The 144,179-nt window shown below is 43.8% G+C and overlaps 1 protein-coding gene across 3 annotated transcripts; it reads right to left on the bottom strand.

Moving 5' to 3' along the window:
- Positions 1-1,787: 1,787 nt before the first annotated feature.
- LOC121552095 (A-kinase anchor protein 12) lies at positions 1,788-106,566 on the bottom strand. 3 transcript variants are annotated; one of them, XM_041864822.1, is made up of 4 exons: positions 106,311-106,566; positions 55,854-55,959; positions 10,114-14,625; positions 1,788-2,625 (listed from the first exon to the last, which is right to left on the bottom strand). In XM_041864822.1, the coding sequence occupies exons 1-3, from the start codon at positions 106,425-106,427 to the stop codon at positions 10,118-10,120; spliced, it is 4,731 nt and encodes a 1,576-aa protein (XP_041720756.1). In that variant the 5' UTR covers positions 106,428-106,566; the 3' UTR covers positions 1,788-2,625; positions 10,114-10,117. The 3 variants fall into 3 exon arrangements, with proteins under 3 accessions (XP_041720756.1, XP_041720755.1, XP_041720757.1); XM_041864821.1 differs by having other exon boundaries at positions 1,788-2,631; positions 106,311-106,565; XM_041864823.1 differs by lacking the exons at positions 55,854-55,959; positions 106,311-106,566 and adding an exon at positions 32,739-32,982 and having other exon boundaries at positions 1,788-2,631.
- Positions 106,567-144,179: the final 37,613 nt, after the last annotated feature.

Genomic DNA, 144,179 nt, shown 5'->3' on the forward strand with positions numbered 1-144,179 from the left:
TTTACAGCTTAGGTAGATTGAAATCCCTGAGTGTGTGTGCCAAATTTCATCACTCAGATCAAGAGACATAAACATGTGATCGTTATAGCGCCACCATGTGGTCAATCTGAATGTGCTTGCATATGTTCTCTTGAAAGTTTATGGAACGTGCACCAAGTTTGGTCACAATACGAATATCCGTGTCTGATCTATATGAATTTATGTGCCAGATCACGTCCATGTGAAAGTTTATTGGTCAGTAGAGGCCATGTTTTATATACTAACCAAATAAAAAACGTGTTGGGAGACATTCATCCGTAGATGCCATGTATCAAGTTCTGTGCAGATCGGTCATTCGATGCCAGAGGAGTAGTGTTTTGAGTGTTTTTCACAAAATTCAAAATGGCGGAAATGGGTTCTTGAAGCAAATTTGTTCCTTGTGAGGAGAGGGACCTATGTACCAATTTCTAGGACTCTAGCTCACACAGGGAGAGGGGTGTGAGCTTTCAAAGTTTGCATTTTCAATTGCTTATTATAGCGCCACCATGTGGCTAATTGGCATGGCATTGCATGAGAGGGTGTGGCCCTTGGCCCTTTACCATCATGCAAGGTTGCAACATCCTAGGCCTTACCATCTCACGTGAATTTGCATTAAAATTGTGCCTTACGGAAGAAGAGGAATAATAATAATTAAAGCTGTAAGCAATGCTGTGTTCAAGCTGTGGGCCCACTGTGCCACCATAAGGATAAATTAGACACATCGCCCTAGGATGAGCTAATTCTGTAATCCTTACCATGCTTGCCAAATATCAAAACTCAACATCAAACAGATCATGCAATATGCCTTTGATGTATTTTGGACCATTTGTAATGATGTTGACTACTTTAAATGTCTTCTTCTCCAGAACCGCTGGACCGATTGGCAAATAGCATCTTTGTACCCATGTTTTTTAACACAACATTTTCCAGGACTCTAGCGCAAACAATATGGCCGCTATGAGCCAATGAGCTTGCATGAATGTTTTTTCCTGTCCAGCAGCACCACCATGTGGCCAAACCGAACCTTACTTTACAGGTCAGCTAGACTCAAATCCCTGAGCTTGTGTGCAAAATTTCAAAACTCTGAGTCAAACAGATAAAGAGATATAAACATGTGCCCGTTATAGCGCCACAGTGTGGTCAACCTGAATGTGTTTGCATATGTTGCGTCTTGACATTATTTGGAACATGTGTACAAAGTTTGGTTACAATACAAATATCTGTGTCTGATTTATATGCATTTATTTGCCAGACTACACCCACGTGAATGTTTAAGTAGCGGCCATGTTTTTTGACATACTAGTCTGGAAAATATTGCCATCAGAGACCTTGGTCCATAGATGCCATATGTCAAGGTTCATCCAGATCAGCTCAGTGGTTCTAGAGGAGATGCCATTTAAGTGTGTTTCACACTATAATTGTGTTTCACAATTTAATATGGCGGAAGATCCATCATGGCGGCCATTATGTTGAGGCAAATTTGTTCCTTATGAGGGGAGGGACCTATGTACTGAATTTCAGGACTCTAGGTCACATGGTGTGAGGGGCGTGACCTTTGAAAGTTTGCATTTTCAATCGCTTGTTATAACGCCACTATGTGGCCAATTGGCATGGCATTGCACGAGACGGTGTGCAACTTTGCAACTTTACATCCTCCTAGGCCTTATTATCTCAGGGACATTTGCATTTGAGTGTATTATAGTGTTTTATTGTATTTTTACACGATAATCAGAGACATACTATATATTTCAGAAAGTAACAGTCAGTCAGGCAGTGAAGTATGCTTTATCTACAGTAGTAGCTGAACATATATTTTCAGACTGAACGGTGAAGGGAAGTACAATGTGACAGAGAACATATCAAAGGTTAAATATTGAAAGATTGTTGCACTTCTATTGGCTTTCACCTCACGCCCTGTCTATTCACATAAGTCATTGTCTGTAGTCAATGATAGCGGACACTGCAGTGAAATCACATCTGTACCATGGTTAAGGTAGAATTTCTGCAAAATCCATACATTGGGGCACATATTCTATACAATCAGAAATATAAAAGATAAAGGATGGGGGGAAGGGGGGAATGAGAAAATACTCATAAAATATAAATACAATATACAAGATAATAATCCTCCAACTCTGAGATCACACACACACACTCTTTCTTGCACTCACGCTTAACTCTTACACACACACACACACCACACTCTCCATGGGACAGCCGACTCCCGAGTTGCAGCAAGGGCGATGGAAGGTCATCAAGACAGCAAGCGTACATCACATGGATTACAAGCCAGATGGGAAGCTTCAGATGTGCGGGGACTAGGACTGTGGCTTGGCGTGTGTGTGTGTTTAGGGGGATCGATGCTTCGCTCCAGGTGTGTGGGAGGGTCATCTCTGTGTGAAGGGGCTGGTGCTGCAGGACAGGGGCGAAGGAGGCAGGGGGGAAGGAGAGGGGTGAAGTTGTCGCTCAGTGACTCAGTCACTCTGGCCAGGGTAGGGTGGAGCTCAGTCTCTGTGTGTTTCTCCATATAGCTTCCACTCGCTCTCTTTTTCACTCTCACTCAATTCCTGGTCAGGACAGTCTGTCTCCCAGGCAACCATCTTGCATCTATAGCTAGAGAAATAAATGTTATTAGTAAATGGATACCATTATCCTTGGAAACACACGTTATAACTATAACTACTGTTCCCTGAAGGAGGGAAACAAGGTTCAACACAACAATGGGGAGTTGCACTCTTGAGACTTCGATTGAAGAACAAAAATCATGCCAATGAAATCCGCGACACGCTGGAGGCCCCGTCTTCCACAGGTGATAAGCGTGAGGCTCGGATTCATTCCTTAAATTCAGTACCACACTTCACAGAGCCCAGGAACGGGCAGTGCAGGGCCAAACCGGTGTTGTACCTTGTTTCCCTCCTTCAGGGAACAGTAGTTATATTCATAACGTTATGTTCCCTTTCAGTCAGTACTCTCGGTACAACACAACTATGGGGAACTAGAATCCTGCCCCAAGCTGGCCCCAATGGATAACAAATTAAATGGCCCATGGCAGACCACCCAGACCTCCACCCCTCAAGATGCAGTAGTCGGGTTTTGCGCACACTGCACGCTGCCTAATGACCCTCTCCTGTCCTAGCTGTTTGCATGCTGTGGGCTACACTGGGAGCAGTGACATCCAAGCGATAAAACCTCACAAAAGTGTGTGGTGATGCCCAACTCGCCCAGCACAAATATCCCCTACAGTCAACCCTTTAAATAATGTCCAAGATGCTGCCAGACCTCTGGTGGAGTGGGCGCGTACACCGCTAGGTAACCCTTGCCCCTTTCTGCTATATAGCCTCCACAATCCAGTGGGAGAGACGCTTAGAGAGTGCCCTGCCGTGAGCTGGATTAGCAAAACAGACAAAAATCTGGTCACCTAACCGGAAATCCCGGGTCCGCTCAATGTACGTGCGTAAAGCTCATACTGGACACAGGGCATGTAACCTCTGTTGCTCTTCAGAAGCAAAAGGAGGAGGCGAAAAGGGAAATTGCTCAAAAGCTAAAGACCTGTGAGACATAACCATGACTTTTGGGAAGAAAGCAGCATTCGGAGTACAGGAAGGGTGTACAGATGACGCGTGGAGGTCCCCAACACATTTAGCTGAGGCCAAAACCATGAGCTGGGAGGTCTTGTAGGAGAGGATCTTCAGATCAACTGACTCCAGTGTCTCAAAGGGCGCCTCCAAAACCAGAGCCAAATCCCATGTGAGCTCAATAGGTTTAAAGACCGGTCTGAGACAGCACACACCTTTCAGGAACCTCACAACCAGGGGTTGGGCTCCCGGTGTGGAGAATGCCCGACCCTGCTCGAAAAGGATGTCTCTCACAGAGCACTGAAAGTGAACAAGTCCTTTATCTTTGCACCAGAGCTCAAACGCCTGTCCCTTATACGCATACAGCCCTCTCATGGAGGGTGCCCTTGCAGACTGAATAGTAGCAATAACCTTCAGAGGTAAACCTCGAGCCATCAGATTGGCCCTCTCAGGGGCCAGGCCCACAGGAACTAAATCTCAGACATTGCGTGCCAAACAATGATGTATATAAACCCTTTGATTTGCTGATGCTACAGTGCCTTCAGAAAGGAATCACACACCTTTGCTTTTTCCTCATTTTGTTGTGTTACAAAGTGGGAATAAAATAGATTTAATTGACATTTTTTGTCAACGATCTACACAAAATACTCTAAGGTTAAAGTGGAGAAGAAATGTTAACATTTGTAGAAGATTTATGAAAAATAAAACACTAATATACCTTGATTAGATACAGTGGGGAAAAAATGTATTTAGTCAGCCACCAATTGTGCAAGTTCTCCACTTAAAAAGATGAGAGAGGCCTGTAATTTTCATCATAGGTACACGTCAACTATGACAGACAAATTGAGAATTTTTTTCTCCAGAAAATCACAATGTAGGAATTTTTATGAATTTATTTGCAAATTATGGTGGAAAATAAGTATTTGGTCACCTACAAACAAGCAAGATTTCTGGCTCTCACAGACCTGTAACTTCTTCTTTAAGAGGCTCCTCTGTCCTCCACTCGTTACCTGTATTAATGGCACCTGTTTGAACTTGTTATCAGTATAAAAGACACCTGTCCACAACCTCAAACAGTCACACTCCAAACTCCACTATGGCCAAGACCAAAGAGCTGTCAAAGGACACCAGAAACAAAATTGTAGACCTGCACCAGGCTGGGGAAGACTGAATCTGCAATAGGTAAGCAGCTTGGTTTGAAGAAATCAACTGTGGGAGCAATTATTAGGAAATGGAAGACATACAAGACCACTGATAATCTCCCTCGATCTGGGGCTCCACGCAAGATCTCACCCTGTGGGGTCAAAATGATCACAAGAACGGTGAGCAAAAATCCCAGAACCACACGGGGGGACCTAGTGAATGACCTGCAGAGAGCTGGGACCAAAGTAACAAAGCCTACCATCAGTAACACACTACGCCGCCAGGGACTCAAATCCTGTAGTGCCAGACGTGTCCCCCTGCTTAAGCCAGTACATATCCAGGCCCGTCTGAAGTTTGCTAGAGTGCATTTGGATGATCCAGAAGAGGATTGGGAGAATGTCATTTGGTCAGATGAAACCAAAATATAACTTTTTGGTAAAAACTCAACTCGTCGTGTTTGGAGGACAAAGAATGCTGAGTTGCATCCAAAGAACACCATACCTACTGTGAAGCATGGGGGTGGAAACATCATGCTTTGGGGCTGTTTTTCTGCAAAGGGACCAGGACGACTGATCCGTGTAAAGGAAAGAATGAATGGGGCCATGTATCGTGAGATTGAGTGAAAACCTCCTTCCATCAGCGAGGGCATTGAAGATGAAACGTGGCAGGGTCTTTCAGCATGACAATGATCCCAAACACACCGCCCGGGCAACGAAGGAGTGGCTTCGTAAAAAGCATTTCAAGGTCCTGGAGTGGCCTAGCCAGTCTCCAGATCTCCAACCCCATAGAAAATCTTTGGAGGGGAGTTGAAAGTCCATGTTGCCCAGCGAGAGCCCCAAAACATCACTGCTCTAGAGGGAGATCTGCATGGAGGAATGGGCCAAAATACCAGCAACAGTGTGTGAAAACCTTGTGAAGACTTACAGAAAACGTTTGACCTGTGTCATTGCCAACAAAGGGTATATAACAAAGTATTGAGAAACTTTTGTTATTGACCAAATACTTATTTTCCACCATAATTGGCAAATAAATTCATTAAAAATCCTACAATGTGATTTTCTGGAGAAAAAAATCTCATTTTGTCTGTCATAGTTGACGTGTACCTATGAAGACAATTACAGGCCTCTCTCATCTTTTTAAGTGGGAGAACTTGCACCAGTGGCTGACTAAATACTTTTTTTCCCCACTGTAAGTATTCAACCCCTAACTCGATACATGTTAGAATCCCCTTTGGCAGAGATTATAGCTGTGAGTCTTTCTGGGTAAATCTTTAAGAGCTTTCCACACCTGGATTATACCACATTTACCCATTATTCTTCTTTAAATTCTTCAAGCTCAAATTGGTTGTTGATCATTGCTAGACAACTATTTTCAGTTCTTGCCATAGATTTTCAAGAAGATTTAAGTAAAAACTGTAACTCCAGTGTAGATTTGCCTTGTGTTTTAGTTTGTTGTCCTGCTGAAAGGTGACTTCATCTCCCTAACCCTAACCCTAACCCTATCCAGAAGAGGATTGGGAGAATGTCATTTGGTCAGATGAAACCAAAATATAACTTTTTGGTAAAAACTCAACTCGTCGTGTTTGGAGGACAAAGAATGCTGAGTTGCATCCAAAGAACACCATACCTACTGTGAAGCATGGGGGTGGAAACATCATGCTTTGGGGCTGTTTTTCTGCAAAGGGACCAGGACGACTGATCCGTGTAAAGGAAAGAATGAATGGGGCCATGTATCGTGAGATTGAGTGAAAACCTCCTTCCATCAGCGAGGGCATTGAAGATGAAACGTGGCAGGGTCTTTCAGCATGACAATGATCCCAAACACACCGCCCGGGCAACGAAGGAGTGGCTTCGTAAAAAGCATTTCAAGGTCCTGGAGTGGCCTAGCCAGTCTCCAGATCTCAACCCCATAGAAAATCTTTGGAGGGAGTTGAAAGTCCATGTTGCCCAGCGAGAGCCCCAAAACATCACTGCTCTAGAGGAGATCTGCATGGAGGAATGGGCCAAAATACCAGCAACAGTGTGTGAAAACCTTGTGAAGACTTACAGAAAACGTTTGACCTGTGTCATTGCCAACAAAGGGTATATAACAAAGTATTGAGAAACTTTTGTTATTGACCAAATACTTATTTTCCACCATAATTGGCAAATAAATTCATTAAAAATCCTACAATGTGATTTTCTGGAGAAAAAAAATCTCATTTTGTCTGTCATAGTTGACGTGTACCTATGAAGACAATTACAGGCCTCTCTCATCTTTTTAAGTGGGAGAACTTGCACCAGTGGCTGACTAAATACTTTTTTTCCCCACTGTAAGTATTCAACCCCTAACTCGATACATGTTAGAATCCCCTTTGGCAGAGATTATAGCTGTGAGTCTTTCTGGGTAAATCTTTAAGAGCTTTCCACACCTGGATTATACCACATTTACCCATTATTCTTCTTTAAATTCTTCAAGCTCAAATTGGTTGTTGATCATTGCTAGACAACTATTTTCAGTTCTTGCCATAGATTTTCAAGAAGATTTAAGTAAAAACTGTAACTCCAGTGTAGATTTGCCTTGTGTTTTAGTTTGTTGTCCTGCTGAAAGGTGACTTCATCTCCCAGTGTCTGGTGGAAAGCAGACTGAACCAGTTTTCCCTCTAGGATTTTGCCTGTGACTAGCTCCATTACATTTATTTTTTATCTTGAAAAACTCCCCAGTCCTTAACGATTACAAGCATACCAAAACATGATGCAGCCACCACTACGCTTGAAAATATGGAGAGTGGTCCTCAGTAATGTGTTGTATTGGATTTGCCCCAAACATAACACTTTGTATTCAGGACAAAATGTTAATTGCTTAGCCAAATGTTTTGCAGTATTACTTTAGTGCCTTGCTGCAAACAGGATGCATGTTTTGGAATATTGTAATTCTGTACAGGGTTCCTTCTTTTCACTCTGTCAATTAGGTTAGTATTGTGGAGTAACTACAATGTTGTTGATCCATCCTCAGTTTTCTCCTATCACAGCTACTAAACTATAACTGTTTTAAAGTCACTATTAAACTCATTGTAAAATCCCTGATCGGTTTCTTTCCTCTCTGGCAACTGAGTTAGGAAGGATGCCTGTATCTTAGTAGTGACTGGGTGTATTGATACACCATTCAAAGTGTTATTGATAACATCACCATGCTCAAAGGGATATTCAATGTCAGCTTTTTTTTAAATCCATCTACCAACAGGTGCCCTTCTTGGCGAGGCATTGGAAAACCTCCCTGGTCTTTGTGGATGAATCTGTGTTTGAAATTCACTGCTCGACTGAGGGACCTTACATATAATTGTAAGAGGTAGTCACTAAGAAATCATGTTAAACACTATTTTTGCATGCAACTTACAGTACCAGTCAAAAGTTTGGACACACCTACTCATTCAAGGGTTTTTCTTTATTTTTACTATTTTCTACATTGTAGAAAAATAGTGATGACATCAAAACTATGAAATAACACATATGGAATCATGTAGTAAACAAAAAAGTGTTAAACAAATCAAAATATATTTGAGATTTGAGATTCTTCAAATAGCCAACCTTTGCCTTGATGACAACTTGCACACTCTTGGCATTCTCTCAACCAGCTTCACCTGGAATGCTTTTCCAACAGTCTTGAAGGAGTTCCCACATATGCTGAGCACTTGTTGGCTGCTTTTCCTTCACTCTGCGGTCCGAATCAACGCAAACCATCTCAATTGGGTTGAGGTCGGGGGATTGTGGAGGCCAGGTCATCTGATGCAGCACTCCATCACTCTCCTTCCTGGTAAAATAGCCCGTACACAGCCTGGAGGTGTGTTGGGTCATTGTCCTGTTGAAAAACAATTGATAGTCCCACTAAGCCCAAACCAGATGGGATGGCGTATTACTGCAAAATGCTGTTGTAGCCATGCTGGTTAAGTGTGCCTTGAATTCCAAATAAATCACAGACAGTGTCACCAGCAAAGCACCTCCACACCATAACACCTCCTCCTCCATGCTTTACGGTGGGAACTACACATGCGGAGATCATCCGTTCACCCACACCGCGTCTCACAAAGCCACGGCGGTTGGAACCAAGAATCTCCAATTTGGACACCAGATCAAAAGACACATTTCCACCAGTCTAATGTCCATTGCTCGTGTTTCTTGGCCCAATCAAGTCTCTTCTTCTTTTTGGTGTCCTTTAGTAGTAGTTTCTTTGCAGCAATTCGACCATGAAGGCCTGATTCACACAGTCTCCTCTGAACAGTTGATGTTGAGATGTGTCTGCTACTTGAACTCTGTGAAGCATTTATTTGGACTGCAATTTCTGAGGCTGGTAACTCTAATGAACTTATCCACTGCAGCAGAGGTAACTGTGGGTCTTCCATTCCTGTGGCGGTTCTCATGAGAGCCAGTTTCATCATAGTGCTTGATGTTTTTTGCGGCTGCACTTGAAGAAACTTTAAAAGTTCTTGAAATGTTCCGTATTGACTGACCTTCATGTCTTAAAGTAATGATGGACTGTTGTTTCTCTTTGTTTATTTGAGCTGTTCTTGCCATATTTCATAGATTTGATGTCTTCACTATTATTCTACAACGTAGAAAATTGTAAAAATAAAGAAAAACCCTTGAATGAGTAGGTGTGTCCAAACTTTTGAGTGGTACTGTATGTGAGTTGTTAAGCAAATTCTTACTCAAAATCAAAAATTTTACTCAAAAAATTATAGTGAACATCTTCAAAGTGTTGTAACCTTAACTTAACAGAATAATTTTAAAAAATCTAACAAGCATGTTTCCTTGACTTCAGGAGGAGAGGATGAATCATAATCAGTCAGTCAGCACAAGTTCATCTGCCCCTCACACACAGCTTCCCTTTTAGACCCCAGCCTACAAAGCAGGGGTCAACCATGGCATTCCTGCTTTGATATCGAAGGTCAACTGGTTACTCGTACCTCGAACAAAAGTTTTTTCATCTGGCCTGCCGGGAAATCTCCCCCCTCACCCCTGATAAAAGTAGGGCAAATTTATGTTTTTAAAAAGCCACCATGAGAAGATGGTGTGAGACGCCAACAAAGGAATTCTGGAAATAACTAAACAAATGTGGGTACTCTTTTCTAACACTCTTTTTTATGCTAGTGGAATATAATTACCATAATAACATATCTAGAATTGATACCTTGGTAAAACACTAGAAAATACTTTCTTTCACTTTCTTGTGGTAGAAGACTAGGCAGAGGTTATGTTCAGATGTCTCTAAAATATGTAGCATGACTAACATTAACTAAATGCATTTACAGTAATTGTGGGGAAATATATTTGGAACTCTTTGACAACATCCACTCATTGCTTAATCATAAACAGGTAATTGTATAAGATAGACTGCTCACCTGCTCATAATGCTGCTGTGAGCTCTGTGGAGGAGATAGGTTTCATCTCCTTCACCGTCTCCTCAATCCCCTGCACCATCACTTCCGCACACTTCACCGACATCGCCTTCTCTACCGCAGTTGGAACAGGGGCAGGGGTGTCTGGTGTGGGTTCAGTGGCAGGGGTGTCTGGCGTGGGTTTAGGGTCTGTTGTGTCTTCTTTGGCCAGGGCTTCCTTTGTCTCTGGTGAGCTTACAATGGCATCGATTTCCACCACCTCCTCCACCATTATTTCCTCCGCTGCCTCTTCTTCAATGATCTCTGCCGCCTGTATGACCACCTGTGCTGTCTGTGGGACCACGACTTCTGCAGTTATCTCCACTGGCTGGGCTCGGGCTTCAGCGGTCTCTGTGTGGGCCTCTGGGATTCGGGACTCTTCTGTCACAACCGTTGCTTCTGACTCCTCTTCAGGTGTCTCTGGAGTGGGAACCTCTGCTATCACTTCCTGAACCACCTCTATTACCTCAGCTTGTTGAACCTCAAGTTTGAATTCCTTAACTACTTCCTCTATCTCAGATTGTAGAACCTCTACTGCCTCTATGTTGCTCTCTACCTCTGTGATCTCCTCCTCTGCCTTTCCATCTTTCTCACTCTCTGTCTGTTCCACCTCTGCTACAACTTCAACCTCTACAACTTTCTCCTCACTTACATTGACCTCCATTGCTTGCTTTAATACCACTTCCTGTTTTATTTCCTCTACTCCCTCTTTGAGAACATCCTTCACCTCCTTGGTAACCTCTTCCATGATACTCTCTGTGATTTCAACTGTGACTGGAACTGTCTCAATGACCTGGACAGCCTTGTGGACTTCCTTTGGTGGTTTTACAGCTTCGGCTGGTGCCTCTGGAGCAGCAGGCACCTCTGCTGGGGTTTCTGGTGCTGGTGCCTCAACTTGGACTACAGGAGTTTCAGCAATGACAGGTTTCTCCTCTGCTACTTGTTCAATCTCTTTCTCTATCGTTGCTACTGCCTGGACTGGTAGTGCATCTTCAGTTGTGAATGTGGCAGTGGCAGAGGCAGGAACTTTGGGTTCAGACTCTGCTTCAGACACTTTCTCCACAGCACTCTGGATGACCACCTGAGTGATGACCAAGCCAGTCTCCTCCATGGCCTCTGCCTCCTTTGTCTCCTCGGCCTCTGTAACATCAACCTCAGTCACCTGCACTTGAATTTGGTCATCGCCAGCGGTCTCTGCAACTGCCACTGAGACCGTTTCCACTGCCACGGCTTCTGTGACCTCCACTTGCTGGGTTTCCAAGGACTCGGACGGTGGGCAGAAGAGGTACATGGTCTCGCACACTTCAGTGACTGTGGCCTTGTTGGCATCAGTTAGTGAAGTAACAATTTCTCGGGCGGCAGGCTCATTCACCTCCTCTACAGCAGCGATCTCTTCGACGGCAGCTGTCTCTTCTTTACTTTTGACCTCAATGACAGGTGCCTCAGAGACCTCCACAATGTCAGCGGCAATGGAGTCTTCGACAGTTGGTACGATGGGGTCCACGATGTTCTCATTCACCGCAGGGGCCTCAATGATTTCAGCCTCCATCTGGATATAATTGACTGTGGCGAACTTTTCATATTCAGGCTCTTTACCCTCAGTGGCTATCTCAGGCTCTGGGATGTCTTCAATAGTTTTCTCCAGGAATGTGCTTTCGACCTGCTCCACTTGAGCTTCAAACACTGGGTCTTCATTAGCGTCAGCCGCCTCAGGTGGATCAGCCTTATATTCTACCGGCAGCTCAGCGGACAGAGCATTGCTGATCTCAGCTAGACACTCCATGGTGGGAATTACAGGCTTCTCTACTGCCACATTGGCGATCTCCTTGGTGCCCAGGACAGTGCAGATGGCGGTGGCCTCGATTTCTTCATGTACCATCAAGACAAGCTTTGAATTGCTATCAGCGAACTCGATCAGCGTTGTGGGTTCTGGGACGGACGCAGCCTCCTCCAGTGGGACCTCTATGATTTCCACAGAAGTCAGACTTGGGAGATCACTGACCAGCTCCACAGCCTCCTGTGGGACCTCCAGAGTCTCGGGCTCATTGGGCAGAGGGGTGGTTTCGCCATTCGTGGCTGGGATCATCTCTTCAGTCACCTCAGCAACAAACAGCTCAGGCTCCTGGCATGTGACTGCCTCTGTGATATGCTCTAAAATGTTCTCGGCAACAGAAGAAGCAATCGCCTCGGCGACATACAGCTCAGGTTCCTGCTCCTGGCATGCGACTGTCTCTGAGGTCTGTTCTGCAATGTCCTCGGCGATGGTGGTGTCAGCAGACTTGGGGGTGGTGGCACCTTCTTCTGGGATGTCGCTTAGCTGATCATGTGGAATCTCCTGGAGGTTTTCCATGACCGCCGTGGCTGAGATCCAAGAGGGGGATCTCTCTTCAATGGACGATTGGACCTGAGTGATTGGTGCTGCTTCCTCAGAATCCACTGTCTCCACTGTCATTTCGGTTTCAGCCACTTTAGTCTCAGCGTGCTCATTGTCGTACTCTGAGAGAGGGACCACGGCTGGTGTGTCGGAATCTTCCTCGCCAGACCCCAGATTGGAGGAAAGCAGCTTCTTCTTTCTGCGTCCAGGAATGAGTTTCCTCAGAGAGAAGGAGGACTCTTCTTTGGGAATTTCACTGTCTGAGACGACCTGTTCACCACCGGACTCATCTGTCTTCTCGTCTTTGGGCTTCTTTCTATGGGTGACGAGACGCTTGAGAGTATCCCAGGTGGACTCTCCTGCGGTGGGGCTAGTGGACGGTTCGGGGGACGACACAGTGTTTTCTTGATCTGCCTCTCCAGAGCTGCCGAGAGGAGACTCTACGGTCTTAACCTGCTCTTCTCCAGTTGGTTGTGCCTCCTCTTCAATTTTGGTCTCCTCATCTTCAGAGTCAGAGGTCTTCCTGATCCTCTTCTTGTTGCCACCCATACACATCAGGGCCTCCCAGGAGAGGGAGGTGTCCATCTTCATCTTTTTGGGCTCCTCTGTGCTGCCCTCCAGCTTCTCAGTGGTTTCGGTTTTTGGCTCCTCCTCAATGAGTTCCGGCTCCTCCTCTTTCTTTTTCTCCACAAACACAGCGCTCTCAATGGAGGACAGGGTGGCCGACTTGGCCTCCTCAACAGTTGCCTCGTCCTCGCTCTCAGAGGGCCTCTTGAATCGTTTCTTGGGCGTCACCAGCTTCTTGAAGGAGGACCAGGGCATGATACCTTCTTTCTTCTTCCCTTCATCTGAGCTGGTTACCTCCTCATCAGCCTCTTGGCTGGCCTCAGCTTGGGTGGCCTCCACCTCAAAGGCATGCTCACCAGACTCCTCTGGGGATGATGCCCCACTGTCAGGTTTCTGGACCTCTGCCAACTCTGTGGAGGACTGGAGCTGTTCAGCCGCCTGTTCCCCAGACTCGGTCAGCTTGATCTCCGCATCTTTCTTGTCTTTCTTCTGTTTCTTGGTAGAGAGCTTCTTCAGGCCGGCCCCAGTAAAGAGCTTTTTCAGTGGGCTTCCCAGGGCCTTGACCTTCTCCTGGGATGAGAGAAGCTCAGCCTCGGTGGTGACCTCGACTGGGGCCTTGACTGATTCCACAGCTTCTTCAACGTCCACCTCTGCTTGTTTGGCGTCATCAGTAATAGTGGCTTCTGAGGTTTCCATGGCAACCTCGGCTTGGATCTCCTCTTTGATCTCTTCGGCAGATGCTTCGGGTGTCTCAGTTTCTGGTGTTGTCACTGGCTCCACCTCCTTCACCTCTTCCTTTGCTTTAATTCCCTCCTCCTCCACCACAGCCTCTGCTTTCTCCTCTACCTCCTTTATCTTCTCCTCGGTTGCTTTCTCTTTTGGTTCCTCCTCTTTGGCCTTCTTGTTGCTTGCCTTCTTGCGCTGGTTGGAGAAGATTCCCTGTGTAAAGAACCTTCTGAAGGGGGACAGGGTGGCCTCCTGGCCACATGGGGTAGTTGCTGCTGCAGCTGGGTCACCAGGCTCTTTCTCTGCAACTCCCTCCTCAGCTCCCTCTGCAGCCTCCTCTGTGACTGCATCTGCAGCCTCTCCATCCACAGTCTCAGATGGGGCGTCCACTGGAGTTGCAGCCTCAACTGTGGTCTCTGAGGCGTCATTCTCAACGGTGGCGGCCTCTGGCTCAGCTGCCTTCCCCTCCTCTGCAGTGGCGGCTTCCTCCTTAGTTTCCTCAGACCCGCTAGTCTCTCCTTCCACTTCCTTGTCCATCAACGTCAGCAGCTGCACCGGGTCCGTCTTCTCATTCTTGTCCTTCTTCAGTGTGAACTTGAAGCCGATGAAATTGAAGATCTTCTTGAAGCCCACCTCATTGGCCTCGCCCGGTTTCTCCTCAACCTCCTTCTCTTCAGGACCGGTGATGTTGTTGGCGTCAGGAGACTCCTTCTCCTCCTTCTCTCTGTTCACCTGAGGGGCCACCGCAGCCTGGAGGGAGTCCATCATCTCAGGAACCTCCTCCTTCTGAGACACGGACACGCCATCAACTGAAATGACAGAGAGATAAGAATTAATGTTTAGGTTGAGGAATATACACATTCCCACAAACAACAACCGACAGGCACTCTTTCTCTCACACAGGCACATAGGGTGGAGCCAGACTAGAAACAAGACTGTGTCAGGGACAAAAGGAAAAGGGTAGAAAACAATAAAAATATCACAAACAGATATAATGTATCTAAGATGGCATCTTTAACATCTGAAGATAATCTAAACCACATTACAAAGCAATAGCTTTTGACCCCCTGAGTGGATTTAATCAAGCATTTGATGGATTAATTGCAGTCAGATTGAGTTTTTCTCTTGTTATCCCCTTTCCTGTGTGAGAGGGCCAGAAATAAAGAAAAGTTTAATCGTTGACACCACTCAACAACAAGCCCTGGAGGACTCTTTGCAGTGTGTTTCACAATGAAAGCAATTCCATTGCCAACACTTGGACAAAGATCCAGTCCCAAAACAAAGAAAGCTTACAGGCAAGGGTATATTGTAAACCCCTCAGCTGTGTTGCTTTTTCCAAAACTATAGCTATGACTTTATCCACTCTCATGCATCTATCGTAAGACATAGTTTCTCTATTGTTTGACAGAACGAAATTGTGGCTTTTGAACTAGTGACAGGTGAGATAAACAGAAAACACACATACACACACACACACACTGCCTGACATTCCTGCCATGTCTATCTGTGTTTTGACAGGAGTGGGGCGGAGGTAGTGGGCTGGGGGTGGTCTAAGTTCACAGGCTCTGTAAACCTCTGAGGCCCTCTTTCCTCTGACATACCCCTACATCAGAGGAAAGCTCACATATGGTGCTGGGAGTCTTTTCTCTGGGGGTACTCAGCCTACCCTTGGACTCTCAAAACAAATTCCCGGCATTTTTTATGCATGGATATCACCTTACCTAGATACGCACCCAGGCTGGGAGACACACACAGTCTCTTTTAACCAGACAAACATGCTCATATCCTCATAGTGACCCTGTCACTCTCTCTTCTGACTGTCTATCTGCCAGATCAACACACACACTTACAGTATGTGCACCATACACACACACACGCCCCTAACCCCCCACACACACATTTTCACCCATAAAGCAACAGTATTATATTACAGCTCAATATGAATCATTTTCCCTCTGACAATCTGGCTAATGCTAGTTTTTAATTCATGTCTGAAAATAATTCAAATCAGATAATCCTATCTTTTTAGAGCCAACTAATGAAAAATCAATACTTATGTGTCACTAGCCGGGCTAGAACTCCGGTCTCAAATGTGTAGAGCTGGGGGTACTACCCCTTAGCCACAGAGGAGATGTTGTAGGACCCAAAAGAAACACCCAAGGCAATACTCCAGGTAAGTAGATTTAATGTTCCAAAACAAGAGGCAAAACAAAACAACTCCCCGAGGGGAGAAAAACAAACTAAAGATAACTTCGAATAACTTACTAGGACTGACACGGTGGGACAAAGCAGGAGACACATAGACAGGACGCAATAACCAAGTGAGAAACAAGGGGAAAACACACAGCTAAAATACTCAAGGGGAAACAAGGCACAGGTGACATAGATAAGCTAATTAGGACACATGAGGAAAAACTAAGGCAAAGGGGGAACACAGCTGACCTCTAGAGGCCAGGAGACAAACAGGGGAAGCAGGAAGCTGACAGGACCCCCTCCTCTAGGAACGACTCCTGACGTTCCTTCCAGAACACCCTGGCCCCAGGGTGCGAAAATCTCGGATCAACCCTGGGTCCAGGATGTCCCTGGCCGGAACCCAGGAGCGCTCCTCTGGCCCGTAGCCCTCCCAGTCCACCAGATACTGCAGAGAGTTCTGGACCCTCCGGGAGTCCAGTATCCGGCGGACTGTGTAGGCTGGCTGGCCGTCTATGATCCTGGGAGGTGGCGGGGGTCTGTGTGGGGGGCAAAAGGAGAAGACAAGACAGGTTTAAGGAGTGAAACATGGAAAGTGGGGTTAACTCTAAGGGAGCGAGGCAGAACTAAACGATACGACACAGGGTTAACCTTTCTAGAAATGCGGAAAGGGCCGATGTATCTCTGGGAAAGCTTCTTGGATTCGACCCGGAGGGGCAAGTTCTTAGTGGCCAACCAAACTCTCTGACCAGCACGGAAACTAGGGCCGTCCGGCGGTGGCGATTAGCCTGACTTTGGTATCTCTGGGAGGTCCGAAGGAGGGTACACCTGGCCTTCTTCCAGGTCCGCCTACAGCGTTGGACAAAGCGCTGGGCCGAGGGAACACCAACTTGCGCCTCTTCCTCTGGAAACAAAGGAGGGTTGTAACCGAACTGGCATTCGAAGGGGGACAATCCGGTGGCTGAGGACTGGAGGGTGTTGTGGGCATATTCAGCCCAAATGATATAGGTGGCCCAAGACGTGGGATTACTGGCCGCCATACACCGCAGGGTGGTCTCCAGATCCTGATTAATCCGTTCCGTTTGGCCATTAGACTCTGGATGGAATCCTGACGATAGGCTGGCTGTGGCCCCAATAAGCCTGCAGAAGGCCCCCAAAACCGGGACGAGAATTGGGGACCTCGGTCAGAGACCACGTCCAGGGGAATGCCAAATATCCGGAAGACATGGTTCATGAGGAGCTCCGCAGTCTCCTTAGCCGAGGGCAGCTTGGGCAGGGGAATAAACCGGGCAGCCTTAGAGAAACGGTCTACCACCACAAGGATGACGGTGTTGCCCTGGGATAGAGGAAGTCCCGTAACAAAGTCCAGAGAAAGGTGTGACCATGGCCTTCGAGGAACAGGTAAGGGATGGAGCAGTCCCTGGGGTCGCTGGCGTGTCGACTTTCCCTGGTTGCACACAGGGCAGGCCTCAACAAAGACCTGCACGTCCTTCTTGATGGACGGCCACCAAAACCGCCGCCGGAGGAACTCCAGTGTGCGAGCACTGCCAGGATGGCATGTCAAGGGCGACTCATGACCCCACTGCAAGACGCGGGCCCGAACCGAGAGAGGAACGTACAGGCGACCGGCAGGACCACCGCCTGGATCGGGCTCATGGGCAAGAGCTTCTCGCCCCCTCTTTCTAGTTCCCACTGAAGAGGTGCGACGATCCTAGACCTCGGAATAATCGATGCCAAGGGCTTCTCTTGTACCTCGGGAGAATAGACTCGAGACAGAGCATCCGGCTTGACGTTCTTGGTGCCAGGTCGGTAAGTCAGGATGAACTGGAATCGATTAAAGAAAAGGGACCATCGTGCTTGCCGAGGGGTTCATCCGCTTAGCCTGTTGGAGATATTCCAGGTTCTTGTGGTCTGTGAGAACCTGGAAAGGGTGCTGAGCCCCCTCAAGCCAATGGCGCCACTCTTCCAAGGCCAGTTTAACCGCAAGCAACTCTAGATCCCCCACGTGGTAGTTGCGCTCGGCCTCAGACAGGCGGCGAGACATGAAGGCACAAGGGTGTAATCTCCCATCCGCACCCTCTGTGACAGGACGGCTCCCACCCCCACCTCTGAGGCGTCCACCTCCACCACGAAAGGTCTCTCTGGGTCAGGGGGCACCAGAATCGGAGCCGAAGTGAAGCGGCGCTTGAGATCCTCGAAGGCCCCTGCTGCTTCCGGGACCCCAGTGAATCTTGGTCCCTCCTCCCTTGGTAAGCGTCGTCAAGGGGGCTACCACCGAGCTGAAATTCTTGATGAACTTCCGATAGAAGTTAGAAAAGCCAATGAACCGTTGAACCTCCTTGACCGTGGCAGGTGTGGGCCAATCGTGGACCGCCTTGACCTTCTTGGGATCCATCTCTAGGTGCCCGGGAGTGACAATAAACCCGAGAAACTGAGTCTGAGAAACATGAAATTCACACTTCTCAGGCTTAACGTAGAGGTGATTGTCAAGGAGCCTCTGGAGAACCCGGCTAACATGCCCCTCATGCTCCTTCAGTGACCTCGAGAAGATGAGGATATCGTCCAGGTACACGAAGACGAACAGATTAAGCATATCCCGGAGAACATCATTAATCAGGGCTTGGAATACTGCGGGGGCATTGGTGAGCCCGAACGGCATCACCCGATATTCATAGTGTCCCGTGGGCGTGTTGAACGCCGTCTTCCATTCGTCTCCTGGCCGGATCCGCACGAGATGGTAAGCATTGCGGAGATCCAGCTTAGTAAAAATGGAAGCCCCTTGAAGCAGCTCAAAAGCAGTGGCCATGAGAGGAAGAGGGTATCGATTCCGAACCGTGATCTTGTTGAGTCCCCGGTAATCAATACAAGGCCTCAGACCCCCGTCTTTCTTTTCAACAAAAAGAAGCCCGCCCCAGCCGGGGAAGTAGAGGCATAGATGAGGCCGGCTGCCAAGGACTCCTTAATGTAGGTGTCCATAGCTGCGTGCTCGGGGAGGACAAGGAAAAGATCCGACCTCTAGGAGGGCAGCACCCAGGGAGTAGATCAATGGCACAGTCATAAGTGCGATGAGGCGGTAAGGCAGTAGCCCGGGCCTTGCTGAACACTGCTTTGAACCGATAGTAAACACTGGGGACTCGGGAGACGTCAACAGACTCTTGAAACTGGGTACTAGGGGCTGAGGAACTCTGAAGCATGCAGGTGAGTTGGCAAGTGGGACCCCAGCTAAGAATGGTGCCAGTAGGCCAGTCGATCTGGGGATTATGTCTGCATAGCCAAGGGTGACCCAGGATAATAGGATACTCGGGAGAGTCAATGAGATAGAAGGTCTCCTCCTGCTGGTGTTGAGAGATGGTAAGTCGCAGGGACTGAGTCGCCTCAGTAACTTTTCCTGGTTCCAGAGGTCTGCCATCTAAGGCTGTAACTGCCTGGGGTTGAGGAAGTAGTTGGGTAGGGATCTTAAGTTCCTTAGCCAAGGTTACATCCATAAAATCACCTGCGGCACCGGAATCGATCATAGCCTGGACCCGATGCTGGTGGCCCTCCCAGGACAGAGTGGCTGGAATAGCTAGGACCGCGTTAGTAGGAGGAGCTCTAATTTTCCCCATCACAACCCTCCTGTAGCTGGGCGGGGACAGGCGTTTCCCGAAAGCTCGGGGCAAGTGGAGCGGAAGTGGCCGGCAACCCCGCAGTAGAGGCACCGACGCTCCCTCATGCGACGTTCCCTTTCGTTGGAAGAAAGCCTGGAACGGCCTAACTGCATGCTCTCCGGGAATCCTGGGGCAGTTCAGGAGCCGGGGCAGCTCTGAATGACGGAGTCCAAACAGGAGAAACAGAGCTGCTCAGAGGAACTTGGGACTGAGACACCTGACGGCGAGCCGTTCTCCGCTCTCTTAGACGATTGTCCAGGCGGATGGCCAAGGCTATGAGGGACTCGAGATCTTCAGCTGGTTCACGGGTGGCTAACTCATCTTGAAGGGGCTCAGATAACCCTCCCTGAAAGCAGACCCTCAGCGCTTCATCATTCCATCCGCTCCTTGCTGCTATGGTTCGAACTCAATGGCAAAATCTGCCGTGCTTCGGGGCCCTGACGGAGAGACAGTAGGCGCTTGGAAGCCTCCCGCCCACTGACAGGATGATCGAACACCCGCTTGAACTCTTCTACAAATGCAGCGTGGGAGTCACAACAGGCCTCCTGGGACTGCCACACCGCAGAGGCCCAAGCGAGCGCCTTGTCTGAAAGAAGGGTAATGAGGTAGGCAATCTTGGAACGGTCTGTGGGAAAACTTGAGGGTTGGAGCTCGAAGGTGAGGGAGCATTGGGTGAGGAAACCCTGACAAGAGCTTGGATCCCCAGAAAAGGGCTTGGGAGGTGGTAGTCGGGGCTCCGCCAACCGAGAAGGCCTGTCGTCACTGGGAGGTGACCGGGGGGAAGGGGGAGAACCAAGGAGGCGTTCAAAGAGCTGGTGAAGGGAACTCATCATTTCGGCCAGGAGTTGAGAATGTCTAGCCATCAGCTCCTCTTGTCGGCTGAGAACGGCTTCATGGCGCTGGAAAGAAGTCTCATGTCGAATGATCACCGCCAACAGGTCCTGGGAACTGAGTGTTTCTGGGTCCATGATTGACTTGGTTATTCTGTCACTAGCCGGGCTAGAACTCCGGTCTCAAATGTGTAGAGCTGGGGGTACTACCCCTTAGCCACAGAGGAGATGTTGTAGGACCCAAAAGAAACACCCAAGGCAATACTCCAGGTAAGTAGATTTAATGTTCCAAAACAAGAGGCAAAACAAAACAACTCCCCGAGGGGAGAAAAACAAACTAAAGATAACTTCGAATAACTTACTAGGACTGACACGGTGGGACAAAGCAGGAGACACATAGACAGGACGCAATAACCAAGTGAGAAACAAGGGGAAAACACACAGCTAAAATACTCAAGGGGAAACAAGGCACAGGTGACATAGATAAGCTAATTAGGACACATGAGGAAAAACTAAGGCAAAGGGGAACACAGCTGACCTCTAGAGGCCAGGAGACAAACAGGGGAAGCAGGAAGCTGACACTTATGTAAATAAGGTATTTCTGTTTTCTATTTTTAATACATTTACAAAAATATCTAAAAACCAGTTTTCACTTGGTCATTATGGGGTATTGTGTGTAGATTGATGGGGGGAAATGTATATTTAATCAATTTTAGAATAAGGCTGTAACGTAACAAAATGTGGAAAAAGGGAAAGGGTCTGAATATTTTCCGAATCCCTAAAAACACTTATATTTTAAGAGAGATATGTGAGCCTGTTTGTGTCTCCCTAACAAATCTACCAAATTTGCATTTGATTCATAACAAGAGTGCACTAGCAGTGAAAGATAATACTAAACTTGTCTCGTACATGAATAAGATACAGTTCTGGGGTTTGGCCATCCAAGTTTATCTCTCTAATCTGTTCCCTTCCTGTTTTTAAATTACACCGGCGGAGCTTCACATGGTTGACCAATAGAACCACTAAAAATCATTCACCAAACATCACGCCATCTCAGTCTAAATCTGTATAATCTGTATAATACTGCCTTTCATACCCAGCAGCCATCCACTTTCCATTCACAAATGATTTATTCCACATTTTGTTGTGTTACAGCCTGAACTCAAAATTGATTAAATAGATGTTTTCTCTCTCACCCATCTACACACAATACCCCATAATGACAAAGTGAAAACATGTTCTTAGAAATTGTTCAAAATGCTTGAACATATGAAGAGTGGTACTCAGTGATGTGTTGTGTGGATTTGCCCCAAACTAATTATTTCTTTGCCATATTTTTTGCAGTTTTACTTTAGTGCCTTATTGCAAACAGGATACATGTTTTGGAATATTTGTATTCTGTGCAGGCTTCCTTCTTTTCACTCTGTCATTTAGGTTAGTATTGTAGAGTAACTCTCAGTTTTCTCCCATCACAGCCATTAAACTCTGTAACTGTTGTAGAGTCCCATTCGCCTCATGGTGAAATCCCTGAGTGGTTTCCTTCCTCTCCGGTAACTGAGTTAGGAAGGACGCCTGTATATTTGTAGTGACTGGGTGTATTGATACACCATCCAAACTGTAAATAATAACTTCACCATGCTCAAAGGGATATTCAATGTCTGTTATATTTAGTTTTTTTACCCATCTACAAATAGGTGCCCTTCTTTGCGAGGCATTGGAAAACCTCCCTGGTCTTTGTGGTTGAATCTGTGACATGGTGAGATAGGACCCAGGAGCAGAGAAGAGAACCAGACAAGGAACCAGTGGTTAGGATAAATGTAAACACTTTACTGGGAAAAAGTTCAACAGTAGGTACAAAGTAAAGCTTGGGAAAACAACAAACACTATGAACCCGAACTGACACTCAAATGGAGACAGTCCAGTGGACGAGTTCGGCAGTGTGTTGTGAGCATATTCAGCCCAGACGAGGAACTTGCTCCAGTTGGTGGCTGAGTGGAGACAAAACAGTGGAGGAAACCTTGTGTTTGATGTATTTGATACCATTCCACCTATTCCGCTCCAGCCATTACCACAAGCCCTTTCTCCCCAATTAAGGTGCCACCAACCTCCTGTGGTTGAATACTTATTGACTCAAGACATTTCAGCTTTTCATTTCAAATTCATTTGTAAAAAATTCTAAAAACATTCAGTAATTCCACTTTGACATTATGGGGTATTGTGTGTAGGCCAGTGACACAACATCTCGATTTAATCCATTTTACATTCAGGTTGTAACAAAACAAAATATGGAAAAAGTCAAGGGGTGTATGAGCAAGGCTTACAACATCTATCTTGGACGTATGGATTTGACGTGAGGAATGTGAGCTATGCGAGTCAACCTGGGTTAGGGTGAAATTATTTTAGGATGCTGTAAATATAAACTGGTCTACAGCAGCCATCCACTTCCCATTCACAAATATATAACAATTTTGTTTTTGTCTTAAAACTTGGTTTAAGCTGTATGTGGTACAGTACCTGTTATTGTTAGGGGCAGTTGTTACATTGTTATGCCATACCATTGTTAGGCAATGTCAAGACCATAAACAACATGCAAACAAACCCTCCTTCTTCTGATGTATGGCCCAAGTGATCTTTTCTACACAGAATTTAGAAATACAGTTTACAGCTATAACTCACTGCTAAACCACTGTAAATGGATATCATTATATCAAGTCAGCCATATGGATAAACAAAGATGTTTCCTTCTAAGACCCAATTATACTGTAAACAAGGTCAGTCCTTAGTGGGGCTGTACTAAGCCATGTGTATCTATGCCGATAATAACACAGGAACCATATTGATTTAACAGAGTACCCGCATCTTCAGGCCTGTTTGACATTTTTACAGGCATAGCACCATACATTTTTTAATTTATTTTTTCACCTTTATTTAACCAGGTAAGCCAGTTGAGAACAAGTTCTCATTTACAACTGCGACCTGGCCAAGATAAAGCAAAGCAGTGCGATAAAAACAACAACACAGAGTTACATATGGGGTAAACAAAACATAAAGTCAAAAATACAACAGAAAATATATATACAGTGTGTGCGAATGTAGTAAGTTATGGAGGTAAGGCAATAAATAGGCCATAGTGCAAAATAGTTGCAATTTCATATTAACACTGGAATTATAGATGTGCAAAAGATGATGTGCAAATAGAGATACTGGGGTGCAAATTAGCAAAATAAATAACAGGGTCGCTCCTACGGCTGGTTAGGAAAGGGGGACGTCACAATCAGGACTGGGGAGCAAACAACCGTTATCCAACCCTAAGCATAGAAATACAACCCAACTAATCCGTTATATAGTCCATTAGTTACATAGAGAGTAGGCATATCACTATATCAGCACGGATCATTTCTGGCATTCCCTATTCTGATGCAGAGAAAGCCACATCAAGCGCTATGATGAACCTATACTCTCACACGTAAAGCAGAAAATAGCAGCCCCGCCCCTTTAAACCATTCCTCTGAGTTATACAGGCTATAGAGAAATTAAGGCGTCAGCATGCTTCAGTTCGGCCGGTGACTAGCCGAAGTTGGCTAGGCGAACGGAACGAGTGTGCACGCATGCTCCCTAAAAAGACGTTCACTTGAAAAACTGGAGAAAAAAAAGGGGGAAAGTGGCAATATTACCCCGGGACAGTAGAGGGCGATGAGCTGGTAATAGCCATCTACGGCCAAACAAGGATGTGACCACACACCCAAACAAGCAAGACACGCGGGAGAATAAAATAGTGTACAGAGAGATACTTGACTGGCGAGAAAATGGCAGTTTTCGAATTTGCGATTTGCCAGGGATCTACTACATTTGATGTACCTAGTAACACATATAATAGGCGAGATACGGAGACAGAGAAGATGCCCCGCTACAGGTTCACAATGGTGGATGTAGCGGCATACGGCCTAGAGAGCTATGGTGGAGTGTTTAAGAGAGTTATTTTGCGTCCGGCAGCTGTCCTGCCAGGTACCACAATGCCAAGTCCTTATGTTTTCCTGGAAGATGCAGCTTTCCCCCTACATGAGAACCTCATGCGTCCATATCCAGGTATGTGGATAATCGAATGTAGGAATCCATTTAGCTTTTTCTGTTTCTAATTTCCCTTGTTACTGCATACATCTATGCACCTCTAAATGATAAATGCCATTTTATCAAGGCTTTTGGAATATGTGACTATTTTCTGGAAACTATGCATATGTCGCGAGTCACTACTTCACAGGAGAGCCATTTGAACGTAAATGCCTTCTGGAACATGTGAACGTTCATGTGCCTTAATAACAAACTTGTATGCCATCTGTAAATATGAATAAAATGCTTGGGTGCTTGACTGCTGTTGCTAGGGCAGAACGCTCGGATCAACCCTTAAAGAGATGGGTGGGGCTAAAGCTTAAGAGGGTGTGAACGATGCTGAATGGGTGTAGACAAAGAAGAGCTCTCCAATAGGTGTACCAAAACATTCAAAGGCCATTTTCTCAAAAGTGAGGTTACCAGTTTATCAACTTTCAAAGCAGAATTTCTTTCCCATTGTTCCTCAACTGTAGTGTAGGATATACCATTTTCTAGCTCTGAGAGTCTACTTTTATCCAATGTAAAAAACACAATTTCAAATGTTGCTACATAAGACCGAATCGAGCCGGTCGGTCACATATGGTTCCTGGAAAATGGTATGGTGTTTTTTGTTTACTCTCTCTCTATCTATCTATCTATCTATCTATCTATCTATCTATCTATCTATCTATCTATCTATCTATCTATCTATCTATCTATCTATCTATCTATCTATCTATCTATCTATCTATCTATCTATCTATCTATCTATCTATCTCAGTCAAAAGTTTGGACACACCTACTCATTCAAGGGTTTTTCTTTATTTTTACTCTTTTCTACATTGTAGAATAATAGTGAAGACATCAAAACTATGAAATAACACACATGGAAGGAATCATGTAGTAACCAAAAAAGTGTTAAACAAATCAAAATATATTTTATATTTGAGATTCTTCAATGTAGCCACCCTTTGCCTTGATGACAGCTTTGCACACTCTTAGCATTCTCTCAACCAGCTTCATGAGGTAGTCACCTGGAATGCATTTCAAATAACATGTGTGTCTTGTTAATTTGTAGAATTTCTTTCCTTAATGCGTTTGAGCCAATCAGTTGTGTTGTGAGAAGGTGGGGGGGTATACAGAAGATAGCCCTATTTGGTAAAAGACCAATCAATCAATCAATCAATCAATCAATTTTATTTTATATAGCCCTTCGTACATCAGCTAATATCTCGAAGTGCTGTACAGAAACCCAGCCTAAAACCCCAAACAGCTAGTAATGCAGGTGTAGAAGCACGGTGGCTAGGAAAAACTCCCTAGAAAGGCCAAAACCTAGGAAGAAACCTAGAGAGGAACCAGGCTATGAGGGGTGGCCAGTCCTCTTCTGGCTGTGCCGGGTGGAGATTATAACAGAACCATACCAAGATGTTCAAAAATGTTCATAAGTGACAAGCATGGTCAAGTCCATATCATGGCAAGAAAAGCTAAAATAAGCAAAGAGAAATGACAGTCCATCATTACTTTAAGACATTATTGTCAGTCAATATGGAAAACGTCAAGAACTTTGAAAGTTTCTTCAAGTGCAGTCGCAACATCAAGCGCTATGATGAAACTGGCTCTCATGACGACCGCCACAGGAAAGGAAGACCCAGAGTTACCTCTGCTGCAGAGGATAAGTTCACTGGAGTTTACTGCACCTCAGATTGCAGCCCAAATAAATGCTTCACAGAGTTCAAGTAACAGACACATCTCAACATCAACTGTTCAGAGGAGACTGTGTGAATCAGGCCTTCATGGTCGAATTGCTGCAAAGAAACCACTACTAAAGGACACCAATAAGAAGAAGAGACTTGATTGGGCCAAGAAACACGAGAAATGGACATTAGACCGGTGGAAATCTATCCTTTCAGACTGATGAGTCCAAATTTGGAATATTTGGTTCCAACCGCTGTGTCTTTGTGAGACGCAGAGTAGGTGAACGGATGATCTCCGCATGTGTGGTTCCCACCGTGAAGCATGGAGTAGGAGGTGTTATGGTGTGGGGGTGCTTTGCTGGTAACACTGTCTGTGGTTTACTTAGAATTCAGGGCACACTTAACCAGCATGGCTACCACAGCATTCTGCAGCGATACACCATCCCATCTGTGGGACTATCATTTGTTTTTCATCAGGACAATGACCCAACACACCTCCAGGCTGTGTAAGGGCTATTTTACCAAGAAGGACAGTGATTGAGTACTGCATCAAATGACATGGCCTCCACAATCACCCGACATCAACCCAATTGAGATGGTTTGGGATGAGTTGTTCCGCAGAGTGAAGGAAAGGCAGCCAACAAGTACTCAGCATATATGGGAACTCCTTCAAGACTATTGGAAAAGCATTCCAGGTGAAGCTGGTTGAGATGATGACAGCTTTGCACACTCTTGGCATTAAGGCAAAGGGTGGCTACTTTGAAGAATCTCAAATATAACATATTGTGCAACTATTTCATAGTTTTGATGTCTTCACTATGATTCTACAAATTAGAAAATAGTAAAAATAAAGAAAAACCCTTGAATGAGTAGGTGTGTCCAAACCTTTGACTGGTACTGTATATGTATATATATCTGACATATATTCTCTTGTTACCTCTCATTCACAGGTGTCCATCTCAATGAACCTGGAACTATCACCACTCTCGTTGTCAGAGAATGCATTCGGCATCATGGCTGCAAGAATGAGGATTCTTGGTTGTCTAATCGAGTGTACCCCTGAAAAGGCTAAGGGCATGTGTGGCCCGCCACAACTACCTGTCCGCCACGGATGAAGCTCATGAGCCAAACGCAAGATACGTGCCTCCCACTTTTGGTTGTGGCAGGGGACAACAATCTCCAAGAGCCGTTGAGACTCTCGTGTCAGGGCGACACAGCTTGCAAGTTAGACTAGTGGGAAGCTCTTCCATGGCAGGAAGACATGGTTAGGAGAGGACAACTCAACCCAAGGCCATCAATCTTGCATAATAGGCAAAAGTGCTGAGAACAGACATGTAAACAAGTGTCTATGGAATAAAATGTCAGTGTAGTTACAAATATTTCTGAACAATGTAAATATTTCTAAGCTATGAACAAACATGTAAACAACAAGTGTCAAATATAAAGTTTCATAGTGTAGATAAATATTTCGGAACAATAGTAAAGTAGTGTCTGCTATGAACAGACATGTAAACAGACTGAAAGCAACATGCCGTGTTCAGCAAAGGATGAGGTATGTTGTTGTATTTTCTATTGTAGTCGACAAAAAGAGTATCCATGTTTTGCTAACAATAGCTAGCCTAGCAGCATACTCGTTTAGAGAAAGCAAGCCAACCAACTAGACTAAAGATCTTTACAACTTTTGATAAAACATAATTTTGTCAGAGAAAGAAAATCATAAGCTTCCCACATTGGTAAAACCTAAGTCAAAGTTTGATAGCAAGGTCCAGCTAGTCAAAATGTTGCAAACATTTTGAGCAGAATTGAGTAGCTAGGCCAGGCCTACTCAACTCTGCTCAAATGTCTGCAACATTATATAGTCTATTGTAGTCTCGGTTAATTATATTTGATATGTTCATTGATTGTTTGGATATGTGTACTAAATAGCTCTCTACTTGTTGATCTTTCAATGCACAAACACCAGTGAATGGAGACAGCACCTGGTTTTGTTCTCTGCGCTCCAGCACTGCCGGTTCTCCTGCCCCAAGCACTACCTCTGACCCCAGTACTGACTGGTCATCGGCCCCCAGCCCATCTCCCGCACTGAGCTGCAGTGCAGAATTAGAAACAATCCATGCAGGACCTGGGAAGCTCTATCCTGGGCCCACCTCCAATACCTACTCCACTGGCTTGCTCCTCACCAATGCCACAGAGTAGCAGCAGAAGTAGCAGGGGCCCTGGAACCTGTAGCTGATTTCATGGATGAACTCTCGCCAAAACTCTGGGAGGAATTTGGTCACCAGTTGCATGAGTTCGTGCATGACTTCAAGAAGAGGACAGGGACCACAGCTCGATTTTGGTCTCATCTGACCACAACACTTTCACCCAGTTCTCCTCTGAATCATTCAGATGTACATTGGCAAACTTCAGACAGGCCTGTATATGTGCTTTCTTGAGCAGGGGGACCTTGCGGGCGCTGCAGGATTTCAGTCCTTCACGGCGTAGTGTGTTACCAATTGTTTTCTTGGTGACTATGGTCCCAGCTGCCTTGAGATCATTGACAAGATCCTCCCGTGTAGTTCTGGGCTGATTCCTCATCGTTCTCATGATCATTGCAACTCCTCGAGGTGAGATCTTGCATGGAGCCCCAGGCCGAGGGAGATTGACAGTTCTTTTGTGTTTCTTCCATTTGCAAATAATCGCACCAACTGTTGTCACCTTCTCACCAAGCTGCTTGGCGATGGTCTTGTAGCCCATTCCAGCCTTGTGTAGGTCTACAATCTTGTCCCTGACATCCTTGGAGAGCTCTTTGGTCTTGTCCATGGTGGAGAGTTTGGAATCTGATTGATTGATTGCTCCTGTGGACAGGTGTCTTTTATACAGGTAACAAGCTGAGATTAGGAGCACTCCCTTTAAGAGTGTGCTCCTAATCTCAGCTCGTTACCTGTATAAAAGACACCTGGGAGCCAGAAATCTTTCTGATTGAGAGGGGGTCAAATACTTATTTCCCTCATTAAAATGCAAGTCAATTTATAACATTTTTGACATGTGTTTTTCTGGATTTTTTTGTGGTTATTCTGTCTCTCACTGTTCAAATAAACCTACCATTAAAATTATAGACTGATCATTTCTTTGTCAGTGGGCAAACATACAAAATCAACAGGGGATCAAATACTTTTTTCCCTCACTGTATATATTTCTTTATTTTATCTGAAGAAAAATTAATTTTTATCATCCTAATGTTAGATAAAACCCCAACTAGAACTTAATGGGAATCTTAGCTAATGTTCTGGAATGTTCTCGGTTTGCTGGGAGGTGTGTAAAATATGTTATTTTAGCAGGCTTTACCAAGCACACTCTTTCTCTCCCTCTTTCTTTCTCATGCCAATAAAACAAACAATGATTTGACAGAGCGCAGCGGAGTATCCCCAGTTGAAATTCAAGAGGTAGATGTTAATACCAATGCACTTGACTGTGTGCCCCTTGATTAGCTCTACTTTAGACAAGCCAACTTTGATTGTGTCAAGATAGTCTTTCAGGGAGGATTACTTTGAGTACACCCCTGAACTACATTGACATACTGAGGATTTCAAGTATGTCAGGAAGAAAAGCATTAATTGGCATAGAAGTACAGATAGAAGTGATTCAAGAGTTTATTCCATGAGCTACTTTTGCAGGTGCTGTGGAAACTTTGATGATGTAAAATTGAACAAGACGAGATGAGTGAATATACACTGTTAAAATGAAGTGCTTTGTAACACCAAAACTAGTGGCAACTGAGCTGCCACCAATGCGAAGGGGATGAAACCTTAACTTGGAGTATTGAAACACATCATCCTGATACGTTTTGAAACACTACATGGTGTGTTGTAACACCTTTTAATCAAGTGTTGTGTAACACCTTGCCAGGAACTGGGAGCACTACCAGAAAAGGTTGAAAAAAAACACGTTTTGAGTCCTGTTTAGTGCATAATTAGATACCTTCTCGTTTGGTGTCATTTCCTCTCTCTAAAGCTTCTAAACACTATTATGGTGTTTCAAATCATGTCTAGTGCAGAATTAGATAACTTCTTCTGGTCTATTTTAATGTTGAACATTGATTTATGTATCTGATCATTTGCTAGTTTAATCCATTTTGGCTGGCATTGTTGAGCACAGTGCTCAATCCACCAGCAGTAACTAGAGGTTTTACAGCAAGCATTACAGAGTACTGCATTTTCCTCTACCATTAAAAGTAGGAAATGTGGGAACGTTATTTTGACTGACGGTTTTTATATCCGTTCATCATGATCCATTACCCCTGACGGCAAGCTGCTTTATACTAATATAGAAGTATACTTTTTTTTTTCAAACATGCGTACAACATTGTGTAAAATAATAATAAAGTAAAAAAAAATGTTGAATTACCCACAATCCTCAAAAACACAGACACGTACAAGATAGGAAGTGCAAGGAGACTAAAACCAGACTTCCAATTATTTCTCTATCTTTGGTTATCCTCATAAAAGATACTTACAAGTTGAGCAATTGAAACGACTTGCATTCTTTTTTATTAAGTATATGTTGTACCAGATGAGGACATGGCTTAAAACATGATTTGACACATTTGTACATACAGTTGAGGCCACATTTATTGGCACCCTTGCACTTAAAAAAATAAATAATAATCCCTATTTCTTCTGAAATAACTTCACACACACACCTTGTTATAGGATTTTCAACATTGCAGAACCAATTAAATATTTTTGAACTTAAGCTTACAATTTTAATTTAGAAAATAAAGACATGGCATGGACCAAATTTTGGGCATCCCGTGTCTAGTACTTGGTTTCACAGCCTTTGGCCAAGCTAACTGCCAACAAACACTTCTTGTAGCCATCAATGAGCTTGCTGCACCTCTCTACTGGCAATTTGGCCCACTTTTCAACAGCAAACTGCTCTATTTCTTCAATGTTTGACGGGTGCCCTCCACCAACTGCTGTTTTCAGCTCTCGCCATAGGTTATGGATGTGATTCAGGTCTGGACTTTTTGCTGGCTACTCCAGAACAGTCCAGTATTTTTTGTTGAACCATTCCAGGGTGCTTTTGATGTGTGTTTGCGGTTGTTGTCCTGCTGGAAGACCCACAACCTCCAACAGAAAGACAGTTTTTGGATACTTGGTTGAACATTGCACTCCAAAACACATTGATAATCTTCTGATTTCATGATGTTTTGCACACATTCAAGAGTCAGCAAAGAAACCCCACAGCATTATCGAACCTCCCACATGTTTGATTGTAGGGAGGGTGTTCTTTTCTTTGAATGCTTCATTTGAGCGTTGGTAAAAGTAGGAAGACCCCACTGCTGAAGGAGACCCAAGAAAGCCTGATCGAACTTCTCAAAAACCCACCTAAACAAGCCTAAATCCTGGAGTAAATGTTATGTGGACCAATGAAACAAAATTAGAGCTCTTTGGCAATACAGAAAAGCATTCAATGAAAATAACACCCTCCCTACAATCAAACAGGGGGGAGGTTCAATAATGCTGTGGGGTTGCTTTGCTGCCTCTGTTACTGGGGGTCTTGAAAGTGCGCAAGGCATCATGAAATCAGCAGATTATCATGCCATATTTTCTAAATTACAATAAACACATTTTTTAACTATTCAATTTGTATCGCGGAAGTTTAGCATTACAGCGTGATTGAAATTTAAAGGCAAGGTTCCCACGTTAGCGGAGACTGCATTCACGGTAAATGCTGCATATGTTACCTTAACATTTCTAGCTCGCAATCTGTAACGCTTCAGCGATACAGATTGAATAGAACCCTAAATGATCTATAGAATGTAGGAGGTTCAAGGAAGCAGGGCTGGCAGAGCTAGAGTGGTGTATACCATGAATGGTCTTGGCTGCAACTGTAGTAGAGTTACATCAGTGAGCGATAAAATGAAAATAACCAAGTATCTAATGAGTGAGCCCAAGTTCAAAGTATTTGCAAACTTCCAAAGCACTTGCTTTAATTTTGAGAAATTCCCACAAAGTTAGGAAAAACAAAACAATTATGCTTTTTCAGCCGAAACATAAAAACAGTAAAACAAAAAAATATCTAAGTCAGTGACCATGTAGTTAGCCTTAACCATCCCTTCAGTTGAAGAGGCCAGGCGAGGACAGCCTCAAACCACAATAACAACCACACCCTTAAGATAACAATGAGTGGCTACACTTCGTCGCCTCAGGATAAACTAGGGTTTAACCCCATTAATTGATGCTAATTACATTACTAAATTACTCTCTGAATGGGATTGTAAAAGATTATTCCACTACTTAAACAGCATTGAGTATTTTTTCCTTAAACTACAAAGTTCATAAAAGTTTCCCAGTCATCATTATATCAGTGTCAAGTTGGATGAAAGCAAACCTCACATTAATTTAAAGTAAATTAAACCACATTTAGTTCAACTTCTGAATGAAGTTGGATACAGTGAGAATTTCCAATCATAACTGAAGTTTAATCTTACCTGTGATAGTTATTGTTCCAAGCATTTGTAAAACTTTCCAAAAATAGTGAATGAAAAAGACTCTTCAAGAACTGTGCTTGTAAAAAAAATATATATATAAATATATATGTAGTTTGTTTCCCTCTTCCTCTCACACACAGTAAAGTCTATAGAGTTTTAGTTTCTAACTCAGTTCCCTCCTAACTGGTGAACTGTTGTCTGAGGGCAGGAGCACTCTCTTTCTCTTCTCCAGCGCCTGTGTCTCTGTTAGTCTGAGGGGAGAAGCTGGGCTACACACATTTCAACAGCTGGCCTTGACTGACATACGTCATGTAAGGACCACCCCCACCCCCTCCTCCGCCCTTACTCTCTTTTTCAGCTGTTCTGAATGAGTTTTCCTTTTCCTCCTACCCCTATTCCCTTCAGCGGCCATCCAGGATGACAGAGCCTGTCATGTGATCTTTCAGTGAAGCCTACCCCCCCCACCACCACCACCACCCAACCTCTCCTCACACTCCTTTTACACCCCCAAAACCCCAACCTCCCCACCTCATTGTGTGCGTTCAGACCCCATGCAGCATGGAAGTCCTGCTTGGGTGTATGGGGGAGAGGGGTATAGGGGGGTTTAGCTCTGGGTAATGCCAGATCTCTTTGGGAGGGGGTCTTTCTACACTACCCTTGACCCCTTTCTCCCGTATTCACTCTGTCCCCCTGCACCTCTGTGTCCTTAAAATACTTCCCCCAGACTTTAGAAAAGCAAATGGAAATCTCTCTTCATTCACTCCTTTTCTCTGGAGAGTTGACAGCTCACTGCTCCATATCTCATGGCGAATGTCACCAGTCATAAAGGGATGTTGACAGAGTCACGCCGCTGAGGCAGTGCAGAGACCTCAAACTCTTTGGAGTTCCTTGCAAAGAAAGATTACTATATTAGCAATGGAAGGAAGTAGTATGGAGTCAATGAGCCTTAATGCAACTTAGACCCCAGAACCACAAATATCCTTTATTATTGATTCCTACACTTCCAAGAAATGACCATGAATGCGGTCCATTTCAGGTTGTTTCGTTCAGTTGGTTTAGAGGAACTAAACCATTGCCTTTGCTCCACCAAGTTGACCACAAGTTGCCATCTGTCCCTATGGCTGTTAATGGCCCATTCTGAAATAATGCAAGTAGGAGCAGACACATTAAATGCAGCTTCTGTCTGTGAAGAGACTTTAACGAATGCTGCTAATTCTTCAGGTAAATACTGGCATATCTCCACATTTTCCCGGCGGAAAGTGTGAATTCCACATGGAATGTTCTCAAATGGGTGCTAACGTCTCTAATCGAGTAGTGTCTGGATGGATCCCCCCACACAGAGAGTGCTCTGAGATGGAGCCTCATAATGCATGAGGACAAATACCCCACAATAGAACAAGCAGTCTATTAAAATGGCAAGTCTGTTCCTTCAGAAGCAATAATTATTCAGAAACAACAATAAAATAATCAAGATTAAATCAACTATTGCTGTGTGATTTATTAGTGAGTATATACCTTGAACTGATTGAGGCCACACTTACAAATAAGATGGTTAAGAGCAGTAAATGAAAACACTTTAAAACTACACACACAGACCTCAGAAGTATCAGAGGAACAGAAGAGTTGCTGCAGGGCAAAATACACACATGGTCAAGTAGAAGCCTGTGAAAAAGTCCAACTCAATTAAAAACAAAGCATCTTCTTTTCCATTCACTCAACACTTCCTGTTAGTCATGTCTTTAAATTCGTTCAGTTAAGGAAGAAATTAAATGAATGAAAGGCTTCATGGTTCTCATCCGAGAGGGGCGAAGGGTGAGGGGTGAGAGGAACGCCAAGGGGGGAGGGGGACACTGATCCTAAAACATATCTCTCTATTTGGGAGGGGTACAGGGAAAGCCTCTCTCACAGTGAAAATAGCCTGAAGGTTCTAGAGAAAAGTATTCTTATCCTATTACAGAGAAAAGTCTGCTTTGTTTAACCACAGCTTACTACTGTAATACTTATCTTATAGTAATTTAACTGAAGTACAAGAGCAAATGAGTGTCTTAAACACGTTAACTAAAAGTTGTTTTTTTACATGTACAACATAAAACATGCCTGTCTTGAAAATGTAGTTAAAGAAGAGTCTCTGAATGAATGAGGTTAACATTGGATTGCTTAACTAGAGTTCACACACAGCTATACCCACTGTTATTAAATCAGTGGTGCCATCATTAATTCACCAATAATGTGGCTTTGATGACACCACTGAGGCTCTCCGTTATAACAGTTACTAATTAGGAAGTGTGTATTTCTCTCAGCAACCTACTGAACTGTATTACTATGGTATTATAGTAGTATTATTATGCTGAGTGGACAGTGAGTCAGAGAGAAAGGAATGTTACTATGTCTGATGATGCGAAGAATACCTCGGATGGGGCGGGTCGTCCTGTACCTCTTCCTTTCCCCCTGTGTGGACCGGTGCTTCCTCTCTGTCTGTGTGAGTCATCATCAGCGTCACATTCCTCGACTTCCATACATACTGACACTCCCACATAGATGGATTGGACAGAGCTTAGTGTAATAAACTGGGTTGGTTGGAGTATGGAGCCGAAACACTAAGACTGTTGGTTCAACCCTACTTGGAACGACGATGTGGGTTGTGTTTACTGAGGAAAAGCCTCAATATCATGACCATACTATTACAGTAAGCCTATGGCATTTTCATAGCATTTCTATAACAAACAACATGAAATAGTCATTACATAACTACAGCTAAAGCAATGGCAAGTAATTGCTGAGCCGTAGATGCCCACTTATACAAGTGATGCCCCATGTATCTACAGCATAAAAAAACAGGCCTTAAGTTAAAGCCCCCATGCAGTCTTTATAATACATGGTTTAAATCATCACTGTATGTGTAATAAATCACTGTGCGTTGTATATTTTTTATCATTTATTTATCCTTAATGTTTTGTACACTCAGTGTGTATATATACACTGAACAAAAATATAAATGCAACATACAACAATTTAAAAGATTTTACTGAGTTACAGTTCATAGAAGGAAATCAGTCAATTGGCACCTTAATTGGGGAGGACACGCTCGTAGTAAGGGCTGGAATGGAATAAATGGAATGGTTTTGAACACATCAAACACATGGTTTCCACATGTTTGATACCATTCCATTCCAGCCATTATTACGAGCCGTCCTCCCGTCAGCAGCCTCCTGTGGTGTGTACTGTATGTGTATGTTACGGGAAATAGTGACAGCTCGTAATAATGTCCCACGTCTTGATTTTGGGGCATATCACAACCATCTTCTCGCTTTGTTTAGCAGTAAACAATAGTTTGGTTTATGGGAGCAATCGAAGCACAACTTCCTTGCAAAGACGCAGAGAGGGAGTTGGTACCATAAATTAAAATAGAGTCAAGCATGGTTGCATTTTCTCAAGTATTATGATATCATGAGACGTAAACAACTCTTAGCAATCTGACAAGTCTTAGGACTTATTCCGTGTAACTCCTAGTTGACAGTTTTAGGAGTTTTCATAAATACTTATGCCTGACTATGCCTCTATTGAAGTTTCTCTGTAATAATAAGACATCTGGGCTTGGTAAGCATAGTTTCATTGCAATGAATCTCCAATTCACCTCCTTTTTACAGAAATAGCAGTACATTTTGTAACTCCCATTCATACAACTCCAGAGAGCCTTTGTCCTCCATAGCACAAGGTTTCCAAGAATCAGACGTCTTTAAATCAAGCTTGAGGAAATACTGCTAAATCAAACAGGTGAGATCAATGGACATGTTATGCTTGCATTGGCTTTGATTGTATTCCATTAAGAGAAATCCCACATAATGAATGTGTCTGCCGATGGACTTTAAAACAAGTTAGTCTGGGATCTTGCTAAATAAGTTAGCAACTCTGTTTGTGAATACCAAGGCAGCAGCTACTCTTCCTGGGGTCTGGCAAAATTAAGGCAGTTATACAATTTTTAAAACATTACAATACATGCATTATAGAATTCACAACACACTAAGTTTGTGCCCTCAGGCCCATACTCCACTACCACATATCTACAACACAAAATCCATGTGTGTGTATAGTGCATATGTTATCATGTATGTGTATGCATGTGTCTGTGCTTATGTTTGTGTTGCTTCACAGTCCCCGCTGTTCCATAAGGCGTACTTTTATCTGTTTTTAAAATCTGATTATACTGCTTGCATCAGTTACCTGATGTGGAATAGAGTTCCATGTAGCCATGGCTCTATGTAGTACTGTGCGCCTCCCATATTCTGTTCTGGACTTAGCGACTGTGAAGAGACCTCTGGTGGCATGTCTTGTGGGGTAAGCATGGGTGTCTGAGCTGTGTGCTAGTCGTTTAAACAGACAGCTCTGTGCTTTCAACATGTCAATACCTTTCACAAATACAAGTAGTGATGAAGTCAATCTCTCCTCTACTTTGAGCCAGGAGAGAATGACATGCATAGTATTAATGTTTGCTCTCTGTGTACATCCAAAGGCCAGCCGTGCTGCCCTGTTCTGAGCCAATTGCAATTTTCCTTCTTTGTGGCACTTGACCACACGACTGAACAGTAGTCCAGGTGCGACAAAACTAGAGACTGTAGCACCTGCCTTGTTGATAGTGCTGTTAAGAAGGTAGAGCAGCGCTTTATTATGGACAGACTTCTCCCCATCTTAGCTATTGTTGTATCAATATGTTTTGAACATGACCAAGGAGTTTAGTCACCTCAACTTGCTCAATTTCCATATTATTTATTACAAGACTTAGTTGAGGTTTAGGGTTTAGTGAATGATTTGTCCCAAATACAATGCTTTTAGTTTTTGAAATATTTAGGATTCATTTATTCCTTGCCACACATTCTGAAATTAACTGCAGCTCTTTGTTAAGTGTTGCAGTTATTTCAGTTGCTGTAATAGCTGACGTATATAGTGTTGAGTCATCCGCATAAATAGACACACTGGCTTTACTCAAAGCCAGTGGCATGTCGTTAGTAAAGATTGAAAAAAGTAAGGGGCCTAGAGAGCTGCCCTGGGGAATTCCTGATTCTACCTGACTTATGTTGTAGGAAGCTTCCACTAAAGAACATCCTCTGTGTTCTGTTAGACAGGTAACTCTTTATCCACAATAAAGCCATAACACATATGTTTTTCCAGCAGCAGACTATGATCGATAATGTCAAAAGCCGCACTGAAGTCTAACAAAACAGCCCCCACAATCTTTTTATCATCAATTTCTCTCAGCCAATCATCAGCCATTTGTGTAAGTGCTGTGCTTGTTGGATGTCCTTCCCTATAAGCGTGCTGAAAGTCTGTTGTCAATTTGTTTACTGTAAAATAGCATTGTTTCTGGTCAAACACAATTTTTTCCAAAACTTTACTAAGGGTTGGCAACAGGCTGATTGGTCTGCTATTTGAGCCAGTAAAGGGGGCTTTACTATTCTTAGGTAGCTGAATTACTTTTGCTTCCCTCCAGGCCTGAGGGCACACACTTTCTAGTAGGCTTAAATTGAAGATGTGGCAATATCGTCCGCTATTATCCTCAGTAATTTTCCATCCAAGTTGTCAGACCTCAGTGGCTTGTCATTGTTGATAGACAACAATAATGTTTTCACCTCTTCCACACTCACTTCACAGAATTCAAAATTACAATTCTTGTCTTTCATAATTTGGTCAGATATACTTGGATGTGTAGCGTCAGCGTTTGTTGCTGGCATGTCATGCCTAAGTTTGCTAATCTTGCCAATGAAAAAATAATTTAAGTATTTGGCAATATCAGTCGGTTTTGTAATGATTGAGCCATCTGATTGACAAGGTGACTGGGAATATAGCAGAATACAAACAGTGTAGCTACTCACTCCGCAAAGCAATTAAACTGGCAAAACATTAGTATATAGAGACAAACTGGAGTCGCAATTCAACGGCTCAGACACGAGACGTATGTGGCTGGGTCTACAGACAATCACGGACTACAAAAGGAAAACCAGCCACGTCGCCGACACCGACGTCTCGCTTCCAGACATCTAAACACCTTCTTCGCCCGCTTTGAGGATAACACAGCGCCACTGACGAGGCCCAATACCAAGAACTGTGGCCTCTCCTTCTCCGTGGCCGACGTGAGTAAGACATTTAAGCATGTTAACCCCCGCAAGGCTGCCGGCCCAGACGGCATCCCTAGCCGCGTCCTCAGAGCATGCGCAGACCAGCTGGCTGGTGTGTTTCCCAGTCTGCTGTCCCCACATTCTTCAAGATGGCCACCATTGTTCCTGTACCCAAGAAAGCAAAGGTAACTGAACTAAATGACTATCGCCCCGTAGCACTCACCTCTGTCATCATGAAGTGCTTTGAGAGACTAGTCAAGGATCATATCACCTCTACCTTACCTATCACCCTAGACCAACTTCAAATTGCTTAACGCCCCAATAGATCCACAGACGATGCAATCGCCATCACACTGCACACTGCCCTATCCCATCTGGACAAAAGGAATACCTATGTAAGAATGCTGTTCATTGACTATAGCTCAGCATTCAACACCATAGTACCCTCCAAGCTCATCATTAAGCTCGAGGCCCTGGGTCTGAACCCCGCTCTGTGCAACTGGGTTCTTGACTTCCTGACTGGCCGCCCCCAAGGAAACAACATCTCAACTTCGCTGATCCTCAACACTCGGGCCCCACAAGGGTGCGTGCTCATCCCCCTCCTGTAATACCTGTTCACCCATGACTGCGTGGCCAAGCACGCCTTCAACTCAATCATCAAGTTTGCAGATGACACAACAGTAGTAGGCTTGATTACCAACAATGACGAGACAGCCTACAGGGAGGAGGTGAGGGCTCTGGGAGTGTGGTGCCAGGAAAATAACCTCACACTCAACGTCAACAAAACAAAGGAGATGATCGTGGACTTCAGGAAACAGCAGAGGGTGCACCCCCTATCCACATCGACGGGACCGCAGTGGAGAAGGTGGAAAGCTTCAAGTTCCTTGGCGTACACATCACTGACAAACTGAAATGGTCCACCCATGCAGACAGTGTAGTGAAGAAGGTGCACCAGAGCCTCTTCAACCTCAGGAGGCTGAAGAAATTTGGCTTGGCACCTAAAACCCTCAAACCTTTCCAGATGCACAATTGAGCGCATCCTGTCGGGCTGTATCACCGCCTGGTACGGCAACTGCACCGCCCGCATCCGCAGGGCTCTCCAGAGGGTGGTGCGGTCTGCCGAACGCATTACCGGGGACAAACTTCCCGCCATCCAGGACACCTACAGCACCCGATGTCACAGGAAGGCCAAAAAGATCATCAAGGACATCAACCACCCGAGCCACTGCCTGTTCACCCCGCTGTCATCCAGAAGGCGAGGTCAGTACAGGTGCATCAAAGCTTGGACCGAGAGAATGAAAAACAGCTTCTATCTCAAGGCCATCAGACTGTTAAATAGCCATCACTAGCACATTAGAGGCTGCTGCTGCCTATTGAAATCACTGGCCACTTTAAGAAATGGAACACTAGTCACTTTAATAATGTTTACATATCTTGCACTACTCATCTCATATGTACAGTGGGGAAAATAAGTATTTAGTCAGCCACCAATTGTGCATGTTCTCCCACTTAAAAAGATGAGAGAGGCCTGTAATTTTCATCATAGGTACACGTCAACTATGACAGACAAATTGAGAAAAGAAAATCACATTGTAGGATTTTTTATGAATTTATTTGCAAATTATGGTGGAAAATAAGTATTTGGTCACCTACAAACAAGCAAGATTTCTGGCTCTCACAGACCTGTAACTTCTTCTTTAAGAGGCTCCTCTGTCCTCCACTCGTTACCTGTATTAATGGCACCTGTTTGAACTTGTTATCAGTATAAAATACACCTGTCCACAACCTCAAACAGTCACACTCCAAACTCTACTATGGCCAAGACCAAAGAGCTGTCAAAGGACACCAGAAACAAAATTGTAGACCTGCACCAGGCTGGGAAGACTGAATCTGCAATAGGTAAGCAGCTTGGTTTGAAGAAATCAACTGTGGGATCAATTATTAGGAAATGGAAGACATACAAGACCACTGATAATCTCCCTCGATCTGGGACTCCACGCAAGATCTCACCCCGTGGGGTCAAAATGATCAAAAGAACGGTGAGCAAAAATCCCAGAACCACACAGGGGGACCTAGTGAATGACCTGCAGAGAGCTGGGACCAAAGTAACAAAGCCTACCATCAGTAACACACTACGCCGCCAAGGACTCAAATCCTGCAGTGCCAGACGTGTCCCCCTGCTTAAGTCAGTACATGTCCAGGCCCGTCTGAAGTTTGCTAGAGTGCATTTGGATGATCCAGAAGAGGATTGGGAGAATGTCATATGGTCAGATGAAACCAAAATATAACCTTTTGGTAAAAACTCAACTCGTCGTGTTTGGAGGACAAAGAATGCTGAGTTGCATCCAAAGAACACCATACCTACTGTGCAGCATGAGGGTGGAAACATCATGCTTTGGGGCTGTTTTTCTGCAAAGGGACCAGGACGACTGATCCGTGTAAAGGAAAGAATGAATGGGGCCATGTATCATGAGATTTTGAGTGAAAACCTCCTTCCATCAGCAAGGGCATTGAAGATGAAACGTGGCTGGGTCTTTCAGCATGACAATGATCCCAAACACACCGCCCGGGCAACGAAGGAGTGGCTTCGTAAGAAGCATTTCAAGGTCCTGGAGTGGCCTAGCCAGTCTCCAGATCTCAACCCCATAGAAAATCTTTGGAGGGGAGTTAAAAGTCTGTGTTGCCCAGCGACAGCCCCAAAACATCACTGCTCTAGAGGAGATCTGCATGGAGGAATGGGCCAAAATACCAGCAACAGTGTGTGAAAACCTTGTGAAGACTTACAGAAAACGTTTGACCTGTGTCATTGCCAACAAAGGGTATATAACAAAGTATTGAGAAACTTTTGTTATTGACCAAATACTTATTTTCCACCATAATTTGCAAATAAATTCATTAAAATTCCTACAATGTGATTTTCTGGATTTTCTTTTCTCATTTTGTCTGTCATAGTTGACGTGTACCTATGATGAAAATTACAGGCCTCTCTCATCTTTTTAAGTGGGAGAACTTGCACAATTGGTGGCTGACTAAATACTTTTTTCCCCCACTGTATATACTGTATTCTATAATATTCTACTGTATCTTAGTCCATGCCGCTCTGTCATTGCTTGTTCATATATGTATATATTCTTAAATTCCATTCCTTACTTAGATTAGTGTGTATTGGGTATATGTTGTGAAATTGTTAGATATTACTTGTTAGATATTACTGTACTGTCGGAGCTAGAAGCACAAGCATTTCGCTACACCCGCAATAACATCTGCTAAACACGTGTATGTGACAAATAAAATGTGATTTGATTTGATTCAATTAATGATGGAGCTGAGTTGGCCTTTTTTCCCAACATTTAATTGAAGGTGTCCAAAGCTTTTTACTATCATTCTTTATGTAATTTATCTGTCTTTCATAGTGTAGTTTCTTCTTCTTTTTATTCAGTTTAGTCACATGATTTCTCAATTTGCAGTACATTTGCCAATCGGTTGTGCAGCCAGACTTATTTGTCATTCCTTTTGCCTCATCCCTCTCAACCATACACTTTTTAAATTCCTCATCAATCCACGGGGATTTAACAGTTTTTACAGTCATTTTCCTAATGGGTGCATACAATTTTCCTAACTGGGATAAGCAATTTCATAAACGTGTGAACTGCAACGTCTGTTTGCTCCTCATTACACACCACGGACCAGCAAATATTATTTACGTCAACAACATAGGAATCACTACAAAATGTATTGTATGACCTCTTATACACTATGTTAGGCCCAGCCTTTGGAACTTTGGTTTTCCTAGATATGGCTACTATATTGTGATCACTACTTCCGATGGATCTGGATACTGCTTTCAAGCACATTTCTGCAGAAATAGTAAAGATGTGATCAATACATGTTGATGATTTCATTCTTGTGATGTTTGTAACTACCCTGGTAGGTTGACTGATAACCTGAACCAGGTTGCAGGCACTGGTTACAGTTTTTTCTTGAGTGAGCAGCTTGATGAAAGCCAGTCAATATTTAAATCACCCAGAAAATATACCTCTCTGTTCATATCACAAACATTATCAAGCATTTCACACATGTTATCCAGATACTGACTGTTAGCACTTGGTGGTCTATAGCAGCTTCTCACAAGAATGGACTTTAGGTGAGGCAGACGAACTGTATTGCTCCCACTGTATCATCAAAAGTATTGTCTAAGTGAGTTTCAGAGATAGTCAGAATATGAATGTAATCTGCTACTAGCAAGTTATTAATTTCATGAACCTTGTTTCTTAAGCTACATATGTTAACGTGGGCTATTTTGAGCACTTTTCTGGGATGCTTAACCTTGTTTTCATTGCTTTACTGAGAAGTTTAGCAGAAGTAGATATTGTCATGTTATTTATGTTAGGGTGGCTGTACACAGTGGACTTCCTACTAGGGCACACATGATTGCTGCATACAATAGCTGTAGGATCAGCAGAGGCATTCAGGGCAGTTAGAGGGACACACATTAGGTTACTTACATTGTGTCTACCAATGCCCCTGGTATGATGTACATTTCCTAAAGCATTATGATGACTCAGCGACACAATGATAGGGATTAACTGAGCAGGGCTTGGGTCATTGATAAGTCATTGTCTCAACGCAGCCTTATAATGCTGTTCAAGGCTCCAGGAACCCAAATGATTTGGGTGGATCCCATCCTCCTTATAAAACGTGTTTTGTTTCCAAAAGGTATCGAAATTGTCAACTACAGTTACACCCATTGAGCTACAATAATCACGTAGCCAGTTGTGAAGAGAAAGAATCCTGCTAAAGTGTTCAATGCAACGATTCAGAGTGGGCACAGGGCCAGATATGATGGGTCTTTTATTAGGGTCTAGCAGAGAGTCAATCAACTCTTTGAAATCCAGTTTCAACTGTTCAGAGCTAACCTTCATAATGTCATTAAAACCCACATAGACTACGATAGAATCAAAGTCCGTGTCCTGGAGTAGTACATTCGGGAGCAGCTTAGTAATGCAATTTACTCAAGCTCCGGGATAAGACTTTGTTTTTGCACCAGGAACAGTCACATTTCTCACCATGGAGCTGCCCAAAATCACAGCTGGCGAGAAGGAAGAGGAAATCCGCCCACTCCCACGCTTCACAGGATAGTGCAGGCCTCCGACAGATGGAGAAGCCCCGCTCGATCCAGTGCAGGGACGGAAGGTTGCCGACGTTGACTTCGAAATCTTAGGGTTAGGAGTAGGAGTAGGCACAGCGGCCACAGACACAGGTACCCTCAGCGACAAAGGTGCAGGAAGATCAGGCTCCAGGGCGGCAAAATTATTTGTTGTTTGTATCCGCTCCGGGCATCTCGTTGGGAGTGTAGGCTGCTTTGCGGCAGGCCGCTGTCTTCGGCTTCCATGGCTCGTGACATGCAACCATCGTTGATTGCCATGCTCCTCTTGCTGTGCTCCTTCGACTCCGCTATCAGATGGGGGAGGAGAGGCAGGAGATGGCTCCCCTGGCAAACGAACTCCGGGCAACACCGGCCAGTCGGATAACAAGAAACGGCAAGACAGAGATGCATCCAACATGCGCGAACGCCGTCCAGCCACCAGCATAGAAAAAGTAAACATTCCACTCTGCGTTTTCCCCAGTTTCCTACGTAGACATTGGAACTCTGAGTGATCCAGTTTGTCCCGAAACAAAGCGTATTAGATACAGCTCCTACATCACTGGAACTGTTCATTTACCTCTCCAGACATAGAGGGCTCTATTGGAAAACTCATCTGGGACTAACTTCGTTAGCTTGATGGCTAACGTTAGCAGCTTAGCTAGGTTAGGGGCTCTTTCAAGCAGACTTTAACCTGTCAGTTAAGCAGGATTCCGGGACAAGAAATAGCGGTCCTAGCTGTTTAAAGCTAACCGCGTCATGGAATCCATGAAAAACAAGTTCGGTATTTATGTTTCCTTCACCCAGTCCCAAATCTCTTTCACACACCCTGCCTGAGAGCAAAGCGGGCAATTCTCAATCTCTCTGGCATCTCACTCTTTGGACACTTTACTGTGGCCTTTTTCTTCAGAAAGAGGGGTGTCAGTCACATTCCTGGGTCATTCTTTCTCTACTCTCTGCTCTGTGCCTGGGGGAGGTTAAAGGGGGAGGTTAGGGTTAGAGAGGGTGGGTGGATAAGGTTCCCTCAAGCTGGGACAGATGGGAGAGGAAGGGTTGGGGAGACAAAGAAGGGCTGGGGGGGTCTGAGAATAACTGGTGGGGGGTGGGGGGGGATTTTTGCACACCCTCACATCCCAAAAGACCATTCCTCTCCTCACTTGTCCTTAACTTGCCCTCCAAGGAATCCAGGCGTGGGCCTCTATAGTTAAGCACTCTGTTACAATTGACTGTGTAAAAACTACTGTGTAGATAAAGGGGTAATTCAGATGAAGTCTCCCTCTATCTCTGGGGATTTAAGAGCTTACACACTCTGAACTGTTTGGTCCCCGCATCGCTAGTGGTTTCCTTCAGATTCACTGACTTTCCGAGGGTTGTAAGTCATCTTCATAGCGGACAGCTGTGGATACAGTGTTTGTATACTGAACAAAAATCTGAATGCAACATGTAAAGTTTTGGTTTCATGAGCTGAAATAAAAGATCCCAGAAATTTTCCATATGCACAAAAAGCTTATTTCTCTCATATTTTCTGCACAAATTTGTTTATGTCCCAGATCAATGTGCAAAGGTATGAGGTATTTGAGGTAGATCTGTACACGAAGGCAGGATAAAGAGACTAGGATAATAGTATGAACTTTCTGTACAAAAAAGTAAAGATAAACACGAAAAAAAGTCACAAAATTCTTCTCACTTAGAGAGCTATTTTGGCCCAGTCCCGACCTAGCTCCATGTATTATTTACTCAGTTCCCTTCTCCCTAATCCTCTGGTGTAAACACTGTGTCACAAAACCAGGACTCTCCAAATATCCTTCCGCTGTGACCTACCAAACAATGAGTACCCTTGTCTATAGATGAGTAATTAGTAAAGGCACGGTCATCTACATTGGTCTTAAGGTCTGAAGGCCTCCATCCAATGTTAGGTCTGTCCATGTGAAGGCCTCCCACATGGGCGTGCTGTCAGAGCCTACTACAGGAAGGAAGAATATGGCCCCATACACACTTCCCACTCCCCTTCCTCTATCTTTCCTCTGAGCCTTGAAAGCGTAAGGGACTAGAGAGAAATTGCAAGCAGTCACAGTGACCACAGACTTGTTTGAACTGGGTTTCAACTTTCTTTGTCATGATCAGTTTTGGGATACGTTTCTCCATAACTTGAGTGGGTACAACAAATTTGCTAACAAAAGCATAACTTTTTCTTTGCTCGGTTCTGGTCAATGAACTGGTAGGAGCTGGTATGTGTTATGGTTTGTGCTGGTCTATACTGGTTGTGACATGTGTATTGGACATTGTGACGTGTATTGAAAACGGCAGCAATTGGAGAAATGTTCTAAAGATTGATACAATTGTTATCTGTTCGACGGGATAATTGTAATTTATTGCGACAAATAATGATGGAAACTTTTCTAATAAATGACGATTGCAGAATAATTTTGAAGGTATGCGGGGCATGTGATGTCATCACATAATTATAAAGCTCCACTCCACATTTAATTCTAAATACCTACTGCTTGCTAAATACATTTTCCAACTATAAAAATACTGTTTCTTTGCAGGACAAGGATTGTCCTGACTTTCAAGAATGCCTGAATTGCTTCGCATGGCTTTTCTGGTTGGCTGGAGGCAAGTTTCACCAATTATTTCAGATCTACGGGAGTACAAGTTTCACCATGGCATGGACCGTGGCAATACATTGGCACATGATAATTATTAGAAAATGGCAAATATTAGTCAATTCTTGCATTCTATCCATGCTGGCTTTTGCGGGCTACCTGAGACAACAAATTTGTTTACATCCCTGTTAGTGAGCATTTCTCCTTTGCCAAGATAATCTTCCACCTGACAGGTGTGGCATATCAAGAAGCTGATTAAACAGCATGATCATTACACAGATGCACCCTGTGCTGGGGACAATAAAAATCCACTCTAAAATGTGCGGTTTTGTTACACAACACAATGAGGGAGCGTGCAATTGGCATGCTGACTGCAAGAATTTCCACCAGAGCTGTTGCCAGAGAATGTAATGTTAATTTCTCTACCATAAGCCACCTTGAACGTCGTTTTAGAGAATTTGGCAGTACGTCCAACCGGCCTCACATCCGCAGACGACGTGTATGGTATCAACTGTACCGGGCAGATGGCAGACACCGTGTATTGCGTCGTGTGGGCTAGCGGTTTGCTGATGTCAACGTTGTGAACAGAGTGCCCCATGGTGGCGGTGGGGTTATGGTATTGGCAGGCATAAGCTACGGACAACGAATACAATTGCATTTTATCAATAGAAATTTCAATGCACAGAGATACCATGACGAGATCCTGTGGCCCATTGTCGTGCCATTCATCTGCCGCCATCACCTCACGTTTCAGCACGATAATGCACAGCCCCATGTTGCAAGGATCTGTACACGATTCTTGGAAGCTGAAAACGTCCCAGTTCTTCCATGGCCTGTATACTCAGCAGCCATGTCACCCATTGAGCATGTTTGGGATGCTCTGGATCGACGTGCACTACAGCGTGTTCCAGTTCCCGCCAATATCTAGCAACTTCGCACAGCCATTGAAGAGGAGTGGAACAACATTCCACAGGCCACAATCAACAGCCTGATCAACTCTATGCGAAGGAAATGTGTCGCGCTGCATGAGGCAAATGGTGGTCACACCAGATACTGTCTGGTTTTCTGATCCACGCCCTTTTTTTTTCAGGTATCTGTGATGAACAGATGCATATCTGTATTCCCAGTCATGTGAAATCCATAGATTAGGGCCTAATGAATTTATTTCAATTGACTGATTTCCTTATATGAACTGTAACTCAGTAAAATCGTTGAAATTGTTGCATATTGCATTTATATTTTTGTTCAGTCTCTCTCTCTCTCTCTCTCTCTCTCTCTCTCTCTCTCTCTCTCTCTCTCTCTCTCTCTCTATCTATCTACCCGGGTTAAGTCAGCGTAAATGGAACGTAATTCCCTTTCTATGCACTTTTCTCTCTACGCGTATTCTGACCTTGAACTTAAGCATGATAATATCATGCTATTCACCAGCTTTTCCTTTGGGATGGAGATCACAGAAATGGAGGTGTGGCAGAGATGTGTCTACAGATGTATTCCGACATTGACTTAATTCCGTCATTATTCCACCACCTTTATGCGCGAGGAAACTATGAATAAGGTCGAGCAACCTGTCGGTTCCAAGCGGAACAAAATCTACATTTGGTTTTCTGATAGAAATAACACCAATCTCCATGCCCTGTAATTTATACATTGATAAGAGCCATTGATAAGACCTAGGTAAATTAGTAATCAGTTTGGATAAGGGGATTGTAAATATAAATGACAATTGTTTTAGATCTATTTTACCTTATGGTCGCTGGAGACAAATGTGAAAGCCGTCATATTTCAGCAAACTGAAAAGCATGTCAACATGACAGGTATTTTGGCCTCTTTTCCACAGTGAAGTATAAATAGACTTGTCGTTATTCAGAATTTTAATTGTAGGCCTATGCAGGGTCGATGCCAGAACGAATCAGTTGGATGGGCATTTGATTTCCATAGTTTTTTTCACGGGTTTTATAGTAAAGACATAATTTAACTGTAAAAATGTATTGCCTTTTAATGTGGCATGAACACTACCAGTCATGTTTTCATCTGATTGTCAAACAAATGACTTAATAGGCACCGTGTGAGTGTCAAGTTTGGGGAAGCTTACAATTTATCCTACCATTTCTACCTATCTGTGTGCCAGTCATGATTTTCATATGTGATTTTCTTGGAACAGTTTAATTTCAATAATAATGTTTTCATTTCTCAAAATCATTGTTACTTGGTTAATCATAAAAATCTGAATTAAAATGATACAAATCTAAAAGTTAAAATTCAACTAATAGGAGAGCACCAGCCTCTGCCCTATGGACACATTGACACACCGTGATCCATTGGCGGCTACAGAAATTAGCGCATGCATGGAACTCAGAGATACCCAATAGGCCAATGCAGCAGGAGGCCTATAGCTTCCATTGCCAACTAAGTAAAAATACATAAAGCCGACAAATTAAAAACAGTAGAAAATATCCTGATGAAAATTCAGGTTCTTTCATTCGCATTTCATCTCTCTACTCCGCCTGTCTGCCTCCCTTTTTATCTGTCTTGACCAGTGGTATAGTGATATGTTTTTAGGTGAGGGAGCATTTTTTTATATTTTTTTATGACTTTAGAATTTCCTCAATCAAAGTGTGTAGCCAATTGAATCCTATCATGATAGAATATGTATCAAATGCATCCTCCAATTGCAAAGTCTGCCTATGCCCACACATATTATCTCAAGAAAATTTTATATTTTTAAAACCCTCAAACATCAAGTTAGGCATAGGCTACCTCGTTTCAAAATTAGCTTTCATCATTGTCAATCGTGAATGATAATTCTTCACGTTTTACTGGTGAAACGTCCAAACTGCATCTCCATGCCAATCATTTGATTGATCTCAATCAGTTTCATGGGAATATGCATTTGGATCTTCTTGAATTACCATTTCGTGAGCGAATTAGAGCAGATAGTCTTTCTTAACAAGTGGCGCACTCTGTCCAGTTTTGTCACATGAGAAAAAAATATCAACTATTCAGCTTCAGCTAACCATCAGAAATGAGGAGGTGTTTTTGGTGTAACAGTAGAGTTAAAAGCCTACTATGTTATGGTATTATAAATAAACGTTGACTTGATTAGCTTGAACGCATGGTTACAATATACCCTATTACAGAATAAAAGAAAACAGAGGTGAACTATCAATTCATACAGTATAATTTATTTGCATAGATTAAACATGCTATCAAATCAATTGACCAAGTAGTGAACATAAATCATTACTACGTAGAATTGCTAGAAATTAGTTTTAAAACAGTCATAACATCAAGCTTTTGGTGTGGTGTTTTCATGCATCTCAATAAACTATAACCTCCAACTTGGCCCAACTCACATTTCCAATTGCCCACCCTGACATACCAAGCTAGAACGGGCCCTGCGTCTCAACCAATAGCCAATGTAGGCTAAATATCCCAAGCAGGGCTACAGCAACTTCCAGAGGGTCAGGCTCCTTGGGCTTTGCGGTGGCCATTCTGGTTTGGGTGTCCTCAGCAGAACAGTGTCGGTCACATATCGTTCTGGGTTCCACTGCGCAAGAGGGGTTGCGTGGAGTTTTTTGAACATCAAGGCAGAGACAAAGTGAATTTAGATTTTTTTTCAACGTTCTGATTGGCCAAAGTGGTCAAGACTCCGACGGGCCTCCGTAGTGCACACACGTAGCCTGTAGTTCTTGATAATTCTCGCCACTGCCAGAAAGAAGACAGAGAAGAAACCACCATTTACCTACCTTTAGGCTACTATACTGTACATATTTATTTGGTTTGTCATTCTATTTATTTTCATGGAATTTTAGTGGTAATTAAATATAATTTATTTAGAAGTTATCAGAATACATTTTCCAGAAATAGTTTTACCAGCTCCGTGTATTCTCAAATTGAAAAAAGCGAGGGAGCGCCTCACTGACTTGAACTATTGCTAGTGAAGTGCAACATTGTATCTAATAAATCATCTGGGACCGCCCAGAAGCTGTTGTTAGCGAACTTGCAACATTGTATCAACTAGCCTATTCCAGGCCCTCAGAGTTTCCTGCGCCAGTGACCTCGGGACAGACAGCTGTTTTCGCGCAAGGGAAATAAGTGTTCAGGTATTTTATGACGTTTCCACTGAATATATGGGATCATGCATGATATTTTGCTCTTTCACACCGAGGCTTGGTGATTATCAAGGGGGAGAGTGTTGGAAAGAGTTTTCAAATACTGTGACAATTGAGGAACTATTACAATTTGCAATGGATGTAAAAAAAAACTGACTTTGTTGACTTACTGTGTGAGGTGAAGAGAAAATGACTGAGAAGCTCAGCTTATTAGTGGTGGACGTGTTGCGTTAAGACAATCAGAAATCAGACATCCCCAAATGGGCACTTTCCTACATTTGCGCGCAGCAGGCCAGGTACAGTACTTATATATGTGCTCAGGCGCACTTGCCTCAACATTAACAGGACTGAGAAACCAGACACATGCTCGTTGCTCACATGGAGCACTCCAAACAAAAGACAATGAAAAAATTGACAAAACTCGTAAATGATGATTATGAAATAAACAAAAACGTGTTTCTCACAAGTGTAGCATGTTGTGAACTCTGCAAAAAAGTTTCCATTCTGTAATGAGAACGGTAAATAATAATTAATTAAAGCATTAACATAAATTAATGTAACCAAATGACGGGGATTAATGGTACATTTACAACTGGTGACATTGGTAATGCGGATTTGATCAAAATAAACAATCAAAGGGCAAACAATGCACACAATGAAACAATTCATGTGGAAGAATTGGCGGGAGACAGCTGAGCGCATTCTGGAAAACTGAGTGCATGCATTCTTGAGAGAGAAACTCACCTATATCTTCGCCACACACCCCTACCCTTCTTGTTGTCTCAACATTTAAAATTATACTCAAGATATATTATTTTCACACATATTTTTCACTGACTGCAGCAACTCAATAATCTGCTAGGCCTATTTCCAAGCGTGCTGCCCAAATGACGGTCTTTCCAAATAGGCATAGGCCTATGTACTTTAAAAGAAGCTAATGATCACCTGTGGCTAAGTCATACTCTGGTGAAGTATTTTGAATGATTTTATTTATTTCTGTATAGACAGGAGTAAATGTATAATTTTTGCTAATTTTCTATTTACTTTAAGCCTACTCAGAAAGTAGGTTACCTCTGCACGTTCGTCCAAAATAATTCCAGCATCTGAACAGTATACTGTGCACCCGCCAACTTTCCTTCAATTCGTATGGCTGAAACTATCTCACCGGAGAAAGCATCCAAGTGAGCGAAACAGCGCCCCTCTGTCTTACTATACAGTGCGTTCGGAAAGTATTCAGACCCCTTGACTTTTTTCCACATTTTGTTACGTCACAACCTTTTTCTAAAATTGATTAAATGTTTTTTTCCCTCATCAATCTACACACAATACCCCATTATGACAAAGCAAAAACTGGTTTTTAGAAATGTTTGCAAATGTATAAAAAAGAAAAAACGGAAATATCACATTTACATAAATATTCAGACACTTTAAATCAGTCCTTTGTTGGAGCACCTTTGGCAGTGATTACAGCCTTGAGTCGTCTTGGGTATGACGCTACAAGCTTGGCACACCTGTATTTGTGGAGTTTCTCCCATTCTTCTCTGAAGATCCTCTCAAGCTCTGTCAGGTTGGATGGGGAGCGTCGCTGCACAGCTATTTTCAGGTCTCTCCAGAAATGTTTGATCAGGTTCAAGTCCGGGCTCTGGCTGGGCCACTCAAGGACATTCAGAGACATGTCCCGAGGCAAGGGATTCGCCCCAGTCTGAGGTCCTGAGTGCTCCGGAGCAGGTTTTCATCAAGGATCTCTCTGTACTTTGCATTCAGGCCAAAGAGTTCAATCTTGGTTTCATCAGACCAGAGAATCTTGTTTCTCATGGTCTGAGAGTCCTTTAGGTGCCTTTTGGCAAACTCCAAGCGGGCTGTCATGTGCCTTTTACTGAGGAGTGGCTTCCGTCTGGCCACTCTACCATAGAGGCCTGATTGGTGGAGTGCTGCAGAGATGGTTGTCCTTCTGGAAGGTTCTCCCATCTCCACAGAGGAACTATGGAGCTCTGTCACAGTGACCATAAGGTTCTTGGTCACCTCCCTGACCAAGGACCTTCTCCCCCGATTGCTCAGTTTGGCCGGGCAGCCAGCTCTAGGAAGAGTCTTGGTGGTTCCAAACTTCTTCCATTTAAGAATGATGGAGGCCACTGTGTTCTTGGGGACCTTCAATGCTGCAGACATGTTTTGGTACCCTTCCCCAGATCTGTGCCTCGACACAATCCTGTCTCGGAGCACTACGGACAATTCCTTCGACCTCATGGCTTGGTTTTTTCTCTGACGTGAACTGTCAACTGTGGGACCTTAAATAGACAGGTGTGTGCCTTTCCAAATCATGTCCAATCAATTGAATTTATCACAGGTGGACTCCAATCAAGTTGTAGAAACATCTCAAGGATGATCAATGGAAACAGGATGCACCTGAGCTCAACCTGTTTTCGCTTTGTCATTATGGGGTATTGTTTGTAGATTGATGAGGATTTTATTTAATCCATTTTAGAATAAGACTGTAACATAACAAAATGTGGAAAAAGTGAAGGGGTCTGAATACTTACCGAATGCACTGTATGTCTAATCTCACCAAATCATTCTCTACATATAGTGCATACCACATCTCTGTCTGTTCCGAGGGGTATTGGGTTACTCTATAAACACACAGAATCGCTTCATTAAATAGGCTTTTCGACAGTGTGGTATGTGACATATCTCTCTGTTTAAAGTAGTATAGAGTTACTCCTTCCCCTGGCAGAATAGAGTTATTAAACGGCGAGGGTCGCTTTGTTCCTAGTCAGGTCACGGCCTGCTAAATATTTAGGGAGGGAAGAAGTGCCTGTGCAGCCCTTCCAGATAGACAGAGGAACCTTAAAGTAAATAAACAAACACACACACAGAGTGGGTAGGGTCGTGAGGAATTCTACCTGGCTTTAGTTTTAAGACCCCACAAACAAATTACTGTCAGGCTACTTTAAGTGAATAGGCAGGTGTCTACACACAGTCTTACACAAGATTACCTAGAACAACTGAGCCTCCATGCAGTCCAGATGTTTGTTGGGTATGTTCGGTATGTGAGTGTGTGAGGGACCTGTTTCAAAGCTCCAATAGGAGACTGTGTAGGTGTCCCTTCAGTGTTGACAGAGAGATTCGTGAAGGATCAACAGGCTCTAGGGGGACATAGTTGCAGGGATCTACAGATCACACAGCCACCCACCCACACACACATACACTGGGGGAAAAAAGTATTTAGTCAGCTACCAATTGTGCAAGTTCTCCCACTTAAAAAGATGAGAGAGGCCTGTAATTTTCATCATAGGTACACGTCAACTATGACAGACAAATTGAGGAATTTTTTTTCCAGAAAATCACATTGTAGGATTTTTAATGAATTTATTTGCAAATGATGGTGGAAAATAAGTATTTGGTCACCTACAAACAAGCAAGATTTCTGGCTCTCACAGACCTGTAACTTCTTCTTTAAGAAGCTCCTCTGTCCTCTACTCGTTACCTGTATTAATGGCACCTGTTTGAACTTGTTATCAGTATAAAAGACACCTGTCCACAACCTCAAACAGTCACACTCCAAACTCCACTATGGCCAAGACCAAAGAGCTGTCAAAGGACACCAGAAACAAAATTGTAGACCTGCATCAGGCTGGGAAGACTGAATCTGCAATAGGTAAGCAGCTTGGTTTGAAGAAATCAACTGTGGGAGCAATTATTAGGAAATGGAAGACATACAAGACCACTGATAATCTCCCTTGATCTGGGGCTCCATGCAAGATCTCACCCCGTGGGGTCAAAATGATCACAAGAACGGTGAGCAAAAATCCCAGAACCACACGGGGGGACCTAGTGAATGACCTGCAGAGAGCTGGGACCAAAGTAACAAAGCCTACCATCAGTAACACACTACGCCGCCAGGGACTCAAATCCTGCAGTGCCAGACGTGTCCCCCTGCTTAAGCCAGTACATGTCCAGGCCCGTCTGAAGTTTGCTAGAGTGCATTTGGATGATCCAGAAGAGGATTGGGAGAATGTCATATGGTCAGATGAAACCAAAATAGAACTTTTTGGTAAAAACTCAACTCGTCGTGTTTGGAAGACAAAGAATGCTGAGTTGCATCCAAAGAACACCATACCTACTGTGAAGCATGGGGGTGGAAACATCATGCTTTGGGGCTGTTTTTCTGCAAAGGGACCAGGACGACTGTAAAGGAAAGAATGAATGGGGCCATGTATCGTGAGATTTTGAGTGAAAATCTCCTTCCATCAGCAAGGGCATTGAAGATGAAACGTGGCTGGGTCTTTCAGCATGACAATGATCCCAAACACACCGCCCGGGCAACGAAGGAGTGTCTTCGTAAGAAGCATTTCAAGGTCCTGGAGTGGCCTAGCCAGTCTCCAGATCTCAACCCCATAGAAAATCTTTGGAGGGAGTTGAAAGTCCGTGTTGCCCAGCGACAGCCCCAAAACATCACTGCCTTAGAGGAGATCTGCATGGAGGAATGGGCCAAAATACCAGCAACAGTGTGTGAAAACCTTGTGAAGACTTACAGAAAATGTTTGACCTGTGTCATTGCCAACAAAGGGTATATAACAAAGTATTGAGAAACTTTTGTTATTGACCAAATACTTATTTTCCACCATAATTTGCAAATAAATTCATTAAAAATCCTACAATGTGATTTTCTGGATTTCTTTTTCTCATTTTATCTGTCATAGTTGACGTGTACCTATGATGAAGATTACAGGCCTCTCTCATCTTTTTAAGTGGGAGAACTTGCACAATTGGTGGCTGACTAAATACTTTTTTTCCCCCACTGTACATCCAAACATAACATAACACACACACACAAAGGGCTAGAGGCTGAACATGGGTGGCATTGTATTTTTGTGTCAGTCAGGGGCCATACCACACACCTCTCTCTCTCTCTCTCTCTCTCTCTCTCTCTCTCTCTCTCTCTCTCTCTCTCTCTCTCTCTCTCTCTCTCTCTCTCTCTCTCTCTCTCTCTCTCTCTCACACACACACACACGTCCCCCACCAACCTGCACACCGAATGCACACACACGATCAGAGACAAACTCACACAGACACATCCATACATAAACACTAGCTGACAGACAAAAACAAATTCGCATAGATAAAAAAAACACTGTCTCTCTTACCTTCCTCTGCCAGGGTGTTGTCCTCTGAGTGGCCATTGAGCTCTGTCTGTTCATCTGCCTTCCCATTCAGACTGGAGATGGAGATCTGTCCATTCTTCTGCTGGAGCTGATGAGTGTACAAAACATTAAGGATACCTTCTTATTATTGAGTTGCACTCAAATATTTTGTCTTGCCCATTCACCCTGAATGGCACACATACACAATCCTTGTCTCAATTGTCTCAAGGCTTAAAAATCATTTTTTAACTTGTCTCCTTCCCTTAATTTACACAGTTTTAAGTGGATTAAACAAGTCACATCAATAAAGGATCATATATTTCACCTGGATTCAACTGGTCAGTCTATGTAATGGAAAGAGCAGGTGTCCTTAATGTTTTGTACACTCAGTGTATATATACACTGAACACAAATATAAATGCAACATGCAACAATTTCAAAGATGTTATTAAGTTACAGTTAATAAATGGAATACAGTCAATTTAAATACATACATTAGGCCCTAATATATGGATTTTACAACTGGGAATACAGATATGCATCTGTTGGTCACAGATACTTAAAAAAAAGGTAGGGGCATCGATCAGAAGACCAGTCAGTATCTGCTGTGACCACCATTTGCCTCATGCAGCATGACCAATCTTCTTCGCATAGAGTTGATCAAGCTGTTGATTGTGGCCTGTGGAATGTTGTCCCACTCCTCTTCAATGGCTGTGCAAAGTTGCTGGATATTGGCAGGAACTGGAACACACTGTCGTACACGTCGATCCAGCTTCCAGGAATTGTGTACAGTTCATTATGACATGGGGCCTTATCATGTTGAAACATGAGGTGATGGCGGTGGATGAATGGGACGACAATTCTTCAAAACTTCAGACGTCTGTGGCATTGTGTTGTGTGACAAAGCTGCAAATTTTAGAGTGGCCTTTTATTGTCCCCAGCACAAGGTGCACCTGTGTAATGATCATGCTGTTTAATCAGCTTTTGGATATGCCACACCTGTTAGGTGGATGGATTATTTTCGCAAAGGACAAATTTGTGCACATGTTTTTTTGAGAAATAAGCTTTTTGTGCGTATGGAACATTTCTGGGATATTTTATTTCAGCCCCTGAAACATGGGACAAACACTTTACAATTATATTTTTGTTCAGTGCATTCGGAAAGTATTTCCGACCCAATGATTTTTTCCACATTTTGTTACGTTACAGCCTTATTCCAAAATGGATTCAATTGCAAATCTATCAACAAAAAAAACTTAAATATCACGTTTACATAATAAGTATGCCTTTACTCAGTATTTTGTTGAAGCACCTTCGTTTTTTTCAGATATTAAATGAATTACTAAGCCCACGTTTTATCATAATTATTCATAAAAAGATCTGTCAACTGTAATTTGCGGAGGGGGCACACTGACTGGACCAGGGAAAGAGCCCCCCCCTTCTCACTAGTAAGTGGTTCCTTCCAAAGTGCACCACGGAGCAAAGGCATCCTAGGCAGGACTCTAGATACTCTATAGTGTGCAGACTCTATCATCAGGTAAGGGGGAGAGAGAGTGTCGAGTGACAAACACAGCATTTGATTTGATTTTAGCTGCTAGTGATGTGCTGGACTCACAGGAGTTATGTTTGTAAATGAATTTGATCAAACTATGTAGCCTATTGATTCCTTCTTGATTATTAGATTAGACAAAAATGTTTTGTTGTTTCTCTGTAATACTAGCCACGTAGCAATTTTATGAAGTTCGCTTTAACTAGCCAGCTAGATAGGTTCCCAATCTCCCAACCTCATAACCAGCTCTTAAGCCATTTCAGGCTATCAACCAATTTAGAATAGCTTGTCTAACTATCTTAGCTAGCATGAATGCAGGCAAGGTTGCTAGACTTTAGAAAATACTGAAATTGTTTAATTTGTTTTAAGCTATAATACTATATACCAGTGTGACAGTTGTACTAAGTTCTTAATGAATCAATGTGCACTATTATTAGAATGACAATCAAACAGGTTAAGAGGTATGCTTAGATAACCTATGCATAAAAACAGTCATATCTGACATATACACTGCATTCGGAAAGTATTCAGACCCCTTCCCTTTTTCCACATTTTGTTACGTTACAGCCTTATTCTAAAATGGATTAAATTGAATTTCCCCTCATCAATCTACTCACAATACCCAATAATGTTTTATTGTAATTTTAGCAAATTTATTAAAAATAAACCTTATTTACATAAGTATTCAGTACTTTGCTATGAGACTCAAATTGAGCTCAGGTACATCCTGTTTCCATTGATCATCCTTGAGATGTTCCTACAACTTGGAGTCCACCTGTGGTACATTTAATTGATTGGAGATGATTTGGAAAGGTACATCCCTGTCTATATAAGGTCCCACAGCAAAAACCAAGCCATGACGTAGAAAGAATTGTCCGTAGAGCTCTGAGACAGGATATCGTCGAAGCACACATCCTGGGAACGGTACCAAAAAATGTCTGCAGCGCTGAAGGTCCCCAAGATCACAGTGGTCTCCATCATTCTTAAACGGCAAAAGTTTGGAACCACCAAGACTCTTCCTAGAGCTGGCCGCCCGGCCAAACTGAGCAATCGGGGGAGAAGGGCCTTGGTCAGGGAGGTGACCAAGAACCCGATGGTCACTCTGACAGAGCTCCAGAGTTCAGAGTCTGATGAAAGCAAGATTGAACTCTTTGGCACCATCCCTACGGTGAAGCACGGTGGTGGCAGCATCATGCTGTGGGGATGATTTTCAGCGGCAGGGACTGGGAGACTAGTCAGGATCGAGGGAAAGATGAACGGAGCAAAGTACAGAGAGATCTTTGATGAAAACCTGCTCCAGAGTGCTCAGGACCCAAGACTGGGATGGAGGTTCACCTTCCATCAGGACAACAACCCTAAGCACACAGCCAAGACAATGCAGGAGTGGCTTCAGATCAAGTCTCTGAATGTCCTTGAGTGGCCCAGCCAGAGCCCAGACTTGAACATCTCTGGGGAGACCTGAAAATAGCTGTGCAGCGACGCTCCCCATCCAACCTGACAGAGCTTGAGAGGATCTGCAAAGATAAATGGGAGAAACTCCCCAAATACAGGTGTGCCAAGCTTGTAGCTTCATACCCAAGAAGACTGTAATCGCTGTCAAAGGTGCTTCAACAAAGTACTGAGTAAAAAGTCTGAATACCCATTTAAATGTGATTTTCTGTTTTGTATTTTTTATAAATCTGCTCAAATTGATAAAAATCGGTTTTTAATTTGTCATTATGGGGTATTGTGTGTAGATTAATGAGGGGGAAAAAACTATTTAATTAATTTTAGAATAAGGCTGTAACGTAACAAAATGTGGAAAAAGTCAAGGGGTCTGAATACTTTCCGAATGCACTGTAATTAGGCACAATTATTATGGCTCTAGATTGCAGGAAAAAGCTGTGTCAGGTGTTTGAGAAATGCTAAATTCGCCGACTTCTGGCCAGCCCCCCTCCAGACCACCCCCCTCCATCCTCACGTACTTCGTGCCCCCTCTAAAATAACAGGTACATGACACCTCTGACACCTTCCTAGCACACTAGCAAGCTATACGAGCAGACAGACACACGTGGGGAAGGGGTAAGGTTGGGGCTGAGGATGGAGCTGGGGATGGGACTGGGTTCGGGGCTGGTGCTAGGGATGAGATTGGGGCTGGGGCTAGGGCTGGGGCTGAGGCTGAAGCTGGGGAAGGGGGTGGACTAGGGATGGGGATGGGGCTGGGGCTGTACGTGAGAATAAACATTTTCAATTGTCTGCACACTTACGAACACACACACATCCCCCCTCACACAAATAGTGAACCGTCTGTGGTGTACTGTAATTCACGGCCCTCAGAGGCCCTCAGGGGCCTGATGATCAGCTGTAAGTAGAGACCAGCAGGTGCCCCTTTGACCTCTAGTGACCCCTCTGGCCCACCTCATGACTGGCATTCCCAGCATTCCGTGTCCTCTTCACAACATTCCTCAGATCAGGCCCGAACTGGCCCACAACCATTTCCTTCTGACCCACACCCCTCTCTCTCTCTCTCTCTCTCCCTCCCAATCACTTCACCAATACAGGCTCACCCCCCACCCGCTCTACTCTTGTCCCCATTTTACCACACCCCTCTCGACCCCCTTCGTCCTATAAAAATGACACACCTCCTGAGGGGTGTTGGAAATGCCATGGCTCAATTCTAACTGTGCTGAGATACATGGCACCAGGCTAGAAGTTTCTCTCCATCACAAGCCATCCAAGGGGTCAGCCTGAAAACATACAGTTCATATAAGGATGGCTAGAGTGCTTAGGATGCCTGAGAGGGTTTAGGGATTGTCTACTACAGTGCCTTGCAAAAGTATTCAAAGCCTTGACGTTTTTCCTATTTTGTTGCATTACAACCTGTAATTTAAATTGATTTTTATTTGGATTTCAAGTAATGGACATACACAAAATAGTCAAAATTGGTGAAGTGAAATTAAATAAATAACTTGTTCCAAAAAATTCAAAAAAATAAATAACAGAAATGTGGTGCATGCATACAGTGGGGGAAAAAAGTATTTAGTCAGCCACCAATTGTGCAAGTTCTCCCACTTAAAAAGATGAGAGAGGCCTGTAATTTTCATCATATGTACACCTCAACTATGACAGACAAAATGAGAAAAAAAGATCCAGAAAATCACATTGTAGGATTTGTAATGAATTTATTTGCAAATTATGGTGGAAAATAAGTATTTGGTCAATAACAAAAGTTTCTCAATACTTTGTTATATACCCTTTGTTGGCAATGACACAGGTCAAACATTTTCTGTAAGTCTTCACAAGGTTTTCACACACTGTTGCTGGTATTTTGGCCCATTCCTCCATGCAGATCTCCTCTAGAGCAGTGATGTTTTGGGGCTGTCGCTGGGCAACACGGACTTTCAACTCCCTCCAAAGATTTTCTATGGGGTTGAGATCTGGAGACTGGCTAGGCCACTCCAGGACCTTGAAATGCTTCTTACGAAGACACTCCTTCGTTGCCCGGCGGTGTGTTTGGGATCATTGTCATGCTGAAAGACCCAGCCACGTTTCATCTTCAATGCCCTTGCTGATGGAAGGAGGTTTTCACTCAAAATCTCACGATACATGGCCCCATTCATTCTTTCCTTTACACGGATCAGTCGTCCTGGTCCCTTTGCAGAAAAAACAGCCCCAAAGCATGATGTTTCCACCCCCATGCTTCACAGTAGGTATGGTGTTCTTTGGATGCAACTCAGCATTCTTTGTCCTCCAAACACGACTTAGTTGAGTTTTTACCAAAAAGTTATATTTTGGTTTCATCTGACCATATGACATTCTCCCAATCCTCTTCTGGATCATCCAAATGCACTCTAGCAAACTTCAGACGGGCCTGGACATGTACTGGCTTAAGCATGGGGGACACGTCTGGCACTGCAGGATTTGAGTCCCTGGCGGCGTAGTGTGTTACTGATGGTAGGCTTTGTTACTTTGGTCCCAGCTCTCTGCAGGTCATTACTAGGTCCCCCCGTGTGGTTCTGGGATTTTTGCTCACCGTTCTTGTGATCATTTTGACCCCACGGGGTGAGATCTTGCGTGGAGCCCCAGATCGAGGGAGATTATCAGTGGTCTTGTATGTCTTCCATTTCCTAATAATTGCTCCCACAGTTGATTTCTTCAAACCAAGCTGCTTACCTATTGCAGATTCAGTCTTCCCAGCCTGCAGGTCTACAATTTTGTTTCTGGTGTCCTTTGACAGCTCTTTGGTCTTGGCCATAGTGGAGTTTGGAGTGTGACTGTTTGAGGTTGTGGACAGGTGTCTTTTATACTGATAACAAGTTCAAACAGGTGCCATTAATACAGGTAACGAGTGGAGGACAGAGGAGCCTCTTAAAGAAGAAGTTACAGGTCTGTGAGAGCCAGAAATCTTGCTTGTTTGTAGGTGACCAAATACTTATTTTCCACCATAATTTGCAAATAAATTCATTAAATATCCTACAATGTGATTTTCTGGATTTTTTCTCCTCAATTTGTCTGTCATAGTTGACGTGTACCTATGATGAAAATTACAGGCCTCTCTCATCTTTTTAAGTGGGAGAACTTGCACAATTGGTGGCTGACTAAATACTTTTTTCCCCCACTGTATGTATTCACCCCCTTTGCTATGAAGCCCCTAAATAAGTCTGTCCATAGGACCACTTTAAGTCGTACACTCCACAGAGCTGGGCTTTACAGAAGAGTGGCCAGAAAAAAGCCATTGCTTAAAGAAATAAATAAGCAAAAACGTTTGGTGTTTGCCAAAAGGCATGTGGGAGACTCCCGAAACATATGGAAGAAAGTACTCTCATCAAGGAAAACGCTATGTCTGGCGCAAACACAACACCTCTCATCACTCCAAGAACACCATCCCCACAGTGAAGCATGGTGGTGGCAACATCACGCTGTGGGGATGTTTTTCATCGGCAGGGACTGGGAAACTGGTCAGAATTGAAGGAATGAAGGATGGCGCTAAATACAGGGAAATTCTTGAGGGAAACCTGTTTCAGTCTTCCAGAGATTTGAGACTGGGACGGAGGTTCATCTTCCAGCAGGACAATGACCCTAAGCATACTGCTAAAGCAACCTTTGAGTGGTTTAAGGGGAAAAAATTTAATGTTTTGGAATGGCCTAGTCAAAGCCCAGACCTCAATCCAATTGAGAATCTGTGGTATGACTTAAAGATTGCTGTACACCAGTGGAACCCATCCAACTGGAAGGAGCTGGAGCAGTTTTGCCTTGAAGAAAGGGCAAAAATCCCAGTGGCTAGATGTGCCAAGCTTATAGAGACATAGTTATGCACGCTCAAGTTTTCTTTTTTTTTTGTCTTATTTCTTGTTTGTTTCACAATAAAACATATTTTGCATCTTTAAAGTGGTAGGCATGTTGTGTAAATCAAATGATACAAACCCCACAAAAATATATTTTAATTCCAGGTTCTAAGGCAACAAAATAGGAAAAATGCCAAGGGGGGTAAATATTTTGCAAGCCATTGTACAACAGAAATACACACACATGGGGTTTGGGGTCCTGAGATGTCCTTCCCTATGACAGTCTGAGTATATTATATAAGAGGTCAGAATTCTGGAACCCTGTCTTACTCAACCTTCTTATGAGACATTCCTCAGAATGGAGGAAAAGATGCCCTCACACACTATTCACAGAAAAGTACAACACTTAGTTCTTAACCCACTCACACACTGCTCTTACACACCATTCACAGACAAATAACAGGGATACCACATGCCCATTGCCTAACACACACACAAACTTCTCTCTCTCTCTCTCTCTCTCTCTCTCTCTCTCTCTCTCTCTCTCTCTCTCTCTCTCTCTCTCTCTCTCTCTCTCTCTCTCTCCTTGTAGTGGAACTCACAGCCCTTCTATGGCAGAAACTGTCAGACAGTCTCAGTTAGTCATCCAGATCTGTCTGATAAGAAGTTTCACACAGAACACATCCTCATCAATTAGGCATACACTGTTTATGGATTCCTTCCACAAGCATTCCGATTGTGTAGATGGGGATCAATTGTGGCAGAGCCAGTTGTGCATCTGCTCCTCACTGTAGAGGAGCGTCCTAGTACACTGTCCTAGCTCTGAACCTTCTGACTGAGTTCAGTGTGTATGAGTTCCTCTGAGCATATGATTGCTAGTGTTAGGCATGAGGTTAGCAAGCAGGAAGGTGTGACATGAGGTCTGTATGTGTGTGTGCGGGGGGAGAGGGTTGCATGACCAGGCTTGTGTACCTTGTGTATCACTGGTGTACCAAGACACAAAAAATCTGTGTGTGTGCGGGGGGTTGTGAGTCTCCCAATCTTTCTTATACTTATCTTCTCTAGTCCTCCTTTTGCCCCCTTAACCTCTCCTCACCCCCTCTCCTCCTCTCCCTAATACTTTCCTTTTATTTCCTCTCCTCCTCTTCTCCTCTCCTATCCCATTGTTCCAGAGAGGCAGAGGTTCCAGGAGAGACCCCTAAATCACTCTACAGAGCGTCAGCCTACAGATTTACACACCTCCACCCTGGGCAATTGTAGGCACGAATGGTGAACTGACAGGGCATGCAGGTCACTCGCTTTGCGGACATAAGGGTGATCAGTAAAGCTGTCTTAAAGGACAGATATTTCATCTTTCAAAGACAGGGCTATGTAATGAAATGACATAACAAGGGGTGTTCCCTTTCAGTCAGTCAACTTCGGTACAACATACTATGGGGAGTTGCACTCTCACAACTTCGGTTGAAGGATCTAATATCACGCCTGAGGCCAATGAAATCCGTGCCTCGCTGAAAGCCCCGCCTTCCAAAGGTGATAAGTGTGAGGCTTGGATTCATTCACCTCGGTGTGAACAGGAACGATTCACACTACTAAAACAAACAATTGGAAAACGAGACTGTCTTACGTTGCGCCAACTAAACTGTCCCTTCGTGGTAGAGCATTGTCACCCCCTGGACGTTGTGTGCTGGAGTTTGTATAGTTCTCATAGTTTCCTAATCACAAACAATTGTGACTTGTTTCAGGAAACAAGGCGTATGTCGCACGTCACTACTTCACAGGAGCGGCATTTGAACGTAAACATTATTTTTTTTATCAAAATCAGTTTTTGGCAGAAATGCCTTCAGGAACATGTGAACTTTCATGTGCCTTAATAAAGAAATTGTATTCCTTCCATAAATATGAATGAAATTGTTAAATTATTAGCCTAGTTAGCCAGGAACCTTCCCGCTAGCCATGATTGGCTGAGATAATGGACGGGCTGGACATGCCGGGAGATGAGTTTCGATTGGTCTGCCATGTAGCGTGCTTCTGTCTATAATGTGAGCTGTTCAGTATGTGTTGACAGTCCTTTCTACCGTGCCGTTTTTGAAAGATATAACGTTAGCCATCGAGAACTACAAAAGTTTTGCTACTTTTCTCAACAACATTGATGCCCTGAATTTAGCAGGTGCTAAATTCAACAGATCAGTTGGAAAAAGTGAGGGCTACTTTCTGCACATGCCACGGTCAGTGTGAACCGGAGTGACTTGACACAACGCTGGCCAAACAAGATGTAGCTACAAACAAAACAGAGTTAAATGGTTCCAGTCTGCCGTGAAGAGTTCATCCATGTATACGGGTAAGAGTCTAACTACATTTTCAGATATAAGTTTCTAATTTTGTCAGAAATCATTTTTATTGCAAGTTAAAGTGTACTGTTAGTTAGCTAGCAAACATTATCTTGCTGGCTCGCTAGCTAACATTTCATGTATTATCTGTGTAGTAATATTATTCAAATCAGAAAACCATTTGCATTGCTAGTTATAGCCTAATGTTAGCTAGCTAACATTTAACCTAGTTTGTTAGCTTTAGCTACTTGCAGATTCATACTACAGTTATGACAATGTTTGCATTGGTAGTAGTATGAGTTGGTTCATTGTTTAGCTAGCTAGCTACATGTCTAAACAAAACATTCCACTTCGGCCGGATTATTACATGGCTCATCAAATTAGCCAGGTGTGTCTGGGGGTGATTACGACAATCTATTGTATTTCATGAACATGTGTACATGTCTAGACAATAGTGACCCATCCATTTAGCTACATGTGGCTGGGGGGTGGTTATAGCATTTCCTTCACATGACCCATCAATTTAGACAAGTGTGTCGGGTAAGTGTCGTCTAATAATGGTAAAATATTTATACAATATTTTTATCTGGACACGTTCTGTTTTTGATATTGCTACTATGCAAGTAACCACTTCACTGTACCGTTTACACCTTCTGTATCCTGTACATGTGACAAATACATTTAGATTTTATTTGATATAGCCTGTGTTTACCACATGGCCTCACGTGAATCCTTAGATTACTTGGCCTGGCTATAGCAATGGGTAAGATGGCTAAAAATGCGACCTAGACAACGAAAGCTAAGCAGGGTTCGCGACCATGCCCAAATGAATAAAGAGATACTCACATTTGTTGTCTTGTATTGTATGTCTTGGCTCGGTGATAACTATTCCTGCATCCCCACAGTGGAGTTGCTTGGGTAGCTCTCTTGTTTAGTATACGTAGCGTTAAGTCGCTTGGTTATACGGAATGGACCGTGCAGTGGTCAAAGAGGTTAGCTAGCCTAGCTTAGACTAAAGAGCCTCCGAGCTAACATCGGCTAGCATGCATAACTTCCAGTAAATTAAGCTTGTTACGACAGTGCCCCCACGTCAGTGCCCCCATGTTTTATTACTGCAAACGGGGTACTACTTCAGTCATTTCCGGAGCCCTCTGTGGGTTTCTGTATAAGCACTTTGTGACATCTGCTGATGTAAAAAAGGCTTTATAAATACATTTGATTGATTGTGCCCATAAGGGGGCTGGGCTTCATGCAGGCTATACAGTCTCACGGAAGCACAACGTGTGTTGGAAGCTTGTCCATGTTTAATGCCCCTCTGGTACCCTGCATTCCATGGTGTTTATGGGGTTCAAGAGGTGAATCAATCTCTCCAGGGTGGGAGTAATAAGTTGGGCTATTCACTCTCTGTCCACAAGGTGGCACCCCTCCCACATAGCTCATTACTGGGATTCATTGCTGATTTCTACCTGTAGCTCACCAGTCCCTATGAGGTGTCTAGTGATACAGGTTATGGGCCCTGTAGGCGATTGGTGGTTGGTAGTCGAGAGAAGAAGCAGGGTTGGACACGACCATGCTAATATCCTAAACACACTCTCTGTGGTTCATATGGACCACGAGATGAGCTGTCATTCCAGGGAATTAGATTTGATTTAAAATCGCCTCTGTCTGTTATCACAGAAGGTATCTGTTTTTCAGAGCTGTCTGTTCCATTCCCATTTAGGTTACAAGGTGCTTTGTTGCCAGTACCTATGACTGGTCGGCAGGGTAACCTCCATGAGAAGTTTTTTTTTTTCCCTGGGTCTATATTTAATGCATGCAGTGCCTAAACCGAGTGAGGTTTGTTGGGTACCCCCAGGTGACTCTGCCAATTGGAGTATGTCACTGATCACTGGAGCCCTTGTACCCAGAGTGGGCCAGGCTTTAGGCAAACCTTGGCACATAAACTGTTTTTTCAAGTTCCAAAGTTGTCACTGGGTTTCAAAAGTGTTGTGCCTCCCGCATGTGTTCAATGAAAAGTGTTCCTTCTCCACGTTCGGACACACAGTTGTCAAGAGTGGTGGAAATGGAAAAATAACCAAATCTCTCCCAGTCCACAGATGGCACTTCACGGGAGGCTCACTGTGTGCTCCGACCAATGGCGTGCATGCGCAGTGTCGCCCTGAATCATGCAAACAGTGACGTCAGGGTACTGGCTACAATTTGTTGTGTGTCCCACACTTCTACAGCGTCATCCCTTCGATTGTTCCGGCTCTGCTTAGCCAAATTTCGGCTGGGTCACACAGTGCATTTTCGGTACTGCCTACCCCTACTGGAGATGATGGCTTCTGTCATGAAAGTCGTTTCCTTGGGGCTATTGTTGATCCCTTGGGGCTATTGTTGTCAGGCCCTTCCAGCGCTGAGTACTAGCCACTGGAAGCATTTCTCAGCCTAAGCCGGTCGCTTTGGGTGTCCCTGTCAGGCCTACGGGCCATGGCCTAGTGGTGGGACCCTCTGCTATTGTCAGGGGGCTCCAATGGGCTGAGTTGTATGCCACAAGGTGATCATAACAGATGCATCCCCCCAAGGGTGGGGTGCGTTGTATGAAGGCAACTCGATTTGGGGAGTATGGACACTGGTGCGGAGCGCACTGCATATCAATTACCCAGAGCTCCTAATGGTGTATCTGGTGCTCAGGCGCTTACCCCTGCTTTTTTCGGGCCGGCTTGTGCTGTTCAGAACCAACAATATGTCAATGGTGGTGTGCATCATCAGACAGGGAGAGACTGTCTCTCTCCCTTCTAACCTTGGATCGGTCCCTATTGCTGGGGAGCAGTACGCACACGCTCTCGCTTTGGGTGACGCATGTCCCTGCCCCGGTTACCTCAACTCGGGTGCATATACTGTATTTTATCCAGGTGGGACCCCCTCTCTCAGGAACGTTGCGTCCAAATGCTCCTACGCCCCCAAAAGTCATGGCTATGTTCTACAGGTCCTTAGCGTTTGAGCTATTTCCCTTTTTGCCTCCTCCTTTTCCTTCTGAAGAGCAACAGAGGTTACATGCCCTTTGTCCGTTGTAAGCTTTACGCACGTACATTGAACGGACCTGGGATAGCTGGTTATGAGACCAGGTTTTTGTCTGTTTCACGGCAGGGCTCTTTCTAAGCAGCATCTGTCCCACTGGATTGTGGAGGCTATCTCCCTGGCATATAGCAGCAAGGGGCAAGGTTTACCTAGGGGTGTACACGCCCACTCCACCAGGAGTCTGGCAACTTCTTGGGCGTTATTTAAAGTGTTGACTGTAGAAGATATTTGTGCTGCAGCGAGTTGGGCATCCCCACACAGTTTTGTGAGGTTTTATCACTTGGATGTCACTGCTCCCAGTGTGCTTACAGTTGGGACAGGGGAAGGTCTACCTTCGTAACCTTGGACCAGACTGTGGGCTGGACTGCACATGTGCCCCAGTTCCTTGCTATGGCGAGTAGCCTACAGATCGGTAGACCCTCGCTCACCAGTCGCCCTTTGTATTTTTACTCTGTGTTCTTGGCATGACAGCTTGATTCAGCAGATACTTTTTCATTGAAAAGGGCAGTGTTGACACACTGGAACATGGTGTCAATACTGTGCTTGGTGGCGACTGACAATTTGTCTTCCTGGCCCGGCCGCTTGAACGAGAGCTGGGGGAGAGCCGTGGCACGGAGGGGGTAGAGTGAATTCCCTCCGTCTTCCTTGGGAGCGAACGCATGGAAATCAGTTGCTGCACAAAGGGAAGGGTTCTAGGAGCACAAATGTGTCCTCCCCCAATTTGATGGGGGAGAGGAAGTCTGTGCTCCACCCGACAGGTGGCAGTCCAGAACACGGGGTGAACTGTTGGCTGCCCCTCTCTGCCATAGGGGAATCAGCTGGGTGTGTCCTCGATGCGGCTCCAGCGAAGGACCATTTTCCCCGCTGTTGGCCCCTGTTTGGGGACCCGAACTGTGGGGTTGATGCCCGCTGCGTCGCTGCGGGCTTTGCCTCGAAGGCCCTGGTGCCAATGAATTACCCTCTCTCTGCAGAGAAGCCTTGGCTCGTGGAGGGGTAGGCTGGGTAGCCATGGTTCCCGGTTCTATGGGGCAGGCAGAAGTTGAAGGCTTTGTCCTCCTTCTTTCAAAGATCACACTTCTGCCGCATGGTGGCGACAGCAGGCCCAAACAGTTCCTTCGGCTCAACAGGAGCGTCAAGGAAATCTGCTTTCTCTTTGTCTGAAAGGCTGGACAAGTTGAGCCATAAGGCTTTCTCCACCACCACTGCAAGGCTCATGGCATGGCAACGAGCCTTGAATGGCACCTCTGGAGGCTCGGAGGTTGAGATATTATTCCAAAGGTCTGGGTTAGCCTTGCCGATAGCTAGGAGAATATGCATCTCCAGCATCTCAATGCTGAGTCTGGCCGCTGCCCGTTTGCAGACATCGATGAGCGAATATCTGTAATCCGCCACCGATGCCTCACTAAGGGTGGAAGAGGGCCTAGAGGTAAGAGCTTGCACCTCCTCTTCCTCCTCCTCCTCTGCTGCCTGGAGGAGGTCGGTCATGTGGGATAATAGCCTAGCTAGTTAGCACAGTACTAGCCGAAGAAAGCTAATCCATTAACAACGTGAACATAGCTAGTGTTTGCCTCATGTGCTAGAAGCCTAGCTAGTTAGCACAATGTTAGCCAAAGGAAGCTAGTACTTTGTTGGTCTTGCAATGAAAAAAAGAGTGGCTCTCGACCGATAAGCAGTGAAGCAGTGGTCGGTCTAGTCAACGCGGAACGGTAGTGGGTTGAGCTAAATGACCGAGCGAGCTAGTAATTCTACCTTTCCAGGTAGAAAAGATAGTCGGTAGGATAGCTAGCCTTGCGGCGAGCTAGCCAAGTTAGCTAAGCCTTGCAGCTAAGCTAGCCAAGTCTCAGCAGCTAGCCGTGTGACGCTAGCTACCACAGTAGACAAAGGGAAGAAAAAGCAGAAAAGCTCATTGAAAGAGAACCACACTCAGTGATCAGCTATAATTAATCTCCCTGTAGCTATTTGCTAACTAGCCTCTAACTAACCTTCCCCCCAGCAAACCAAATAACACGATAACATAAGTCCACAGTTTCCCATTCCTGAGGTATCTCCCCCAGCTTTAGTCACTATGATAAAGACCTTAAACAGTTAGACAGTGAGAGAGACCCTGACGAGAATACTCCTAGGCTTTTTATTATGACACACTCCCTTACCAGATCAGACAACACCTCCAACTAGCGTTGGGCGATATACAGTTGAAGTCGGAAGTTTACATACACCTTAGCCAAATACATTTCAACTCAGTTTTTCACAATTCCTGACATTTAATCCTAGTGAAAATTCCCTGTCTTAGGTCAGTTAGGATCACTACTTTATTTTAAGAATGTGAAATGTCATAATAATTGTAGAGAGAATGATTTATTTAAGCTTTTATTTCTTTCATCACATTCCCAGTGGGTCAGAAGTTTAAATATACTCAATTAGTATTTGGTAGCATTGCCTTTAAATTGTTTAACTTGGGTCGAACCTTTCGGGTAGCCTTCCACAAGCTTCCCACAATAAATTGGGTGAATTTTGGCCCATTCCTCCTGACAGAGCTGGTGTAACTGAGTCAGGTTTGTAGGCCTCCTTGCTCGCACACGCTTTTTCAGTTCTGCCCACAAGTGTATGTAAACTTCCGACTTCAACTGTAGTATCGGATATCGAAGATGATTGACAGCCATTGTCAATGGTGTCATCATGATGTGACAGACGATGTATAGCCTATTACAACTTGACTGGCACCACAAAGTGAAGAGCTGACCAGGAAGTTCACAGCAGGGCAATGCCAAGTGGCCTATTCCTTTGCTATAGCCTGCATAACCGATTTCAGTAAATATGTTAGAAACAATGTACACAATGCAAAATAACGATGTAGACCGAGCCAAGACTTTTAACAAAGCAGTGCAAAATGTCCAGTCAGAAAATGTACGATTATCTGTGCCTTATTTTTGATAGCGGACACTCCGGTGTGTAATTATTTTAAAAGCCTAATTTTGTATTTTCGCTCCATTTGATATGAATATGACTTCAGCATTTATGCTCGCTTTCTCCCGCCTCGTACCTCATGTTCAAAGTTCTCCGAAAGTTTTACAATGAACAAAAATATAAACGCAACATGTAAAGTATTGGTCCCATGTTTCATGAGCTGAAATAAAAGATCCCCGAAATTGTCCATATGCACAAAAAGCTAATTTCTCTCAAATGTTGTGCACAGATTTGTTTACCTCCCTGTTAGTGAGCATTTCTCCTTTGCCAAGATAATCCATCCACCTGACAGGTGTGGCATATCAAGAAACTGATTAAACAGCATGATCATTACACAGGTGCACCTTGTGCTGGGGACAATAATAGACCACTCTAAAATGTGCAGTTTTGTCACACAATAAAAGACCACAGATGTCTCAAGTTTTGAGGGATCCTGCAATTGGCATGCTGACTGCAGGAATCTCCACCAGAGCTGTTGCCAGAGAATTGAATGTTCATTTGCTACCATAAGCCGCCTCCAACATTGTTTTAGAGAATTTGGCAGTACATCCAACCGGCCTCACAACCGCTGACCACGTGTATAGCGTCGTGTTAGCGAGCGGTTTGCTGATGTCAATGTTGTGAACAGAGTGACCCATGGTTGCGGTGAGGTTGTCACGTCCCCACCCACTCCCCCTCTCCGGTGCTCGACATCGCCGGTCTACTAACCACCGGTCCTGGCAACCCATCCTTACACACACCTGGCAACCTTCATTACACACACTTGCGCCTCATTAGGCACACCTGGACATCACCTGGTCACCTGATTACTTCCCCTTTATATAGCACTCTGTTATTATCACCCACCAGGCAATATTGTTTATGTTTCCATGTTTAGACGCTTTTCTTGTTTTGTATCATTCAGTGTTCTTCGTCATTAAACTCACTAAATGCACTTGCTTCCTGACTCCCTGCGTCTACGTTACAGAATATTGTCTCTCAGAATGGAAGCAGAGACGTACTTCGCCAACACCACGGTCAGCTGGCGCAACTGGGGACGGCGATGGATGAGGTCCTCCGCATTCACCCCAACGAGCGGAGGGTCCTCTACCATGAGTTGACCCAGCGAACCAGCACCCCAGCCCATTCAGCAGTCTGCCCAGGTCAGCGATGCCCGTTTGTCCCTTCCAGACAAATATGACGGGACTCCATCCAAATGCCGTGGCTTCCTCCTCCAGTGCTCCCTCTATTTTGCTCATCAAACGAGAGCCCCCACCACGGAGAGGTCCAAGGTTGCGACGGTTATTTCCCTGTTGACTGGGCGGGCGTTGGAAAGAGAGGAGAGGAGGAGCTGGGTTCCTATGGGAGGTTCATGGCTCTGTTCAGAGGAGTCTTCGATCATCCACCAGAGCGCAGAGAGGGGGGTGAGCGCCTACTCCACCTACGGCAGGAGGACCAGACCGCTGCGGAGTACGCCCTCACCTTTCGTACAGGTTACTGAGGCACTGTTTTAGCAGGTCTTCGGGCACTATGGTCTTCCGCAGGATATCGTCTCCGACCGTGGTCCCCAATTTACGTCACGTGCAAAGGACACATTTCCACTGGTCTAATGTCCATTGATCGTTTTTCTTGACCCAAGCAGGTCTCTTCTTCTCATTGGTGTCCTTTAGTAGTGGTCTCTTTGCAGCAATTCGACAATGAAGGCCTGATTCACACGGTCCCCTCTGTACAGTTGATATTGAGATGTGTCTGTGACTTGAACTCTGTGTAGCATTTATTTGGCTACAATCTGAGGTGCAGTTAACTCTAATGAACTTATCCTCTGCAGCAGAGGTAACTCTGGGTCTTCCATTCCTGTGGCGGTCCTCATGAGAGCCAGTTTCATCATAGCGCTTGATGGTTTTGCGACTGCACTTGAAAAAACTTTTAAAGTTCTTGAAATGTTCCGAATAGACTGACCTTCATGTTTTAAAGTAATGAAGGACTGTAGTTTCTCTTTGCTTATTTGAGCTGTTCTTGCCATAATATGGATTTAGTCTTTTACCAAATAGGGCTATCTTCTGAATACCCCCCCCTACCTTGTCACAACACAACTGATTGGCTCAAACGCTTAAAGAAGGCAAGAAATTCCACAAATTAACATTTAAGAAGGCACACCTGTTAATTGAAATGCATTTTAGGTGACTACCTCATGAAGCTGGTTGAGAGAATGCCAAGAGTGTGCAAAAGCTGTCATCAAGGCAAAGGGTGGCTATTTGAAGAATCTCACATCTCAAATATATTTTGATTTGTTTAACACTATTTTTGGTTACTACATGATTCCATACGCGTTATTTCATAGTTTTGATGTCGTCATTATTATTCTACAATATAAAAAATAGTAAAAAATTATAAACAAAAACTGAATGAGTAGGTGACTTTTGACTGGTACTGTATATATATATATATATATATATATATATATATATATATATATATATATATATATATATATATATATATATATATATATCACTGCTCAAAAAAATAAAGGGAACACTTAAACAACACAATGTAACTCCAAGTCAATCACACTTCTGTGAAATCAAACTGTCCACTTAGGAAGCAACACTGATTGACAATAAATGTCACATGCTGTTGTGCAAATGGAATAGACAACAGGTGGAAATTATAGGCAATTAGCAAGACACCCCCAATAAAGAAGTGGTTCTGCAGGTGGTGCCACAGACCACTTCTCAGTTCCTATGCTTCCTGGCTGATGTTTTGGTCACTTTTGAATGCTGGCGGTGCTTTCACTCTAGTGGTAGCATGAGACGGAGTCTACAACCCACACAAGTGGCACAGGTAGTGCAGCTCATCCAGGATGGCACATCAATGCGAGCTGTGGCAAGAAGGTTTGCTGTGTCTGTCAGCGTAGTGTCCAGAGCATGGAGGCGCTACCAGGAGACAGGCCAGTACATCAGGAGACGTGGAACAGGCCGTAGGAGGGCAACAACCCAGCAGCAGGACCGCTACCTCTGCCTTTGTGCAAGGAGGAGCAGGAGGAGCACTGCCAGAGCCCTGCAAAAAGACCTCCAGCAGGCCACAAATGTGCATGTGTCTGCTCAAACGGTCAGAAACAGACTCCATGAGGGTGGTATGAGGGCCCGACGTCCACAGGTGGGGGTTGTGGTTACAGCCCAACACCGTGCAGGACGTTTGGCATTTGCCAGAGAACACCAAGATTGGCAAATTCGCCACTGGCGCCCTGTGCTCTTCACAGATGAAAGCAGGTTCACACTGAGCACATGACAGACGTGACAGTGTCTGGAGACGCCGTGGAGCACGTTCTGCTGCCTGCAACATCCTCCAGCATGACCGGTTTGGCGGTGGGTCAGTCATGGTGTGGGGTGGCATTTCTTTGGGGGGCCGCACAGCCCTCCATGTGCTCGCCAGAGGTAGCCTGACTGCCATTAGGTACCCGAGATGAGATCCTCAGACCCCTTGTGAGAACATATGCTGGTGCGGTTGGCCCTGGGTTCCTCCTAATGCAAGACAATGCTAGACCTCATGTGGCTGGAGTGTGTCAGCTGTTCCTGCAAGAGGAAGGCATTGATGCTATGGACCGCCCGTTCCCCAGACCTGAATCCAATTGAGCACATCTGGGACATCATGTCTCGCTCCATCCACCAACGCCACGTTGACAACCGCTCTGGTGGACATTCCTGCAGTCAGCATGACAATTGCGCGCTCCCTCAACTTGAGACATCTTTGGCATTGTGTTGTGTGACAAAACTGCACATTTTAGATTGGCTATTGTCCCCAGCACAAGGTGCACCTGTGTAATGATCATGCTGTTTAATCAGCTTCTTGATATGCCACACCTGTCAGGTGGATGGATAATCTTGGCAAAGGAGAAATGCTCACTAACAGGGATGTAAACAAATTTGTGCAAAACAATTTAGGGAAATAAGCTTTTTGTGCATATGGAACATTTCCTGGCATCTTTTATTTCAGCTCATGAAACATGGGACCAACACTTTACATGTTGCGTTTATATTTTTGTTCAGTATAGTTGATGATCCCTGCTTTAGAGAGACAGCACTACAGGGCTTACAGCCAGAGAAGCAGGCCATAAAACAGTAAATCACCTGATAGCTGGTGAGCCTCTATAGAGCTAACCTCGTGCCCTGACTCAAAACTCAAACTGCTCAACAGACAAAGTCAGAGTTCAATGTCACTGTGCTGCAGTTAATATATGATTAAACAAACTAATTTATACAGACATAAAACTGTAGGCACACAGGTGGACTGACGAATGCACACACACGAGCACACAAACACACAGATATCAGACAGTGCTAAGGTCTTTAAACTCCTTGTGGGGTCGTAGTTCATTCAGAGGGCGCTGATCAAGTACCTTCTATTGAATCAATTACAATAAAGTTTCAATAGAGATTCAAGGGCAGCTACAGTATATGGGCTAACAATTACGCGACTGTCTGGATCAAGGTCTCATGTGGAGGCCTCTCCTCCTTTTTCTCCTCCTCTCCTCTGGTCCCAGTTGTCCGCTGTTGTCTCTGGTCTATATACAGAGCTGTGGGGTATTTATACTGACTCTTATTTATGACCACTTTAAGGGAGAGAATCATCCATGTCTTTCTGTACCCCAGCTGTTAGAAGACAACACTGGCTTTATATGGAAAACACAAAACACACACACTTGGGCAGGGGTCGACAGTACAAATGACAGGATACTTTTTTTCTTCTAATTCTCACAATGACCTATTGAGCGTCAAGATGGGAAAATATGATGGAAAGAAAAGATGGATGGATAGATGGAGGAGGCAGGGAAGAATATGGGAACTGAAGAAGAGGGTGAGAGGAATACAAGGACAAACTCTGACTGAAAAGATCAAGTAGAAAGAGATGAGATTGAGGAGACAACTTACAGAGTTATCCAGTTTGCTCTAAGAGAATCATTCACATCTTAAATAAGAAAAGCTTATTCAGTCCATCATGAGAGCGTCATTCTCCAACTTCTTTGCAGCACTCTCTGTCAATTTGGCCAATTTGATAATGTTGACTAAGCTCACCTACGGCCTAGAAAGTAGATTCATTCAGACAGACTCCCGCTTTGAGACAAACAGAACAAGTTACTCATTCTCCCACAAATATCTCTTAATTCAACAATACAGAAAATCACTACTCTCCTCAAATCAACCCTGAAATGTGTGAATGGTGGTCAGCCTTAATTAGCCTGCAGAGAGGGTAACATAAACACATTAGAGGTACTGTATAGTGTATGTTTGGACATGGGATAATTTGGTCTACAACAGGGTTCCCCAAGTGGCGGCCCGCGGGCCGAATTTGGCCCACGGGTGGTTTTATTTCGCCCCTCAAGTTTTCTGAGCATAAAAACAACTATTTTCTTTACATTTTCATTGTTGGACATAAAAGACTGTAAAAACACCAGGAAATGAGCTCCAAGTGATTTTAATTTAAGAAATCTGTTCCTAAGTATTCCCACACATAATAGAGAGACACGTGATCGTATACAAATGTAAGCAAGGTTTGAAATTATTATGTTTTACTCAAACATTATATCTGTTTGGGCTTCTTGCAGTCAATATGCAGTCTACAAATTATTTGTAATTATAAACTGGGTGGTTCGAACCCTGAATGCTTCTTGGCTGACAGTCGTGGTATATCAGTCCATATACCACGGGATTGACAAAACCTTTATTTTTACTTCTTTAATTACGTTGGTAACCAGTTTATAACAGCAATAAGGCACCTTGGGGGTTTGTGGTATATAGCCAATATACCACGGCTAAGGGCTGTATCCAGGCACTTCGCGTTGCGTCGTGCATAAGAACTGCCCTTTGCCGTGGTATATTGGGCATATACCACACCCCCTCAGGCCTTATTGCTTAATTATGTTCCGACCACCTGACCATCCCCTCAAGAAAAGAATCGGCCAGCGGCTGAATCTAGTTGATGATCCCTGGTCTACAAGATAGTAAGGGATATTGAAGTTTACTGCAAGAAATTCTGGAGAAGTTAGAAGATGATTAGAGTAACTGTATTAGGAATTTTGTTAAAATGTGAAGAATGAATGGAGAGGTAAAGTACACCTGATAAACAGTTTTATTGATATTTTTTCTGTCAAATCATAATACTGCAATACTGTGATACTTAGTAAAGTCAATTCCCAACATGAGCCATAGAAAACCACAGACACCATGCCTCACTTCCCCCAACACATACACAGATGTGTCTCTCACACACACACACACACACACACACACACACACACACACACATCCCTCCTCTAACTCCTCTAAAACCACCACATACCAGCAGACCCACTCATAAATCTACAAGCACAGTGAAGACAGACCACCCCCCAACTCCACTGAACACTGCACCCACTAACTTTCTGTCATCCATACTCTTTCATCTGTCATGTGCGCTAAGGCCGTACTTGTACAATGCCCTTCTCTGTATGCATGCTGGAAACTCATTATCAGAAATAGCATGAAAAATAATCCTGGATTTGCACAGATACCATTTATTTTCAATAATTTACTTCAAATAAAAAAAATGTAAAAGTCTTTAAGGTGGGGTTTACTTATTACATGAAAAATGTGATTTGGTAACGAATTCCATTTAGTGATGGCACTGTATATTACTGTAGATTTGTGGAGATCTGTCTGGTTTGTTGGTCATGTGCATTGCTTGTATACACTAACTGGTCTGAAGAAAACTTTGGTTTCTTGAAAAGTACTACTTCCCCCCCCCAAAAAAAATCTAAAGACTGGATTCTAATTTGCTTTCAACGGGAAGCCATGAGAGATTAAGATGCATTCGGTTGACATTCATATGTAGGGGCAATGAAGACCTAATCTGGCAGCCCTGATTTTTTAGATATTTTTTGTTGTTGCAGATGACCATATGACTGGACAGTACTCTTGGTGTGATAGAACCAAAGCTTGAATCATCTGATTCAGAGTACTGGATGTTACATACTCAGAAAATGTTCTTGTTATGGCAATGACCTTACCCATTTTAATTACAATGTTATCTATATGTTCAGACCAGGATAGAACTGCGTCCAACGTGACGCCTAGTAGTTTGGTCTTATTAAATTGTGACTTGGTCTCCTAACCAATTGTGCTATTTTCTGTGTTTTTTCGTTGTTTGTAACTTATTTTGTACATAATGTTCCTGCCACCATCTCTTATGACCGAAAAGAGCTTCTGGATATCAGAACAGCGATTACTCACCTCGAACTGGACAAAAGATTTTTTCATTAATGAGTCGGACGCGAAGGATTTACTGCTGATACCGGACCATGCCCAAATCCCCGTCATTCGCATGGAGAAGAGATGCCGATACAGGCGACGCAGATCCGGGTGCCTTGTGAGAATTCGTTGACGAGTGGGTAACCAGCCTATACCATCCGTCCTATTGGCCAATGTGCAATCATTGGAGAATAAAATGGATGAGCTCCATTTGAGACTGTCCTACCAATGGACCATTTAAAACTGTAATATCCTATGTTTCACCGAGTCGTGGCTGAACAACGACATGGATAATATACAGTTGGCTCGGTTTTCCGTGCATCAGCAAAACAGAACAGTTACCTCCTGTAAGACGAGGGGTGGTGGTCTGAGTTTATTTGTCAATAACAGCTGGTGCGCAAAATCTAATATTAAAGAATCTCAAGGTTTTGCTCGCCTGAGGTAGAATATCTCATGATAAGCTGTAAACCACACTATTTACCAAGATAATTTTCATCTATATTTTTCGTAGCTGTCTATTTACCAAAAAAATACGATGCTGGCACTGAGACCGCACTCAACGAGCTGTATAAGGCCATATGCAAACAAGAAAATGTTCATCTAAAGCCTGCACTCCTACTGGCCAGGAACTTTAATGTAGGAAAACTTAAATCCATTTGATGTAATTTCTGTCACATGTGGAACCAGAGGGAAAAAAAACTCTAGACCACCTTTACTCCACACACAGAGACGCGTACAAAGCTCTCCCTCGCCCTCCATTTGGCAAATCTGACCATAACTATATCCTCCTGATTCCTGCATACAAGCAAAAACTAAAGCAAGAAGTACCAGTGACTCGCTCAATACGGAAGTGGTCAGATGACGCAGATGCTAAGCTACAGGACTGTTTTGGAATATGTTCCCGAGATTCACCCGATGGCATTGAGGAGTATACCACATCAGTCACCGGCTTCATTAATGAGTGCATCGATGACGTCATCCCCACAGTGACCGTACATACAGTGGGGAAAAAAGTTGGTGTTGGTGTATGTAAAAAAGTTATTGTTGGTGTATGTACAGTGGGGGGAAAAAGTATTTAGTCAGCCACCAATTGTGCATGTTCTCCCACTTAAAAAGATGAGAGAGGCCTGTAATTTTCATCATAGGTACACGTCAACTATGACAGACAAAATGAGAATTTTTTTCTCCAGAAAATCACATTGTAGGATTTTTAATAAATTTATTTGCAAATTATGGTGGAAAATAAGTATTTGGTCAATGACAAAAGCTTCTCAATACTTTGGTATATACCCTTTGTTGGCAATGACACAGGTGAAACGTTTTCTGTCAGTCTTCACAAGGTTTTCACACACTGTTGCTGGTATTTTGGCCCATTCCTCCATGCAGATCTCCTCTAGAGCAGTGATGTTTTTGGGCTGTCGCTAGGCAACACGGACTTTCAACTCCCTCCAAAGATTTTCTATGGGGTTGAGATCTGGAGACTGGCTAGGCCACTCCAGGACCTTGAAATGCTTCTTACGAAGCCACTCCTTCGTTGCCCGGGCGTTTTGTTTGGGATCATTGTCATGCTGAAAGACCCAGCCACGTTTCATCTTCAATGCCCTTGCTGATGGAAGGAGGTTTTCACTCAAAATCTCACGATACATGGCCCCATTCATTCTTTCCTTTACACGGATCAGTCGTCCTGGTCCCTTTGCAGAAAGACAGCCCCAAAGCATGATGTTTCCACCCCCATGCTTCACAGTAGGTATGGTGTTCTTTGGATGCAACTCAGCATTCTTTGTCTTCCAAACACGACGAGTTGAGTTTTTACCAAAACGTTCTATTTTGGTTTCATCTGACCATATGACATTCTCCCAATCCTCTTCTGGATCATCCAAATGCACTCTAGCAAACTTCAGACGGGCCTGGACATGTACTGACTTAAGCAGGGGGACACGTCTGGCACTGCAGGATTTGAGTCCCTGGCGGCGTAGTGTGTTACTGATGGTAGGCTTTGTTACTTTGGTCCCAGCTCTCTGCAGGTCATTCACTAGGTCCCCCTGTGTGGTTCTGGGATTTTTGCTCACCGTTCTTGTGATCATTTTGACCCCACGGGGTGAGATCTTGCGTGGAGCCCCAGATCGAGGGAGATTATCAGTGGTCTTGTATGTCTTCCATTTCCTAATAATTGCTCCCACAGTTGATTTCTTCAAACCAAGCTGCTTACCTATTGCAGATTCAGTCTTCCCAGCCTGGTGCAGGTCTACAATTTTGTTTCTGGCGTCCTTTGACAGCTCTTTGGTCTTGGCCATTGTGGAGTTTGGAGTGTGACTGTTTGAAGTTGTTGACAGGTGTCTTTTATACTGATAACAAGTTCAAACAGGTGCCATTAATACAGGTAACGAGTGGAGGACAGAGGAGCCTCTTAAAGAAGAAGTTACAGGTCTGTGAGAGCCAGAAATCTTGCTTGTTTGTAGGTGACCAAATACTTATTTTCCACCATAATTTGCAAATAAATTCATAAAAAATCCAGGCCTCGCTCATCTTTTTAAGTGGGAGAATTTGCACAATTGGTGGCTGACTAAATACTTTTTTCCCCCACTGTATATAAATAGTATTGAAAAAATGAAAAAGAAGAAAAGGAATAACAAAAGGAATAAATACACAATGTGTAATGATAACTTGGCTATATACATGGGGTACCAGTACCGAGTTGAATTTGGAAAGTTACGAGGTAATTGAGGTAGATACTGTATGTACATATAGGTAGGGATAAAGTGACTAGGCAACAGGCTAGATAATAAACAATAACAGCAGCGTTTGTGATGAGTCAAAAGATATTAGTGCAAAAAGGATCAATGCAGATACTGTATTCCAGGTAGCTATTGGTTAACTATTTAACTAACTATTTAGCTGTCATAGCTTGGGGGTATAAGCTGTTCAGGGTCCTATTGGTTCCAAACTGGTGCATCGGTACCACAGTCTATGATGTGGGTGGCTGGAGTCTTTGACAATTTTTAGGGCCTTCCTCTGACACAGCCTGGTATAGAGCAGTGGCGGTCAGTGCGTTTTTTTTTTTTTTTTTTTTTACCTTTATTTAACCAGGTAAGCCAGTTGAGAACAAGTTCTCATTTACAACTGCGACCTGGCCAAGATAAAGCAAAGCAGTGCGATTAAAAACAACACAGAGTTAGATATGGGGTAAAACAAAACATCAAGTCAAAAATACAACAGAAAATATATATACAGTGTGTGCAAATGTAGCAAGTTATGGAGGTAAGGCAATAAATAGGCTATAGTGCAAAATAATTACAATTAGTATTAACACTGGAATGATAGATTTGCAAGAGATGATGTGCAAATAGAGATACTGGGGTGCAAATGAGCAAAATAAATAACAATATGGGGATGAGGTAGTTGGGTGGGCTAATTACAGAATGGGCTGTGTACAGGTGCAGTGATCGGTAAGGTGCTCTGACAACTGATGCTTAAAGTTAGTGAGGGAGATAAGAGTCTCCAGCTTCAGAGATTTTTGCAATTCGTTCCAGTCATTGGCAGCAGAGAACTGGAAGGAATGGCGGCCAAAGGAGGTGTTGGCTTTGGGGATGACCAGTGAGATGTACCTGCTGGAGTGCATACTATGGGTGGGTGTTGCTATGGTGACCAATGAGCTAAGATAAGGCAGGGATTTGCCTAGCAGTGATTTATAGATGGCCTGGAGCCAGTGGGTTTGGCGACGAATATGTAGTGAGGACCAGCCAACAAGAGCGTACAGGTAACAGTGGTGGGTAGTATATGGGGCTTGGGTGACAAAACGGATGGCACTGTGATAGACTACATCCAATTTGCTGAGTAGAGTTTGAGGCTATTTTGTAAATGAAATCGCCGAAGTCAAGGATCTGTAGGATAGTCAGTTTTACGAGGGCATGTTTGGCAGCATGAGTGAAGGAGGCTTTGTTGCGAAATAGGAAGCTGATTCTAGATTTAACTTTGGATTGGAGATGCTTCATGTGAGTCTGGAAGGAGAGTTTACAGTCTAACCAGACACCTAGGTATTTGTAGTTGTCCACATACTCTAGGTCAGACCCGTCGAGAGTAGTGATTCTCGTCGGGTGGGCGGGTGCCAGCAGCGTTCGATTGAAGAGCATGCATTTAGTTTTACTAGTGTTTAAGAGCAGTTGGAGGCTACTGAAGGAGTGTTGTATGGCATTGAAGCTCGTTTGGAGGTTTGTTAACACAGTGTCCAATGAAGGGCCAGATGTATACAAAATGGTGTCGTCTGCGTAGAGGTGGAGCTGACAGTCACCAGCAGCAAGAGCGACATCATTGATATACACGGAGAAAAGAGTCGGCTCAAGAATTGAACCCTGTGGCACCCCCATAGAGACTGCCATAGGTCCAGACAACAGGCCCTACGATTTGACACATTGAACTCTATCTGAGAAGTAGTTGGTGAACCAGGCGAGGCAGTCATTTGAGAAACCAAGGCTATTTAGTCTGCCAATAAGAATGCGGTGGTTGACAGAGTCGAAAGCCTTGGCCAGGTCGATGAAGACGGCTGCACAGTACTGTCTATTATCGATCGCGGTTATAATATTGTTTAGGACCTTGAGCGTGGCTGAGGTGCACCCATGACCAGCTCGGAAACCGGATTGCATAGCGGAGAAGGTACGGTGGGATTCGAAATGGTCGGTGATATGTTTGTTAACTTGGCTTTCAAAAACTTTCGAAAGGCAGGGCAGGATGGATATAGGTCTGTAACAGTTTGGATCTACAGTGTCACCCCCTTTGAAGAGGGGGATGACCGCGGCAGCTTTCCAATCTCAGACGTTACGAAAGAGAGGTTGAACAGGCTAGTAATAGGGGCTGCGACAATTTCGGCGGATAGTTTTAGAAAGAAAGGGTCCAGATTGTCTAGCCCAGATTATTTGTAGGGGTCCAGATTTTGCAGCTCTTTCAGAACATCAGCTGTCTGAATTTGTGTGAAGGAGAAGTGGGGGGGGCATGGGCAAGTTGCAGCGGAGGGTGCAGAGCTGATGGCCGGGGTAGTGGTAGCCAGGTGGAAAGCATGGCCAGCCGTAGCAAAATGCTTGTTGAAATTCTCGATTATTGAAGATTTATCGGTGGTGATAGTGTTTCCTAGCCTCAGTGCAGTGGGCAGCTGGGAGGAGGTGCTCTTATTCTCCATGGACTTTACAGTGTCCCAAAACTATTTGGAGTCAGTGCTACAGGATGCACATTTCTGTTTGAAAAAGCTAGCCTTTGCTTTCCTAACTGCTTGTGTATATTGGTTTCTAACTTCCCTGAAAAGTTGCATATCGCTGGGGCTATTTGATGCTAATGCAGTACGCCACAGGATGTTTTTGTGCTGGTCAAGGGCAGTCAAGTCTGAGGAGATATATCTGTTCTTAGTTCTGTATTTTTTTAATGGGGCATGATTATTTAAGATTGTGAGGAAATTACTTTTAAAGAACAACCAGGCATCCTCTACTGACGGAATGAGATCGATATCCATCCAGGATACCTGGGCCATGTCAATTAGGAAGGCCTGCTCACTAAAGTGTTTTAGGGAGCATTTGATAGTGATGAGGGGTGGTCGTTTGTCCGCGGACCCGTTACGGACGCAGGCAATAAGGCAGTGATCGCTGAGATCCTGGTTGAAGACAGCTTATGATGAGGGAGGACGATTATTTTTTCATTAGCATGGCCTTATTTCTATTATAGCATGTTGGATGACTGTCATTCATATTCCATTCACCCAGTTCAATGTAAGATCGATAGGTTTAGGCTACTACATGATACTCACATTTTCCCTATAGCCATCATGAGGTTGTTACAACCTAGCCTATGAATGAAAGTTTACAATGCAGGTGCACACGGGTTGAGAATTATTTTTGAGATGACAGACATTGACACATGGACAGACAATGACACATGCAATACCGCCTTGCACTCTCTTGCCTGCATCTAGCTTATCTAGGGTGTAATTATTAGTCCAACAGTTGCAAACGAGTTTCTATTGGACAAATTCAGGTATTTTTATCCCTGTTTCGTTTTCTTCCGTTTAAGAAAGTTTTTTTCAACAGAATCGGCGGAATGAATACAACCCTGATCACGCATAAACACAGTTCACTTACATAGCAGCCACGTTGTATTCATTCTAGCCTCTATGCACTCTCCTCCTCTCACCTCTTGCCTTCGTTTGTGGACTTCAATGAACAACACATCAGCTAGCTAGCTGTAGCTTATGCTTTCAGTACTATATTCATTCTCTGATCCTTTGATTGGGTGGACAACATGTCAGTTCATGCTGCAAGAGCTCTGATAGGTTAGAGGACGTCCTCCGGAAGATGTCATAATTACTGTGTAAGTCTATGGAAGGGGGTGAGAACCAAGAGCCTTCTAGGTTTTGTGTTGAAGTCAATGTACCAAAGAGGAGGACGGAAGCTAGCTGTGCTCCGGCTACACCATGGTGCTACCCTACAGAGTGATGTTGAGGCTACTGTAGATCTTCATTGCAATGCAGTGTGTTTTAATCAATTATTTGGTGACATGAATATATTTAGTATAGTTTTATCTAAAAATTTTAACTTTTTCAATGTTTTAACATTTTTATTTTTATGAAATTCACTGAGGAGGAGCCTCCACTGGTACAGAGTGATGTACTGCGCCGTACGCACTACCCTCTGTAGCGCCTTGCGGTCGGATGCCAAACAGTTGCCATACCAAGCAGTGATGCAGCCATTCAAGATGCTCTCAATGGTGCAGCTGTATAACTTTTTGAGGATCTGAGGGCCCATGCCAAATCTTAACACATCTTAACACAGGCATCAAGCTTACAGGATGACTATTAGGATCAGTGAAGGCAGATTTGTTTCCTTAGGTAGTGGAATGACCTTTGACTCTTTCTAGATTTCTGGGCACATCAAACACACCAAGCACCAATTAAAATTGGTGGTTGGCTGTAACTCTAAGCAAATTGCCGTCAAGACTATCTGTACCTGGTAATGGAAGATGGCGCTGACAGACATGGCAGCTCTGCTTCTAGCTCCTAAGCAACCATGCAGTATTTTGTTTTTTTGTGTTTTATTTCTTACATTATTAGCACAGAATGTTTTTTGTGTTATTACATACAGCCGGAAATAACTTTTGGATATCAGAGCGGAGGTAACTCACCAGCATTTCAACCATGAATACTACTTTCTCGAATTGGATCCTTTGTTCGTACCCCCCCAGGGCAATTGAACTTATCCCAGAGGCTGCTCCAAGACGCCGCCGGTGGAGAAGAGGTATTGGGAGTGGACTTCTAGTCCGGCTCAGGAGGCGTGCACACCATCCACCGCTTCCGAGTATATTGCTCGCTAATGTTCAGTCTCTGGACAATAAAGTAGACAAGCTCAGGGCGAGGATCTCCTTCCAGAGAGACATCAGGGACTGTAAAATACTCTGTTTCACAGAATCATGGCTCTCTCTGGATATACTGTCCCCGTCCATACAGCCAGCTGGGTTCTCAATACATCGCGCAGACAGGAATAAAGAACTATGGGAAGAAGAAAGGCGGTGGTGTATATTTCATGATTAACTACTCATGGTGTGATTGTGATAACGTACAGAAACTCAAGTCCTCACAATCAAATGCCGACCGTATTACCTCCCAAGAGAATTCTCTTTGGTTATAGTCACAGCCATCTATATACCCCCTCAAACCGATACCACGACGGCCCTCAAGGAACTACACTAGACTTTGTGCAAACTGGAAACCACATATCCTGAGGCTGCATTTATTGTAGCTGAGGATGTTAACAAAGCAAATTTGAGGAAAACGCTACCGAAGTTCTATCAACACAATGACTGTAGTACTCGCACTGCTAAAACGCTCGACCACTGTTACTCCCCCTTCCAGGATGGCTACAAGGCCCTCCCCACCCCTCCCTTCGGCAAATCAGATCACGACTCCATTTTGCTCCTCCCTTCCTATAGGCAGAAACTCAAACAGGAAGTACCCATGCTCACTGGTCAACACTGGTCTGACATATCGGAATCCATGCTTCAAGATTGTTTTGATCACGTGGACTGGGATATGTTCCGGGTAGCCTCTGAGAATAACATTGACATATACACGGACACGGTGACTGAGTTCATCAGGAAGTGTATAGGGGATGTTGTTCCCACTGTGACTATTAAAACCTACCCACACCAGAAACTGTGAATAGATGGCAGTATTCACGCAAAACTGAAAGTGCGAACCACCGCATTTTACCATGGCAAGATGACTGGGAATATGGTCGAATACAAACAGTTTAGTTATTCCCTCCGTAAGGCAGTCAAACAGGCAAAATGTCAGTACAGAGACGAAGTGGAGTCGCAGTTCAACGGCTCAGACGTAAGACCACGGATTACAAAGGGAAAACCGGCCATGTCGAGGACACCGACATCTTACTCACTGACAAGCTAAACACCTTCTTCGCCCGCTTTGAGGATAACACAGTGCCACCGATGCGGCCCACTCCCAAGGACTGTGGGCTCTCGTTCACCGTGGCCAACGTGAGTACGACATTTTAGCATGTTAACCCTCGCAAGGCTGCCGGCCCAGACAGCATCCCTAGCCGTGTCCTCAGAGCATGCGCAGACAAGCTGGCTGGAGTGTTTACGGACATATTCAATCTCTCCCTATCCCAGTCTGCTGTCCCCACTTGCTTCAAGATGTCCACCATTGTTCCTGTACCCAAGAAAGTAAAGTTAACTGAACTGAATGACTATCGCCCCGGAGCACTCACTTCAGTGATCATGAAGTGCTTTGAGAGGCTAGTTAAGTATCATATCACCTCTACCTTACCTGACACCCAAGACCCACTTCAATTTGCATACCGCCCCAATAGATCCACAGACGATGCAATTGCCATCGCACTGCACACTGCCCTATCTCATCTGGACAAGAGGAATACCTAGAGTAATATAGAGTGCCTTGCAAAAGTATTCATCCCCCTTGGCGTTTTTCCTATTTTGTTGCCTTACAACCTGTAATTTAAATTGATTTTTATTTGGATTTCATGTAATGGACATACACAAAATACTCCAAATTGGTGAAGTGGAATGAAAGAAATAACTTGTTTTAAAAAAAAATTAAAAATTAATAACGGAAAAGTGGTGTATGCATATGTATTCACCCCCTTTGCTATGAAGCCCCTAAATAAGATCTGGTGCAACCAATTACCTTCAGAAGTCACATATTTAGTTAAATAAAGTCCACCTGTGTGCAATCTAAGTGTCACATGATCTGTCACATGATCTCAGTATATATACACCTGTTCTGAAAGGCCCCAGAGTCAGCAACACCATTAACCAAAGGGTACCACCAAGCAAGCGGCACCATGAAGACCAAGGAGCTCTCCAAACAGGTCAGGGACAAAGTTGTGGAGAAGTACAGATCAGGGTTGGGTTATAAAAAAATATCCGAAACTTTGAACATCCCACGGAGCACCATTAAATCCATTATAAAAAAATGGAAAGAATATGGTACCACAACAAACCTGCCAAGAGAGGGCCGCCCATCAAAACTCACAGACCAGGCAAGGAGGGCATTAATCAGAGAGGCAACAAAGAGACCAAAGATAACCCCGAAGGCGCTGCAAAGCTCCACAACGGAGATTGGAGTATCTGTCCATAGGACCACTTTAAGCCGTACACTCCACAGAGCTGGGCTTTACGGAAGAGTGGCCAGAAAAAAAGCTATTGCTTAAAGAAAGAAATAAGCAAACACGTTTGGTGTTCGCCAAAAGCCATGTGGGAGACTCTCCAAACATATGGAAGAAGGTACTCTGGTCAGATCAGACTAAAATTGAGCTTTTTGGTAATCAAGGAAAACGGTATGTCTGGTGCAAACCCAACACCTCTCATCACTCAGAGAACACCATCCCCACAGTGAAGCATGGTGGTGGCAGCATCATGCTGTGGGGATGTTTTTCATCAGCAGGGACTGGGAAACTGGTCATAATTGAAGGAATGATGGATGGCGCTAAATACAGGGAAATTCTTGAGGGAAACCTGTTTCAGTCTTCCAGAGTTTTGAGACTGGGACGGAGGTTCACCTTCCAGCAGGACAATGACCCTAAGCAATACTGCTAAAGCAACACTTGAGTGGTTTAAGGGAAAACATAACCTCGTTACTAATGAGATGTGTTATCATGTTATCCTCTAATGAGACATGTTATCATGTTATCCTTGTTACTAATGAGACATGTTATCCTGTGAGACATGTTACCCTCAATTGAGATCCTGAGACATGCTATCCTTTACCTCTAGATCCGACGGGCGGTGGGGGACTTAGGTATTTACATCACACCACCCCATGTGCATATTCAATGATTCCTAAATGCCTAAAATAACAATAACATCTTGTGCTATTATCAGTGGTTCAGACCACGTAGACTTTTCTATCGTTACATCCTATGCACCATATGTATCTTCAACGGTTCTCTTGCCGCTACTTCCTATACATATAAAACACCCCGTGCTCAATAACACCTTGTTCTAGTAGTCCCAGACTACGATGGGCGGTGGTGGATGGAACCCCTACATAACAGAACTGTAGATAACATTATAGATTAAAAAAACTCAGCTCACACAGAACTGGAAAACTCAGTTCTCACAGAACTGGTTGGGGTATTCATTCAGACCTCTTTCACACCGGAGTTCGTCCCCAGACAGCTCTCATTCACTCAGTACTTAATAGCTAAATTTCAATCCTCTTATTATCCAAATTTCAATCAGCTTATTATCCAAATTTGAAGCAGCTTAATGTCAACATTTCAATCAATCAGCTTATTATCCAAATTTCAATCAGCTTAACACGTCCTTTCCACACTCACATATCTTTCACATCCACATTCCCTTAGTACTATTCCCAAACACACTCGGTAATCTCAGTTTTTATCCCATGTGTGTCTTCAACGATTCTCTGTTCATTTCTTCCTATGCACCATATGTGTCTTTAACATACATATATAATAACACCCCGTGCTATTAGTAGTGGCTGCAGACCACGTAGACACTTCTCTTATAAATGGCTACAGACAGCTATCAGCGGGGCTTTCCATGGTACCGTTACACCCTCGCTCTAGTCTTCTCATAAGACTAGTGAATAGCCTTCTCCTATAAGACTATAGGTACCTTTCTATGTTACTCACCTTAATTTGATTGGTATTTTTTTATACAAATTCATTTAAATTGACTTACTGAAATGTATAAGACATGTCCTTCAATTGTTCGCGAATGATTTGTCTCCTCCTGGGCTGCTCACAGTAAGGGTCTGGTCTGGGCGGGTCCTCGTCCTCTTTTGGTCAGACGGGAATTTCCCTCACGCTTCAAAATGTGCGACCAGTTTTCCTCGCAGACTCCCACTGGAAAGCTCCGCAGGCAGAATCAATAATCCACGTCTTGATGCCAAATTGTAGTGGAAATTCTACACATTGGACACTTGAAGTCAATCTTAAATGAATCATTGTTTATTAACAGTTAACTGGAGAGGTTCCAACACACTTGAAGCACCATAGTACACGTCTGTCAGGAGCTCCATTGGGGCAGCCCCGTTAGATCTCTTATATACTGTTTACTGACACGTTACATAGGCATGATTTAGCCTATTCATCATTCATAATTAATTAATCATTAATGTTTGGTTCATGCATGTGACCGACCAATACTGGTTCATGCATGTGACAGACCAATACCTCACGAGGCTTCTTCTATCCAAGCTGAGACCTTGAAACTGAGATATCCTTTCGTTCTCAAAAACAAGGTTCTGGGCATACTGCTAAATTGTAGATACTGATAGTGAGGATTCATTCAATCAGTCACTTGCATAAGCACAAACATGGAACACAGAAATTGGTTATTAGAAAAGCACAAAGACAAAATGTTCCATCACAGTCACTAGATTTCTTAATTAACAATAACTTTGCCAGATCTGTCTGCTGCCTTTTTAGCATCATTACGTTGAACCATTAGCTAGATTTCTTAGCTCACCATCAATCCATGGGGCACTGTTTGACCTCACAGTAAATTTTCTTAATGGGCCATGCTTATCAACAATACTCATAAATAGTTTCATAAATACACTTAGTGCCATTTCAGGATCATCCTCACTACACTTCTGTCACGATCGTTTATAGACGGGACGGACCAAGGCGCAACGTGATATGCATACATGTTTATTTATATTGAATAAACACCACGACAAAACAACAAATGAAACGAAACGTGAAGTCCAAGGTAGACAAACGACATACCTCACACGGAACAAGATCACACAACTAACTAGTGCCAAAAGGTTGCCTAAGTATAGTCCCCAATCAGAGACAACTAGCGACAGCTACCTCTGATTGGGAACCACACCGGCCAACATAGAAATAGACATACTAGAACATCAACATAGAAATATACAACATAGAACATACACACCCTGACTCAACATATACGAGTCCCTTGAGTCAGGGCATGACAACTTCTAGACATTGCACATTCCTAACCTCATCCATCCACAAATTATTCCTGATTCCCTGGTAGGACCGTTGGTAGATTACCTTAGGGCCAGCCTTTTTCTATTTACTACAACCAAGTTATGAGCACTACAACCGAGTGGCACTGATACAGGTTTGGAACAATGTTCAGCCATAGTGGTAAAAATATGATCAATACAGGCGGACAATGAAGTACCAGACCTATACCCAAAATAATAATTAAAATAAAGTGGATAGCAGAGAACATGTCTACCATTTACCCTCACTTCTTGGGACAGACCAGAGTCTTAGATATGCAGTTTTAGAAACTGTTCCTCGCCCTGTAAGTATTACATGGCAACGCAGGAATTTTGAAAGCACACAGGGCTGTGGGCCAGAAGGTTGTAAGGGTGGAAAATTCTCCTTTATATTAAAGGCATTGCATGAATCTATCATCGTATTTGCAGGTCAGAGAAAAAACTGCCTTTTCTAAACATTTCATGCAATTCTAAGTCATTTTACATATTAGTATAATCTTTATTAATAACACACAAAATACCAAAATTACAGGCTAGGAATGGTCAGAGAGATAGGCCTATGTTTGCCGACGACACAACAGTGGTAGGCATGATCACCGACAACGATGAGACAGCCTATAGGGAGGAGGTCAGAGACCTGGCTGTGTGGTGCCAGGATAACAACCTCTCCCTCAACGTGATCAAGAAAAATAAGATGATTGTGGACAACAGGAAAAGGATGACCGAGCACGCCCCCATTCTCATCGACGGGGCTGTAATGGAGCAGGTTGAGAGCTTCAAGTTCCTTGGTGTCCACATCACCAACAAACTATCATGGTCCAAACACACCAAGACAGTCGTGAAGAGGGCACGACAAAGTCTATTCCCCCTCAGGAGACGGAAAAGATTTGGCATGGGTCCTCAGATCCTCAAAAAGTTATACAGCTGCACCATCGAGAGCATCCTGACTGGTTGCATCACCGCCTGGTATGGCAACTGCGTACGGCCCAGTACATGGGCCCAAGCTTCCTGCCATCCAGGACCTCTATACCAGGCGGTGTCAGAGGAAGGCCCTAAAAATTGTCAAAGACTCCAGCCACCCTAGTCATAGACTGTTCTCTTTGCTACCGCACGGCAAGCGGTACCGGAGCGTCAAGTCTAGGTCCAAAAGGCTTCTTAACAGCGTCTACCCCCAAGCCATAAGACTCCTGAACATCTGCATTGCCGTCGTCATCCCACCCCCCACCGCCCCCTTTTACGCTGCTGCTACTCTTTGTTTATTACAGTGGGGGAAAAAAGTATTTAGTCAGCCATCAATTGTGCAAGTTCTCCCACTTAAAAAGATGAGAGAGGCCTGTAATTTTCATCATAGGTACACGTCAACTATGACAGACAAATTGAGAAAAACAATTCCAGAAAATCACATTGTAGGATTTTTAATGAATTTATTTGCAAATTATGGTGGAAAATAAGTATTTGGTCACCTACAAACAAGCAAGATTTCTGTCTCTCACAGACCTGTAACTTCTTCTTTAAGAGGCTCCTCTGTCCTCCACTCATTACCTGTATTAATGGCACCTGTTTGAACTTGTTATCAGTATAAAAGACACCTGTCCACAACCTCAAACAGTCACACTCCAAACTCCACTATGGCCAAGACCAAAGAGCTGTCAAAGGACACCAGAAACAAAATTGTAGACCTGCACCAGGCTGGGAAGACTGAATCTGCAATAGGTAAGCAGCTTGGTTTGAAGAAATCAACTGTGGGAGCAATTATTAGGAAATGGAAGACATACAAGACCACTGATAATCTCCCTCGATCTGGGGCACCACGCAAGATCTCACCCCGTGGGGTCAAAATGATCACATGAACGGTGAGCAAAAATCCCAGAACCACACGGGGGGACCTAGTGAATGACCTGCAGAGAGCTGGGACCAAAGTAACAAAGCCTACCATCAGTAACACACTACGCCACCAGGCATTGACCAAATACTTATTTTCCACCATAATTTGCAAATAAATTCATTAAAAATCCTACAATGTGATTTTCTGGAATTTTTTTCTCAATATGTCTGTCATAGTTGACGTGTACCTATGATGAAAATTACAGGCCTCTCTCGTCTTTTTAAGTGGGAGAACTTGCACAATTGGTGGCTGACTAAATACTTTTTTTCCCCACTGTATCTATGCATAGTCACTTTTACCTCGACTACCTCAACTAACCTGTGCCCCCGCACCTTGACTCTGTACCGGTACCCCCTGTATATAGCGTCGCTACTGTTATTTTACGGCTGCTCTTTAATTATTATACTTTTTAATATATTTTTTTACTTATATATTTTTTAAACTTTTTCTTAAAACTGCATTGTTGGTTAAGGTCTTGTAAGTAAGCATTTCACTGTAAGTTCTACACCTAGTGTATTCAGCACATGTGACAAATACAATTTGATTTGATTTGATGTGTTAATCTCATCCTATTTCTCCAATGCCAAATCAGTGTGTCTTGTTTGCAACAGAACTGTCCCTGTTTGAAAATAATTAACTCTGATATGTCATTAGGAATCTGAGCATGGTACAGTACTTTTAAAAGTTATGCCTACCTTCCCACCCTGACATGAAAATTTCAAGCATTAACTGCTGGCTACTCTTCTTCCGTGGCTTAACCAACGACAGAAGGTAACAAATGTTTCCCTTAAAGCTGTCTGGGTTTAAACATCTTCTACTGTACAGAAAGTGAATAGCTTAATCAATTGATAGTGACAGAATTTTTTTCTCCTCAGTTATAGAAGGTTGTAGCTCAGCCTCTAAATGTTAAAGAAACGAAACAATGATATTCCCATATGCATTGGAGTCACATCTTTCCCGGTTATTTTACAGCTTGCTTCTAGAATAAAGTATTGCGGTCCAAAGCACTGTGAAAATGTCAAATGTTATGGATCACTTTGATAATCAGATCCGTTTTATTTTCTTTAAATCTTAAGCTAACAAGGGGTAGGCCTGTGCTTTTTGCCATTTTCTTTAATAAAAGGTAGGCCTATGGTATACTCTCTCATACCCCCTCAATTGAGTCTTGGTTTTAATTTATCAGCCCTTCACTGACACGGAGGTAGGCCATTTAAAGAGCGCATGGTGTGTGGAGGAATTGATGACAAATCTATGGATATAGCAGCCTATAGCCTAATTTCGTCTGTCAAACAGGTAGGCCTACCTCTTATTTCTTAAATAGGAAGAAATAGGCTCCATCAGAAAGCCCTCTGGTTGTTAGTCTAATTAAAATTAAGACGGTTGAAATTAATTATGCCTACTTGAATTTGCCTACTTTCAGCACCATGAGCTGTCCATTTCCGATTGATTGTGCTGTGACTACGGCTTCACATTTCAGCACCACAATGTACGTTTCTCGAATCTGGCTTATTGTGAGGTCAATAACACTGATAAATACGCTACCGGTGAAACGTTTTAGAACACCTACTCATTCAATGGTTTTTCTTTATTTTTACTATTTTCTACATTGTAAAATAATAATGAAGACATCAAAACTATTAAAATAACACATATGGAATCATTTAGTAACCAAAAAAGTGTTAAACAAATCAAAACATATTTGAGATTTGAGATTCTTCAAATAGCCACCCTTTGCCTTGATGACAGCTTTCTCAGGACAGGAATCTCAAATATTAAATATATTTGTACTTGCTTAACACTTTTTTGTTTACTGCATAATTCCATATGTGTTATTTCATAGTTTATGTCTTCACTATTATTCTACAATGTAGAAAATAATAATAATAAAGAAAAACCATTGAATGAGTAGGTGTGTCCAAACTTTTGACTGGTAGTGTATATATACATATCCTTTAAAAAAATATATTTCCCTTTATTACTTTCCAACCCCACCACCCCTCCCCTAGTTGTAGTACATTTGTGAACAACAACGCTTATGCCTCTACTTCCAACCTATATATACTATATACATTTTATGGACACAGTCAATTTTACAATAATTATATTTTGTTTGTTTTTACTCCTGAACTTCCTCTACCCTCAACCTCTCCGATCATTTTCATGATGTCCATCCGGTTTGCTTCTATATGCAATTTCTTTCTAACTGTGCTCTCAACCTACAGTGCTATGTAAAAGTATTTGCCCCCTTTCCGATTTTCTCTACTTTTGCATATTTGTGATACTGAATGTTATCAGATCTTCAACCAAAACCTAATATTAGATAAAGGGAACATAAGTGAACAAATAACACAACAATTACATATTTATTTCATTTATTTCATAAACAAAGTTATGCAACACCCAATATCATGTGTGAAAAAGTAATTGCCCCCTTACACTCAATAACTGGTTGTGCCACCTTTAGCTGCAATGACTCCAACCAAATGCTTCCTGTAGTTGTTGATCAGTCTCTCACGTCACTGTGGGGGAATTCTGGCCCACTCTTCCATGCAGAACTGCTTTAACTCAGTGACGTGTGGGTTTTCAAGCATGAACTGCTCGTTTCAAGTCCTGCCACAACATCTCAATTGGGATTAGGTCTGGACTTTGACTAGGCCATTCCTAAACTTCCAATTTGTTGCTTTTTAGCAATTGTCTTGCTGCATGACCCAGCTGCGCTTCAGCTTCAGCTCACAGACGGATGGTCTGACATTCTCCTGTAGAATTCTCTGATACAGAGCAGAATTCATGGTTCCTTCTATTAAGGCAAGTCGTCCAGGTCCTGAGGCAGCAAAACATCCCCAAACCATCACACCACCACCACCATGCTTGACCTTTGGTATGATGTTCTTACTGTGGAATGCAGTGTTTGGTTTTCGCCAGGCATTACTGGAACCATGTCATCCAAAAAGTTATACTTTTGAATCATCTGTCCATAGAACGTTCTTCCAAGAGTCTTGATGATCATCCAGGTGTTTTTTGGCAAACTTGAGTCAACTTTTTAGACGAGATGGGTCCCATTATGCCTGGCGAAAACCAAACACTGCATTGGAAGTATGGAGGTAGTTTTGTGCCTACCCCAAAAAAGGGGTTCAATATGTGAAAAATATATATATTTTCCTGAGCTTTCTTATATCTCCTACATATCGGACAGACACTTCAAAACCGTATTATTAATTTTTTGACTGTCTTTTTTTGCCATTTATGAATATGTTATTCAATGCATTTCAATGGGTTTTAGTAGTAACCCCCCGAGACTCTTAGGAATTGTAATTGATGCCTATGGAAACAAATAGAAACTTAATAAATAATGTTTTCAATGTTCGACTTTATTCTCTGCAATTATTTGTACAGTAGGTAATAAGCTATAGTCAGGTGGCCATTACCAGGTTATGATGAGGCACTTGGCTCTCTTGAGGATCTCCTCCTTATCTTTGTACCTGAGCAGTTTCATCACTATAGATCTGGGCCGCCCATCTGGCACAAACATGCAATTCCTGTGCATCTCTATGAGTTTAGGGTCCATTTTGAGGTGATCTGCAGGAGTTTCTTTGCTTTGGTCATGCCAAGTTTCAGTTTTAACGTCTTCGATTCCATCGATTGTTGTTACGCCTTGATTGGTTTTCCAGGTAATCTCCTTTGGAAGAGTTTGTCCAAAGATGTTTGGACATTTGCGAAATCATCGGGATGGTTTTTGAATACGGCCAGGCTGGTGGCATTCGTGCCCTTAAAGCCGATTAAAATAACATGTATGCAGTCCAGAGTCTCCATACGGAGGGTGTGACGCAATTGCGGAGCCTCCATTGGCTTGCGGAGGGCAAATTGAGCTCCGTACAGCGATGCCATGTGCTAGGCTTGGGCGGTATACTGGGGTATTTGGAAATAAGTTAATCTTGCATTTTACCTGAGAAAAGTAGGCTGGCTATACCGACAAAAGTACAGAAGAAAATTATCTACACATCAGTCAGAGCGCTGTCTGCTGATAGAATGCCCTTTGGTGAATTCTCATCTGAGTGGAGAAGTGCAACTGAAGCACAAAACTAGTCTGATGCCGAGCAGAAATTACAAGAAGAAACATTTTAGATCTGCATTTACAAAATGCAGCAAGATATTTCGAAGAATATAAAACGAAGAATTCTGCGTTACCGCGACCCATAAGTTTAACTTGCTAGTTATCTAAGTAAGTTAGCGCAGTGGTCTAAGGCACTGCATCACAGTTCTAACTGTGCCACTAGATCCTGGTTCGAATCCAGGCTCTGTCGCAGCAGGCCGTGACCGGGAGACTCATGGGCGGCGCACAATTGGCCCAGCGTCGTCCAGGGTAGGGGAGGGAATGGCCGGCAGGGATGTAGCTCAGTTGATAGAGCATGGCGTTTGCAACGCCAGGGTTGTGGGTTCGCTTCCCACGGGGGGCCAGTATAAAAAAATATATATATGTATTCACTAACTGTAAGTCGCTCTGGATAAGAGCGTCTGCTAAATGACTAAAATGTAAATGTAAATCTAAGTAAGTAGCTGAATTAACACGGTGATGGGTCATCTTATTGTGTTGGCTTTCTGCCATGTTTGAAAAGTCAAAGCCCTTTGGATGAGTTATCTGTGCAGCTGCCACTGCTATCTTTCGATTTCCTTGCGTTTTTTCTCCTCCCTGTTCTCGGCCCGTCTGCCCCTCCCCCATCTTCTCAGAGCAGAGGCAGTGGCAGCTAGACAGATAACTCACTAGGCCCGTTGCCCTAGTGAGTCCAGACTCTACACAGACACAGAGCCAGTACTGTTAATTTGCACAATTTCTCTCATTCACATTCGCTTGTAAATGTCACCTGAAATTACATTCTGTAACGCCTACCTATATATGTATAACTTTATGAGCACTGCCTGTTTTTGCAATTATATATTTTTTATTTGCGCTTGTTTGCATATTTAGCTAGCAGTCTCCATGGAAATTCACTATTACTTGTGCTAATGTTGTTAGCATTCTGGTAATAGACGCCCAATGGGCTTTTTTGCGCCCCATTGTGTACTAAGCCGGTAATATCGTAAATCCCGGGATGAGAGAAGGACGGTATGACGATATGAAAATCTGGATACCACCCAACCCTACTGTGCGCCTCTCAAATTGTTTAACAATACGAAGCTATATGGAGCTGTGCGGATCCCTTTGGGAGGCTTGGCATAGCTCCGTATTGACATGATTGGTTGACGGTAGGTGGGGACGCTACTTGCTGTATAAACACAAACTCACTTCCTTGACAACTTCCGTCACAACAGCTCTGTCATGCTCCGCGAAGCGCAAGAAGTATAATTGCCCTGACTTCTGCAGAGGCCGCATCGCAGTAAATGTTGTATGGCCAATGCAGACTGCGGAATGACCATAAATCTGCACATACACTATACGGCGGGAAATGACCTACTCGCAAGTTTGTGCTGTGCATACAGGCAGTAAATTGCAGGGCAGTAAGCCAAAACACCGGTCAACAAGTTAGGGAGAGACAGGTAGCAGGAGCATTCATTCACCAACAAATGAGCAGAGTGAACGAGCAACGTGAACAAGCATGAGAGTAGTGTGGATGGGTGACTATTTTTGTGAACCACATCTCCTCGGAGATTTAGAGAAAAACATTGTTAACCGCAGATCAACTCTGAATATAAACAAAGAGCCCTCATCCTTGAGTATGTATGAGTCTCACTGTCCAATAAGGAGCAGTTTGGGAGAACAATCTGCCATTGTTCCAGCGTGGCAGGGGCACACACCGTTCCTTCAGCGCTACATACGCCAGGCCAGAGGGAACATTAGGCAAAATAAAAGCAGAGACAGGTACTAAGCAGGTTCACCAGCCAGTCGCCAGTCCTCCCTGATTCAATTTCAACCCTTAAAAAGATACAAAATCACAAACAAAAGTTGCTTCTCACATGCTGCTACTTGACTTTGTGCTCGTCCTAACGTCATTACTTTACAGATGTCAGCTGTAAGGAAGACAGGGTTCTTATTTCAGTCCACCTACACTGACACATTTAGCAGCGTTTCTACCCTCAACTAAGTCACTGTTTCATTCAAGAGGGTCTTACGTAACGACTAGGTACAAATAAGGACACATAGGGCAGGGGTGCTATTCAGTCTTGAAACCCGCCTACTGTCACACAACAAAAACTTGCCCACCCTGACCCTGCCTCCCTCCAGGACCAGGATTGGTGGCTACTACTGTATATTAGAGCTCTAAAGGGGAAACCGCACCTCTAATTGTCTCATAAGACAACCATGAGCCCTGAGTGACGACCTGATTCTCTTCATATCTCTGATTATTTTAGACATCAATTCAACAGAGAAAACTGAAACAGGAAAAATCAGCAAAGCTACAACCAGGCTTGGCAATGTTATTGGTAAACAGCCCTTAAAGCAAATGCCATGATCTTCCCTAACGCCATAATCTCAGACTCCATGGTAATAACTAGTGTAAACAACCAGTAATAACTACCTAGAGTACAGTAAAACAGGAGTTAGTTTTTTTCAATTTTAATTATTATACCAAATTCTTGCAACCAATATAATGTTATGTATATGGGGGATACATTCATCCCAGCTCTGCAGATTTTTTACTGCCCATATGTAGCTTGTTTTTGGTCACAAGTTCAGGAATGGCTGAAAAATCGCAACATTTACCTAAAACTAACTCTGCAAATAGCACTGATGGGAGATTTGAAAAGCCATAGTAAATCATATCAATAATCTAATAATACTCTTAGTAATTTAGAATCTGTAGAAACAATGAGAATAGAATGGTTAAGAACTTTTGTGAAACATCACAGCACAGTTGAAAAATATATGGCAAGTAGAAATCAAAACTGGATGGTTTTCAGAAATAGATGGGAGGGGTTAAGGATGACGGAAGGGTGGGACTTAAGGAAAAGAGGGATAATGTATAATGTAATGTATAAGTTGGAAGTAGAAGTCGTGTTGATCCATTAGTTTACTCCAATTAGGGGAGGGGTGGTAGGGTCAGGGGAAAATAAGAAAGAAGGAAAATATATTTTAAAATAGAAAAGTGGGGATTGAAAATTATGCAAACAATTACATTGATAGAAACCACAATCTATCTGCAATATTTAAAAGCTGATCTACCCCCCCGCCCCCTCAAAAAATGTAATAAAAAAGAAACGTGTCAGATGTTCATATCCAAACAGAGATCGTTTCAACCCTCCAGCCCTGTGTACTGTGTACCAGCCCTAGACAGATACGATATTATATCAGAGAGTAGGCTATCCATTTCTGTCGCTCAGCAAAAAGCATAACCACAGTCAGCTATTCTGTAGTGTGGGAGTCTCCCCATCCCCATCCCTCTGTACACTTCCCAAGGCTGCAGGATTTACACTCACGCTCCCTCAGGGACAGATCCAATGACAGGTTGGCTGATAGATGTTTGATCAATACAGTAAATCCCAAAGACTTTACAGTGGATGGAGGGAGGTATGGAAGGAAGGAGGGAGAGGGACACATCCGCCATGCCCCTACACACAACACAACAGCATGATGGGAGGGACCCTACTGAGTTATGAATAATTGTTTGTCCTTTAGACATCCCCACCACACACACCAACTATGAAACACACATACACAAAAGACTAACTTTCAACCGTGCCACACACACCCTTACATCATACCCGCAGCACACCAGAACAGTTAGTGCTGCATCAGAACCCGGAAGATGAAAAATTTATGGAAGAGGGAGTCAGTGGTAGCATGAGAGAAAAGGAGAGAGAAAAAAAAAGAGAGAGAGAGGAACAGAGAGAATGGGTGAGAGATATGAGAGGGGGTGAAGGAGAGTGATGAGTGCATGGTGGTGCGTGTGGTGACGGGGGGTGGGTTTATATTTGGAGAGGAGAGGCTCTGGGCGTCTGAGATGATGAGAGAGAGAGAGAGAGAGAGAGAGAGAGAGAGAGAGAGAGAGAGAGAGAGAGAGAGAGAGAGAGAGAGAGAGAGAGAGAGAGAGAGAGAGAGAGAGAGAGAGAGAGAGAGAGAGAGAGAGAGAGAGAGAGAGAGAGAGAGAGAGAGAGAGAGAGAGAGAGAGAGAGAGAGAGAGAGAGAGAGAGAGAGAGAGAGAGAGAGAGAGAGAGAGAGAGAGAGAGAGAGAGAGAGAGAGAGAGAGAGAGAGAGAGAGAGAGAGAGAGAGAGAGAGAGAGAGAGAGAGAGAGAGAGAGAGAGAGAGAGAGAGAGAGAGAGAGAGAGAGAGAGAGAGAGAGAGAGAGAGAGAGAGAGAGAGAGAGAGAGAGAGAGAGAGAGAGAGAGAGAGAGAGAGAGAGAGAGAGAGAGAGAGAGAGAGAGAGAGAGAGAGAGAGAGAGAGAGACCTCCTGACAAACAACATCTCACTCGATATCGACCTGTTCCATGTCTACAAAACCGCACCAGAGTTTCAAACACGATACTGAAAGAACAGGAAAGGATGCTGTTTGCAAAATGCAATAATATCAAATAAGTCAAATAGTTTTCATTTTATGAAGTGCGTAGAGAACAGTGCACAGTGCAGGAGATAGACAGAGCAAGGTAGAGAAAACAACAAACACACATCACAACGTCGCGTCATGCTGTCGTCAGTGCTCTCTCTCGTAATCTTGATCAATGCACAACCAATTTCACAAAAACACCTAAACACTAGGCTTGGATGGTATACCGTATATACCGTATACCGGGATATTTGGAAAAAGCCACGGGATGGTTTTTCAATACTGTCAATACCATTGAAACTATTTTTTTGAAGTTTTTTTTAAAAATAAATGTGAATATTTGTAGCTACTTTTTAAGTAAATACCTGCAGTCAACTTGTGCAATATGTTACGAGATAAAGAAGAGCGTGTTTTTCATTTCAACTGTGACATAATTTTTCATTATGAAGCTTACCGGTAGTCCCCAGTCATGTGGTGTTTGTTTACAAGCACACAACGACGAGAGACCAGAGGCTTGTGAGACACTCACTGTTGTGTAGCCAGGTGATCTAGGTGATCTAGTTACGGTATGGAACTGACAACCAAATGTTTGCCAGCTAGATATCTTATAACTAATAAGTTAACTGTCTAAATGTGCTAAATCCTCTGCAGTTTTGCATTTGGGTTGCAAATTTAGCAACTAGTTAGCTATTTAGCTAAGTGGTTAGCTTCTTTCAAAACCAAGTTTCGCTTGGTAACAGCAGAGAATCCCCTCCTGGATCAAGAAAATTGCTGTCTAATATATGAATTGTGTGTGCAGCAAACTGTGAGTAGGATTTTTCTAGTTACAGTGAGGGAAAAAAGTATTTGATCCCCTGCTGATTTTGTACGTTTGCCCACTGACAAAGACATGATCAGTCTATAATTTTAATGGTAGGTTTATTTGAACAGTGAGAGACAGAATAACAACAACAAAAAATCCAGAAAAACGCATGTCAAAAATGTTATAAATTGATTTGCATTTTCATGAGGGAAATAAGATTGGTTGGTATGAAGGTATGACAATCTGGATACCGCCCAAGCCTACTAAACACAAATATGATGAGAAACTACAAACACACTACAACTGTACATCACCCTCCATAAACAACAGAACTATGGAACTGCGTTAGAGGAGTCTCACTGATGACGTGGGCAGAAATGTCCCAATTGATCTCCTCTAAAAACTGCAATTAGGGTTTAATCAAATCAGGACTGTAGGTATGGATTAAGTAACACTTCAAAAAGAAAAGGAGAGCAGCACGGAGCTCAGATGCAATAATTGTATAACCAACATTTTCGACAGCCAAGCTGTCTTAATCAGGGTATAACGACAAACACTGCGGGTCACTAGTTTATACAGAGTGAAAGGACACACACAGGTGTCTGTAATCATGGCTGGCTGCGGCTTGATTTCATTGGTCAATTTACAGATATAAATAGAACATTTAAAAAAAAGCATGAATGGATTACATAAGATCAAATGTGGCTACATAGGCCTACAAACATTATTTACAATGGATAGCAAAAACACAATAACCACAAGAATGGCTTCAGATCAAAGTCTACGTTGAGACCGAAGGGAGCAAGGGTCTTTAAATGAAAGATCCAGGCTGCCTCTTGTTGTAACAATAAATTGTCAAGGTCACCCCCTCTCCTAGGGAGGATGACGTGTTCGATGCCGATATAGAGAAAGGACGAAATAGAGTGGTTTGTTTCCAAAAAGTGGGACCCAACTGGGTACGTTGAGTTTTTGCACCTAACGGTGCTACGAAGCTCAGAGATACTTACTTTTAGTTTGCGCTTCGTTTTGCTTACATCATTTTTACCACAAGTTATAAGATAAATAACAGCCTTAGGGGTGCACGTGGTAACACCTTTGATTGGGATCTGTTTCTCTGTTTGGGGGTAATTGAAGGATCTACATTTGTAAGTGCCATTGCATTGAGCGGAGCCATTACACTTGTAGTTTCCATCTGGTAGAGGCGCAAGGTGACGTTGTGCTGGGGTATTTTGGGGTAGGAAATCAGAATTTACCAATTCATCTCTGAGATTTCTGCCCCGCGAGAATATGACCAAGGGAGGGTCCAAAAACACATTACCGATACGGTCATCGGATCTTAGAATGTGCTAATGTTTGTGAACGATTCCCTTGATTTGTTCAGAGTACTTTGAATAGCCCGTAGAAAGAATTTAAGAATGCTTCTTTTTGCGAGGCGGTCCTTGAAAGAGATCATGTCTCAATTTGTTTGGGATTTTCTCAACAGAAGTATTGACCTGACATTTTTTGTACCCCCTTTCCGTGTATTTTCTTTGCATCTCAGCCATGTTTCTATACAAATCTGATAGTTTTTTGCAAATTCTTTTGATTCAACTGAATTGGCTGTAGGACGAAACACAGCTAGTTTACAGTCTTTCCAGCTTCAGTTTGAAGTGGTTGTGTTACTGTAACTGTGTTGTTGGCTAGCTCCTCTGAACAACAGTGTCCTGATGAGTGAACACATTCTCTATGCCAGGCGAAATCGTGCCTCATTAGCTCATTGTTATGGATGTATCCAAATAAATGTCACTAGAAAACAGCTTAAACAAAAGCAAACACAGCTACTTTGCTGTTATTCTAGCAGAACCTTTTGACGTGACTGAAAGTTAGCCGTAGTTTGCTAGCTAGCAAGCAAGGGATAAGAACATTGCCAGCCAGTATGGCAATGGAACATTTAGAATGAACAACTGGGTCGCATCTATAGATACAGAACGACTGGGTCACGTCTCTAGCAACCCTAGATTTGTGTCGGGACTATATCTTGTGGTAGGATGAAATAGTATGAAAATATGTCAATCATTATTTGAATATGTTGGTAACCCGTTGTATAAAAGTGATAATGCCCTCGAAGCCGGTGTTTGTTGGATATATTGCTAATATATCCAACAAACACCGGCTTCGAGGGCATTATCACTTAAATAGCCTATGTGCACGGTTCTGATTGTCTGTCTGCCTGCCTGCCCCGATCCTCTCTCCCCCTCGCTGGCTTGCCTGCTCCTCTTTCTCTTTGCTATAAAAAATGCTAGTGTGTGTTTGGTCTTCGGTCTCTTGCGTGTAGAATAGCTCAGCCTACTCATTGATAGCCCCTACTTTACTGAACTTCCACAAGACATTGCATGCCAAGAAATGGCGAAATACAGCATTGCGATAGCCTACAGCCTACATCTTTTGATTACCGATGCACGGTTCTGACTGTCTGCCTGGTGACCGACATGCCTATCTATGCCTGGCTGTGCCCCTCCCATCTCTCTCTCCCTCGCTAGCTCACTCTTTCTTTGCTGTGAAAGATGCAATAGTTTGTGTTCTCAAAGTAGCCTACGGCAAATAGTTTCCTCCGTTGCAAAAATACAGATTCTTAGGAGTCGAGGAGTCGATTCCTAGCGGAATTGATGCTTGACACCCAGAAATGCAAGTCGACACCGGGAGTCGACGGGCAAGGAGTCGAGGAATCAATTTTTTTGGAGTCGACTCCCCACCACTAAACATAAGATCCCGAGCCCACAGGTGATGTAAATCTGGTAGGAAAATAACAGCCACGCTCTACGCACCATGACATCAGGAGCAAACATAGCACACAGAAAAACAAGGTTGAATGAATGCTTAGTTTGTGCTATACAGCTTTATCAAATTATAAGGAAAATTGAAATTTGAAAGTCTCTAATATGTACTATTAATTTGCTGTTTAGCACTGAAGGGTAATATTTCAATACTCTTTGATGTAGCTGTTGACCTTTAAAATACGACTGAATAAAGATCAACTTGACCTTCTGCCTACTGAAAGGTCAATAAATGCAATATGTTTAATGGTGCTTCAAAAACAGCAGGTGGCCAAATGTACCAAGCCATTAGCTGAAGTCCTCCTAAAGCTGTATTATTCACACATAGCCTACAGAAGCAATATATCCACAACCCATCTGGAGTCAGTGGACCTATCTCATCTTATCTTCCAGTAGAAAAAAACATCACTGATGCCTATCCACAGCTCCCAGCTGCAGAGTGTATTATGTTGGACACACACTGTGCCACGCCTGGCTTCTAGAACACCAGCCAAAGTAAAACAATGATTGTTATGCTTAATTAAATGAAGGTGTGTGTGTGTGTGCATGCGAGCGTGCGTCGGAGCATCTGGATCTTATGTCAGAACCAGCCAGGCACCCCCTTGGACATTTGTTGTGTCTTGTTAATTTGTGCAAATTAATGGTGCAAATTGAGAAAAGCCTTCCCAGTGCTACTGAGTCTGGGGTGCTGCACTGTCCACCACAGCAAAATCAGTGTCAGTCATATGGACCTTGTTGTTGTCAACATGATCCATTGTTCAGGGTTCGCAATATAACATAGATGTGGCAGTTATGCACCCTACATACTAACATGGGACTAGCAAACACCTTTTTTTATGATTTTCATCATTTTGTCTAGGGTATCTTTTAATATTTTTCAAAAAGTGCAGGAAACTATCTAGATGTGTAGGCTAAATCTGAAGACCAAGACAAGACAAGCAGCTGTCAATCAACTTGGGGAGTGCCATTCATTTCAAGCTACAAAATATTGTAGCCAGTATTATGACTGCATGTTTGTTATGAATATTATTATAAATGTTTAATACATCTCTATTTTATTCTTCTTCTTATCATTCTCCATTATCATCAGCAAATCCATGTATGTTAAACATCTATACATGTTTTATTATTGCTGTAGGCTAGGCTGCTATAGGGTATTGAAACGCTCACAGGGACTGTTGATGTCGTGAGCCCATGGTATTGAGCCGTAAATCGTGACCAGGGCAGACCACGGTTGGCGTTGTTATTACTGCGGGAGTGGAGTTTAGTCTGCTACTGCAGCCTACTATAGACATGGTAACTGCTGCAGGCACAGACACCTCATTGCATTACTCAGCAAAAAAAAGTGGCACTGCATCGCAGCAGCCTTAGTTTATGATTTCTCAAAAATATTTAACATTGATGCCCAATAGTTTATACTTTGTTTATCTATGAAAACAAACGTTAAAACATAAACCTGGGGGGTAGGCTAAGCCTGAGGGTAGTAGTCATTGACATTGTCAGCTGTAAAGTGGCCGTTACTGGGTATAATTTTTTACCTTGGCTTCGACAAACCTATCTCCCTCTGAAATCGCGTTCACCTCTGAGCTCAGATTCTCGGCTGACGCATCCTCTTGGCTCTTCCCGTCCCGTTGCGCTGAGGTCTGTGCTCCCATGGCGCAAATCTCACTTATTTGTCCTATTTGGCTCCTGCTCGTCCGGAAACCACGGCAAACGCGACAAAAAAAAAAGAATGTAGTCAGCGACAGCAAGTATGCATCCACGCAGGACCGCTCCGGGGTAGTCGAGCTCTCAAGTGATGAAACGTGAGTGGCAGCGAAATGTTTTAGGACCCCGCTCCTCCCCTCGCTATTAGATGGACCAGGCCTCAGCACGCCTTGCAGCATCACTTGCTTTGGCAGCAGCATCATGTCAATGTGACGTTCTACCTGCACACAGAGCGCGTTTTTTCAGAGCAGAGGGGAAGAGCATCTTTATTCTAATTTTCCCTACTGTACTGTACCATATTTATTAATTATGCCTAAGTACAATAGCGTTGGTCCAGTTTTTTTGCAAGTATTGGAAATAAAAAGTAATCATATTGGATCCTATAGGATTGTCGAAGTCCTATATTATTTTGTGTCACCTGTATCAGAATCGAAATGGAATCCTATTGGACAATTTTTTTCCTGATTGGAAATCAAAAGTAATCCTATTGAACCATATATGATTCTCACTATCAGAATCCTATTGGACTACTTTTGTTCCTACTGGAAATCAAAGTAATCCAAATGGATCCTATAGATTTTTATTTTATTTTTATTGCAACAATACAAGACATACACATACAGCACCAGTCAAAAGTTTGGACACACCTACTCATTCAAGGGTTTTTCTTAATTTTTACAATTTTTTACATTGTAGAATAATAGTGAGGACATCAACACAATGAAATAACACATATGGAAACATGTAGTAACCAAAAAAATGTTAAACAAATCAAAATATATTTTATATTTGAGATTCTTCAAATAGCCACCCTTTGCCTTGATGACAGCTTTGCACACTCTTGGCATTCGCTCAACCAGCTTCACCTGGAATGCTTTTCCAACAGTCTTGAAGGAGTTCCCACATATGCTGATGTAGCCGGCGCGGTCTGCTCGTTGCCGACTACTGCGTTGTGTTCCGGTGCACTGAAGACAAGACACTGGCGTACTTGAAGGCACTTTATTGTGTACAACTCTCTCAATCTGTTCAACATCAAAGAGAGAAAATGTTCAAAACTCTACCCTCGACCAGAATCCGCCTTTCCCAGCCGAGTACAATGCAGACTCAGTATAATCACATTCAAAAATACAAGAAATAAAATACAACATCATTGGAAAATAAACATTGCATCTGGTGTATATCTTATGTATGTGTCATATTCACGTTATCTCTGCCAAAAACTCTGAGCTTTTAGCCTTTACATAATACTGTGCAACATGACATAAACCATCTTTCAAATAGGTAGTACATACAGTAATATGCACGAAGCAACATGTAATCCTTCACATTTGAGCTTTTCAGTGCCATTAAACACTAATCAATACATGAAAACATTTTAAATGAACACATATTTTTAACCTGATATAGGGAATACATACCTGTTCAACATCAAAGAGAGAAAATGTTCAAAACTCTACCCTCGACCAGAATCCGCCTAACATAAAAAGAACAACGTGAGCTTCGTCACAAGAGGATAGAATGATGATTGCTAATTTACAGCTAAACAGAACACGAGGTTAGCTAAGTTAGCAATTTCTCAACTCTCAAAAATGTCTAAATTCACGACACAGCTTGATTAAATGTACGTACACTCATCATATAATATACATACAAGTTACTATGTGCACTGAAACGTTTTAGTTTTAACAGGTATATCAAGTTTATATCACGCCGAAGTGAACACATACCTTTCCCAGCCGAGTACAATGCAGACTGAGAAAAGCATGACATCCCTCCGCATATAACCAAACCAACACTAGAGGGCGCACTTACACAACTAACTCTCCCAATATCTGTAGACTACACGAAATGCTGAACAATACAATATTTTGGTGAAATCAACTCACAAAATAAAATAAAAAATAGAAAATGAACGGTTGCAAAAATCTGTAATTCTTTGACCTGTTACACTGAGCACTTGTTGGCTGATTTTCCTTCACTCTGCCGTCCGACTCATCCCAAACCATCTCAATTGGGTTGAGGTCGGGGGATTGTGGAGGCCAGGTCATCTGATGCAGCACTCCATCACTATCCTTCTTGGTAAAATAACACATACACAGCCTGGAGGTGTGTTGGGTCATTGTCCTGTTGAAAAAGAAATGATAGTCCCACTAAGCCCAAACCAGATGGGATGGCATCTCACTGCAGAATGCTGTGGTAGCCATGCTGGTTAAGAACTACACATGCAGAAATCATCCGTTCACCCACACCGCATCTCACAAAGACACGGCAGTTTGAACCAAAAATCTTCAATATAGTCTCCAGACCAAAGGACACATTTCCACCGGTCTAATGTCCATTGCTCGTGTTTCTTGGCCCAACCAGGTCTCTTCTTCTTATTGGTGTCCTTTAGTAGTGGTTTCTTTGCAGCAATTGACCATGAAGACCTGATTCACACAGTCCCCTCTGAACAGCTGATGTTGAGATGTGTCTGTTACTTGAACTCTGTGAAGCATTTATTTGGGCTGTAATTTCTGAGGCTGGTAACTCTAATGAACTTATCCTCTGCAGCCGGGGGAGCTCTGGGTCTTCCATTCCTGTGGCGGTCCTCATGAGAGCCAGTTTCATCATAGCGCTTGATGGTTTTTGGAACTGCACTTGAAGAAACTTTCAAAGTTCTTGAAGTTTTCCATATTGACTGACCATCATGTCTTAAAGTAATGATGACTGTCGTTTCTCTTTGCTTATTTGAGATGTTGTTGCCATGATATGGACTTGGTATTTTACCAAATAGGGCTATCTTCTGTATACCCCCCCAGCTTGTCACAACACAACTGATTGGCTCAAACGCATTAAGAAGGAAATAAATTCCACATATTAGCTTTTAACAAGGCACACCTGTTAATTGAAATGCATTCCAGGTGACTACCTCATGAAGCTGGCTGAGAGAATGCAAAGAGTGTGCAAAGCTGTCATCAAGGTAAAGGGTGACTATTTGAAGAATCTCAAATATAAAATATATTTTGATTTGTTTAACACTTTTTTGGTTACTACATGATTCCATATGTGTTATTTCATAGTTTTGATGTCTTCACTATTATTCTACAATGTAAAAAATAGTACAAATAAAGAAAAACTCTTGAATGAGTAGGAGTGTCCAAACTTTTGACTGGTAGTGTAAAAACAACAAAATACAGACTCACACAAACATCCACAACATCAACCCTGCCCAGACCCATCTGCTCACACCCCCATCTCCAGCGCCGTATCAACCAATCGGTATCAACCAATCCACATGGCCTCAAACTGCACCATTTTGTTTCTCTCCGTCGCCCACACACTTTCAACATTTAGATAATAAAGCATTTTACCTTTCCATTGTGTTAACAATGGAGGATTGGTTGATTTCCAGTTTTTAAGTATGTTTTTTCAAGATGATTGACGAGAAGAGTATCGTCCAACCCATCGGGTATCTCACTGCACCTTCATATGCCATTTCTTGAAATATGCAGACAAACAGATTAAAAAAACTAAATTTATCCTATAGGTTTTTTGATAAGTCTTGTAGGATTGTGTCACCCCAAACAGAATACTATCAGAATGCTATTTTGTTTCTTAATTGAACCCATTAAATTATCATTTGTTGTCATTAGTTCCAGTACAATACAACAACATTTTTATAACATTTTCATTGATCGGAAACAACGGTTTTACATTCATTTCTTTTTTATTTACCTGTGACAGATGAGCAAGTTCATGCAGTGTTAATTAGCCTAACTCCCAAGTTCAGCTTCAGAGAATCTCTGGTTTTCTAACATTATTATTCTAGAATATTTGTTTCTTGTTTGTTATCGCTAAAGCATTCAGACCCCTTAACTTTTTACACATTTTGTTACGTTACAGCCTTATTCTAAAATTGATTAAATAAAACATGTTCCTCATCAGTCTACACACAATACCCCATGATGACAAAGCGAAAACAGGTTTTTAGAAAACAGAAAGACCTTATTTACATAAGTATTCAGAACCTTTGCTATGAGACTCGAAATTGAGCTCAGGTGCATCCTGTTTCCATTGATCATCCTTGAGATGTTTCTACAACTTGATTGGAGTCCACCCTTCCTCCTCAGACTATCCCGCAGGTGAAGAAGCCGGATGTGGTGGTCCTGGGCTGGTGCGGTTACACATGGTCTGCATTTGTGAGGCCGGTTGAACGTACTGCCAAATTCTCTAAAATGACATTGGAGGCGGCTTATGGTAGAGAAATGAACATTAAATTATCTGGCAACAGCTCTGTTGGACATTCCTGCAGTCAGCATGACAATTGCACACTCCCTCAAAACTAAATACATCTGTGGCATTGTGTTATGTGACAAAACTGCACATTTTAGAGTGGCCTTCTATTGTCCACAGCACAACATGCACCTGTGTAATGATTATGCTGTTTGATTAGCTTCTTGATATGCCACACCTGTCAGGTGGATGAATTATTTTGGCAAAGGATAAATGCTCACTAACAGGGATGTAGACAAATTTGTGCACAAAACTTGAGAGAAATACGCTTTTTTGTGTGTATGAAAAATTTCTGGGATCTTTTATTTCAACTCATGAAACATGGTACCAACACTTTACATGTTGTGTTTATATTTTAGTTCAGTATATACAGTATATATCATTTTCCAAAACCTCTATGTAGGTAGGACTGACTTTGGTCTGAACAGTTAGGTTTAGCGCTTCTGCTTTTTTATATATCCTGTAGAGAACACAATATATGGTCGATACTTGGCATGTAGGTTTTTCAGTCATGGGTGGCACAAATTGGGATATGGCGGAGGGGAATGGCCGGAGGATATGTAAATTCAATATTAGCTTCTCAATACAGTGTGTATTATAGTATTCTACGGTATTATACACAATTATATAGTAAGCACTACACGATCAAGGGATAGTACAGTGTGTAGTATAGTACTCTTCAGTATACTACAAAATCCTGTAGTAAGCACTACACGATGAAGCGATACTACAGTGTGGAGTATAGTATTCTACAGTTTACTACAGTTTACTACAGAATACTATAGAGTTATTTAGTAAGTGCTATAGTATTCTATAGCAAACAGTAGTATTTTTTTATGTGGGCAGGGATAAATAAATATGAGTATGGGACACTGTCTGATTCTGATAACCTGGCAGACAGCCTTGTTTGTGGGACGTCAGTGAAATGGAGGACCAATGGCCGGGCTGTGTGAGAAGTTTATCTCTCAACATATCCATATGAGGAAATATCTAATTAAGAGGCGCAATTTGGCACAGTCACAATGCACAGCACTCATGTTACTGTTAACATGTGATGCATAAACTCTCTCTCACACACACACACACACACACACACACACACACACACACACACACACACACACACACACACACACACACACACACACACACACACACACTTCTTTACAACCTCAGATGGTATGCCTGTCTGGCATGGCTGGTAGCTCGTAATTGCGCTGGTGACTGTGTGTGTGTATGTGTTTGTGTGTGTGTGTTTGTCCATCACAATTGGGTTACGTTGTGCGGGTTTGAGTAGCAGCGTTCATTGCGGGTTTGGCAGCGCGCCATACAGTAATATTTTGTTTGGAATTTCAGAATGTGCGAATTACAGGCCTGCTCAGCAAGCAACACCAAGTTTACACAAGCCTCGACTGTGATTCTGGAGCCAAACCTATCCCAAATCCCTAGCACACACTGAAAACAAACAACCAAACAACAATGTATGAGGTGAAAACAAAGCAGTCCAGCAGATAACACCTTAGTAAATCTGGTTAGGCTACTGGATAATAGCTTACTGCTTTATAAAATGTGTATGAGATATCAACGTACAGTACTTTTAACTTTTAGTATATATATAAAGCATAACAAAAAGGTTATAGGTTACACCTACTGACAATCTCTGGTTTGATAGGTCTCTGATAGGACTGACACATGTACAGTAGGCCTGCTGCTGTTCATATGGTGAAAAGCCTCCAGTGCCGTGAGCTGCCTGCTGGACACACATTTTCCGTCTGTAACGTCACCCTGGATCATGAACCGGCCAGTAAATCAGATTGGATAAACCCTGGCATGATCCTGGCCAAATGGATGACCTAAAGACACTGTCATTCAATTACTGTCAATTCACATGGACAGACTTCGTAAACGTAAATCGAGCATCTGGCCAAATGACGCAAGATTTTAGTTCTGGGTTAACCGAGATTATACAGTAAGTAACATTAAGCATCATGAATGAGTTGGGGATTCACTTCATGACGTAACCTTGGTAATAGACTAGCCTCAGTCCAATTTACCAGTTCAATTTATCCAGAGGATCCAAAGTCAAATGTCTGTCAGGAGTCAAATGTCTGTCAACCAACTGTTGGATGTAAGCTGATCTTTATATTACCCATTATATGAACATTAGAGCTTGACTGGAAAATCAGTCAGTCAGAACAGAAGCTATAGTAGGTATCTCTGCTAAAGCCATGCTGAGGACTGACCTGTTCATTTAGCCATCAGATCCTTGACTCGCTCCTGACAAGGAGACCACAGACAGACAGGGATGCTCGAGATTGACTGGGATGAATAATATACTGTATGCGCTGAAATAATATGTTCTGTATAGTTTTCATGACCTACTGTAGCCCTTTAGAGCCTCACCTCCTTATTTGTATTTGTATTTATTATGGATCCCCATTAGCTGTTGCTGAGGTACTTATACAACTTTAAAAACATTACAATACATTTACAGATTTCACAACACACTGTGTGCCCTCAGGCCCCTACTCCACCACTACCACATATCTACAATACAAAATCCATGTGTGAGTGTGTGTATAGTGCGTATGTTATCATGTGTGTGTATGCATGTGTCTGTGCCTATGTTTGTGTTGCTTCACAGTCCCCGCTGTTCCAGAAGGTGTATTTTAATCTGTTTTTTTAATCTAATTCTACTGCTTGCATCAGTTACTTGATGTGGAATAGAGTTCCATGTAGTCATGGCTCTATGTAGTACTGTGCGCCTCCCATAGTCTGTTCTGTACTTGAATACTGTGAATAGACCTCTTGTGGCATGTCTTGTCGGGTCCGAACTGTGCGCCAGTAGTTCAAACAGACAGCTCGGTGCATTCAACATGTCAATACCGCTCATAAATACAGGTAGTGATAAAGTCAATCTCTCCTCCACTTTGAGCCAGGAGAGATTGACATGCATATTATTAATGTTAGCTCTCTCTGTACATCCAAGGGCCAGCCGTGCTGCCCTGTTCTGAGCCAATTGCAATTCCCTCTTTGTGGTACCTGACCACATGACTGAACAGTAGTCCAGGTGCGACAAAACTAGAGCCTGTAGAACCTGCCTTGTTGATAGTGTTGTTAAGAGGGTAGAACAGCGCTTTATTATGGACAGACTTATCCCATTCTTAGCTAATGTTGTATCAATATGTTTTGACCATGACAGTTTACAATCCAGGGTTACTCCAAGCAGTTTAGTCACCTAAACTTGCTCAATTTACACATTATTTATTACAAGATTTAGTTGAGGTTTAGGGTTTAGTGAATGATGTCCCAAATACAATGCTTTTAGCTTTAGAAATATTTAGGACTAACTTATTCCTGCAGCTCTTTGTTAAGTGTTGCAGTCATTTCAGTCGATGTAGTAGCTGACGTGTATAGTGTAAAGATTGAAAAAAGTAAGGGGCCTAGACAGCTGCCCTGGGGAATTCCTGTTTCTACCTGGATTATTTTGGAGGAGGCTTCCAATAAAGAACACCCTCTGTATTCTGTTAGACAGGTAACTCTTTATCCACAATATAGCAGGGGGTGTAAAGACATAACACATATGTTTTTCCAGCAGCAGACTATGATCGATAATGTCAAAAGCCGCACTGAAGTCTAACAAAACAGCCCCCACAATATTTTTTATCATCAATTTCTCTCAGCCAATCATCAGTAATTTGTTGAATGTCCTTCCCTATAAGCGTGCCGAAAGTCTATTGTCAATTTGTTTACTGTAAAATAGCATTGTATCTGGTCAAACACCATTTCTTTCAAAAAGTTTACCAATGGTTGGTAACAGGCTGATTGGTTGGCTAATTGAGCCAGTAAAGGGGGCTTTACTATTCTTAGGTAGCGGAAAAACTTTTGCTTCCCTACTGGCCTGGGGCACACACTTTCTAGTAGGCTTAAATAGAACATTTTGGAAATAGGAGTGGGAATATCATCCGCTATTATCCTCAGTAATATTCCATCCAAGTTGTCAGACCCTGGTAGCTTGTCATTCTTGATAGAGAACAATACTTTTTTTCACCTCTTCCACACTCACTTTACAGAATTCAAAATAACAATGCTTGTATTTCATAATTTGGTCGAGGTAATTGTGGTAATATGTACATGTAGGTATAGTTAAAGTGACTATGCATAGATCGTAAACAGAGAGTAGCAGCAGCGTAAAAGAGGGGGGTGGGGGGGTGGGGGACACAATGCAAATAGTCTGGGTAGCCATTTGATTAGCTGTTCAGGAGTCTTATGGCTTGTGGGTAGAAGCTGTTAAGAAGCCTTTTGGACCTGGGCTTGACGCTCCGGTAACGCTTGCCGTGCGGTAGCAGAGAGAACAGTCTATGACTAGGGTGGCTGGAGTCTTTGACAATTTTTAGGGCCTTCCTCTGACACCGCCTGGTATAGAGGTCCTGGATGGCAGGAAGCTTGGCCCCAGTGATGTACTGGGCCGTACGCACTACCCTTTGTAGTGCCTTGTGGTCGGAGGCCGCGCAGTTGCCATACCAGGCAGTGATGTAACCAGTCAGGATGCTCTCGATGGTGCAGCTGTAGAACATTTTGAGGATCTGAGGACCCATGCCAAATCTTTTCCGTCTCCTGAGGGGTAATAGACTTTGTCGTGCCCTCTTCACGACTGTCTTGGTGTGTTTGGACCATGATAGTTTGTTGGTGATGTGGACACCAAAGAACTTGAAGCTCTCAACCTGCTCCATTACAGCCCCGTCACTGAGAATGGGGGTGTGCTCGGTCCTCTTCTTTTTCCTGTAGTCCACAATCATCTCCTTTGTCTTGATCAAGTTGAGGAGAGGTTGTTATCCTGGCCCCACAAGACTAGGTCTCTGACCTCCTCCCTATAGGCTGTCTCATCATTGTAGGTGATCAAGCCTACCACTGTTGTGTCGTCGGCAAACTTAATGATGGTGTTGGAGTCGTGCCTGGCCATGCAGTCATGGGTGAACAGGGAGTACAGGAGGGGACTGAGCACGCACCACTGAGGGGCCCACGTGTTGAGGATCAGCATGCAGATGTGTTGTTACTTACCCTTATCACCTGGGGGCGACCCATCAGGAAGTCCAGAATCAGATGCAGAGGGAGGTGTTTAGTCCCAGGGTCCTTAGCTTAGTGATGAGCTTTGAGGGCACTATGGTGTTGAACGCTGAGCTGTAGTCAATGAATAGCATTCTCACGTAGTTGTTCCTTTCGTCAGAGTGGGAAAGGACAGTGTGGACTGCAATAGAGATTGTATCATCTGTGGATCTGTTGGGGCGGTATGCAAATTGGAGTGGGTCTAGGGTTTCTGGGATAATGGTGTTGATGTGAGCCATGACCAGCCTTTCAAAGCACTTAATGGCTACAGACGTGAGTGCTACAGGTCTGTAGTCATTTAGGCAGGTTACCTTAGTGTTCTTGGGCACAGTGACTATGGTGGTCTGCTTGAAACATGTTGGTATTACAGACTCAGTCAGGGACAGGTTGAAAATATCAGTGAAGACACTTGCAAGTTGGTCAGCGCATGCTCGGAGTACACTTCCTGCTCTCCTTCTCCGTAGCTGACGTGAGTAGGACATTTAAGCATGTTAACCCCCGCTAGGCTGCCGGCCCAAACGGCATCCCTAGCCGCGTCCTCAGAACATGTGCAGACCAGCTGGCTGGTGTGTTTACGGACATTTTCAATCTCTCCATATCCCAGTCTGGTGAAGATGGCCACCATTGTTCCTGTACCCAAGAAAGCAAAGGTAACTGAACCAAATGACTATCACCCTGTAGCACTCATCTCTGTCATCATGAAGTGCTTTGATAGACTAGTCAAGGATCATATCACCTCTACCTTACCTGTCACCCTAGACCCACTTCAATTTGCTTACCGCCCCAATACATCCACAGACGTTGCAATCACCATCACACTGCACACTGCCTTATCCCATCTGGACAAGAGAAATACCTATGTAAGAATGCTGTTAATTGACTATAGCTCAGCATTCAACACCATAGTACCCTCCAAGCTCATCATTAAGCTCGAGGCCCTGAGCCTGAACCCCGCCCTGTGCAACTGGGTCCTGGACTTCCTGACGGGCCGCCCCCAGGTGGTGAAAGTAGGAAACAACATCTCAACTTCGCTGATCCTCAACACTGGGGCCCCACACGGGTGCGTGGTCAGCTCCCTCCTGTACTCCCTGTTCACCCATGACTGCGTGGCCAAGCACGCCTCCAACTCAATCATCAAGTTTGCAGACGACACAACAGTAGTAGGCTTGATTCTCCAACAATGACGAGACAGCCTACAGGGAGGAGGTGAGTGCTCTGGGAGTGTGGCGCCAGGAAAATAACCTCTCACTCAAAGTCAACAAAACAAAGGAGATGATCGTGGACTTCAGGAAACAGCAGAGGGTGCACCCCCCTATCCACATCGATGGGACCGCAGTGGAGAAGGTGGAAAGCTTCAAGTTCCTTGGCGTACACATCACTGACAAACTGAAATGGTCCACCCATGCAGACAGGGTGGTGAAGAAGGCGCAACAGAGCCTCTTCAACCTCAGGAGGCTGAAGAAATGTGGCTTGGCACCTAAAACCCTCACAAACTTTTACAGATGCACAATTGAGATGTTAATGTGAAGAACATGACCTGCACCAAAGTCAAATTAGGACATAACTTTAGGCCATCGAGACAATGTCCACGTTCCAAAATTTGTCACATTCACAACCGTAAGGTATTTTCTGTAATTGGCTCGGCATTAACTTGTAAATAATTATCTTGTTGTGAGTTTATTTTCCTGTAATAATGAAGACAAATGAGCTAAAGTGTAGATGTTGTCAGCTATATGAAATAATCATTATTTGAACTGACTAGCCAGCTAACTTAACATTAGCTAGCTAGCTAACAAGCTAGAAACTAACCAAAACATTGTTTAGAAAGTTGCTTTTTGTTGCATGGTTTGCTAGATTGACATAAACTAAATTAATTTTTTCAACGGGTGGATTTATTGGTGTTAAATACACTAGTTATGCTATTTTGGACCACCAGGCTGCTGATGTCATGCAGCCTGTAGTTTTTGTGTTTATACTTTTTCATAACGACAAGTTTGATGTCGGATGACAATAGAATGTTAATGATGTCACTGCAACCACTGTTGATAGACGTAGTATAAACCAGCTTTTAGTCTTGAAATCTTTGGTTGTTTTGTACATGGCCTCACGTGAATACTTAAAGAGATGGGTGGGGCTAAGGCTTAAGAGGGTGTTAATGATGCTGAATAGGTGTAGACAAAGAAGAGCTCTCCAGTAGATTTACCAAAACATTCAGGGGCCATTTTCTCAAAAGTGAGGTTACAAGTTTATCAACTTTCAAAGCGGAATTACTTTAACATTGTTCCTCAACTGTAGTGTATGATATACCCTTTTCTAGCTCTGAGTCTCTACTTTTAATCTATATAAAAAACACAATTTCAAATGTTGCTACATAAGACCGAATCGAGCCAGTCGGTCACATATAGTAGCCATATCTAGGAAAACCAAAGTTCCAAAGGCTGGGCCTAATATAGTGTATAAGAGGTCATACAATACGGTTTGTAAAGAAAATGATATAAAGAATGATAGTAAAAAGCTTTGGAGCACCTTAAATGACATTTTATTAAAAAAGGCAAACCCACTGATATTGCCAACTACTTTAATGATTTTTAAATTGGCAAGATTAAAAATGTTAGGCATGACATGCCAGCAACAAACGCCAACACTACATATCCAAGTATAACTGACCAAATTATGAAAGACAAGCATTGTAATTTTGAATTTCGAAAAAGTGAGTGTGGACGAAGTGAAAAAAATCTATCAACAATGACAAGCCACCTGGGTCTGACAACTTGGATAGAAAATTACTGAGGATAATAGGGGACAACATTGCCTCTCCTATTTGCCATATCTTCAATCTAAGCCTACAAGAAAGTGTGGGAAGGGAAGGACATTCAACAAGCACTTCAACAAATTACTGATGATTGGCTGAGAGAAATTGATGATCAAAAGATTGTGGGAGACTTGAGTGCGGTTTTGATAGACTTGAGTGCGGCTTTTTACATTATCGATCATAGTCTGCTGCTGGAAAAATGTATGTGTTATGGCTTTACACCCCCTGTTATATTATGGATAAAGAGTTACCTGTCACACAGAACACAGAGGGTGTTCTTTAATGGAAGCCTCTCCAACATAATCCAGGTAGAATCAGGAATTCCCCAGGGCAGCTGTCTAGGTTCCTTACTTTTTTCAATCTTTACCAATGACATGCCACTGGCTTTGAGTAAAGCCAGTGTGTCTATGTATGCGGATGACTCACGTCAACTACTACAGCGAGTCAAATTACTGCAACTCTTAAAGAGCTGCAGTCAGTTTCAGAATGGGTGGCAAGAAATAAGTTAGTCCTAAATATTTCAAAAACTAAAAGCATTGTATTTGGGACCAAACACCTCAACTAAATCTTGTAATGAATATTGTGGCAATTAAGCAAGTTGAGGTGACTAAACTGCTTGGAGTAACCCTGGATTGTAAGGGTCAAAACATGTTGATGCAACAGTAGCTAAGATGGGGAGAAGTGTGTCCATAATAACAACACCATCAACAAGGCAGGTCCTACAGGCCCTAGTTTTGTCGCACTTGGACTACTGTCCAATCGTGTGTTCAGGTGCCACAAAGAGGGACTTACGAAAATTACAATTGGCTCAGAACAGGGCAGCACGGCTGGCCCTTAAATGTACATGGAGAACTAACATTAATAATATGCATGTCAATCTCTCTTGGCTCAAAGTAGCAGAGAGATTGACTTCATCACTACTTGTTTTTACAAGAAGTACTGACATGCTGAATGCACCCATGCATACCCCACAAGACATGCCACTAGAACATACTATGGGAGGCACACAGTGCTACATAGAGACATGACTACATGGAACTCTATTCCACATCAAGTAACTGATGCAAAAAAAGACACCTTATGGAACAGCGGGGACTGTGAAGACACAGGCACAGACACACGCGTACACATACTTAATAAATACAAATACATCCTCAAATAATCTTTGTTTAAAAATATATTATACCTAAAGGGGTTGTCACGTTCGTTGAGTACAGTATTGGACCAAGGTGCAGCGTGGAATGCATACATGTTTATTAACTTAGTAACACACGACAAAACAACAAAAGCAACGTAACGTGAAGCTCACAATGGCTACACACAAACAAGCCAAACAAGAGTCAAGATCCCACAACATAGGTAGGCAAAATGTCTACCTAAGTATGATCCCCAATCAGAGACAACGATCGACAGCTGTCTCTGATTGGGAACCACACCCGGCCAACATAGAAATATATAATCTAGATCTACACATAGATACCTAGATATTCACATGATAACCTCTAGCATTCACACCCTGACCAACCTAACTAAAGAATAACAGGCTTTTAAGGTCAGTGCGCGACAGGGGTCCTATAATTCTAAATCTAAATGATCCTTGGTATCAATCAATCAATCAATCAATTTTATTTTATATAGCCCTTCGTACATCAGCTAATATCTCGAAGTGCTGTACAGAAACCCAGCCTAAAACCCCAAACAGCTAGTAATGCAGGTGTAGAAGCACGGTGGCTAGGAAAAACTCCCTAGAAAGGCCAAAACCTAGGAAGAAACCTAGAGAGGAACCAGGCTATGAGGGGTGGCCAGTCCTCTTCTGGCTGTGCCGGGTGGAGATTATAACAGAACCATGCCAAGATGTTCAAAAATGTTCATAAGTGACAAGCATGGTCAAATAATAATCAGGAATAAATCTCAGTTGGCTTTTCATAGCCGATCATTAAGAGTTGAAAAAAGCAGGTCTGGGACAGGTAGGGGTTCCATAACCGCAGGCAGAACAGTTGAAACTGGAATAGCAGCAAGGCCAGGCGGACTGGGGACAGCAAAAAGTCACCACGGCCGGTAGTCCCGACGTATGGTCCTAGGGCTCAGGTCTCTCAGTTGGCTTTTCATAGCCGATCATTAAGAGTTGAAAACAGCAGGTCTGGGACAGGTAGGGGTTTCGTAACCGCAGGCAGAACAGTTGAAACTGGAATAGCAGCAAGGCCAGGCGGACTGGGGACAGCAAGGTGTCAGCATGCCCGGTAGTCCTGACGTATGGTCCTAGGGCTCAGGTTCTGAGAGAATTAGAGAGAGCATACTTAAATTCACACAGGACACTGGATAAGACAGGAGAAGTACTCCAGGTATAACCAACTAACCCCAGCCCCCCGACACATAAACTACTGCAGCATAAATACTGGAGGCTGAGACAGGAGCGGTCCGGAGACACTGTGGCCCCATCCGAAGAAACCCCCGGACAGGGCCAAACAGGAAGGATATAACCCCACCCACTCTGCCAAAGCACAGCCCCCGCACCACTAGAGGGATATCCTCAACCACCAACTTACAATCCTGAGACAAGGCCGAGTATAGCCCACAGAGGTCTCCACCACAGCACAAACCAAGGGGGGGCGCCAACCCAGACAGGAAGATCACGTCAGTAACTCAACCCACTCAAGTGACGCACCCCTCCTAGGGACGGCATGAAAGAGCACCAGCAAGCCAGTGACTCAGCCCCTGTAACAGGGTTAGAGGCAGAGAACCCCAGTGGAGAGAGGGGAACCGGCCTGGCAGAGACAGCAAGGGCTGTTCGTTGCTCCAGAGCCTTTCCGTTCACCTTCACACTCCTAGGCCAGACTACACTCAATCATATGACCTACTGAAGAGATAAGTCTTCAGTAAAGACTTAAAGGTTGAGACCGAGTCTGCGTCTCTCACATGGGTAGGCAGACTGTTCCATAAAAATGGAGATCTATAGGAGAAAGCCCTGCCTCCCGCTGTTTGCTTAGAAATTCTAGGGACAATTAGGAGGCCTGCGTCTTGTGACCGTAGCGTACGTATTGGTATGTACGGCAGGACCAACTCGGAAAGATAGGTAGGAGCAAGCCCATGTAACGCTTTATAGGTTAACAGTAAAACCTTGAAATCAGCCCTTGCCTTAACAGGAAGCCAGTGTAGGGAAGCTAGCACTGGAGTAATATGATCAAATTTCTTGGTTCTAGTCAGGATTCTAGCAGCCGTATTTAGCACTAACTGAAGTTTATTTAGTGCTTTATCCGGTAGCCGGAAAGTAGAGCATTGCAGTAGTCTAACCTAGAAGTAACAAATGCATGGATTAATTTTTCTGCATCATTTTTGGACAGAAAATTTCTGATTTTTGCAATGTTACGTAGATGGAAAAAAGCTGTCCTTGAAACAGTCTTGATATGTTCGTCAAAAGAGAGATCAGGGTCAAGAGTAACGCCGAGGTCCTTCACAGTTTTATTTGAGACGACTTTACAACCATCAAGATGAATTGTCAGATTTAACAGAAGATCTCTTTGTTTCTTGGGACCTAGAACAAGCATCTCTGTTTTGTCCGAGTTTAAAAGTAGAAAGTTTTCAGCCATCCACTTCCTTATGTCTGAAACACAGGCTTCTAGCGAGGGCAATTTTGGGGCTTCACCATGTTTCATTGAAATGTACAGCTGTGTGTCATCCGCATAGCAGTGAAAGTTAACATTATGTTTTCGAATAACATCCCCAAGAGGTAAAATATATAGTGAAAACAATAGTGGTCCTAAAACGGAACCTTGAGGAACACCGAAATGTACAGTTTATTTGTCGGAGGACAGACCATTCACAGAGACAAACTGATATCTTTCCGACAGGTAAGATCTAAACCAGGCCAGAACTTGTCCGTGTAGACCAATTTGGGTTTCCAGTCTCTCCAAAAGAATGTGGTGATCGATGGTGTCAAAGGCAGCACTAAGGTCTAGTAGCACGAGGACAGACGCAGAGCCTCGGTCTGACGCCATTAAAAGGTCATTTACCACCTTCACAAGTGCAGTCTCAGTGCTATGATGGGGTCTAAAACCAGACTGAAGCATTTCGTATACATTGTTTGTCTTCAGAAAGGCAGTGAGTTGCTGCGCAACAGCTTTTTCTAAAATTTTTGAGAGGAATGGAAGATTCGATATAGGCCGATAGTTTTTTATATTTTCCGGGTCAAGGTTTGGCTTTTTCAAGAGAGGCTTTATCACTGCCACTTTTAGTGAGTTTGGTACACATCCGGTGGATAGAGAGCTGTTTATTATGTTCAACATAGGAGGGCCAAGCACAGGAAGCAGCTCCTTCAGCAGTTTAGTAGGAATAGGATCCAGTATGCAGCTTGAAGGTTTAGAGGCCATGATTATTTTCATCATTGTGTCAAGAGATATAGTACTAAAACACTTAAGTGTCTCTCCCGATCCCAGGCCCTCGCAGAGCTGTGCAGATCCAGGACAGCTAAGCCCTGGAGGAATACGCAGATTCAAAGAGGAGTCCGTAATTTGCTTTCTAATGGTCATGATCTTTTCCTCAAAGAAGTTCATGAATTTATTACTGCTGAAGTGAAAGCCATCCTCTCTTGGGGAATGGTGCTTTTTAGTTAGCTTTGCAACAGTATCAAAAATAAATTTTGGATTGTTCTTATTTTCCTCGATTAAGTTGGAAAAGTAGGATGATCGAGCAGCAGTGAGGGCTCTTCGGTACTGCACGGTACTGTCTTTCCAAGCTAGTCGGAAGACTTCCAGTTTGGTGTGGCGCCATTTCCGTTCCAATTTCCTGTAAGCTTGCTTCAAAGCTCGGGTATTTTCTGTATACCAGGGAGCTAGTTTCTTATGACAAATGTTTTTCGTTTTTAGGGGTGCAACTGCATCTAGGGTATTGCGCAAGGTTAAATTGAGTTCCTCAGTTAAGTGGTTAACTGATTTTTGTCCTCTGACGTCCTTGGGTAGGCAGAAGGAGTCTGGAAGGGCATCAAGGAATTTTTGTGTTGTCTGAGAATTTATAGCACGACTTTTGATGCTCCTTGGTTGGGGTCTGAGCAGATTATTTGTTGCGATTGCAAACGTAATAAAATGGTGGTCCGATAGTCCAGGATTTTGTGGAAAAACATTAAGATCTACAACATTTATTCCATGGGACAAAACTAGGTCCAGAGTATGACTGTGGCAGTGAGTAGGTCCAGAGACATGTTGGACAAAACCCACTGAGTCGATGATGGCTCCGAAAGACTTTTGGAGTGGGTCTGTGGACTTCTCCATGTGAATATTAAAATCACCAAAAATTAGAATATGATCTGCTATGACTACAAGGTCTGATAGGAATTCAGGAAACTCAGAGAGGAACGCTGTATATGGCCCAGGAGGCCTGTAAACAGTAGCTATAAAAAGTGATTGAGTAGGCTGCATAGATTTCATGACTAGAAGCTCAAAAGACGAAAAACGCCATTTTTTTTTTTGTAAATTGAAATTTGCTATCGTAAATGTTAGCAACACCTCCGCCTTTGCGGGATGCACGGGGAATATGGTCACTAGTGTAACCAGGAGGTGAGGCCTCATTTAACACAGTAAATTAATCAGGCTTAAGCCATGTTTCAGTCAGGCCAATCACATCAAGATTATGATCAGTGATTAGTTCATTGACTATGACTGCCTTTGAAGTGAGGGATCTAACATTAAGTAACCCTATTTTGAGATGTGAGGTATCACGATCTCTTTCAATAATGGCAGGAATGGAGGAGGTCTTTATCCTAATAAGATTGCTAAGGCGAACACCGCCATGTTTAGTTTTGCCCAACCTAGGTCGAGGCACAGACACAGTCTCAATGGGTATGGCTGAGCGGACTACACTGACTGTGCTATTGGCAGACTCCACTAAGCTGGCAGGTTGGCTAACAGCCTGCTGCCTGGCCTGCACCCTATTTCACTGTGGGGCTAGAGGAGTTAGAGCCCTATCTATGTTGGTAGATAAGATGAGAGCACCCCTCCAGCTAGGATGGAGTCCGTCACTCCTCAGCAGGTCAGGCTTGGTCCTGTTTGTGGGTGAGTCCCAGAAAGAGGGCCAATTATCTACAAATTCTATCTTTTGGGAGGGGCAGAAAACAGTTTTCAACCAGCGATTGAGTGCTGAGACTCTGCTGTAGAGCTCGTCACTCCCCCTAACTGGGAGGGGGCCAGAGACAATTACTCGATGCCGACACATCTTTCTAGCTGATTTACACGCTGAAGCTATGTTGCACTTGGTGACCTCTGACTGTTTCATCCTAACATCGTTGGTGCCGACGTGGATAACAATATCTCTATACTCTCTACACTCGCCAGTTTTAGCTATAGCCAGCACCATCTTTAGATTAGCCTTAACGTCGGTAGCCCTGCCCCCTGGTAAACAGTGTATGATCGCTGGGTGATTCGCTTTTAAGTCTAATACTGCGGGTAATGGAGTCGCCAATGACTAGGGTTTTCAATTTGTCAGAGCTAATGGTGGGAGCCTTCGGCGTCTCAGACCCCGTAACGGGAGGAGTAGAGACAAGAGAAGACTCAGACTCAGACTCCGACTCGCTACATAATGGGGAAAACCGGTTGAAAGTTTCTGTCGGCTGAATGAGCGACACCGGTTGAGCATTCCAACAGTATTTCCCTCCAGAAGCCATGAGAAAGTTGTCCGGCTGCGGGGACTGTGCGGGGGGATTTATACTAACGTTACTATCTGTACTTACTGGTGGCACAGACGCTGTTTCTTCCTTTCCTACACTGAAATTACCCTTGCCTAACGATTGCGTCTGAAGCTGGGCTTGTAGCACAGCTATTCTCGCCGTAAGGCGATCGTTCTCCTGTATATTATGAGTACAGCGACTGCAATTAGAAGACATCATGTTAATGTTACTACTTAGCTTCAGCTGTTGAAGATGTTGACGAACCATGTCCAGATAAAGCGTCCGGAGTGAAAAAGTTGAATGAGGGAAAAAAGTTGCGATGGAAAAACTAAAAATATAAACGGTAATTAAAAACAAAACAAAACAAAAAAAACATAAAGTTGTCAGCTAGCAAAATAAAGTAAAGTTGGCAGCAAAAACGCACAGCAACAAAACGCACAGCAACACGTCACAGTGATCAACTGGGTGGGACTAATCTGCACAGAATCGCAAACGGCGTTGACACTGCATGTTATTGTACAAACGGCGTTGACACTGTTCATGACCTTTAACCTTCCTGTGGTAGGAGAACCATACTGACTGTTCATGACCTTTAACCTTCCTGTGGTAGGAGAACCATACTGACTGTTCATGACCTTTAACCTTCCTGTGGTAGGAGAACCATACTGACTGTTCATGACCTTTAACCTTCCTGTGGTAGGAGAACCATACTGACTGTTCATGACCTTTAACCTTCCTGTGGTAGGAGAACCATACTGTGGTAGGTATGACCATCTTAAAACAATTCCATTCGTTAGCTTAGTAGAACAACCCCCGGCTTAGACTCTTCAAAGGATACTTCGGGATTTTGACAATGACGTTTACTTCCCCAGAGTCAGATGAGCAAGGGGATACTATTTTATGTCTCTGTGTCCAGTATGAAGGAAGTTAAAGGTAGTTTCGTGAGCCAATGCTAACTAGCATTAATGCAATGACTGGAAGTCTATACAGTGAGGGAAAAAAAGTATTTGATCCCCTGCTGATTTTGTACGTTTGCCCACTGATAAAGAAATGATCAGTCTATAACTTTAATGGCAGGTTTATTTGAACAGTGAGAGACAACAAAGAAATCCTGAAAAACGCATGTCAAAAATGTTATCAATTGATTTGCATTTTAATTAGGGAAATAATTATTTGACCCCTCTGCAAAACATGACTTAGTACTTGGTGGCAAAACCCTTGTTGGCAATCACAGAGGTCATACGTTTCTTGTAGTTGGCCACCAGGTTTGCACACATCTCAGGAGGGATTTTGTCCCACTCCTCTTTGCAGATCTTCTCCAAGTCATTAAAGTTTAGAGGCTGACGTTTGTCAACTCGAACCTTCAGCTCCCTCCACAGATTTTCTATGGGATTAAGGTCTGGAGACTGGCTAGGCCACTCCAGGAACTTAATGTGCTTCTTCTTGAGCCACTCCTTTGTTGCCTTGGCCGTGTGTTTTAGGACATTGTCATGCTGCAATACCCATCCACGACCCATTTTCAATGCCCTGGCTGAGGGAAGGAGGTTCTCACCCAAGATTTGACGGTACATGGCCCCGTCCATCGTCCCTTTGATGTGTTGAAGTTGTCCTGTCCCCTTAGCAGAAAAACACCCCCAAAGCATAATGTTTCCACCTCCATGTTTGACGGTGGGGATGGTGTTCTTGGGGTCATAGGCAGCATTCCTCCTCCTCCAAACACGGCGAGTTGAGTTGATGCCAAAGAGCTCGATTTTGGTCTCATCTGACGACAACACTTTCACCCAGTTCTCCTCTGAATCATTCAGATGTTCATTGGCAAACTTCAGACGTGCATGTATATGTGCTTTCTTGAGCAGGGGGACCTTGAGGGTGCTGCAGGATTACAGTCCTTCACGGCATAGTGTGTTACCAATTGTTTTCTTGGTGACTATGGTCCCAGCTGCCTTGAGATCATTGACAAGATCCTCCCGTGTAGTTCTGGGCTGATTCCTCACCGTTCTCATGATCATTGCAACTCCACGAGGTGAGATATTGCATGGAGCCCCAGGCCGAGGGAGATTGACAGGTCTTTTGTGTTTCTTCCATTTGCGAATAATCGCACCAACTGTTGTCACCTTCTCACCAAGCTGCTTGGCGATGGTCTTGTAGCCCATTCCAGCCTTGTGTAGGTCTACAATCTTGTCCCTGACATCCTTGGAGAGCTCTTTGGTCTTGGCCATGGTGGAGAGTTTGGAATCTGATTGATTGATTGCTTCTGTGGACAGGTGTCTTTTATACAGGTAACAGGCTGAGATTAGGAGCACTCCTTTTAAGAGTGTGCTCCTAATCTCAGCTCGTTACCTATATAAAAAGACACCTGGGAGCCAGAAATCTTTCTGATTGAGAGGGGGTCAAATACTTATTTCCCTCATTAAAATGCAAATCAATTTATAACATTTTTGACATACGTTTTTCTGGATTTTGTTGTTGTTGTTCTGTGTCTCACTGTTCAAATAAACCTACCATTAAAATTATAGACTGATCATTTATTTGTCAGTGGGCAAACGTACAAAATAAGCAGGGGATCAAATACTTTTTTCCCTCACTGTAGAGACAGTGGGGAGAACAAGTATTTGATACACTGCCGATTTTGCAGGTTTTCCTACTTACAAAGCATGTAGAGGTCTGTAATTTTTATCATAGGTACACTTCAACTGTGAGAGACGGAATCTAAAACAAAAATCCAGAAAATCACATTGTATGATTTTTAAGTAATTAATTTGTATTTTATTGCATGACATAAGTATTTGATCACCTACCAACCAGTAAGAATTCCAGCTCTCACAGACCTGTTCGTTTTTCTTTAAGAAGCCCTCCTGTTCTCCACTCATTACCTGTATTAACTGCACCTGTTTGAAATTTTTACCTGTATAAAAGACACCTGTCCACACACTTAATCAAACAGACTCCAACTTCTCCACAATGGCCAAGACCAGAGAGCTGTGTAAGGACATCAGGGATAAAATTATAGACCTGCAAAAGGCTGGGATGGGCTACAGGACAATAGGCAAGCAGCTTGGTGAGAAGGCAACAACTGTTGGCGCAATTATTAGAAAATGGAAGAAGTTCAAGATGACAGTCAATCACCCTCGGTCTGGGGCTCCATGCAAGATCTCACCTCGTGGGGCATCAATGATCATGAGGAAGGTGAGGGATCAGCCCAGAACTACACAGCAGGACCTGGTCAATGACCTGAAGAGAGCTGGGACCACAGTCTCAAAGAAAACCATTAGTAACACACTACGCCGTCATGGATTAAAATCCTGCAGCGCACGCAAGCCAGCGCATGTCCAGGCCCGTCTGAAGTTTGCCAATGACCATCTGAGCATCAGTTGTCAGAGCACCTTACCGATCACTGCACCTGTACACAGCCCATCTGAAATTAGCCCACCCAACTACCTCATCCCTATATTGTTATTTATTTTGCTCTTTTGCACCCCAGTATCTATATTTGCACATAATCTCTTGCACATCTAGCATTCCAGTGTTAATACTATTGTAATTATTTTGCACTATAGCCTATTTATTGCCTTACCTCCATAACTTGCTACATTTGCACACACTGTATATATATTTTCTGTTGTATTTTTGACTTTATGTTTTTTTACCCCATATGTAACTCTGTGTTGTTTTTATCGCACTGCTTGCTTTATCTTGGCCAGGTCGCAGTTGTAAATGAGAACTTGTTCTCAACTGGCTTACCTGGTTAAATAAAGGTGAAATAAAAATAAAATAAATAAAATCTGGATGATCCAGGGGAGGAATGGGAGAAGGTCATGTGGTCTGATGAGACAAAAATAGAGCTTTTTGGTCTAAACTCCACTCGCCGTGTTTGGAGGAAGAAGAAGGATAAGTACAACCCCAAGAACGCCATCCCAACCGTGAAGCATGGAGGTGAAAACATCATTCTTTGGGGATGCTTTTCTGCAAAGGGGACAGGACGACTGCACCGTATTGAGGGGAGGATGGATGGGGCCATGTATTGCGAGATCTTGGCCAACAACCTCCTTCCCTCAGTAAGACATTGAAGATGGGTCGTGGCTGGGTCTTCCAGCATGACAACAACCCGAAACACACAGCCAGGGCAACTAAGGAGTTGCTCCGTAAGAAGCATCTCAAGGTCCTGGAGTGGCCTAGCCAGTCTCCAGACCTGAACCCAATAGAAAATCTTTGGAGGGAGCTGAAAGTCCGTATTGCCCAGCGACAGCCCCGAAACCTGAAGGTTCTGGAGAAGGTCTGTATGGAGGAGTGGGCCAAAATCCCTGCTGCAGTGTGTGCAAATCTGGTCAAGACCTACAGGAAACGTATGATCTCTGTAATTGCAAACAAAGGTTTCTGTACCAAATATTAAGTTCTGCTTTTCTGATGTGTCAAATACTTATGTCATGCAATAAAATGCAAATTAAATACTTACAAATCCTACAATGTGATGTTCTGGATTTCTGTTTTAGATTCCGTGTCACGGTTTACTATGCCAGAACCCAGAAGCAGACAAGGACAAGGTACGTTGAGAGAAAGGTGAGTGTTTATTTAGTAGATTCCGAGTGAGGCTGAATAATCCAGGGAACAGAGCGGGTGGCGTGGATGGGTTGTTGAGGGTGCAGTGGTTGGTCCGGTACTGGCTCGGCAGCCGCCGACCATCAGGCAGAGGTTGGGTGAAGGTTCCGGGTGAGAGACTGCAGACAGAACAAAACGGAGGTCAGTACACAGCAAGTAACAAGGTGCAAAACAACAAAACTAACTAAGGGCTCAGAGGCTGACACGCTGACAAACATACTGTTCATAGCTAACGATCCGGCAGGAACTGGATGTTCGGCCAGAGCCTAAGAAGGGTGATGATCAGGACCAGGTGTGCAGATTGCTGATGGGATGCAGGTGCGGAAAACCAGAGCGCTCCCCGGAGCGTTCCCGAACCCTCGGGAAACTGGAGATTACGAACAGGAAAAACTAGTCACCAGACAGGACCCGACTCAGACAGCCGGGATCGTTACAGTACCCCCCTCCGGCCGAACGCCACCGGGCGGACTCCCCGGAGCGCCAGGATGGAGGCGGTAGAAGTCACTGATGAGGTCCGCATCAAGGACCTGTCGCCGCGGAATCCAACTCCTCTCCTCAGGACCATACCCCTCCCAGTCCACGAGATACTGGAAACCCCGGCCCCGCCGTCTGGAATCCATGATGCGACGCACCGTGTAGGCAGGACCACCTCCGATCATCCGAGGAGGAGGAGGAGGAGGCGGAGGAGGCAACAGAGGACTGAGGAAGACAGGCTTGAGGCAGGAGACATGAAAGGTGGGATGGACTCTGAGCGTCCTCGGTAGTTTGAGTCGAACTGCCACTGGATTGATCACCTTCTCCACCACAAACGGACCAATGAACTTCGGTAACAACTTCCTAGACTCAGTCCGTAACGGAAGATCCCGTGTGGCCAACCAAACCCTATCTCCGATGGTATAGGTGGGAGCGGGGATCCGGCGACGATTCGCCTGGAGCTGATACCGGTCCGAAACTCTAAGGAGTGCCTTTCTGGCCCGATGCCAGGTCCGGTGGCAACGACGAATATGGGCCTGAACAGAAGGCACTGAGAGCTCCTTCTCCTGAGAAGGAAACAGGGGAGGTTGGTAGCCATACAGGCACTGGAAGGGAGACATCCCAGTGGCAGATGTAGGAAGAGTATTGTGGGCATACTCAACCCAAGGCAACTGAGAGACCCAGGAGGTGGGGTTGGAAGAGACCAGACAGCGTAGCGTGGATTCCATCTTCTGGTTGGCTCTCTCCGCCTGACCATTGGATTGGGGGTGAAAACCAGATGTGAGACTGACTGTAGCTCCAATGGCCAAACAGAAGGACTTCCAGACAGCAGAGGTAAACTGAGGGCCACGGTCGGAAACGATATCACTGGGCAAACCGTGGACCCTGAAAACCTCCCTAACCAGGATCTCGGACGTCTCCGAGGCAGAGGGAAGCTTGGCAATTGGCACAAAGTGGGCGAACTTGCTGAATCTGTCCACGATAGTCAGAACGACCGTGTTCCCCTCAGAAGCGGGCAACCCAGTGACGAAGTCCAGGGCCAGATGCGACCATGGTCGCCGGGGAATAGGAAGGGGGTGAAGTAGTCCAGAGCTGGGCCGATTGGTACTCTTATTCTGCGCACACACTGGACAGGCAGCAACAAACCCCCGAGTATCCTCGGCCATGGCAGGCCACCAAAAACGTCTGCGAAGAAACGCCATTGTCCGAGCCACGCCAGGGTGACAAGCCATCTTGCTGGCGTGGGACCATTTGAGGACAGCCGGACGAACCAACTCAGGCACAAACAACCGACCGGGTGGACCGTTACCGGGACCGGGCTGAGTCCGAAGGGCCGCCAGCACCTCCTCCTCAATCCTCCACATAACTGCTCCCACGACGCAGTTCCGGGGGAGAATTGTCTCGGTCTTGGACCCACTCTCCTCCGTCTTGGAGAACATCCGGGACAAGGCGTCCGCCTTGCCGTTCTTAGATCCAGGTCGGAACGTCAGGGCAAACTTGAATCGTCCGAAAAACAACGCCCACCTGGCCTGACGGGGAGTTGAGACGTTTAGCCGATTGCACGTAAGCAAGATTCTTGTGGTCAGTCCAGACAATAAGCGGTTGCTCCGCCCCCTCCAACCAGTGGCGCCACTCCTCCAAGGCAAGTTTCACCGCGAGAAGCTCCCGGTTACCCACATCGTAATTCCTCTCCGCAGGCGAAAGGCGACGAGAGTAGTAGGCGCAGGGATGGAGTTTACTGTCCGTGGAGCATCGCTGCGACAGGATGGCGCCAACTCCCACATCAGACGCGCGTCCACTTCAACGACGAACTGACGGGCCGTGTCCGGTTGAGAGAGAATCGGTGCGTTGGTGAATCGCCTCTTCAAATCCAGAAACGCTCGATCCGCCTCCGGATTCCACTTGAAGGTCCTGATACTGGAAGTCAAGGCAGTTAACGGAGCGGCCACACGGCTGTAATCCCGGATGAATCTGCGGTAGAAATTCGCAAACCCCAAAAAATCTCTGGAGCTGCAATCTCGTACCGGGCTGGGCCCATTCCAGAACCGCTCTAACCTTCTCCTGGTCCATCCTAATCTCTCCCCTGGAGATGATGTACCCGAGAAAGGATGTCGTGTGGGCGTGAAACTCGCACTTCTCGGCCTTCACGAACAGGCGATTCTCCAACAATCGCTGCAGAACCTGCCGGACATGCTGGACGTGGTCGGAAGGTTCCTTCGAGAAGATCAGAATGTCATCCAGGTAAACAAACACAAAGAGACCGATCATATCTCTCAGGACGTCGCTTCACCATACTCTGGAATACCGCTGGAGCATTGGTCAGTCCAAACGGCATCACCTGATACTCGAGTGACCCATCGGTGTATTGAAACCCGTCAACCACTCGTCCCCCTCTCTGATCCGGACCAGGTGATACGCATTGCGTAGGTCTAGCTTGGTGAACACCGTAGCACCCTGTAAGGAGTCGAAGGCAGAACTCATCAAGGGCAGGGGATACTTGTTCTTGACCGTGATGTCATTCAACCCCCGATAATCAATACACGGTCGAAGAGAGCCATCCTTCTTACCCACAAAGAAGAATCCTGCCCCCAGGGGGTGATGACGAGGGACGAACGAGACCAGCAGCTAGGGACTCCTTGATGTAGGTCTCCAACGCCTCACGTTCAGGTCGGGAGATACTGTATAACCTTCCCTTGGGGTAGACAGCTCCAGGGACCAGGTTGATGGCACAATCATATGGTCGGTGGGGAGGGAGTGACAGAGCCTTCTGCTTACTGAAAACTTCCCCCAAATCGTGATATGTCTCGGGAACCAGGGACAAATCTGGGGGTTTAGCCTCAATCACCTGACTGGGAACCGAATGGGGGCAGGCAGTCTTGAGACAGTTAGCATGACAATCAAGGCTCCAACTCGTTACCTTGCCCGTCACCCAATCGAACGTGGGATTGTGTTCCTTCAGCCAGGGGTATCCAAGGACCAGAGGAACATGGGAAGACGGCAGAATGAAGAATGAAATCATCTCAGAATGATTCCCCGACAACCGCATCTTAACCGGTTCAGTCCTCATCGTGATACGTGCCAGACTACTGCCGTTCAGAGTGGTCGCTTCAATGGCTTCCGGCAATTGCTCCTTGGAAAGCCCCAGCTGTTCCACCAACTCGGCATCAAGAAAGCTTCCATCGGCACCTGAATCGATAAAAGCGTTAAGCGCTAAGCTCTGATTCCTGTTCACAAGGGTAGCCGGAAACGGGGTCTGACAGAGGTACTGAGAGGTTGAAACTGGCTCGCTAAAAGTCCTCCCAACTTTAGCGAGCCGGGCAGTTTGACGACCGCCGGGAACAAGTGGAGATGTAATGTCCCGAGCTACCACAGTAGAGGCAGCAGTTGGTCTTACATCTATGTTGACGCTCCTCCTTGGTTAACCCGTGCCGCCCCACTTGCATGGGTTCAGAATCGGGAGAGAGGACCTCTCCACTAATCCATTGTGGTGGAGAATGATCGACGTGTTCTGGTCCACCACCCGACCCGACTGGGAACTGAGAAGCTGATCGATTGGACGGACCCCATTGCTTCTCCCTCCTTCGCTCTCGGACTCGATTATCCACCCGAATAGACAAGGCTACCAAGCTGTCCAGGTCACTAGGCTCGGATAGGAGATCAACTCATCCTTGAGCTGCTCCGACAGACCCTGGTAAAAGGCCGCTTGCAGCGACTCCTCGTTCCACCCACTCTCCACAGCCAACGTCTTGAACTCGATCACGAAGTCGGCCACGCTGCGAGTTCCTTGGCGAAGCGAAAACAGGCGCCTAGCTGCGTCCCTCCCTCGGACGGAATGGTCGAAGAGCTTCCTCATCTCGGCCGTGAACCCCTGGTATGAAGCCATGCAGGGATCCTGTCGTTCCCAAACGGCTGAAGCCCACTCCAGCGCTCGACCACGCAGCAACTCAATCACAAAGGCTATCCTAGCCTTGTCTGTGGCATAAGAGTAGGGCTGTAGATCGAACACTAATCCACACTGCATAAGGAAGGAACGGCATCTTCCCAGCTCCCCCTCATATTTATCCGGCGTCGGAACCTTGGGCTCACGGATGGACACAGCTTCAGAAGCGGCAGGCGAGATGGGTGAAACCGGTAGTGGATCCTCCACCGGACACTTACGTTGGTTCTGGACCTCCGCCAGACCGGTAGAAAGGTTCCGAACTGACAACGCGATCTCCTGTAGTACCGTGCTATGATGGCCCAACATCTTCTCCTGCTGGGTAATAGCATGGCGAACGGAGTCCAGGTCCGCTGGGTTCATTACTGGCCGGATCGTTCTGTCACGGTTTACTATGCCAGAACCCAGAAGCAGACAAGGACAAGGTACGTTGAGAGAAAGGTGAGTGTTTATTTAGTAGATTCCGAGTGAGGCTGAATAATCCAGGGAACAGAGCGGGTGGCGTGGATGGGTTGTTGAGGGTGCAGTGGTTGGTCGGTACTGGCTCGGCAGCCGCCGACCATCAGGCAGAGGTTGGGTGAAGGTTCCGGGTGAGAGACTGCAGACAGAACAAAACGGAGGTCAGTACACAGCAAGTAACAAGGTGCAAAACAACAAAACTAACTAAGGGCTCAGAGGCTGACACGCTGACAAACATACTGTTCATAGCTAACGCATCCGGCAGGAACTGGATGTTCGGCCAGAGCCTAAGAAGGGTGATGATCAGGACCAGGTGTGCAGATTGCTGATGGGATGCAGGTGCGGAAAACCAGAGCGCTCCCCGGAGCGTTCCCGAACCCTCGGGAAACTGGAGATTACGAACAGGAAAAACTAGTCACCAGACAGGACCCGACTCAGACAGCCGGGATCGTTACATTCCGTCTCTCACAGTTGAAGTGTACAGTGGGGAAAAAAAGTATTTAGTCAGCCACCAATTGTGCAAGTTCTCCCACTTAAAAAGATGAGAGAGGCCTGTAATATTCATCATAGGTACACGTCAACTGTGACAGACAAATATAGAAAAACAAATCCAGAAAATCACATTGTAGGATTTTTTATGAATTTATTTGCAAATGATGGTGGAAAATAAGTATTTGGTCACCTACAAACAAGCAAGATTTCTGGCTCTCACAGACCTGTAAATTCTTCTTTAAGAGGCTCCTCTGTCCTCCACTCGTTACATGTATTAATGGCACCTGTTTGAACTTGTTATCAGTATAAAATACACCTGTCCACAACCTCAAACAGTCACACTCCAAACTCCACTATGGCCAAGACCAAAGAGCTGTCAAAGGACACCAGAAACAAAATTGTAGACCTGCACCAGGCTGGGAAGGCTGAATCTGCAATAGGTAAGCAGCTTGGTTTGAAGAAATCAACTGTGGGAGCAATTATTAGGAAATGGAAGACATACAAGACCACTGATAATCTCCCTCGATCTGGGGCTCCACGCAAGATCTCACCCCGTGGGGTCGAAATGATCACAAGAACGGTGAGCAAAAATCCCAGAACCACACGGGGGGACCTAGTGAATGACCTGCAGAGAGCTGGGACCAAAGTAACAAAGCCTACCATCAGTAACACACTACGCCGCCAGGGACTCAAATCTTGCAGTGCCAGACGTGTCCCCCTGCTTAAGCCAGTACATGTCCAGGCCCGTCTGAAGTTTGCTAGAGTGCATTTGGATGATCCAGAAGAGGATTGGGAGAATGTCATATAATCAGATGAAACCAAAATATAACTTTTTGGTAAAAACTCAACTCGTCGTGTTTGGAGGACAAAGAATGCTGAGTTGCATCCAAAGAACACCATACCTACTGTGAAGCATGGGGGTGGAAACATCATGCTTTGGGGCTGTTTTTCTGCAAAGGGACCAGGACGACTGATCCGTGTAAAGGAAAGAATGAATGGGGCCATGTATCGTGAGATTTTGAGTGAAAACCTCCTTCCATCAGCAAGGGCATTGAAGATGAAACGTGGCTGGGTCTTTCAGCATGACAATGATCCCAAACACACCGCCCGGGCAACGAAGGAGTGGCTTCGTAAGAAGCATTTCAAGGTCCTGGAGTGGCCTAGCCAGTCTCCAGATCTCAACCCCATAGAAAATCTTTGGAGGGAGTTGAAAATCCGTGTTGCCCAGCAACAGCCCCAATACATCACTGCTCTAGAGGAGATCTGCATGGAGGAATGGGCCAAAGTACCAGCAACAGTGTGTGAAAACCTTGTGAAGACTTACAGAAAATATTTGACCTGTGTCATTGCCAACAAAGGGTATATAACAAAGTATTGATAAACTTTTGTTATTGAACAAATACTTATTTTCCACCATAATTTGCAAATAAATTCATTAAAAATCCTACAATGTGATTTTCTGGATTGTTTTTTCTCATTTTGTCTGTAGTTGACGTGTACATATGGTGAAAATTACAGGCCTCTCTCATCTTTTTAAGTGGGAGAACTTGCACAATTGGTGGCTGACTAAATACTTTTTTCCCCCACTGTATCTCCACTATGTTGATTGAGTACTTGTGTTCTAATTTAGTTGTATTTGAAGATGTATTATTTAGCTTGTTATCTTTTCTTGTAATGCTGTCTTATCCCTTTATACATTACTATACCTACTAAAAATATGTTTTATTATTACAATCCCTACCATGACTAGTATTGGGTGTTCCATTATTCGACTCCTCTATTAGAACTTTCAGAATAGCCATGGAGTGGTCTTTGTGTCGCGGAACATTTGGTTGTCAATATACAGTTTATCAACAACGAGAGCAACACGCTTCCCTTTTAATCTGTTTTCCTTGAAGATTGGGTACATAACCTTGCGCCATTCTGCAATCTCCCTCGGGAACTGATCGTTTATGCCTCTTTGTCCGAAACGGTGTACACGTTCGAGTTGGATTTTATCGACAGCCTCGAGTGGAATCTGCAGCGCTGTAAGAAAGAAGTCCCTCACTATTCTTTCTGTAATCTCTCCCTCCTTTTTCTGGATACCCATAAGTACTAGATTTTCTCTCATCGATCTAGTTTGTATATCTAGTAAGGCTTCTTTCAGAAAGTTGTTCTCCTTTTTAAGTTCCTTAATGTCCGTTTCCATCCTAGTGACTGTCCCTTCTCGTTTTTTTGTATCGCTCTCCATTATCGCAACTTTTCCGTCACTCATTTCCAGACTCGCCTTCAACTCTTTTACATCATTACTGACCAACTCCAGTATGCCCAGTTTGTCATTTATCGACTTCAACAGGTCGCTTTCCACACTTACCAGTCCGAGTGGTGAAAAGCATAAATCATCTGTATCAGTCGAGGAGTCTCGTTTTCTCTTGGAGATTGATTCTCCTCGTTTATCTTCAGTCATGTTTGGGTGTTGCGTTGCGTGTTGTCGTAATATTTGTCGATACATTTCTCTAGCCTTATAATTTGTTTTGTGTTATTATCCAGATTGAATGTTATTATCCTCGACTATATGAAATGTTAATATTTAGTCTAACTTCCTGATATTGAATATTATGTTTTTATCTTGAGGTGAATTTTACCACTTTGTGTTCAATACGCCATCTTGTTTCCCCGCCCCTGGTGGACTAGAGGTCATATGATTTGCGGGTGAGTCAATTGGCACTGTCTGTCTGTGTGGGTGTGGAAGCACATCTCTATGACTCAGAAGAGATGGCTTGGTAGATAGATAGTCTAGCATTAGTGCTCTTCTGACTGAAAGGCCTAAGAGATGAGTGGGGGCAGCTTTGAACACTAACCTGTGTGAGTGCGTGTTTTCTTAAGTGAGCCACTTTAAACTTCACAGTAGTACAGGGGTGTCAAACTCATTTTAGCTCAGGGGCCACATGGAGGAAAATCTATTCCCAAGTGGGCCGGACCGGAAAAATCATGGTATATATAACTTAAAAACAACAACTTCAGATTGTTTTCTTTGTTTTAATACGATCAACATACAACATAAAGCTGGAGCCTGAGGACAGTGTGTCCAAAATAGTACAAGCATAACATCACTATTAATCATAAAACACGTCAAGTTTATTTGAAAATTCTAAAGAAAAAGAACACACAAACACACAATGCCTCAGTGATTAACAGAACTGTTTCACAGATCACAGAACTATATCAGGTGTCATTTCTCAGGCAGAAATGTAGATAAAAATAATGAAATCCTGTTCCCCAAACAAGTGCAAGAACCACAGAGTCAAGAATAGGTTAAATATACAAATAAAATAAAATAAATTAAAAACAATAGCACATCAACATAAAAACATATAAACATAAATCTGAAAGCGTTGCTCAAACTCCCGTAACAGTCCAGTTATTTTATCTTTGAACCGCTTCATGTCTGCCACATGTTGGGTCGCGCACACATTTTTCAGACAGGGGAAGTGAGCTGCATCACCACCGGCAAGTTGCGTCTCCCACAATGACAGCTTCAACTTGAAAGAACGTATGCTGTCATAATACTGCGTGACAACTTTGTTGCGCCCTTGCAGCTGTTTGTTCAAGTTATTCAGGTGCTCTGTAACATCCACCATAAATGCAAGGTACGGCATCCATTCTGCGGAATGAAATTCTAACACTGGTTTGCCCTTTTCTTCCATGAACTGTTCAATTTCTTCTCGTAAATCAAAGAAACGCCTCAGCACAGCACCTCGGCTTAACCATCTTACCTCAGTGTGGTATGGCAGGCCATAGATGTGGTCTTTCTCTCTGAGAAGGCTGTCAAACTGACGGTGATTCAGGCTTCTGGATCGGATGAAATTAACAGTTTGGATGACCACCTTCATGACGTTATCCATCTTTAATGACTTGCAACACAAAGCCTCCTGGTGCAAAATACAGTGAAAAGTCAAAAATCACATCCTCCATTTGCAGATTGCACTTTCTCTCTGAACTTTGTCACAACGCCTGCTTTTTTCCCGATCATTGAGGGCGCACCATCTGTAGCCAGGCTGACAGCGCGGGACCAGTCCACTCCGACCCTGTCCAGCGCGCCGACGAGTGCGGTAAAAATATCAGCTGCTGTCGTTGTATCTGTCATTGGCACCAACTCCACGAACTCCTCGGTGACGGTCAATGTGTCATCAACTCCGCGGATGAAAAAATGGCCAGTTGTGCAACATCTGTAATGTCCGTGCTTTCATCAATTGCAACCGAAAACGCAATAAATGACTTTACTTTTTTACTTCAACTGGCTGTCCAAATCCACTGAAAGATCGGAAATCCTGTCTGCAACTGTGTTTCTTGTCAGGCTGATATTTGCAAAAGCCTGCCGCTTTTCAGGGCACACAATCTCCGCTGCCTTCATCATGCATGTTTTTATAAATTCACCCTCACTAAATGGTTTTGAAGCCACTGCGATTTCATTAGCAATGAGGTAGCTAGCTTTCACTGCAGCGTCACTGATGTCTCGGCTGTGAGTAAACACAGACTGCTGTTTCTTCAGACCCGCCAACAGTTCATTCACCTTCTCTCATCTCCGCTGTCCTTGAAAGTTGTCATATTTGTCGGCATGAAGACTCACATAGTGGCGACCGAAGGTTATATTCTTTCAGCACTGCAACATGCTCTGAACACACCAAACATACAGCTTTCCCATTCAATTCCGTGATTAAATAGGATGACCATTTTTCTTGGAACACTCTGCACTCTGCGTCCACTTTTCTCTTTTTTGACAGAGACATATTGGGGCAATGAGGGTGCCAAAGCACATAATGTTAAAAGTAGAAGCCGTAATAAATATCGCGGGCAAAACAAAGTAGCTCATTGGCTGCACGTGCTTGACCTACTTGCTCTGCCCCGGTATAAACAGTTTGCTTGCTTAACACAATTGCTTTTTTCCGAAATCATCTCGCGGGCCGGATTAAACCCGTTTGCGGGCCTGATCCGGCCCGCGGGCCGTACGTTTGACACCCCTGCAGTAGTAAATTGTAAACATGACCTCGTCGCACCGCTGTCCTGCAGCAGGTAGGGGTCACTTTCAGGTGCTACAGAGCAGATTGCACAACTTTGGAAAATCCATTCTATCCAATTCTGACTTCAGCCAGGGAAGCGCTACAGGAGTTTTGACAACCCACAGACGCACTACATTTCACAATACAACACATAGGGGTGAATTGTAACAAGTACCTTAAATTATAAGATGCAAGGCTTTAGGCTGGATGTTAATGGTGTGTGTATTAGTTTATGGTGAACTTAAAATTTAAATAGGTTTCATATTTGATTGGAATGTCACATCAAATCAAATTTTATTGGTCACATGCACATATTTAGCAGATGTTATTGCAGGTGTAGAAAAATGCTTGTGTTCCTAGCTCCAACAGAGCAGTTGTATCTAACAATTCACAATACACACAAATCTAAAAGTAAAAGAATGGAATTAAGAAATATATAAATATTAGGAAGAGCAATAGAGTGGCATAGACTAAAATACAGTAGGATAGAATACAGTATATACAGTACCAGTCAAAAGTTTGGACACACCTACTCATTCCAGGATTTCTCTTTGTTTTTGTGGAATAATAGTGAAGACATCAAAACTATGAAATAACACATATGGAATCATGTAGTAACCAAAAAAGTGTTAAACAATCAAAATATATGTTATATTTGAGATTCTTCAATGTAGCCACCCTTTGCCTTGATGACAGCTTTGCATACTCTTGGCATTCTCTCAACCAGGCTGTGTAAGGGCTATTTGACCAAGAAGGAGAGTGATGGAGTGCTGCATCAGATGACCTGGCCTCCACAATCACCTGACCTCAACCCAATTCAGATGATTTGGGATGAGTTGGACCGCAGAGTGAAGGAAAAGCAGCCAATGTGGGAACTCCTTCAAGAACAGCATTTGAGGTGAAGCTGTTGCGCCTTCTTCACCACACTGTCTGTGTGGGTGGACCATTTCAGATAGTCACGAGTGCATTGGGAGTTCACAGACAAAACCTGTAGATTAGAACCCTATATATTACATGGATTGCACTCCCTTGACTGCAATATTGGAACTGTCAGAACGACTAAAATCCAGCTATTATGCTTTATGGAGAGGAGAGGTAGAGGCGGCTCTAACGCGATATGGATTCTACAGAGACCTATTGTTTTCCCTGTGACCCTTTCCTCACATATCTGGGGAATGACATCAGCCTTTTCCTGGTTCCTCACCCGGCTAAGGCCCTGACCTCTCCAGTCACTCCTCCTCCCCTCTCTTCCTACCCTCCCCTCCAGCCCACTCACCGAATTAGTCCCTGGGGGCTTCAGTTGGTCAGATCTCTCCACCTGCAAGAGAGAGTGAGGTGACCCTCAGGTCAGGATGGCCCAAAACTGACATAACCACAACAGTGCTAACTAATCTGTGTGCCCTCCCTGCTTCTCTCCTCACGTTGGATCTCACAAAGGCAGGTGGAGCAAAAACAACTCGGATCCCAGACAAAACATTCTCACAAGTAGCTAATACACAAGCATATTGTACAAACAAACTTCATACACATAAAAAACACAATCACAGGTGTCAGAGCAACACAAACTACAGTACACACCCAAATCCTTAGGCGAACATCAATCGAGCATGATGGCACCAATGGCTGCAGCATAATAATAATATGCCATTTAGCAGACGCTTTTATCCAAAGCGACTTACAGTCATGCGTGCATACATTTTATTTATTTTTTATTTCGTATATTTTTTTCATTTATATTATTTTTTCTTTTTTATATTCTCATTTATTTATTTATTGTTATTATTCTTTTTATTTTTTTTGTGTATGGGTGGTCCCGGGGATCGAACCCACTACCTTGGCGTTACGAGCGCCGTGCTCTACCAGCTGAGCTACAGAGGACCACATTCACTTGACTTAGACAGTAGTCTCGTCTAAAGCAATTTATTGGGATCAATCAAATTAACGTAGAAGTAAATGGACATTAATTAAACATTGTTAAAAGTGCACAAAACTAAAGACTGTACACTACAGGACCTAATCTGTCAGCCCTATAGATATGGATCAAATTAGAAGCCAGGAGGAGTGCTCAAAGAGCTGCCAGTAAATTCTCCCCAGGGTCAGGAGTCTTAGTTCAGGGGTCGTGGCTCCGCAGATCAAAGCGGTGGAGAGACATCCTACTGAGTAGCTGCCGCCCCACCCAGCATGCCGAGGGATTGACACCTTGGTCTCGACCTATCAAAGCCCAGCACTTCGGGCCATGGTGGTGTAATGGCGGGGGCCGATGGCTCTGAAGAAGCACCCAAATTCCTGCCCGACCCATGACAAGCCGCCAACCGGCTCCATCCAGCCCAGCCCATCATGGCCCAGCCCAGCTCTGGGGTTATCAGGAAGGGCAGGGGTTAAATCCAGTTCAGAGGAGTTCCGTCCAAAGGAGGGTAGAGGGAAATAGATAGACACACACGTAAACCCAGTGTGTCTGCATATGCAATAAGGCTTTCATTACTCAGGTAGGTCAGAAGTGGGCAGCTTGGGAAGTATAGTTACTTCCTTAATGACAGAGTTGAAAGGAATGAGGTTTAGAGCAGAGCTTCAGATGAAAGATTTAACTGACTAATTTTTTAATTGAAGACCGTACGAAAGAGGGAATTTGATTTAGTTTATGTTTTTGACTAATAGATGTTCTTGAATTTCACAGAGCAACAATATAAAAGTAAATCACACACACATGGTTAACAGAAATCCCTGGCATTTCTGGCGCCAGAGGTCCGGTTAGAGGGACAACACCTCAGGAGGCACAGCAAAAAACACACAAAACCCCCCACAAAAACCAAACACACACAAAGAATAATCACATACACAACCAGTCAAAAGTTAGGACACACCTACTCATTCAAGGGTTTTCCTTTATAAAAAAAAAAAAATTACACTGTAGAATACTAGTGAAGACATCAAAACTATGAAATAACACATATGGAATCATGTAGTAAACCAAAAAGTGTTAAACAAATGAAAATATATTTCATATTTGAGATTCTTCAAATATAGCCACACACTCTTGGCATTCTCCCAACCAGCTTCACCTGGAATGCTTTTCCAACAGTCTTGAAGGAGTTCCCACATATGCTGAGCACTTGTTGGCTGCTTTTCCTTCACTCTGCGGTCCGACTCATCCCAAACCATCTCAATTGGGTTGAGGTCGGGGGATTGTGGAGGCCAGGTCATCTGATGCAGCACTCCATCACTCTCCTTCTTGGTCAAATAGCCCTTACACAGCCTGGAGGTGTGTTGGGTCATTGTCCTGTTGAAAAACAAATGATAGTCCCACTAAGCCCAAACCAGATGGGATGGCGTATCGCTGCTGAAAGTGTCACCAGCAAAGCACCCCCACACCATAACACCTCCTCTTCCATGCTTCACGGTGGGAAACACACATGCTGAGATCATCCGTTCACCCACACAAAACCAAAAATCTCCAATTTGGACAAATTTCCACCGGTCTAATGTCCATTGCTCGTGTTTCTTGGCCCAAGCAGGTCTCTTCTTCTTATTGGTGTCCTTTAGTAGTGGTTTCTTTGCAGCAATTTGACCATGAAGGCCTGATTCACACAGTCCCCTCTGAACAGTTGATGTTGAGATGTGTCTGTTACTTGAACTCTGTGAAGCTTTTATTTGGGCTGTAATTTCTGAGGCTGGTACCTCTAATGAACTTATCCTCTGCAGCAGAGGTAACTCCGGGTCTTCCATTCCTGTGGCGGTCCTCATGAGAGCCAGTTTCATCATAGCGCTTCATGGTTTTTGCGACTGCAGTTGAAGAAACTTTAAAAGTTCTTGAAATTTTCCTGATTGACTGACCTTCATGTCTTAAAATAATGATGGACT

Source organism: Coregonus clupeaformis, chromosome 36 (genome assembly GCF_020615455.1).
Source record: "Coregonus clupeaformis isolate EN_2021a chromosome 36, ASM2061545v1, whole genome shotgun sequence".
In the NCBI taxonomy this organism is placed as follows: domain Eukaryota; kingdom Metazoa; phylum Chordata; class Actinopteri; order Salmoniformes; family Salmonidae; genus Coregonus; species Coregonus clupeaformis.

Excerpts from the sequence above, each read along its gene's own strand:
- LOC121552095 (XM_041864822.1), bottom strand. The coding sequence starts at position 106,427 with ATGGGAGCACAGACCTCAGCGCAACGGGACGGGAAGAGCCAAGAGGAT. Across the intron at positions 55,960-106,310 it reads ATAGGTTTGTCGAAGCCAAG|CTCCAGCAGAAGAATGGACA; the intron begins GTAAAAAATTAT and ends TACACTCATCAG. Across the intron at positions 14,626-55,853 it reads CAACACCCTGGCAGAGGAAG|TTGATGGCGTGTCCGTGTCT; the intron begins GTAAGAGAGACA and ends CTGTCATTTCAG.